The 130,213-nt window shown below is 36.8% G+C and overlaps 3 protein-coding genes and 1 pseudogene across 6 annotated transcripts; all 4 read left to right on the plus strand.

The window, feature by feature from the left end:
• The first annotated feature begins 394 nt into the window (after positions 1–394).
• LOC120419068 (uncharacterized) lies at positions 395–89,406 on the plus strand. Of its 4 annotated transcripts, XM_039581646.2 has the most exons (4): positions 395–1,179; positions 32,760–32,801; positions 49,294–49,322; positions 83,406–89,406. In XM_039581646.2, the coding sequence occupies exon 4, from the start codon at positions 83,436–83,438 to the stop codon at positions 88,404–88,406; it is 4,971 nt and encodes a 1,656-aa protein (XP_039437580.1). In that variant the 5' UTR covers positions 395–1,179; positions 32,760–32,801; positions 49,294–49,322; positions 83,406–83,435; the 3' UTR covers positions 88,407–89,406. The 4 variants fall into 4 exon arrangements, with proteins under 4 accessions (XP_039437580.1, XP_039437582.1, XP_039437585.1 ...); XM_039581648.2 differs by lacking the exon at positions 32,760–32,801; XM_039581651.2 differs by lacking the exons at positions 395–1,179; positions 32,760–32,801; positions 49,294–49,322 and adding an exon at positions 75,337–75,754.
• Positions 89,407–97,290: 7,884 nt separating this feature from the next.
• On the plus strand, positions 97,291–98,511 carry LOC120419029 (odorant receptor Or2-like; annotated as a pseudogene).
• Positions 98,512–99,000: 489 nt separating this feature from the next.
• On the plus strand, positions 99,001–100,522 carry LOC120419067 (odorant receptor Or2-like). The gene is made up of 4 exons (XM_039581645.2): positions 99,001–99,333; positions 99,389–99,970; positions 100,039–100,251; positions 100,326–100,522. The coding sequence occupies exons 1-4, from the start codon at positions 99,100–99,102 to the stop codon at positions 100,428–100,430; spliced, it is 1,134 nt and encodes a 377-aa protein (XP_039437579.1). The 5' UTR covers positions 99,001–99,099; the 3' UTR covers positions 100,431–100,522.
• Positions 100,523–103,378: 2,856 nt separating this feature from the next.
• LOC120419032 (odorant receptor Or2-like) lies at positions 103,379–105,224 on the plus strand. Its single transcript, XM_039581591.2, has 5 exons — positions 103,379–104,139; positions 104,194–104,293; positions 104,347–104,448; positions 104,505–104,615; positions 104,669–105,224. Exons 1-5 carry the CDS (start codon positions 103,427–103,429, stop codon positions 104,768–104,770), a joined length of 1,128 nt encoding a protein of 375 aa, XP_039437525.1. The 5' UTR covers positions 103,379–103,426; the 3' UTR covers positions 104,771–105,224.
• The last annotated feature ends 24,989 nt before the right edge of the window (positions 105,225–130,213 follow it).

Genomic DNA, 130,213 nt, shown 5'->3' on the forward strand with positions numbered 1-130,213 from the left:
CGAGGAGCTCCCCAAACAAGCTCCCCAGCCAGCGCACACATACGGTTGTCACGCTCGAACAAACAAATCCACGAGGCGCGCTCTCTCTCGCTCACACACTCTGTCTCCACCGTAGTAGGCGAGCATTGTTTGTGTGCGTGTGTGTGATTTTCGTGGGAAAATCGCGGCTGTTGCTGCGACGCGCTCTCTCTCTCTCACAAATTTATGAGAGAAAAGCGGCATGGCATGCTTCGCGGCGCGATTGTTTCCTGCTGTACTATCAATGAGGACCATTGTGACTGCTCTCTTTCGGGAGAGAATTGCGCGCTCTCTCGCGGCAGGTGAGATTTTCGCGACGGGTTTTCCATTCTTTCGTGGTCGTCGTTTTTGTGGATGCTGTTGCTGCTGCTTATATCGACGAGAGCGGTCGACCAGTGCGGACAGTGCGAGGAGTGGGACGACGACGACACACGTCGGAAACAGATAACCGGACAAACGATGCTGTGGGTGATGCTTCCAGCAAGACCGTGTTAGTTGCCGTTTTGGATTCGGCAGCGCAGCAGTGTGTGCAAAAGTGCAATAAATGTATATTGTGTTGTTTTTCCTCGCAGAAGAAAATTGATTTCTGAGTGTATTTGAGATCGAAAAGAAAAACTACAATACAACTAAAAATAAATAAAAAATATTAAAAGTGACCGATACATGTGTTTTTCATCGACTTGAGAGCGTGTACTCTTCCGAGTTGGAAAACAAAAGCCAGGTTCGGTGTATAAATAAATTTTCATCAAAGTGAAAAAAAGAAAAACCCGGGAGCATTTTCCGTGATTGAGGAAGACACAAACGAGCCGCCCCGAAGGCAGCGTTTTAGATTAAGAGATCAAAAGGTGTCTGGCTGCGGTTTTCCGCCTGCCTGTGTGGGAGTTTCTTTTTGTTGTTGCTTCTCGGTGTGGTTTGGCGGTGAGTTCGTTAAGGAAGAAGAAAATGAATTGTTATGATAATTGGTTCTGAAGCAGCTAGCAGCGTTAGTTCAGTGTTCAGAGAGGAAACAGAACCCCAGAAGCAGTAGGCGACGACGACGACGACGGAGGTCGGTTGCGGTGCGGTGAAGCACGTGAAAAACGACGAAAAACAGAGCTTGCTACCGGGAGCTGGATCGCGGTAGGCCGTGGAGTGCGGCTGACAACGCAACAACAACAAGTGGTGGGTGCGGCATTCTCTTTTTTATTTAGCATCATTTTTATTGTCTCTTCATCTCATCGCTAGGTTGATTTAAGTGGGATCTTGGCGCGGTTTGTTTGAGTGACATAAATCACTGGTTAACATGCCGAAACGAGGCGTAAAACATGCTTTAATGGCGCAATTCTAATGATGGATTAACTAAGCCAAACATTGATGAGATGTAGTCAAAACGAAATCAAGAAGCAACAATGTTTGACTGACCTTCGGTGAGGTTAGCCACTCTCACATGTACCTACCTTCGCCTAATCAGAGTAGAATAGAATGCAACAGTCTGGCTGGGCTGGGCTGTAATTATATTGTTTCAAACATTCTGAGCTGATAACGATTTGAATGGGATTTGAAGGTTGGGGCGGCGGCACCACCACCACTGGGTTTGCAGTTTGGCATTGTGTTTTTTCGAATGTTTGCTACTTTGTTTTGGATTTGAACAAGATTAATCTGACTGGGATGGATTGTGCAACTTGGCTGTAGGAACGTTCGAATGATGAAACGTTTGGAGCAATGATTAAAATGGTTGAAAAATGTATCATTCTTTTTGGCACTTATTTAAAATTCAGTAGAAACAGTTATTTTTTTTTCAAAAGCTCACTTAAAAAAATAACATCTAAATATTTTTTAAAACTTCCAAAATAAATTGCAGGAATATTAAAAAAATGCCAAGGAACTGATCCACTTTTCTATACATATCGACTCAGAATAAAATTCTGAACAAATGTCTATGCGTGTGTTTGAAGGGATGTAAATATTACGTAAATATACGTAGTCGATTACCTTGGCGCTCATTCGATCCGTCTTGGTCCCATTAGTCCCTATGTAAAACTTAAAAGCTTAGTCAAGTACTTCAAAAATTATGCTACAAGAAATGATTTCGGCTTTAGTCCGGAAGATTGTAAAAAGGTTGGTTTTTGTAAGAAAACCTGTCATGATAAATATTTTAAGCATTCTGGACTCGATGCTTGATTTTTCTGTTACAATCTTATTGGAATTGTCCAGACTGTTAAAAAGGTACTCGAAAAAGTGGATTTTGATTGTATTTTTTTTATTTAGTTAAAAAGCTAAAGCTTTATGAGGGCCTTCCCTAGGGTTTACCCATATAAGGCTCCATATAATTTTGGCAGCTGTCCATGAAAATTTCATGAAAATTCAAATTTGCAATCGAAAAGATCTTTACAGTATTCTTGATTAAGTGCGGCGTTTTCGAGATATAGCCACATATAGTTTGATTTGAACTTATAAAAATTCAATTTAAACAGTGCTCATGAGTACAAGTACCTTTACAAATTTTCAACGGCCTTACTGCCACAAATATCTGACATCATAAATCAATCGAAAGATTTTGCTGTTTTAGCGTAATTTTCTGTTGTTTTGGCAAAAATTCTACCGTAAGTGGTAGCTGCAGAAATTACTGTTGTCATAATCATTTCAGAGTTAATAAATTTACGGATTTCAACATGTTTTTGGAAATAATGATGATTTCTTTTGTGTTAGCTTTCAGCTCTGCTAATTTTTACGATCCTGCTTAAAACATTGGCTGAATCTAGCGAAACTGTCCACGTAAGCCAGGGGTGCCAGTTTTTGAATGGCGGGCCAAATAAGATCACATGAGCTTAATGTGTAAAATTGTTTATTTGAAAAAAATAAATGGGTAATTCTCTACCAACTCACACGAAATCGGAAAAAGTTGCCCCGACCCCTCTTCGATTTGCGTGAAACTTTGTCCTAAGGGGTATCTTTTGTCCCTGATCACGAATCCGAGGTCCGTTTTTTGATATCTCGTGACGGAGGGGCGGTACGACCCCTTCCATTTTTGAACATGCGAAAAAAGAGGTGTTTTTCAATAATTTGCAGCCTGAAACGGTGATGAGATAGAAATTTTTTAGTTTTTAGTGTTTTTTTCGATGAAAAATAGGTTTTTTCGGAATTCTGAGTACGCCATCAAATCGGGCGTCTAATTTTACATAAAAGTCCCTTTGACACCAAATTTCTATGTCATCACCGTTTCAGGCTGCAAATTATTGAAAAACACCTCTTTTTTCGCATGTTCAAAAATTGAAGGGGTCGTACCGCCCCTCCGTCACGAGATATCAAAAAACGGACCTCGGATTCGTGATCAGGGACAAAAGTTACCCCTTAGGACAAAGTTTCACGCAAATCGAAGAGGGGTCGGGGCAACTGCTGTGTGAGTTGGCGGAGAATTACCCAAATGATTTTTTTCAAATTGCAGATATAATTTTCGTCATTTAAATATTAGAAACCAAAAATTCTATTTTCCGCTGCTTTTGTTTCAAAAAGCTTCAAATTTATTAAAATCAACAAAATCTAAACATGTGCAAAACAATATTTTTTGTAAGCTATGTATAGCAATTTCATGCCTCAACAAATATTGAAAAGAGGTTATGCAATATATTTGTAAGAATTTAGCTACCATGGTCTGATCAAGGTCGAGAAGTGTTTTGGGCAATTTGTGGCTGAAGACAATCGTTATTTCACAAATATACTGAAAATGAAAAAGATTACTCGCAGTCGAATTTTTTTTATTTAAAAAAAGGTGACTAGGGCGTCCAATTTTCCCGGGTTTTGAATTTCCCGGGAAACGGGAAAAATATTTTTGAAATCCCGGGAATTCCCGGGATCCCGGGAAATTTTTGAAGCAGTCATAAAATCTATGTTTTCATAATATTTGATATGTTTTCAAGCTTGAAATCATAGAATTAGCTCAATAACAAAAATTGTTGACAATCTACACTTCAATCTAAACAAGGACGACAGTTTTTAAATAACTTAGGCCGATGCAAATATTTTTCAAAGTTTTTGTCCCTCGGCTCTGGCCAGGGTCGAGGAGTGCGCAAAAAAATAAAAAAAAAATAGAAAAATTTCAATAACAAGCCATTGTCCTAACATTTGAATGCAAACTGTGATTTAAAATGCATTTTATACTAGGTCACTTGTTTTGCAATCATTAGTTTTCAAAATATTAAGATTTGACGAAAACAAAAAAAAGCAAAAAAAAATCTTTGCTGTACTAATCATCAAAAATTCAAAAGATTTTAGAATCAATCCAAACATGCTAAAAACGATTTAAAACGCAGGGAAATGCTTTTTAAATCAAAATTAAATAAAATTCCATAGAAATTCTGAAATTTTTTGATAAATATTTTTTGCCCCCAGATTTTTCGGGTCAACTTTAAAAAAATTTTTACCGGTCTTAAGAGTAATTAAAAACGTTTTTTTTTTGTTGTGTTTTGGATTAAAAAAAAAACTACAAATATAAATTTCAATGTGATTCAAATTAAATAAGTGTTTCATAAATATATTTCTTTAATATCTTGACTTTTTTTTGATAAGGTCCTATAAACAAATGTAAACATTGAGTGTATCCCTTTCACACCTTATGTCAAAGTCGATCGGAGTAAGCGGGATACACTCAATGTTTACATTTGTTTATAGGACCTTATAAAAAAAAAGTCAAGATATATTTTTTATATGCCGTAACTATAAAAGCTGGAAAAAAATTTAAAAATCGAGAGGAGACAACAAAACCAGATTTTTTTTTTTGTAAAAAAAGGTCCTATTTGCTTTTGTATATCATATGTTTTATGTTTTTTTATGTGTTATTTTATATAAAACATATTTTACTAATTATTAGGGTGGGTACGGATTTTGAAAAGTTCTCAGATCAAGTTCTGGTGTGGTTCCCCATGTAGGACATACCCATAGGGACTCTCACGCCAAATTTCAGCTCATTTGGTTGAAAACTGGCTTGTCTCAAGCGGGTTCAAGTTTACATGGAAATTACTATGGGAAATTTTGAATTTTCGTACATTCGTTCATACAGGCCTGGGGAAACCAGGTAGAAACTTCTAGGATGGCCAGAAATGAGCGGAATCGTCTGGAGAACAACTTTCCCTGAGAGACCAGGTCGATTCGTTCAATCCCCATCGAGCTCAACGGCAATACATCCGGGGTTTTCGGAACCAACGGTTTTCCCCAGAAAAGCATCAAATTTTCCTTAGCATGCTATGAATGTTTGATGGACACCGCGACGCCACATGTCAAATAGCTACCACGTGATTGTAAAGTTTGCACCATAACAGTTTTTTTTTCTTATTTGGAGGTTTAGAATACAGCTAAATAGTATCAGGGTCACCATAAATGATAATTCTATAGTTCAAAAACTAATAAAATGTAATTTTTTATAGGCGATGCTAGTCCACGTGGTAGCTGTTTGACATATAGCGTCGCGGTGTTCATCAAGCATTCATAGCATGCTAAGGAAAATTTGATGCTTTTTTGGGGAAAACCGTTGGTTCCGAAAACCCCGGATGTATTGCCGTTGAGCTCGATGGGGATTGAACGAATCGACCTGGTCTCTCAGGGAAAGTTGTTCTCCAGACGATTCCGCTCATTTCTGGCCATCCTAGAAGTTTCTACCTGGTTTCCCCAAGCCTGTAGGAGCGAATGAACGAAAATTCAAAATTTCCCATAGTAATTTCCATGTAAACTTGAACCCGCTTGAGACAAGCCAGTTTTCAACCAAATGAGCTGAAATTTGGCGTGAGAGTCCCTATGGATATGCCCTACAAGGGGAACCACACCAGAACTTGATCTGAGAACTTTTCAAAATCCGTACCCACCCTACTAATTATCTTTAAGTTACTACCTCCAACTGGGGAAAATCAGGACTACAGGCTGAAAAGGTACAGGAGAATTCAAAGCAATAAGTTTGTAAATCCGTGTACTAATTGTTTTGTTCTGTTCCTGTTTTAACCGAAGTTCTTCAAAACACGATGCAAAAAATTGACATAAATAGCTGTCTTAATTCGTTATGTTTGTCGTAATTTGCCCCAGATTCCGGTGTTTGATGAGAAATAAATGAATATTATTTTTTTTTCATATTTCAAATCCTAAATAAAAAAACATTATACCCAGTCTATTAAAAAAAACATAAAATTTAATAGAAAATATTTGAAGCACCAGGCATTTTACGGCTCTGTGAACTAAAATTTAAACAATTTTCCCTAATAAGCCAAATTCAAGCTGATATATGCCGAATACAAATTTAAGTACTTTAAAATTCGTATCGATTCGTATCGATTCAACTGTTCATCAATTTCTGCAACCAAATCTGAATTTCCAGACCAAAATTGTTTTTTTTTTTTCAATTTCGGGAATTCGGGAATTCGGGAATTCCCGGTTTTGTAAAAATCCCGGGATTTTTGTCCCGGGATTTCCCGGGATGGACGCACTAAAGGTGACACTTACTTTTAAAAAAGCCTTCAATTATTTTTTAAAATTAAGTGCAACTATTTGATAAATCATTGCAAAAGGATTTTTGAACAATTATTCATCCAATCGAAAAAAATCTATAAATTTTGGTCCGCTTAAATAAATTTGTGCGCTATGACTTTTGAATCAATATGGAATACATATATTTTTGCAGTGCTTTACTTTAGTCTTATTTGGAAATTTTACAACCCATTTAAAAATGCTTTCACAAAATTTAATATTTCCAATCATTTTCAAGCTTGTGAAAATGATTCAATAAGATAGATTTTCAACAAATTATTTTCACTAAACTAAAAAACATAAACTTTACCTTAATTTTTAAGAATAACAAAATCACTTTACAGATGGATCAAAGGGTCATTTAACATGATCATTCAAAAAGAGTCCGCGGGCCACAAAAAAATTGCCCGCGGTCCATACTTTAGTCACCCCTGCTCTAAGCGATTCAAGACACTTTCCGTGAAATCATCTTTTTCATTGCACAAGAGATACACTCAATGAGTCTTCACGCCTGATGTGAGCCGATTGAACCAATTTAGTATTTAGATATCCTGGCATCTGGTTTTTGACCAAATTTAAATTTTGAGTGGTCGAAAATGTGTATGGTTATTAACAAAGCTTCTCTGATTTTTGATTGAACCAAACACATAAATTACTTTACACTTCCCTAATTGATTTGATTAAAAGCTAGAAAAAAATATGTTTTGAACAGCTAAAACTTCTTCTTATTTTAAATTACAAATATTTTTCGAATATTAATAATTATTATTACATTATTACAAAACGAATCCTTGAACCGAAATATTTCAATTTGTTGGAAATAAGAAGAAGCTCCGTTGCATACCAATATACTTTTCATGCCCTCTTGATGCAACCTGCACAATGATAATACAATTTTTATTCAACGCTTTTGAGCGCTAGAATTGCAATTTGGGACCATCCATAAACCACGTGGACACATTAGGGGGGGGGGGGGGGTATGGCGATTGTCCACGCTCCATACAAAAAAGTTATTTTTTGTATAGACAATTGTCCACGAGGGGGGGGGGGAGTTGAGAATTCCAAAAAAGTGTCCACGTGGTTTGTGAACGGTCCCTTTCCAGCATTGAAATTGTAGTATAAAATCAAAATTAAGAAAAAATATCATTCGTTAATTAAACGCTTCCACCGTCGAACAAATTTCATTTTCGCGTAGCTTCGTGACACAGATAAAACTATGCCTCAAATGACGTCAAAGCTAAGCTAAATAAACAACATGGAACCGTGTCCAATCGTGAGATAAATGAACCGAAGGGTCAACTGGTCGACAGGTGCCCATGCGTTTTTTATTTCATCCAAACTGATGTTGCCCAAATTTTGCTCCCACTCCCCACCCCATCCATCTACATCCGTCCTACAAAGTCGCTAAATGCCATTTAAATTGTTAATTAAGATCCTGTCCCGCTCATTTCCCATTCCGCTTTTCCCTCTCTTCCTCTCTTGGGTTGTTGGTCGATTCTTATCGTGTTGTGCGAGCTGGTTCGGCTCGCCAGTCAATCATTCATATTTCCATCTGCTCCCAATACATCATAAAAATGTTGTCCTCAGGAAATAAAAAAAAGTGTGCACACACGTACACCAATTCGAACAAACTCTGTTTCATTTTTCATGTGGGTGACGTTCGCATATGTGTTTGAAGGATTTTTTTTTCTGCTTCTGCTGTCAAAAGGCAATTATTTTCCAGTTGTGTTATTCTCCAGGAGAAGTTGACAAAAAATCTCCTTCAACTTTTTAATATAGCTCGAAAACTGTTTACATATGTAGCATTAATTAGCTATATAATAACATTTAATTTATTGGAAATTAAAAAAAAGCGTTTTCTAAGACACATTCAAATGTTTGTCAAGGGTTCTGATCAGGGGACAGTTTTTGTTACTGGCGCAGAAAGATGTTATTTTGTTGTTCTGACAGTCCTCTCATCTGTCTGCCGCCGCGAATTGCCGCACAAATACACGCACAAAACAACACTCACCCCACCCCTTTTTCACTCTTCAACATATTTCGTAATCCATTTCCATTTACCTTAATAATTTACGATTATCTCCTGGCTGCGGCACTCCACCGCGGCTCGGTGGCACTCTCCTTCATCCAATTTTCATTTTTTCCGAGAGGGGCCCTTTTTGCCCCACCCAGCCCCTAACGTCAAAACGTCGAGGATCGCAGTAAACTTTTTTTTCACTCACTTTGTTGTTTGGTTGTTTTGGCTTGCCTTGCGACGGGGGGTGGGCGGTTTTTCCACGGCCAACTTTATCGATTTTCATTATGTTGTGAGTATCCTTTTTTTGGCGTGTGCGGCCGGCGGCGCCCACTCTGCAGAGAAGGCACCATCAAAGGAGGCTGGGCTGGTGGCTGGACCATTTTGACGGTTGGGACCGGCAACCGGCCAACTTGGATGGCTATTATTTACCCTCATCAATTTTTAAAAGTGGTCGACTGGCTCAGCTGGGTGAAAAAATGGAAGGATCCACAGAATGGAAGTAATACGGATGAAAGGAGTTGAGGTGGGAGTTGTTTGTTGATTGAATTACTTTTTCCTCAGGTCATTGAGGTTCGAGTTGAAGATTTTTAGAATTTATGAATTAAAAAACACAAATTCCAAAATTACCCATTTTATTCTGGCATAATACAACAAAAATCTTAAGTTCCCCCCTCCCTTTCACCGCCGTCGAGCTCAAAGAAGAGGGAGGCGCAAAAATTCTTAATCGCAGCCCTTTAACCCTCATTAAAAAGCATTTAGGAGTGCAGCCGGGGCTTTTAGTGCGATGCGAGTTTAGCCGTTAACGTGGAGAGCGGGGTCGCGCACCGTTGTATGCAAATTTACATAAATTACCGAATCGTAAAATGTCACCATCTTCGGGCTGAAGGTGGCGGCGGCGCCTGAGTCTGCGAGCGCTGAATTTTTGGAGCGAATTTTTTCGCCGGGTCGGACTGTGCAGATTACCGTGGGGGAGCGAATGTGGGAATGTTAGTTAAATTAATGATGTTCAATCTATTTCGAAATTTGTACAATCTTTTGCAGTTAATTTGTCAGTTAGTTAAAGTTAACTCTTAAAAAATGAACGCTGTTAAAAAGTAAAAAAGAAATAATTTCAAACTTATTTGGGGATCTCGTAGAGATTTTCCCATATCCCTTAAAAAAAGTTGACATTTACATTTCCCATCCTCAAAATCCCTTTCTTTGTCCCTAGTGCGCGATGGAAATGAAAGCGGCTGGCAATGGATGGCTTTCATGATGGTGAGAATATGGTTCAAGTAGAATTATCAATTCAATCATCGTCTCCAAGTAAAGTGAAGCAAATTAAAAAAAATGTCTTCATTTTTTGTTTTTAATTACATTTGCTAGAATTTTAAATATTTTTCAATAAAATTCAATAGATTAAATAATCACAAAGATTTAAAAATGTTTTCATATTTCCTTTAAAATAATCATTTTGAAATAATAAAAAAATTAAAAAATATTAAAATACAATAATTTAAAAAATTAAATAATTTTTAGTTAGAATAATTTTCAATAATTTTCAATAATTTTCAATACTTTTCAATAATTTTGAATAATTTTCAATAATTTTCAATAATTTTCAATAATTTTTAATAATTTTCAATAATTTTTAATAATTCTCAATAATTTTCAATAATTTTCAATAATTTTCAATAATTTTCAATAATTTTCAATAATTTTCAATAATTTTCAATAATTTTCAATAATTTTCAATAATTTTCAATAATTTTCAATAATTTTCAATAATTTTCAATAATTTTCAATAATTTTCAATAATTTTCAATAATTTTCAATAATTTTCAATAATTTTCAATAATTTTCAATAATTTTCAATAATTTTCAATAATTTTCAATAATTTTCAATAATTTTCAATAATTTTCAATAATTTATAATAATTTTCAATAATTTTCAATAATTTTAAATAATTTTCAAAAATTTTCAATAATTTTCAATAATTTTAAATAATTTTCAATAATTTTCAATAATTGTCAATAATTTTCAATAATTTTCAATAATTGTCAACAATTTTCAATAATTTTCAATAATTTTCAATAATTTTCAATAATTTTCAATAATTTTCAATAATTTTCAATAATTTTCAAAAAATTTCAATAATTTTCAATAATTTTCAATAATTTTCAATAATTTTCAATAATTTTCAATAATTTTCAATAATTTTCAATAATTTTCAATAATTTTCAATAATTTTCAATAATTTTCAATAATTTTCAATAATTTTCAATAATTTTCAATAATTTTTAATAATTTTCAATAATTTTCAATAATTTTCAATAATTTTCAATAATTTTCAAAAATTTTCAATAATTTTCAATAATTTTCAATAATTTTCAATAATTTTCAATAATTTTCAATAATTTTCAATAATTTTCAATAATTTTCAATAATTTTCAATAATTTTCAATAATTTTCAATAATTTATAATAATTTTCAATAATTTTCAATAATTTTCAATAATTTTCAATAATTTTCAATAATTTTCAATAATTTTCAATAATTTTCAATAATATTCAATAATGTTCAATAATTTTCTACAATTTTCAATAATTTTCAATATTTTTAAATGTATACCAATAATTTTCAAAAAAAATAGATAATTTTCAATAATTTTCAATAATTTTAAATAATTTTCAATAATTTTCAATAATTTTCAATCATATAATTTTAAATTTCAGTATACGACCCCTCACGGTCACCACGGAGAGCAAGCGAAAAACGGTGTCTCCAGAAACACTTTGCATTCGATCTCATCACTGGTGGAACTAAAGCGGTATGGGGTTAAGGGGATGTTCGACCTATCTTCCCTTGCCGCATGATAATCGTAAAATGTTTTGTTGCGGGCCGTTTTCGGACTCCTCGTTGTCGTCGCAGGGCCCCGTTTTAATTATCGCTTCAATGCCGTACAAAGTTCGGTTTATTGTTGCGGGGAAAATGATACCGACTGTAAGTTTTTTTTTGTTTTTAATTCGTGGAGGTTATTAAAAGTTGACAGTGCTTTCGCCGGGACAATATTTGCAGCATAAAAAGGTGTCTTTAGCAGTTTTGTGGTCCGGAGAGCATAAACAGGGGTTTTAAAAAAAAGGGTTACTGCGATGACGACGACGTCAGCAAGGTAAATCCGTTTTATCACCGTCGCCGACGACTTCGTCGTCGCACACTTTGATTGAGTTTCGCGTTTCGCGCCAAATCCAGCCACTTGTAATATTTTGATGAATCGTAAACGTGACAAGATGCGATTAAATGCCGATCGTGGTGCGTGCGATAAAAGTCTTGGAACGGGCATATAAAAACAATTGATGAATCTGAAATTTGCCTTCCTTTCTGGAATTTTATTGCCGAGCGATGGCCCTTCACCCTTTCCCGAGAGGAGTGAGAGAGAGAGAGAGAGAGATACAGAGTTTAAAGACCATTGTCCGTTGATTTCTTATACTGACAGAAACACTCTGTTTTTTTTTTACATTTTTAATGTAGCTTCATTTTAGCCGAGCTTCGTTTTTGTTTCATTTGTTTTATTATCATAATACGTTTTAAAACCTCGGTCTTGATGGAGCTCTTCTTTTTTTCTCCTCTTCCCTCTCTGGTTGGTTTTGTTGTCTTTTGTATCCCCATCTTCATTGGAAAACAACTCCGAAACGATCGGAGTGGCCAACAAACGCCGGAGAGAGGCAAATCATTTGCTCATTTTTATGGTCCACCCGAGATGACGATGGTGGCCGGTGGAAGGGCACGTACGCAGATAAGACCGTTTGGACTTTGGAGGAGTCGTTCAGAGATGACTCAGATCTCTGCGAGAGCAATTATTCGCATTTTTGTTCGTTTGTCAACTGGTTCGCACGCCCCCTGGTCCCGGCGGAAAGGAGTCGTCAGGCAGGGGTATTTTAATGTACTCTGGAAGAGAAACAAATGAGCCAAGTGCCAAAGGAAGACGCGGTCGTTGGACACTTGTGTCTGGCTTTATAGGCAAATGAGCTTAGATTAATTTGCAACTTATCACGTTTAATGACTGGCGAGGCTCGATTCGCTGGAAGACCCTCGGGAGGTTGGTTTTCGAAGAAAAAGTATTGAAATTGGTGATGACACCAATTCAATTCAAATTATAAGCAGATTTATCAATTTATCAATTTATCAATTTATCAATTTATCAATTTATCAATTTATCAATTTATCAATTTATCAATTTATCAATTTATCAATTTATCAATTTATCAATTTATCAATTAATCAATTTATCAATTTATCAATTTATCATTTAGGGCGTCATCCATAAAGTATGTCACGCTCTAGGGGGGGAGGGCGTGTGTGCAAGTGTGACATTGCATGTTATAAGTATAGGAAAAGCTTGACAAAGGGGGGGAGGGGGGGTAAATTTTGGCTGATTTTAGCGTGACGTACTTTATGGATAAAGCCTAGTTCGACACGCTTTCGCGTTTTTTTTTTTCATTTTTTGATTCGGATGAAACTTTGTCCACGCATTTCCTATGGCAAAAGAAGAAATTCTGTATTTTGAGAAGAGATTGTCTGATCGATTTGGTGTCTCCGGCCAAAATGTAGGGTTATGATAAAGAGCAATTCCAGCCCAAAACTTAGAATTTTTTAGGTACTTTTTTCTCGACCCTTTCCCATTTCAATGAAACTTTGTAGACATGTTATCCTAGGCATATATAAGCCATTTTTGTGTATATATACACTCGATAATGACATTTGAGAAGGGCGTAAGTGTTTTAAATATTTTGGTATTTCCTAATTCAAAAATTGCTGTATCTCGAAGCCGTTGCATCGTATCAAAAAGTGGTCAAAGACAAACTTGTAGGAAATTTGACGGGCTTTCCGAAAAAAATACACTGAAAGAAAAAAACACTCCATTTTTATGCGATTTTTTGATTTTTAAGTATAAAAATCAAATTTGAAGGTGAGCCCACGATTTTTTTTCGTTCAAAATTTTTGTGAAAATAGCCTAAGATGATACAAAAAGATTCACGAAAAATGCAGGATGGAGCAACTCACTTAAAAAAATACAAAAATCATTTACTGAAACTGTTTTTTTGAAAAGTGCTCTAAACGTCAAATTTTTCAAAAACCGAATACGGGAATCGATTCTCCAGACAATTTTACATAAAAGTCTCCATATTGACCATTGTCCTTAGTCCATTCCTTGTGAAGTTACAGCGGTTTTAAAAATAAAAATGTTGAAAAAATAGGTTTTTTGATGGTTTTTGGCAATTTCTATATGACAGACTTGATTTTTCAGTCTCGAAAATATTGTTACCGGAAAGCTCGTCCAATTTCCCATAAGTTTGTCTTTGACCACATTTCAATTGGATGTATGGGCTTATAGATATAAGCTAATTACATTGCTCATAACTGAAAACATAATATTTTTTCAGTGTAGTATAGTAACCTGGATAGTAAATTAGCTTATATCTGTAAGCCCACACATCCAATTGAAATGTGGTCAGAGACAAACTTATGGGAAATTGGACGAGCTTTTCGGTAAAAATATTTTCGAGATTGAAAAATCAAGTCTGTCATATAGAAATTGCCAAAAACCATCAAAAAACCTATTTTTTCAACATTTTTATTTTTAAAACCGCTGTAACTTCACAAGGAATGGACTAAGGACAATGGTCAATATGGAGACTTTTATGTAAAATTGTCTGGAGAATCGATTCCCGTATTCGGTTTTTGAAAATTTTGACGTTTAGAGCACTTTTCAAAAAAACAGTTTCAGTAAATGATTTTTGTATTTTTTTAAGTGAGTTGCTCCATCCTGCATTTTTCGGGAATCTTTTTGTATCATCTTAGGCTATTTTCACAAAAATTTTGAACGAAAAAAAATCGTGGGCTCACCTTCAAATTTGATTTTTATACTTAAAAATCAAAAAAATCGCATAAAAATGGAGTGTTTTTTTCTTTCAGTGTATTTTTTTCGGAAAGCCCGTCAAATTTCCTACAAGTTTGTCTTTGACCACTTTTTGATACGATGCAACGGCTTGGAGATACAGCAATTTTTGAATTACAAAATACAAATATATTTAAAACACTTACGCCCTTCTCAAATGTCATTTTCGAGTACAATTGGCTCCATATACACAAAAATGGCTTATATATGCCTAGGATAACCTGTCTACAAAGTTTCATTGAAATCGGAGAGGGTCGGGTACAACCGATTCCCTATTTGACATGGAATTGCTCTAAAGACTTTTCGGAAAAAATGGTAGACTAGAAAAAATACGATTTTATTAAATTTAAATTTTTATCACTAAAAGTTAAATTCCCAAAATAAGCATTTAAAATTTTTCGATTTTTTTTATGTTTTAGGGGACAATCTTTGTCTTTTTCAAGTCATAGCTACTTTTAGGAATACATTTTCGATTTCTTTTCGTTTTTTTTTTGCATTTTAAAAATTACTTCTTGTATGAAAAACACCCCTACAAAGCTATGCAAATCTACTGCAGTTTTGTCTTTGGGTCTTTGACAATCGGGCAATCAGTTTTTAAGATACAGCATCACAATGTATTCAAAATGTATTTTTTTTTTAAATTATTTTCCGTATGATTTCAGGTAACAAAAACCCACAGCTTTTGAGACAGAAAAGTATGGAAAAAAAGATGCAGATCTATGATTTTCTGAGAAAAAAAAAACAAGAATAAATATAACTGTTTATTTTTACCTAATTATGGTTGAAAAAATCCTAATCAGACCATATACGCCCTATTTAATAAAAATGCAAAAAAAATGAAATAATATTCTAAACAGTTTATAATTGTTGAACATTTATCATTTTTGCCTTCCTCACCTTACTTTGGAAAGGATATAAAATCACTCGGAATGGTTTTAATCGATCCGTCTTAACGTCCCCAAAGTTGCTGTTTAAATTCATGCAGTTTTATCATGTATTTAAAAAGTTATGTTAAAAAAAAACTGTTTCATATCAAATTAAAATTATGGTAAAAAGGGTGGTTTTTTCATGAAACCCTCACATGTTATATATTTTTAGAAAGCATATGAGAAGACATTTTAGGTGGAGTAAGAATTTTCAAGATCTGACCTACCTATCTTAAATTACAAGCAGTTTAAAAAATGGTCTGAATTCACATAACCTCAACTGGTCGGGTCTGATCGCCACGAAAAAGCCGTGTAGAGGGATGCCATTTTTCTCAAAGGTTGTGTCTGTATAATCTTGACAAAAAGTCTGTAGGTAGTCTGTTTTTTTACTCATAACTTATTTTTATTAGGACCTCTTAGGTGCTGCGAACGTTAGGGGAGATCCATAAACATGTGGACACTTTAGGGGGGTTGGAATCACTATAAATGAGAGGAAGGCACCAACCACCTATAAAGGTGGATTAAGTAACGTTTTTATATATATAGTTCATATAAAAAATTTCGACGGTTTTGTTCGAACGCGAATCAATTCAACACGGAAGGTCAGATTGAGGTGCTCTTTGTTGCGTTGGGTTCGTTTAAGTCCAAGGAAGGTTCTTACGCTAACTAATTAACACTTTGGCCACTCTGGAACCGATTCCGGAGCAACGGCAAATTGTATGGAGAAAGTTACGTAACATCAAATTTTGATCACAGGAGGCTGAATAAGCAAAAAAGCAAAAAACGTCAACAATCGAAAAAAAAGGCAGAACGAAGTTTATCGGGTAAGGATTGTAGTTCATATTTTTTGTGAATTTAGAAAGGGGGAGGTAAAAAAAATAAACAAAATTTGCAATGTTCGTAGACTATTTAAAAAATAAATAAATAAAATAAGCTCGGTGACCTTTCGTCAAATTTTCAATGTAAAAAAACATGTGGAAAAAAATATTTTCAAAATTGTTAAATCCAATTTGAAAAGTCCCTAGATATGGATTTTTGGACCTTTTCAAATATGAAGCTAAATTTTAAAATATGGATATAGGAGTTCATGCAACAAGTTGGAAATAGAAGTTTTTCAACACGAGTCGTACATTGTTCCAAAAAGATTCTCCCAAGTTGGATAAATACGACAAGTGCAATGGACGATTTATTCAATGTTGTTGAATTCAAAAAGTTTTAATAAAATATTATAATTTTTGAAATTTATAAAATTTTGTATATAAAATTAGCTTAACATTTTTTATCATCTAATTCAACAATGTTCAAATTTCAAACCTTCTCGTCATAACACTTATTTTTGTGCTGCCGTTGTTTGCTCTCCGGTCAAGATTTCTCGTTTGAGTTTGTACGTACTCAAACTCATCGCCACTCGTATAAGAACGGGGTTTGAATGGCTGCGGCTTAAAACAAAGAATTTAATTATGTTGACATTCGGTCGGGGTTTCTTTTTTTTGTGTTCGCGCCTCCTCACAGCAAGAAATGATCTTCTTTTTTCCAGCATCGTCATCATCATAATCATCTCGAGAGTGAGCTCAGCACAGAATGTGGACTTCTGTGTGTATGCCTTTTGCTATACTCTGTTATCTTTCTTTTTTTTAATGTCGTCGTCATTTGGGATGCTTTTTGTTTCGACGTTTTTTGTATGTTTTGTTAGGGTGGTCTCATCCAAGTAGAGGATATTTGAAGTTGGTATGATGAAATATTACTCAAGACCAAAATACATGCCCCCACCTTAGTGTTATGCAAAGCGAGCTTTCGAGAGCAAATTGTGGGTGGTTCAGCAGAGCTGCTGGAAGGGGTTCGACGGGTGAGAACAAAAGATCCAGAACATAAAAAAATGCGAACAGATTAAAACAAGTTCATAATAAATTGCTGATGGCAAGCAAGAGTGAGGGGAGATCTGGAAAGTGCTATTAAATGTTTTATATTGTTTTCTGTCAGAGCAGCAGAGAGAGGATATCTCATTTGGAAGAGGGGGTAAGGTGCACGGCGCAGAGCAGGGCATGAGAATGAAATGAATCCGATTCGGATGGATCGTGCAAAGTGGATTTTGTGCCGGTCAAATGAAGAATAACGAATGCAAATTGTTGCGCGGAGAATCGTCATGCGATTTTAAACTGCTGATTGCGAACTTATTGGAGCTGAAGTACATTGTTGGTTTTAAATTTACATTGATTTATTTTTTTCAGTTTTTTTATAATATTTGATTCTTGTGTAATTTCTGAAAAATAAAAAGTTTAAAAGGATAATGTAAAAAACTTGAATTCGAATATTGACAACAAAAGTCTCTAACAAAGTAAGCATTGATCTCTTCAATCATCCGGCACCGGAAAACCAGCGCCAACTACGTGTCGATTTCACAAACACGCACTTTTCATGAAAAAACGCAACATTTCCCCCTTTCATCCCATCACCACCAATCCAGTGAAAACTAGATCATTTTCTCCCTGTTCTTGATGATTTGCTCTGCCACCAAACACACTTCTGAAAAAATAGAACCACTCAACTGATCGCTTCAAAACGCGATGAACCCAAACGAAAAAAAGAGTAGAGTGGTTCACATTTCCAAACAATCAATTTTCACTTGCCATAAAATGTTCTTGTCGATATTAGTAACAACAAAAACAACATCAACCATAACCGTTCGCTCAAAAAGTTTTATCGTCGGAAGATTTCTTTCTCGCGCTGGAAGACTTCCAATGTTTACGCAACGTCTCGAATCAAGAGTCAGGAAAATCGGAGAAAAACCGAGAAAAAAAAAAGAAATATCGTACCGTGTATAAAAATATGATGTAACAGGCAATTAAAAGTGGAAAATATTGTACTACCTTCCCGCGCGGTTTCCTCTCCCCGTCGCCTACTACGACGGTGTCCCACATTGAGAGAGAACAATCGCGCAGCAGGCTGGGCGGGGGGAAAACTCATAAATTAGAAATCTTCGAATCATATCGTTAGGAGGGGTCGGATTTCCCTTTGGGAACGTTCGCGCAGCGAAAAAAAACCTCCGGCAAAAGAACTTATTGAAAGAAGATGAGACGCGGGGAATTTTAAACAACATCACAACTGTGCGAGGAGTACGGAGTTTTGAGTGATGGACGGACTTTTGAGGTGAGGTTGAGGGGAGAGAAAGCATTAATAGCCTCTTCGAAAGAAACAAGCCGCAGTTTTCCGCTTTTCCGGCGAGCGTGCACGTGCCAAACTTCCTCTATTTGTCTTTTATTGATGTTGTTGTCGGAAATGTTTTTTGACTGCTTTTTTTGGGTTGAGGTTTTTAAAGCAAGTGCAACCCCTTTAGATTGGGGTCTTTTGTTAGGCCATTTTAGTTAGGGTGTTCCAACAGTACTGTTTGAAGAAAACAAGCAGGTCATCTACACCTGTTTTTCACCTGTTGGCAAACGACCCAAAGTTTATCTAGCAGAAAACGAGGGGCACTTATAAACACTTTTTACTGTCCATTTTTATGGGATTAGTCCGGCTAGGCCGCAGACAGTCTGAAGCTAAAACACAACACAAATGATAACCAAAGCAAATGCAGAGCAACTGGCCACAAACCAAATAGATTTGCTCCAACTGTGGATGTGGTTTTAGACATTGAGTAAAGAGACACAGACAGAGAAAAAAACGCATTAACCAGCCCCAAGTTAAGGGACCTGTTCTGAGGTAATGAGCTATCACATTAACTATGCGTTTAATATGAGCCAGGTAAATTGCGACATCCATCTCTTACTTACAGGGGTAGCTCGCGAGTCTGTCCTCTTCTCTGGCCGGCTGGTGAAGCAATAAAAACGAAGGTATTTTGCAACAAAACGACACAGAGCGAAGGATCTGGGACGCGCGAGGTGGTAACGTGATGTTGTAATAGAAGTGGAGCCACTTTTGAAGCTAAATTGTGGTCAGTTAGGAGATCTAATGGACGTCTTAGTAGGCGCTGGATCGAGAAATGTGGTATCATGCGGCTCCACCGTTACTTTGATACCTTAGGGTGACGTCCTTCATCATTAATGATCACTACCACGTCATTATGTACGTTTCTCAGAGTCATATTCGTGCTTAGCGACCCAAAATTAGTCAAAATTGAACGATCACAAGCTTGTAACAAGTTGTTTAAATCTAAGTAATATTCTACCAACGCCGTACTGAACGCCATCTTGAATTGCACTAGCCGGACCCTGATTAACATTCCACCGCCCAAGGCTCCAAAAAAGTTGGAACGGTAACTTCAACTCGCTGGTTCTCGGGCCTAACTCAACCAATCAAGATGATTCTTCTTTTCAGTGATTTGTTAGGATGTCTAGATGATTCTAGAGCTTTGCAGTTCTTAATTTGATCAAATCTGTAATTTTGCAATCAAAAACTTCGTTCCAACTTTTTTTTCGCGTGTAAAAAAAAATCGCCGAAAATTCCACGGAGGCAGTCTTTTCAAAAAAGGTGGAACGATGTTTTCAGTCGCAGAAATTACAGATTTGTTCAAATTAAGTTCTGCAAAGTTCTAGAATCATCTAGACATCCTAACAAATCACTGAAAAGAAGAATCATCTTGATTGGTTGAGTTAGGCCCGAGAACCAGCGAGTTGAAGTTACCGTTCCAACTTTTTTGGAGCCTTGGGCGTCCGTGTAAGTTGGACATGCGTTGGGCGTTCCAGTGTTAAAATATCAAGTAAATTTAGTTAAAACGAATGAAAATAAATTCTAATAAAAAATATTACGGAGGAAATCATATCTTAGGCTAGTACCCAACAAGTCAAGACTAACCGGACCCTGATTGAAATATTTCATTTAAGCAGCTTGTTACAACTATTGTCTCTTAGTTGTTGACGACCCAAAAATAGTTTAATACGACTGGAAGTTATCTCAATAATTTAAATATTGTAAATATTCCATACAGGCCGCAATCTTGAATATATTGCTTGCCTTAAAGGATTCCTTAAGGCAGTGGTCGTCAGTCCAGTAAATACCGCGGGCCCTTTCATCGATAATTCCCAGCATTGCGACTCAAACGAAAATGTCAACTTTGAAAAAGCCTTTTAAAAATCGATTTGAAAAATTATGTAAAAATTAATTAGAGCGATCTTAAAATTTGCCTGATTCATTGATAGGAAGTTACACACCATTTCATGGTGTTGATTTTTCAAAAAGTCAAGGAAAAACCTGGAATTGTCAGGGAATTTTATTTGACCTGGGAATGTTAGGGGGAGTCACGGAATTTTCTGATGGGTTAGGGAATTTTGATGGCCTTAAAATCAATCATTTACATATAAATTTCTAATTGTAAATTCGCTCTAAATGAAAATATAAATATCATCCCCGTTAATATTTCAAATTAAATGATCAATTTGTACTTAAAAATAATAATAATAACATTGCTTTCTTTTTGGATATGATATAATAAATTCGTAAATCTTCAAATAATTGAGAAATTTTAACTGTCACCATTTGTTTTGTATCATTGGTACTTTATGGCCATTTATATCTGGTCTTTAATCGTCTGGTTTTTAATCGTTGAATATTTTTTGTTGAGATAAAGACATTATAAAAGCAAAGGAACAACGAAATATAGATTTCCGGGGTGTCAAGCAAACTTATAGCCATCGGATTGCCGATCGAGGCAAAGACAAAAACAGCTCTTTTTTCGTTCAAAAGCTGTGTGCCTTCCGCATCTAACTTTGATTTTCAGCTTTATTTTTTCAATCATTTGGTTGGTTTATTTATCTCCGTTTTCTATGTTAAAGTTACCTCCTTAACCCGATAAAAAGTTGTAAACTAACAGGCTCTCAATTACAATTACAGTTACAATTGCAATAATTCTATTTTATTTCTATTTTTTTATTTCCTTAAAAAAGTGCCCTTTTGATAAACGTTTGAGACTTAGACTCCAAAACATTTCAAATTATTTAAAAATTTACTAATAAGGAATTTAGGAATTCTACCTTTAATGATAAAATGTTTTGTTTTAAGACTGCAACTATTTTTTCTACCCAGTAAAAAATTGTGTAAAAATGGGAGGGAGTAATTTTAGAAAGTAATATTCAACCTCTTTTATGATGTAAATTTGCCTCAATTTAGACTGAAAAAATGACATTAAATCAGAAAAGTGGCAAAATCACACATTTTTTCTGACATAAAAGATGTACTCATTTCCAGATCAAAAAATCAAACCATCCACATTAACGACCCTCGGGTCTTTTGTGGTCTCTATTGCAAGTTTCTGCTCAAACCTAGAAGTCCGAAGGCTTGAATGGGGAGAGCACCCAAACCTCTTTCTACTCCAAGGAACCTTCCACCCCAGTGTTTGAACTGACGACCTTTGGATTGCGAGTCCAATCACCGCCAGCGATTCCACCGGAGTAGGCTTGGTTTGGTGTGTTGTTTGTACTTATGGCATGGAGACAACTCCTACACCTGGAACGACTTAACGGCCTAACAACCAAGGCCGGGACCGACATTTTACTTCCTCATCCGATGGAAGGTTGCAGCAGATGGGAATCGAACCCAGAATCAGTGTCTTGCGAACCTTCGTGGTGAACGGACACTAGAGCTGCGGTATTTTTTACTACCTAAGCTCAGAGTTATTTCAAAACAAAATTCACAGTCTTTTCAAAGACTACCTGAGTTATTTTCCAAAATTCTAAACAGTCTTTTCAAGACTAACCCCACCTGAAATTTTGTTGTATTTTACAAACGAAGCCATCTTTTTAAGAGAACTTTGCTTGCAAAATGCGTCAAAACAAAGGTAAACGCAAATCTTCTGAAGATTTGGTCGTTACGTCGGTGAAGCGTTTGAACGCTAAACCGGCTAACGGAAACAGAAAAAGAAAACAGCCTCATCTGAGGTCTGATTCTGATTCTGAATGTGAGGTCAATCCTCCAATTCCATTGACAAACAGTTTCGGTGTTTTATCCGAAACTGATGACAAGGAACCTTCTCCTCGTACTGAGCCTTCTGCCGTCGAGAAACGAGTAAAGGCTCCGCCAATTGTAGTGACTTCCGTCTCCGATTTGGCCAGCTTTCGAACGCAACTGAAGAATTGCAAGGAAACTTGCAATTTGAAGGTTTCGTTCCAGATTGGTCGAAGAGGAGAATGTCGCTTGTTGACGGAATCTTTACAAGATCACCAAACTTTTGTTGGTTATTTGAAAAACCACAAACACAATTTCTACACGTATGAGACCAAGAATGCTCGGCCATTCAAGGCGGTCTTGAAAGGTCTCTCCAACGACTTGTCGGTGGATGAGATCAAAAACGAACTTAAGGTGTTGCTTGGCTTTGCCCCATCCCAAGTAATACCAATGAAGAAAAAATCAAACGGGAATATTTCTCGCTTTGGTTTGACTTCACAATTTTATCTGATTCATTTCAACAGAAATGAAATCAACAATTTGAAACTTTTGGACAAAGTTCAGTTTTTGTTCCATGTACGGGTAAAGTGGGAGCATTTTAAGAAACATGGCGGTAATGGCCAGAATCTAACCCAGTGCCGGCGTTGCCAGGCATTCGGTCACGGTACTGATCATTGCGCCATGGTTCCAAAATGCATGGTTTGCGGGGATTCTTCTCACGACAAGGACAATTGTCCCGTGAAAGAAGTCACCCAATTTAAATGTGCAAATTGTGGTGGAAATCACAAATCAAATTTCTGGGATTGCCCCATCAGAAAAAAGGTTTTGGATTCTCGCGCTAAGCATCAGCCGAAATCCAAACCGAAATTTTCTCAAAGTCAGGTTGTACCTGCATCTTTAAATCAAACGTTCGTGCTGTCTCACTCGAACAATTCTAGAAATACCCCTACCGTGGAAAAGTTAGGTAACAACAATGGCATTTCTTATGCTAACGTCGTTTCGGGTTCATCCACGAATTTTAAATCCTCTACCAATCTTTCTGAAATTGGGCAGGTACCAAATCTCATTTGAAAATTTTTCTGCTGGCAACGCTTTGGGATCTTCTGATCTCGGCGATGTTACGTTTGAAAAAATGACTTTTTTGCAAAACTCACTGTTTGGTTTGATTCAAACAATGAGTAATGCTACATCCATGATGGAAGCAATCCAGATTGGATTAAAATTTGCGAATGATGTTGTTCTTACCCTGAAGTTTAATCATGGATCTAAGTAATTCCATCAATATTATGAATTTTAATGCTCGCTCTTTAAAAGCGAAAGAAAATGAATTTTTCAACTTTTTACGAGTTCATAACGTGCATGTTGCTGTTATAACCGAAACATTTTTAAAAACTGGCACTTATTTAAAAAGTGATCCAGATTATAAAGTTATAACTAATAACCGAATGAATCGTAATGGCGGTGGAGTTGCAATAGTTATCCACCGTAGTATGACTTATAGCACGTTACGTGACTTTAAGTTAAAAGTTATTGAAAGTTTGGGCATTGAACTTGAAACTTCTTTTGGGAAAATTATGATTGCAGCTGCATATTTGCCATTCCAATGCACTGGGGAAAATAAAAATTATTTCAAAGGGGATTTGAATAAACTTACTCGGCATAGATCTCGATTTTTGATCATCGGTGATTTTAATGCCAAACACCAATCTTGGAATAATTCAAAAGTAAATTCCAATGGTAAAATTCTGTTCAGAGATTGCACTTCTGGTCTTTATTCGGTTTTATACCCGAATGGGCCAACTTGCTTTTCTTCTGTTCGAAATCCATCAACAATTGATTTGGTGTTGACAAATCAAAGTCAGTATTGTGGTCCTTTAGTGACTCATGCTGATTTTGATTCTGATCATCTTCCAGTAACTTTTTCACTTTCTCATGAAGCAGTTACCAGACCCAATAGTTCTGTGTTTAATTACCACAAAGCTAATTGGGACAGGTATCAGCATCATATTGAGAATAATTTAAATCATGATTTTGTTTTAGAAACCAAAGCTGATATTGATTCAGCCTTGGAATCTTTAACTAATGCAATTTTGGATGCTAGGAATATTGCTATTCCTAAAGTCCAAGTCAAATTTGATTCTCCCATTATTGATGACGATCTTCAGCTTCTGATTCGTCTGAAAAATGTTCGCCGAAGACAGTATCAACGTTCTCGTGATCCTGCACTGAAGCGAATTCAAAAAGATTTGCAAAAGGTTATTGACCACAGATTCACTCTCCTGCGAAATGAAAAGTTCGCAAGAGATGTCGAACAAATTAAACCTTATTCCAAACCTTTTTGGAAACTTTCAAAGGTTCTTAAGAAACCTCAAAAACCCATCCCTTCTTTAAAAGATGGTGATAATATTCTATTAACTAATGGGGAAAAAGCTCAAAAACTTGCTCAGCAGTTTGAGAGTGCTCATAATTTCAACTTAAATGTTCTGAGTCCTATTGAAAATCAAATTTCAATAGAATTTCAGAATATTGTTGAACAAGAATTTTCATCAGATGAAGTTTTTAATACGGATCTGAATGAAATAAAATCTATTATCAAAAAATTTAAAAATATGAAAGCCCCTGGTGAGGATGGCATTTTTTACATTTTAATTAAAAAATTACCAGAAGCAACTTTAAGTTGCTTTGTCAAAATTTTCAACAAATGTTTTGATTTGGCATATTTTCCCAGTAGTTGGAAAAATGCCAAAGTAATTCCGATTTTGAAACCGGATAAAAATCCTGCTGAAGCCTCAAGCTATCGGCCCATTAGTTTGCTTTCATCTATTAGTAAATTATTCGAAAGAATAATTCTTAATAGAATGATGACGCACATTAATGAAAATTCAATTTTCGCTGATGAGCAGTTTGGATTTCGCCTTGGGCATTCAACTACTCATCAGTTGTTGAGAGTTTCAAATTTAATTCGAAGCAACAAATCTGAGGGCTATTCTACTGGCGCTGCTCTTCTAGACATAGAAAAAGCATTTGACAGTGTTTGGCATAAAGGATTGATTGCGAAATTGAAAAGGTTTAATTTTCCGATTTATATCGTGAAAATTATTCAAAATTATTTGACGGATCGTACTCTGCAGGTATGTTATCAGAATAGCAAATCTGATCAACTACCTGTACGTGCTGGCGTCCCTCAAGGAAGCATTTTGGGTCCAATTTTATACAATATTTTTACTTCTGACTTGCCTGATTTGCCCCCAGGATGTCAGAAATCACTTTTTGCTGATGACACAAGCATCTCCGCCAAAGGCAGAAGCCTTCGTGTCATCACAAGAAGATTACAAAAAAGCTTGGATATTTTCAATTCTTATTTGAAAGAATGGAAAATTACTCCAAATGCTGCAAAAACTCAACTTATTATTTTCCCTCACAAACCAAGGGCTGATTTTCTTAAACCAAAAAGTCATCACATTATAAAGATGAATGAGGTAAATTTAAAGTGGGAGGATCAAGTGAAATATCTTGGACTTGGTTTTGACAAAAACCTTACTTACAAGGATCACATTGAAAGTATCCAGGTTAAATGTAACAAATATATTAAATGTTTGTATCCACTTATAAACAGGAATTCTAGACTTTGTCTCAAGAATAAACTGTTAATTTATAAACAAATTTTCAGACCTGCCATGCTTTATGCTGTGCCGATCTGGACAAGCTGTTGCTTAACCAGGAAGAAAAAACTTCAGAGGATTCAGAACAAAATTCTGAAAATGATTCTGAAACTTCCTCCCTGGTTCAGCACCAGTGAACTTCATCAATTAGCCGAAGTTGACACTTTGGATGTTATGTCCAATAAGATAATTGATGCATGTCGACAAAAATCATTGCAGTCTTCAGCTGCATTGATCCGCTCTTTATATAGTTTATAAGTTATTTTTAAGGTATCCCTTTTCCCTTTTGTACATGTAGGACCTCCTACATTTGAAATCACTGAATAGCGAAAGCTACAATATTTCATGAATAAATGAAAGTTGCTAGTATTTAAAATTGAGGTGAAAAGTCATCGTTTGTGATTGGACACTCAATAATATTTTAACTGAATGAATGTACATGGAAAAGAAATTTGAATAAATATTAATTTAAAAAAAAAAAAAATCGAACCCAGAATCATCCGCTTACAAAGCGGACAGCGTAACCATTCGGCCACGCACTGCCGAAGATTTCCAGATGTGTATTTTAAATAAATGTTAAATGTTTTGTAAATTACCACAGAAGTATTTTTTCCAAGCAATATTTCAAATTTTCTTGTCACAGCTCTCAAATATCTCGTTTTTTATTTCATTTAAGTTTTTTAATCTATCTATGTAGATAAAAAAGTTTCGACGGTTTTGTTCGAACGCGAATCAGTTGAACACGGAACGCTTTTTGTTGCGTTAGGTTCGTGTAAGCCCAAGGAAGGTTTATATGCTAAAAAAATGACACTTTGGCCACTCTGAAACCGATTCCGGAGCATCTGCAGATTGTTTGGGAAATTTACGTAAAGTCAAATTTTGATCAAAGGAGGCTGAATAAGCAAACAAGCTTTATACGACAAGAAACTAAAAAAGACAAGACGAAGTTTGTCGGGTTAGGCTTGTTTCATATATATTTTCAAAATCAAAAAAGGGAAATGCATGAAAGCATGCAAAACAATACCTAGTAAAATGTTTTCAATTACAAATTTTAAATTTCAATAATATTTTTGGTCGAGAGCTGGGAAGAGACAGGGATTTTTGTATTAATTGACACCATTGGTTTTTACCTTTTTCATTATTTCCATTTTCAAATAATTCAATTGCGCAGTTAAGGGCCCTGGACCGTATTGAATGAGACCGGTTTGGCTTAGAGAACTTGAGCCAGTGCTAATAAAATATCTAGCAGTTTTTTTAAAATATAATTTTGCTTTTTTTTGATCACAGATTTTCCTCAGTGAAGATGGATACTGCTGGAATTCATTTGGTTTTGTGAACATGTATGTAATTTTGATTATGAATTCTATTGGAGTGCCTTTCTATCAATAACTCACAAAAAAGATTCATTAAATGGAAAAGTCCAGAACAACATTATTTTCATTTTCTTTACCCATCCAAAACACACAATCCCATGAATGCAACAAATTCGTGTAACATCGAAAAAATCCTCTCACAAAACAAACAAACATCCTGAAAAGCATCGATTTTTCCTCACCATGCATTTCCACCCAAATACACGTTGAAAAATAAAACAGCATCCCACTCGCTATGTACAATCTGCGATGAAACAAACAAAAAAGAAAACACAAAAACACCCAGACAAAGCAGGAGTGAGTTCGTGTGCATCAAAGAATGGGGTTTGCCACCCCCTGGGTAGGGAGGAGATAGTCTCCCCCCAAATCCCCTTCTCCCAAACTCCCCATCAGCTACCATCACAATCACACAAAGCGCCTGCTGCGATTGTGTTTGTGCGAAAAATGGAAAATCTCGTTGTCATTTTCCGTCCCGTTTCCTCGTCGGCTGGTTGCCGTGAACAACCGCTTCCGCACACAATTGGCTATGTAAACAAAGCGAGCCGATTTCACGGGTTGCTGCGAGATTTTCCCCTCCAGCGAGCGAGCAAGCGAATTTTCCCCTGCGCGCTCGGAGAATGGAAAATATTGTTTGGCGAGCTCCTTCGGTTCCCCACCGGGGCGAGAATCGTGTCGTCTCGCTCGCACCCCCTTTTTTGTGTTGTTTACAATGGGAGCTATTATGGGCTCCCCTCCCCCCACCTCGCTCTCTTTCTTCGGCCAAAAGAAAAGTCGGTTGGGGAGTGCGAGAGTGTGTGATCGTGAGAGGTACAATTTTTCTCTCTGAGCATAAAACATAAACAGAGAGCGCGCGCGGGAGCGAAGGAAAATTGCACGGCTTGCTTCGTTTGCGCTCAGCTTCAAACAAGATTATTCACCTCATTGATGTGTGAGAGTGTGGGGGGAAGCAAAAAGAAAACAGGTGGACGACACTCTCGCCGAGAGAGGGAAAATCTAGTCGGCGGCGCACAGACAACAAGACTCTCACTCAAGTAACAGACACAACGGAAAAGGAGTATTACCATATAATGCACAATGCTGAGAATGTGTTGGTGCACGCGAGATGCATACCAAACACAAGAAGGAAAAGATGCTCTGCTCGGCAGGCCGCGGATGCTGAACTCTGGAACGAAGAGATCGTTAAGGGCGAAGGAATGGGAGCAGTGCAAAGGCACACACTTGTGGCATGGCACTTAAAATAAGGTGAGGAGGAAGGAAAGTTGAAGGGGGGAGGAAGCAGCTGAAAACAGGTGCACGTGCGAAGGGGAGACACAAAGAGAAAAATGAAACGAGAGGAGAGAGGGTGCGATGCATGCATTTTGGAGTCGTAGTTGGCGGGTGGATGCTGGAGCATGGCTTGCTGCGAGATCTCGCGGTGATTGCGATTTCTGGAGGCGAGGGCGCGAATGTTGGCTGGAATAATGTGGGCACATAACTGCGTTCTGCCTTGGCAAGGCCGTCTTAGATGGGAGGTCAAGGAATCGTGGGCACTGGGTGTAGTTAAATTGATTTATATTTCAATTTGATTTCCATTATTCTTTTAATTTTCAGTGTGAAAAATTCTTTTTTTTTCAATAATATAAAACACAACACAATAGCTTATAAGACCTATTCATTATTGTGTAAAGTTTTAGATTGGGTTTCGATCAACTATTTAGAAGAAAAATTAAGTAAGCCTCATTCATCTGACATTTCTGCCGAGAGGAAATGTGTCGCATAGTCGTGTTGCCAATAACGAGTTGGCTCTGTATATGCTTTTATATTCAAAACTTTGTAGCAGCAAATTTCAATGAATGCTTAATTCTAGTGCGTCCATCCCAGGAATTTTTCCAAAACCGGGATTTACCGAATCTCGGGATTTTTTATATTTTGTCTCTGGAATTCCCGAAATTGAATAAAAAACAAATTATGGTCTGGAAATTCAGATTTGATTGTGGAAATAGATGGACAATTGAATACTTAGGCCGTTGCAAAGTATATGTCACCCCCCCGCCCTCCCTTCAAAGTTGGCCTGAATAATAAAAAAAAACGAAGTTGACTTTATAGCTGTCGGCCACCATTGCTAGTACCAACCACTAGTGTCTTCCTTTTTATCTACAAGGACTTCGCCGCCCTGGGCTCCTAAGTGTATGAAAGTATGGCACGGAGCGACGGCGCCGAATACCCATATTTACACAAAGAATTTTAGAGCGCCCGCCGCGGGATTCGAACCTTCGAAATGAATAATAAGGGGGAAAATAATATTTTTTCGAAAAACTTCAAATTTTTTATGAAAATTAAAGTTTAATCAACTGAAAACCAGTCAAAATGCATTTTCCCGCGTTTATAATCATATTTAGCATGTTTGAACTCCTATGAAAACATTTTAAATTTTCATGAAATACCAATGTACAGTCCCACGAAGAGTTTTTTTTTGCGAAAAAAAATCCGTAAATACCTCGATATTTTCAAAACAAATGATTGGAAAGCAACTGTACGCCTGTAAAATGCATTTTAAAACATTTTTTTCATCCAAATGTTGAAACCTAGGCTTGAAAAAAAAATGTATAGTTTAAGCTTTTTTTAAAACCGCTGCCCTTTTGTAGATTGAAGTGTAGATTATCACCAGTTACAGTATTGCGCTAATTCTAGTCTTTTAAGCTTGAAACACATAACTTGGTTAGTGAAATTTCACGATTTCGCGGACAGCGTGAAATCCGCAAAATTCGTCTTTTTCCGCGAAATCTCGGGAAATTTTATGTTTATGTGAAACTGTAACGATTTTTTTAAAATATTTGATCAAACTCAAATAGGAATAAACAAAATTTAAAGAACTACTGTACTGTACTGTGTGTACTGTAGAATTAATCTTGTTCTATTACTAATATAGGGTTGGTGAATTTTGATGATTTCACGGACGGTGTGAAATTCTTGAAATTTATAAATTTTCATTTTTTTCTTCAAATAACATCAATATTTTAACCATAATGACTATTAAAGTAAATTTTATAAGTTTTCAATTGAAAAGCTTGATATGAACCATTTGAAGAATTGTTTAGATTTTTCAGTTTTTTTAGGAACTAACAAAATTTAGTTATATTTTTTTCGCTTTAATATAAATGTTACTACTATTTTATTTTTTAATGTGAAATTTCAAAAGAATAAAAAGAAAAGCTTTGCTTCATCCAAAATTCAATGCAGAGTATTTTTTATCTTTGAAATCACCTTTTAAAAACATTTCAGATTTTTTTATAAGTCCTGTTTTTTTACGAATTTTTGATTATTTGGGTGGATGATTCCCGTGAAACTTAAAAAAGCCATCTTTTTTTGATTTCTGTTCTCATTCTGAATAAAAATTTCGATTTCGTTTCAAATTAAATTATTTTGCCTATTGATTTTAAATTTAGTTTTTGAAAAGAGAGATGAAACCTTTATAAATTATTTTGAATGGGCTGGAGTCGCAGAAAATTCAAACTATTTTACTAATTTTGGCTGGACAAGATTGTTGAATCTTGCTTCGATATGAAATTTAATAAAATGTAAACTGATAAAACAGAAGCAAATCAGCGAAAACGTTTTTGTTTTATTAGTCGAATATTTGAAAAGTAGTTCAATAAATGATATGAAATACGCATGCCCTACATTTTAAAATATAAATAGAGCTCATCCATAAACCATGTGGAAACTTTTTTGAAAATTATGAGATTTTTTTATGTCACGTTCAAATTGAGTTATGATTTTTTTAATTTATTGAAGAATAATATATAATGAAGCATAAAAAGTAGTTTCTGTGATTTAAACAAAAGATTTTCAGAGTTATTTTAACATTTTTCACGTTCCGCAAAATTTGCGTGAAATTTTGTGTTTTGAAATTGAGGACCCCGTGAATTAGCTATTTTCGAGCGTGAAAAATCACTAAGCCTACACATAACTAATATATTAAAAACATAGATTTTACGACTGTTTAAATAATTTCCTGAGATTCGCGGGATTAAAAAAAATATTTTTTCCGTTTCCAGTGAAATTTAAAACCCGGGAAAATTGGACGCCCTTCTTAATTCATTAAACCAGTTACGTTACTGTCAAAGATTTGTAAAATATCAAAGGAATTCGTGCCAAAAATGCTTGGATTTGATATCTTTTTCCAATCTGTTGTCTTAAGTAGTTTGCAATCGAATGTTAAAAGACTACTTAATGATTTTTTTTGTTAAATAATAATTTTTTGTCTACTTTTTCACATTAAAAAAATATAGTAATTTCAAGGTAGCCACCTCGGTCAAAACCAAAAGAAAGTCGGGAAATTGATTTTAACGAGAAACACTGGGGAATTCGTCTGACAACACGGGAAAATATTATAAGTTTATTTAGAATTGAATAAACCATTTTAGCATTTCAAGAAATTTCGCTAACAGCAGATTATACTGAACAGAACCAGATTTTTTTTTATCAAAATTATAAACTGAAAATTTACTCAGAAAAAAAAACAGAAAATTCAATATGGTGAATAATAAATTCACAAGTTTATTTTATGTGCAAAACCTAGTACAGAACAGAGTATTGCAGTTACTTTCAGCAACACTTTTATTCAAATTCAAAGACGTCTACTTTGATCAAAATTGAAAAAAAAACAACAGAGATTCGAAACATTTCCTGGACACCCTAGTGACTACGCGTTGTTAATGGTAACAATGTGGGCTTTAATTATTATTATTAAAAACTTGGCAATTTCTTTTTGCGGATGTGGTGCTGCTGCTGCTACTGCACACTCTTTCCTATTTTCCAAACTGGTCATGTTTGTGGTCGTGGCGTGATTGTGCGTGAGCTAAGGGAAACGGCATTTCCTTTGGTGGGAAGAAGGTGGGGTAAAATGGGCCACTTCAAATGTTAATTCGGTAATTTATGTTAAAATGTTGAACACAATAGTACAAAATTAAACCCAGAGATTCCGTTTTGCCTCAAGTTGCCCCATCGAGTAACCGCTGGCAACCCGGCGTGAGACGATTATGGTGCCAACCGCATTTGAGAAATTGGAGACACGCATAGATAAAAGTAAAGTGGTGCCTGGGTACTGTTAGGGAAAGGTCCGGCCGTCCGTGTATTGTCGATTGCATGTAAAGTAAGCTGTTTTCTTTCCCCGCCTTGAAGTGGTTTATCTTTGTGCTGAGCAGCGGTCAATTGCATTGTAATTTTTGCGCGGTGCAGGTTTCCTTCCAGTTCCACACAACAGTTTTATCTTCTTTGCTGCGTACACTGGCACGTTTCTCTAAGCAGTGTTTTAAAGAACTGCGAAGAAGACTTTTGATTAATGGATGGGTTGCTTAATCCTACCGGCTTACGATCAGCGACTTTCTGGTTGGCGCGCTTAATGTGTTACTTTTTCACAATTGTTGCACTTACTTTGTTGCTAATGGTGATTAATTTCGTGTCTTTTTGTTTTGTTGCAGATTCCTTCGTGATTCAAGCTGACATGTGGTCATCAGTTTGAGGTGTTTATCTTGCATTTTTTTTCTATAGTATTAAGGCACACAAATCATAATTTTCAAAATGATCTAACGACAAATCATTAATGTCCTTTGTCCTTTGTTCGATACTTCAAACATTCACAGATTGAAACATTGATTTGTTTAATAACTTAAAGCTTAAAAATTGTTCACTTCAAAACGTCACTAGATTAATCTAGTAGTCCCGCATAGTCACAAAGGACCCATCGACCAGCGGTTTCCACGGCAACGCCATGATTTGCATCTCGCAGCAAACCAGAGACAAACGGACACAAGACAAAGTACTCGGCAACTTGGGATGAGCGTGTGCAAAAATAAATGCAGAAAATATCAACAACAAGAAGAATATCGCAAGTCGATATCATTTGCAAACCACCACGCGAACTCTTCACCTGGCCCTCACTCACTCACTCACTTTAAGCGGTGAGGGGTGGAGGGCTGCGCAGAGTGAGGAAAGCTCATTCCAACTCAGCGCTTTTAATTTTCGCCTGTTTTGAAAAGGAAATAATTTATTTCTCTCGCTCGAATGGCCTGCTTGGATGGCTGTCCTTGTGTGTTCAAAGCCTGCTCGTGGACTGGCACGATATTCCAGGCCGCATTTGCTTCGGTTTTTAATTGATTAATGTGTATGTTTACATTATTTATGTAATGCTCGATCTGTGGTGCTCTTCTTGCGCCTCGTGAGCAGCTCGCTTTATCTTTTCTCGTTCGAGGGGTTGCCAGTGGCGTGGAGGGGTCTAACATTCCACAGGTACACCTTCCTCCCTCGGAGTGTGCCCGATAAGAGTACGTTTCTGTTCTGTTGTTCTGCTGGGTTCTGTTTTGTTCGTCCGTCCGTCCGTTGTCCGTTTGCAGATGATAGTGGCGCTGTTTTGCCCCGTTTTTTCTTCTTCATGGCCTGCTTTTTTTGCAAGCAAAGTGCAACGCGATGGGTTCACTGTCGGAAAAAGAACCCTGAGGTATTTGTCTGGTTTGTGGCTGTTGTTGGTTCGCGAAACTACCGCAAACCTGGCGAGGAAATCGGTGGGGCTAGGTATTCCCTGAGATTTTAGGTGTTGAGCTGTGGGGTAAGAAAACAGGTTGTTTAGGTTCCGTTGGAACATGATACCGGCCAGGGCGGTGCGAGTACGACAAAACATAGTTTTTAGATTTGACAGTGAAATTCTAAGCCAAATTGAGACATAAGGTACTGATAAATGCACAGATCTTTGAGTTCTAAAATAAGCTTATGGTGAATTCGTCAATATGGCATTATTTTCAAGCAACTTATTAATTAATTAAGCAAACATCTGCACCAAAATTGATCAGCATGTGCCGGTTGGACCCTTCTTGAAGATTGACTATGAATTTGCTTCAAAAACATCACAGATTAGACCAACGGTTTCTGAGATACAGCCTCTGAAAGGAAAGAAAACAGGAAAAATTAGTTTTTCTCTACATCACCAAAATTGCAACAAATTGCTAAATTTTTCGATCTTTTTGATTAGTTGTTTTTCATTAAGAAAATAACTTAAGTGTTGGCATCAGCATTAATTTTTCGCTTGTTGCGCACAGGGTATTTTTTTTTCTGGATACACTAGTAGTAGGGCGCAGGGATGCCACTTGGTTTTTTTTAAATGTCTGTGAAAAAGTCTGAGTATGTCTGTGCATTTGTCTAAAATTCAAATATATCAATTCACAGTCATTGAGATCCATCAGAAATTGCCTTTTTAACCATTTGAAGACTAATGAAATAAGTTTCGACAAAAAAGATTACAAAATATTAATTTAATGAAGTTTTTTTAAAGTCTGTGCACCTCAAAAAATGTCTGATACAAGCTAAAAAGTCTGTGAAACACAGACAAATCTGTGTATCGGGCATCCCTGGTAGGTAGCGTGGCTCACGGATATATGAAAAAGACAAAAGTGTTCAATTCCAAACGCCTCGACCGGATTTTTGTAGCAATATGGCCCCAGAACATAGCCTGAAACTTTGAGCGCATTTGGTTAACGTTTAGTACTTCCACCATTGACCTGAAGTTAGTATGGAACTTTTAAAGATTTACTATGGGAAATTTTCACTTTTAACCTCTTCTTAGATAAAGTTTCCCAAAACCCAATCAAATTTTCTTATTCTCAAGTTTCTTATAGGTTTTGATCCGGGGAACAACTTTGTAGAACATCGCAAAGCGCTAGGAATTGATCCTGAAAAGATACAGGATATTTTTTGGAGCTAGGAATTTTTTTTTAACGTGCTCTAAAAATTTGCCTGTATCTTTCCGGGATTAATTCCTAGCGCTTTGTGATGTTCTACAAAGTTGTTCCCCGGATCGAAACCTATAAGAAACCACTACTTTGAGAAAAAATCATAGGGCATAGGAAAATATACTCGAAAAAAGTTAAAAAGTTGAAAATAAATAAATTAAATTTATTGAAATTTCTTTATAACTTCAGGTCAATGGTGGAAGTTCTAAACCTTAACCAAATGCGCTCAAAATTTCAGGCTATGTTTTGGGGCCATATTGCTACAAAATTCCGGTTGAGGCGTTCGAAATTAAACACTTTTGTCTTTTTCATATATCCGTGAGCCACGCTACTGGTAGGGCGTCCAATTTTCCCGGGTTTTGAATTTCCCGGGAAACGGAAAAAATATTTTTGGGGAATTCCCGGGATCCCGGGAAATTTTTGAAACAGTCATAAAATCGATGTTTTTATTATATTTGTTATGTTTTACAAGCTTTAAATCATAGAATTAGCTCAATAACATTAAAAAGTGATACTCTAAAATTAACAAGGACAACATTTATTTAATAGCTAAAAAGAAATTCAAATGCGATTTTTGTTACTCTTTGTTGTGCTTAGGATTTTAAATGAACTATTTTTTTTTATCCAATGTGATTCAAATTAAATACACAAGTCTTTTATAATTATATTTCTTTTATATATTTTTATATGACATGACTAGAAAAACTTAGAAAAATTCTTTGAAAATGACATAAAAACAAAAAGTGACAGCAAATAAAATGATACAAGTAGTGCGTCCATCCCGGGAATTCCCGGGACAAAAATCCCGGGATTTTTCGAAATCCGGGAATTCCCAAATCCCGGCATTTTTCATAATTTGTCCCGAGAATTCCCGAAAAAAAAAAAAAAAAAAGATAAACAGTTAAATACCTCTTAATCGGTAATAATTTTAAAGCATTTTAATTTGAATTCAGCATATATCAGCATTTATTTGGTGTATTCGGGAAAACAATTGAAATTTTAGTTTATCTATCTGCAAAATGCCTAGCGCTTTAAATATTTCCTATTTGATTTTGTATATTTTGAAAAGATTGAGATATCTACGTATATTTTTAATTTAAAATTTGGAAAAAATCAAATCAAATTATTTTTCATCAAACACTGGCATGTGGGGCAAATCAGGACAAATGAAACGAATTAAGACAGCTATTTAGCCATTTTTTTTGCATGATGACTTTGGTTAAAACTGGAATAGAACAAAACAATTTCACAGAACACCGATTTTTAAATTTATTGCTCTAAAATCTCCTTAGGGACCAGCCATAAACCATGTGGACACTTTTTTGAGAATCTGTTACTCCCCCCCCTTTTTGTATGAATCGTGGACAATCGCCATACCCCCCCTCCCGCCTCTTAAAGTATCCACGTGGTTTATGGATGGTCCCTTATCTATTCAGACTGTATTCCTGTTTTTTCCTAGTAACTTAAAGATAATTTTTAAAATATGTTTTATGCAAATTTTTTTTTGTGAAAGTGGAACTTTTCAACACTAGTATCAATAAGTATTTTTTAACGGTCAATTTATTTAACACATGGTATTTGCAAAAAATCCATTCAAAAGGCGTTTATTCGGGATTGCAAACAATGTTCTACAACTTTTTTCCAGCAATTGTCGTATTTCTAGATTACTTTTTTCAAAACAACCAATGTGCCAAGAGTTTCCTATCTACATAGAACATTTTGAAAAAGTAATCGAGATTTATTCGATAAATGAAAAAAAATCTTTTTGTCACTTGGTGCATACTTGTGTCATTTTATTTGTTGTCGTCTCTTTTTTTTTTTTAAAGATATTTTCAAAGAAATTTTTCAAGCTTTTCTGGTCATGTCATATAAAAAAGAAATAAATTTATAAAAGACTAATTTAATTTGAATAACATTGTAGTTCATTTAAAATCCGAAGCACAATAAAGAACAAAAAAAACTTATTTTAATTTCGTTTAAGCTATTTAAAAACTGTCATCCTTGTTAAGATTGAAGTATAGATTACCTCCATTTAACATGATTGAGCTAATTCTATGAATTTAAGCTTGAAAAACATATCAAATATAATGAAAATATAGATTTTATGACTGTTTCAAAAATTTCCCGGGATCCCGGGAATTCCAGGGATTCCAAAAATATTTTTCCCGTTTCCCGGGAAATTCAAAACCCGGGAAATTTGGACGCCCTAGATACAAGTCAATATAAAATTGTAGACACTTTTTGAATTTAATGTTTTATATAAAACATATTTTACAAATTATCTATAAGTTACTACCGCCAACCAGGAATAGGAATAAGAATATTTGGAAATCGGTGAACTAATTGGTTTGTTCTGTTCCTGTTTTGAGCGAAGTCATTCAAATCATTTTGCAAAAAAATGGCTTACATTTTCCTGATTTGGTCCAGATTCCGGAAAATTATGAAAAATTATTCTATATTATATTTGTTTCAAATTTTAAATCATTAATATTCATAAATATAATGTCCGGTCTTTTAAAACTATGTAACTAATTTAAAATATTTAAAGCGCTAGAAATTTTGCGGAACTCAAATTTTAACAATTTTACCTGAAAAGCCAATTTAATGCTGATATGTGACGAATACAAATTTTAATGCATTAAATTTCTTATCGATTACTATGCATTCAACTTGTCATCTACATCCTACAACAAAATCTGAATTTTCAGACCAAAATTTGTTTTTTTTTTTAATTTCGGGAATTCCCGGGACAAATTTAAAAAAAACCCGGGATTCGGGAATTCCCGGTTTTCGAAAAATCCCGGGATTTTTGTCCCAGGAATTCCCGGGATGGACGCACTACCTAGTAGTGACAGCCTTATATTGCCGGCCGCTCTCATCTCCACCGCGCACCAGGGCAAGGAAAAGGTTTTGAAAGACAGGAAGTGTTGATGCTACACTTTTTGAAGGGGATAAGGGAAAATCTCCACGGTATCCTTAAGTGAGTTTCACTTTGAGTTGGACAGTTTTTGAGAAGGTATGAGGTTTAGGTTAAGCTCTAAGCAAGCGTTGGGACCAATGGCATAATGTTTCTTGTTTTTTAAGGTGTTTCAAGTACTTTAAAAGTAACCAACTGGGTCTACCACGAACACAACCGCAAGCTCGCCCTCTATCCGCAACTGATAACACGCTAAATGAAAGGAGCTTCCACCAAGTGTCCTCCCCATGGCATTTTCCCACCTCACCGCCTACTGCGCGATGCGTCTTCATATCCTATTCATTATAACCGCTATTATTATTCCGCCTTGCGCATGAACTAGGCAAGCTAGAGAGAAAGAGCCGGCTTAGCCCGTAGCATGCAAACTTGTACAATAACCTGACAGCTTCGACGCGCGGCCGGCCTGCTAAGACCCAATATAAGGGTAACACTACACTTTGCCGAGTGGGGTGAGTTGCGAGGGTCGGCCGGGAAAGTTGTTTTTCCGCTCGCCCCAGCTCTTTCTATTGCTCGCTCTCCTTTGCTCGCTGTAGAGTTAAATTTATTGTTTCTTCATCATTTGTTATAACAATGTCCGACGAGCTGAACCCCGGGTTGCTTCTTCTTCTTCTTCCTCGTTGGAGTCTGGAAGGGAGCAGCACCACTTTTCCACACCAGCATCAATCTCTTCCTGATTTCTATTTTTCGCTTTACTTTTGCTCTGCTCGTTCCTTGGAAATTAGCCGGAGAGATGCGTCTTTGCCGGGGTTCACATACGTGTGAGAAGATGCCCTCTTCTTGGCAAGCTTTAAAAAGGGGGGAGAGGAGGGAAACGACATGTTTTAGTGCTGCGATCATTTATAATTGTAAAAGTACGTATGCAACAAGTTCGAAAGGAAGGTCCGGTTTTGTGGCCTCACCTTGCCCCCCCCCCCACAAACACCTCCGTTTGCGCCATCGCGTTTGCATTATCGACAGAAATGCTTAGAAAAATATTTTAATTATTTCAGTTTTCTTTATTCTGAGTCCGGAAAAACGGGTCCGCAGCGAAGAATGGGACGAAACGCAAATTGGTTTTATCTCGCGCTTCGATTTTTGCATACCTTTGTGTGTCGTTCAGAGGGCTTTGTAATCCGAGCAGGCCGTGCCAAAGTACAGCTAGTTAGAGTTGCCAATTCTACAAGATTTTGAAAAAAATGTCTTTAAAAATAAATTATTTCAAATATCAGGAAAAACTTTGAACACTTCAACGTTAGTTGAAAATAATGGCATACAGGAAAATTAATGCGAAGCATACTTTAAAAAATCTTAAAGATATGCTTCCAGTGAGCTCATTTTTTCTATTTTTATTTGCTTCTTGTTACGAAGCGTTGCACTCACTACAGGGAGAAAATAAAAGAGATATATAATGCGTATTTAAATGGCCTCGGTAATTTCCACCTTCATTGCAGAAAGAGCCCCACGATGGTTAATGAAAAACTAGTTTTCTTCTTTCGTGCCCCTCCACTCCTCCCTCTCTTTGTCACACTCCCCGCCCCTGGATTTTCCCAGCAGTCGCCGATGTCGTTAAAAAATATAAATTAAAACGAATGAAGCCTAACATTTTTCTTTTTCTCCGTACACACGCAAACACACACACACACACACACTCACAAATACAGTTGAAATTGTTATTGCTGCTAATTAATGCGAGGAGTTGAGTGGTTATTTCAAAATTATCAGTTTTGTCCTCTTGCGAGAGATGTCGACGACGACGACGACGGGACGGACTTTGAGACAAACAAGTCCCACCGGCAATCGCAGCAATCCGTCGGTTACTTTGCATGGCTTTGACCGGTCGTCGTCGTCGTCGATCGAGTACGGAGATCCCAGCAGGCCGAGGTTCGTGACATTATTTTTGTTCAAGACTTCTTTTGAGGGGGTGGATGCAGGGGGTCGGAGGGGGGAGATTGGGGTAAAGTTTTATTTTAATGCTTTCCGATTAGGTGAGTTTGTAATTCACCTGACCATTTTAATGACTATTCTGGTGGAGGCGAAACGGCGGCAATGTGGCGAAATTCGTTTCATGGGTGATCCGAAACTAGATACTGATTCTGGTTGGATGCGATTTGATCTGGTGGTTGGTTTGATATGAGAAAAGATAAAATCGACTCGTTATTACCGTTTATGTGGGGACTTGGACTCCGGTTGATTTAGAGCAACGAACCGGATTGTGCTGATCACTTATACTAGGCTCGGACAACATAGTTGTATATTAAATTAGAGTTATCATATTATTTTTCACAGAATATACATAAACTTAATTATGCAATTGATTGGAATAATAAAATACCAAATTTATATTACTTTATGTGTCATAGTCTGAGATCAAACAAAACAAATATCAATTAACCTCTATAAATCTCCATTTCAGCTAAATTTAATTTTTGATTGTACAAAAATATTGCCACCAAGCTACAGTTTTTGATTTTTAAAATTGTGTTGATGATTGCTGACAATATTTTTCCTTAAAACTTGAAACAATTTCCAATAAAATTGCCTTAGAGACATTGCAGATTGGCCTCTGGTTGCTTAAATGTATAGAATAAAAGAAACAGAAACAAAAAAAAAAATAAGTTTTCAAAGTTTCATCCAAACGGCTTTTTTCCCATTACCAAAATCTCGTAAACTAATGGTGTAAATGTAACAATAGATAAAAGAAACCATTGTGAAATTTGCTGATCTTGATTATTTTTTGAAATTTTTGAATCAATTCTAACATTTCAAAGGATACGCTCGAATATTTGATGTTTTGTCAATGTCAGTCTTGAATCCAAAATAAAAAAATAAAAGGTGGAATTTTTCAGTTAAAATTACATTTTGGAATTCTATTTTGATCTATTTTTGAAATTTTAGAACAAACTCTAACATTTCAAAAGTGCGTTATCGCGAATATTTGTTCTTTTATGAATGTCAGTTTTAAATCCAAAATAAAAAATGTCTACTATTTAAAAATCTTAAACTAGAATTTTTCAGTTATAATTAAATTATGAAATTTGCTGATCTTTAAAAAAATATTTTTGAAATTTTATAATCAACTGAAACATTTAAAAGGGACACAACTCTTTATATCGAATATTTGTTTTTCTTTTGTAAAGGTTAGTTTTGAGTCCTAAATAAAAAAAAATAGATAAAACTATTTTAAAAAAAGATAAAAACTGGATTTTTTTTAGTTAAAATTAACCTTCACGTGGCTTAATCTGAAAAACAGCGCACTTTTTCAAAGATCTTTAAAGTTCTTTTCCATTTGCAAATTTTAATTTACAGTGGACTCTCTGGCTGTCGATCTTCTCGATATCAATATTGCTCCAGCTGTCAATAAATTTGTCAGTCCCTTCAAATAGATTGCTTTGATTTTTCGTTCTATAATTTGATAACTCCCGCTCTCGACGATCCCTTCAATATCGACAACGAGAGAGTCCACTGTATATAAAAAAATCGAGTATTTTGTTTTTAATCATACGGCTGTTGCATATATTTTTAGTTCCCAAAAAAGTATAGGTTATCCCTAAAATTTTAAAGTTATCGCAGTTCTAGCGAAAAAAGTTGATTTTTCTCGTTTTCGTCATTTTTTCTTTTTTGCGCATGGCGCGTCGAAAAACATTGGAACCCTGTTGACGAAACTTCATCATTTTTATATATATTTAGTAACATTGTCCGATGAATCCATAAAAAATATTTTAATAAAGCTCTTTGGTCCCGAGGCCTGCAAAATCAGATTTTAAGTTTCCATATATCAGGGTTCATTTTTTTAACTCCAAACTATTTTTTTCTAAAAGTCCTATCAATTTCCTTTCATTTGCGTCCAAAAGAGTAAAAGAAAATTGTGTTTTTTTTGCGAAAAACGACAAGAATGACAATTTTTCGGAGCACTCTAACACGACGTAGGTCACCCTACTGGCCGAACATAAAAAAGGTGTAATTAATGTTTTGATATAGGCCTGTAGGTAATTACTTTAAGAAATGTAATCCCCCATACAAAGTTGCTTCTAAAATAACGCACAGCCTCCTTTGTGCATCACTCAAATCACCGTTCTGTCACATTCAAATGCTGCTACCGGCCCAGCCTATCCTAGCCCACGTTGCTGCTGATTGTTGTCCCTCCGATGTGCAATCAAAGGCCTCCGGACGAGAATCTGCCATCCCGGCCCAAAAGAACCATCCTTCACCCGGGGGCCCGCGGCAAACATAAAAAGGACCGCCCGCTCCCATAGGCAATTATAAGTGTTTAAAAATTAATCCTATCAATTCCATTCTTCTGCTCGACGACGACGATTTTTCCGATTCCCGATCCAAGTAGCCGAGTCCGCAGCACCACCGGTACTGCAATCAATTCGTTCCACCTTCGCTGGGGAGTCCCACGAGATCCAAGATGGCGGTGGTGGTGACGGCAGCACGCGGGGGGAATTTACAAAGGAAGCCGCCGACCATGTGACGTTTCCACCGAGAGAGGTGATTGTCAACTCGGATCGATTCTTGTGGCTTCAAGGAAAATCCTCATCGCCCATAGATGACCACGCGGAACCACGCGGACAATGGACAATGAGCGGCGGCCATCGCCGCAGTTGTCCCTTAAATCGCTCAAATCGCCGCGCGGCAACGTGTGACGTCACGTGGAAAACAAATGATAACAATAATTCAAGCCTTTGTCATGCAATTTCAGCAAAAAAAAAAAACATAAAAACAAAGTCACGCTCTTTTTACACAGGCGCAGATTTGCCGCCGCTGTCATGGCACCTTCCTTGGAGGGTGGCTTAAAACAAGTGCCGCCGACACGGCCTGCTTTGTGACTCGCAAACGCGCGGGAGTGGGAAAAACAACTCCCCAAACATGTGCTCACACAGACAAACGGACCCGTCCCGCGTGTAATAATAGCTGCAGCCGCCTAATGGACATGTGTATAGCCATAAAACATTGATACATCATGTTTCCAATTATACACAAAATGGTAAATTATAATAAAAACACACAATACAATGCATTCATCATTCAATAATTGAATTGAATTTAATTGAAGTAAATAAAAATCTGCGGCCACCCTCTCACCACCCCCGCATCCAAGAAGGCTGTGGCCAAACAAAAGATCTCCCGCGCGGAAAAGAGACGAAAAAAAAAACGAATCAAACGATTCTTCCAACCTCCACCGCCGGCCTACTAAGAGACTTCAACAGGAAGAAGACTTCAAAGGAATCTGCGCCCAGAAGCCGCCCAAATAAAGCCGCCGCCGCCGCGATTGTCCTCTCTCCAACTCTCTGGATTATGGATTCCGGTATGCAAAGCGCGTTTGACCCAAGTGTGAGAGTTGTGGAGAGGCTGCTGGCTGCTGGGTGATGGGTGAATTGATATCCTTACTTGATTCTTCTGCCACGTCGTCGTCGTCACCGGTTTTGGAAAATGGGAGGGAGCGGTCAGGAGCTACGTAGAGGAGTTGGAATAAACTTTGAATCTGGAGTGTTTTTTTAAACCAAGAAATTTCCTTTTTTTGTGTTATGTTTTTCAAACCGCTTTAAATTAGAAATATTAAAAACGCTCGGAAAGCAAAAAAAAAAAAAATGGTTTATTGGACCTTTATAACTCTCTACATCTCTTTTATTCTCTATAAAATGCGAATGAATGAATAAAATATTCTGTCAAAAGATGCTTTTTTATGCAAAAATATAGAAAATATGTTTGGAAAGTACTTTCCAATGTTTTGTTTAACCATTTATGGATGGTCCCTTAACCCTGGATGGTTTACTTTGTTTTTGGATGGTTATCACACAATAAATTTAAAATATTTTTTTCTTCTAAAGAACACTTTGCAACACTGCAACACTTATGTTAAAAAAATCGTAATGTATTGAAGTTTGCGAAAATTCCATACAAAATGTATTCATGCATTGATTAACAGCTTTAAAATTTTTTTATTTTCCCGTTTTCAGGAGGGCATTTGAGCAAGTTATGTCCACCATCTATAATTTACTTTAATAATTTTTCTTATTTTTATGTCTGATTGTTTTTCACGTTTTCTGCTGTGGAATGATTTCATAATAATTTAAGTAAATAAATGCGTAGAATTGCCAAAAATTTGTGCATACTTATTTTTACTTAAAAATTTGAAAATGTTAGTAAAATACTCTGCCAACCCCAAAAAACATTTTTTTTAAACTAGTCGCATAGTACAAGCCAAACTACCATCCCTATTTTTTAAATTTTAAGGGTTCTTCTTCCAATCTAAAGATCAAAAATAGTTTTTTGCAATTCCGTCCGGTAACTACTTACATTTCCTGTCATTCTATAGCGATGAAACAGCCTACATTTTTCTACCAAAACTAATAGATTGGAAAATTAATACCTTTCAATACCAGTGTTGAAAAGTTCAACTTTTCAGCACTGGTATCGAAAAGTAACATTTTCATTTTTTTGTTTTGAACAGTTAATTTACTCAACACATGTATGTTTGACATCAAATTCCATTCAAAAAGCGTTTTTCGGAATTAAAAAAAATGTTGTGAGCAAATCGTTTCAAAACTTGATTTTTACAGCACCCATCGTAATTATCCAACTCAGTAAACCTCGTTAGATAAATGTACGACTCAGTAAACCTCGTTGGATAAATGTATGACTCGTGCTGACAAGTTGCAAAAAGAAGATTTTTTCAGCACGTGTCGTACATTTATCCAACGAGGTTCACCGAGTTGGATAAATACGACAAGTGCTGAAAAAATCAAGGTTTGCAACGAGTTCCATACAAAATTTTTTGCATTTCTGAAAAACACCCATTGAGTGAAATTATAAGTCGAATGTTCATGTATTTTGTCAATAAATCATTTAAATCAAAAAAATGTTGAAAAGTATTACTTTTCAAAACAAGTGCTGAAAAGTTCAACTTTTCAGCATCCATTTCAGTGCTGAAAAGTAGAGCTTTTCAGCATTTGTTTTGAAATGTGTTTCTATTCAATTCTGTTAATTTTATTAGATAAAAGTAGGCTGTTTCGTCACGCGAGAATGACAGGAAAAGTAGGAAGTTTCAAGACGGAATTGCAAAAACTACTATTTAATAATAGATTTTTGTCAAATTTTTATTTGGATTATAAAGGGTTGAGGGTTTAATTTCTATGCTTTCTGACTTTTTAAAAATGTGAGAGCTGATTTGAAAATGTTAAAAAAATATTTGAATGCGAATATTCTGAAAATTACGCATAGGTATCCCTTTTTTATTTTTGTGAATTGCCAAGATTGTCTTCTGAATAAACTATGAAATAGTAGTTTATGCAACAAATTGCAAAAAGAAGATTTTTTCAGCACGTGTTGTACATTTTAAATAAATACGACAAGTGCTGAAAAAATCAAGGTTTGCAACGAGTTCCATACAACATTTTTTGCATTTCTGAAATACACCCATTGAGTGAAATTATAAGTCGAATGTTCATGTATTTTGTCAATAAATCGTTCAAATCAAAAAAATGTTGAAAAGTAGTTCTTTTCAAAACTAGTGCTGATGCCATTCGATTCTGTTATTTTTATTAGATAAAAGTAGGCTGTTTCGTCACGACGAAATAGCCTACTTTTCTGTACCAAAAATAACAGAATCGAATAGCAACACTTTTCAAAATAAATGCTGAAAAGTTCTACTTTTCAGCACTCAAATGGGTGCTGAAAAGTTGAACTTTTCAGCACTTGTTTTGAAAAGTAACTCTTTTCAACATTTTTTCGATTTATTGACAAAATACATGAAAATTTGACATGAAATTTCACTCAGTGTGTGTTTTTTGGAATTGTAAAAAATGTTGTATGGAACTCGTTGCAAAACTTGATTTTTTCAGCACTCTTTGTATTTATCCAACTCGGTGAACCTCGTTGGATAAATGTACGACTCGTGCTGAAAAAATCCTCTTTTTGCAACTTGTTGCATAAACTACTATTTCAGCTTTTCGAAAAATATTTTCAAAACCTGTCATACATCGATATTTTGGAATTTCAAAACAGTTTCTAACAATAAAATGGCGATTTAAAAATATTTTTTGAAAGATTTTTATTTTGTCAAAAAATACTCAACTGAACAAAATAATTATTTTCTGTATCATCCAAAAATCCAACAAAGATGTCATGATCTCAAAAATTGCCATCGTTGGTAAATATGAAAAAATATATTAAAATACATATAAATGTTTTTTTTTTTTCAATTTTACTGTTGAGCATGAGCATGAGAGACCACCCATGGTTGCCCCTCCGTTGCTGAACAGAACCGTAATATCCTTTCAGCACTACTGATTATATGCTTCGACGATCTAGTGGTGATTCCCTTATCAACAGCATGTATGAATGCGCTGAAAAGATAAAACACCATGATTGCTAAAACTAGATCAGTTGCGAATAGGTAACAGTCATTGGCCACCAACGGCGCCCGCCATGTCAGTTTGTAGATCTCGATTTTAAGGGACGGGAATGTTAGTTAGCGCAGGTTGCTACTAGGGCAGCTGATTTACTCTGTGCTTACACCCCACAAGCGCCAGGAACCTGAAAATTTGTTAGTAGGATAGGGTATTTGGTCAGGATTCATCATAGAAGATGATGATGCGACCCAAAATCATAGTGTTTGTTGAAAGGTATTATGTTTTAATCTCAAGGCAAGCAATCGGATGCTGCGGATGAGACATTTCCCGTTTATCGGCTGTTAACTTTTAATTGAAATGGTTTAATCTTAGACAGCCGGCTGTGGAAAGATAGAACCAAAATTATTTGTAATTAAATGATGAAGAATTTAACAGTCTGACTTTTTAATTGAGATGTTTTTAAGAGTTTTACATGATTCATGTTTAGTGGGGTACTGATTAACGAAGCGAACGACGAGTTAAGATGTTTATCGAGCTGAAATGGTATGATAAGGTTTTGTTGTTATTGCACACCGACGACGAATGCGAAAAAACCCTGCGACCCGACCGAAAGACATCGCAAATCAGACTGACTCAATTGTCATCGATGACAACCAGAGCCAGCCGCACCTTTACACACATACACGCACGCGAAAAAAAAACGAAAAACACACCGACGACGATCGCGAAAAAAAAAACACGACCCGACGGAAAGGAATCGCAAATCAAACTGAGGAAATGGAGAGAAAAAAATAAATAAAAATAACATGAAAAAACCTACTCACATAAAACAAATCACCCCATGCACACAAATAGCAACACAAAAGAGACGAAAATTATCACGAAAAAACAGGACTACGCGTCCACCGAAGCACCGCACTTTTGATGGCATTATTCAATTATTATGCCCAATCACCTCATGCACACAAAGAGCGACACAAAAGAGACAAAAAAACAGGACTGCGCGTCCCAAGAAGCACTGCACTTTTTTCGATACCTATCTAGGGATTTAAATATAGTTTTAATTCGACCGCGATTCTCCAGAAATTCTCCGTCGGCGTGCCTTCCGATCAACGGTGATGTAGGAAGGGCTTCATTCATTAAAATTATTTTATATCATAAGCCTTAAAACATATCCGTCGACGTGCCTTCCGATCCTCGATGAAATGGAAAGGACTTAATCCAGCAATACGACTTGCTTGTCTAAAAAAAAAAATCGGATCGTTTCTATCGAAAACTATATAAAGAGAACAAAAATAAAATTCATCGGCCAACGAACGCGCGAACAAAAAATAAATGAAAAAAGAAGAAGAAGAAATCCAATCACCCCATGAACACAAATAGCGACACAAAAGAGACGGAAAATAACACGAAAAAAAAAAACAGGACACCCCATGCACTCGAACAGCGACATAAAAGAGACGGAAAATAACACGAAAAAACAGGACTGCGCGTCCAAACAGGCACCGCACCACTGATTTTTTTCAATTTTACTGTTTGCGAAAAAGTGATGGGATGTGATTTAATGTTTAAAGGACCTTTTTCTGGTGGAATCTGGTTTTTTCGGGTTTATTGTCGTTAATAACAACAACTTACACAGCAAAAAATTATGTAAATTTGAAAGGTTTAATTTTGGATGGTTGAATTTTATCTTTTTTATGATGTAATTTTACCTCAATTTAGATTGAAAAAGTAACATTACACTAGAAAAGTTGTAAAATTACACATTTTCAGAGGTAAAATTACACATTTTTTCTGAGATAAATATGTACCCCTTCCCAGATGCAATATTACCATGATTTTTTTTACTGGGTAGCAGAAGATACCAAATCGAACAGAAATGTTTATTGCATGTTTTGTATCGACTAATAAATGATGCAAAATAAATAAGTTATTGGGGAGCCCACGACAAAGGTTAATGCAAATCAAAAAATGCATTTTTTGGACTTTTATAAAATTTATAAAACGTCAACTTTTCTAAAGCCTGAGAAAAAATCTGTAAATTCTGTAAACAAATTTTTTAGACATATTGAACTGTAACATATTTGACTATTGTTAAAAGTTTATTTTCAAATTTTTAAAATTTCGCGCTTCAGGAGCATCAGGGGACCTTGACCCTTATGCTTTCACATGACTCTTTCAATGTGAAAAAATATGTTGCACAGTGTTGTTATTGTAAGAAATAAAGTAAGTGTATGCTTTGCAATTTCGTTTTTCTAAAATAGTGGTATTATACACAGGATTATCGTTACATTCCAAATGATCACGAAACCACCCTCTCCTCTTAAGTAACGCCAACCCCATTGAAAATCACAGGATAAGCACCATTTAGCCGCAAGTGTATCCGTATAAAAGTACACCATTGCGCGCAAATGTGGATAATCGCTCAAAACGGTGCTTCTCCATCACTTTTCACTTGGGTCTTCAACTGTTACTCGTACTCCCACTTGAGAAAACAAAGTGTTTCCTTTCATCCCTCTTTTCGTTTTTTGAAGGAGGAAAGGGTAAATGAGGGGGGCTCAATTTTATTAACTCGATGAGTGAATTGCTCTTCGTCGCAGTTGGCCGTGGCGGCATTTGCCTTTACGCTTGCCTCTTTTGGGAGAAGGTATCACCGGCCTACTGTGTGTTATCTTTGGTAGGTAATATGGGAAGGAATCTGGACTGGACTGCCATTGTCAGTGCTATTTTCTAAAATAAATTAACTAAGCTCAATGTGACAGTGGCGTGACAGCTGAATGATGGTTTGATGGAAGGGACTTGAGAGAAACTAGATGATCACGGCGCTTTGGGATTTGATTGACTTAAGCAGTGGGAGTTGCAGGAAATAGTTGGCCTATTTAGTGAGATTTTTACTAAATAATGTTTCCTTCTCTGTTTTCAGATTTTCAACGGTTCTTCAATGTTTCACTGGTAAGTTTATTACGTTAAATAAGCCATTTCTATTGTGGAAAAAAAAACGAAGGTCTCCAACACAATCAACTTTGCATTCCAAGCCCATTATAACATTCAAATGATTCTTTCCTAAGCCCATTCTTCCCGACTTAACCACGTCCACAAGAGCCACAAGTGGCGCAAAGTGGCTCATCGCTTAACGAGCTCTGGAAAGGCTCTAGCAATAAACAAGTTCTCATTAGCCCTCTTCCGAGAGACTCATCTTCCTTGCTCGCCCTGACCACAACAGCACAACAAGTACTACAACAATTCCACCCTTTCCGTATACCCTTTGCATACTCACTCCCAGGCTCCGTTGAAATGAGTTCAACGAAATCTGCATGCGCTGGCCGGGGTTGGCCTGGCTGCGTTGCAGAACCTGCCCCAACAACAGGGCCCGTTTATCCGAGGCCAGGATCTAATCCATCGTCTTGTCATGAAGAAATAATCCCGTTCGCGAACAGAACAGAAATGATTATCTATTTATAAGACGACGACGACGACTGAACGGCTGGAACTCTGGAGAGAAAAATGCATTTTTCTGTTTTGTTGTCGTTTTTTTCTTCTGCTGCGTCCCTCGCGGACCATCTGCCCTCGGGGGGACCACTGGACACAGTGAGTCCGACCAAGATCAACCTGCTGAACAACAGCTACAGGAGGAAGTGGGCTCGCCGCAGTAGGCTTTGTGGAACATCTTTTATCGTTCGCACTTAATTTTGCAAACATGCACGAGGAAATCGGAGAAGTAGGCCTTGAATGCGGTTTGGATTGGGAGTGTCGTCGAAAAACAAGATGTTAGATTTGATAGTTTGAATTATTATATTCCATTACAGTTCAGAATAGATTTTGTAACTCCATGCGAAAATCTCACTTCGGATAATGGAATCCGTCAGGAAATGCTCCAAAGTGATCTGGGAAAATCTGCAGCGTCATAATTCAAAAACAGTTAAATAATTGATTCTTTGAAGACAATTAATAAGGCCGTTGCAATCTAAAACGCATTTTTCTGCATTTATAATCATATTTAGCATGTTTGGACTGGAATTTTCATGAAATTCAATCTACAGCACCGCAAAAACTTTTTTTTTGCAAAATCGTCAATACTTAGGTATTTTGGAAACTAATGACAACTGGCAGGCAGGTGTAAAATGCACTTTTAAACACTTTGTTCATTCAAATGTTGAATCCATGGATCGTAAATTCTATGTTTAAACTTTCTTATTTTTTGCATCGGCTTAAGCAAAAAAAAGACTTTCTATCGCTAAAAGTTGAATTTCCAAAATACGTATATTTAAAATTGTGAACATATATTTCGAAAATTATTTTTAGATTTTTTTACAATGTTGTTTGGATTGCTTTTTTAATTTTGTGTAAAAAGATTTTTCCTCAGTTTAACTTAAAAAGCCCTCATTTTTCAGTCGTGATATCGTAAGCCAAACTTATGAGAAATTTGACGAACTTTTCATTAATCATTTTTTCGATACTGAATATTCATGTCAGATACAGATCTGGACAAGTATAGAGCAAAGGATAAATGTCAATTTGTGTGTGTGTGTGGTCCAATCCAATACCCGCTAACAGGTAGCGATATTATGGGAAAGTATAGTTTGTATCAGGCTTTGTATATGCCGAATGCTGATACAACTTATCTCAGTTCCGGGTATTAGGTGGTGATAGCCCTCGCGCTGCTTCCAACGACCCGTTTCAGAATGACAGAGCTCCTTGCGGTCCAATTCCGAGGTCGCTGGGCATTGTTCGGCCCCGCCTAAACATAGAAGCAAGCATCTGAAGGAAACTCGATCTATATTTAGACTTCCAATCCCCTCAGGCAAATCAGGGATCAGCGCGTATTTAATATGAGAGGATAGAGATAACATGTTTCATCACTACGGATCAATTCAATGCTTGAGAGTAAACCTTCTGATGGCCGACTGCTTAGCGTCCCAGACCACCAATCCAAAGGTGTGAGTTCGAATCCCACCTGATTTATTTTCGTTTTTGTTCATATTCAAAGTTCAAATTCATGATTCCAAATTTCAAAGGTACCGACCGGGATTTGATCCCTGAACCTTCTGCTTGTGAGACAGAAGCCGTAACCATTAAGCCACGGAGCCGGTTAGGATAAATGTCAATTTGGAGATTTTTATATAAAATAGTCTGGAGCACCAATTTTTATATTTTGATTAGTTTTTGAAAATTCAGACTTTCAGTGAACTTAATAAAGCAGTTTTTTTTAAGGGGATTTACCCCATTCTTCATTTTTTCAGACTTTCAGTGAACTTAATAAAGCAGTTTTTTTTAAGGGGATTTACCCCATTCTTCATTTTTTTGTAAGACTTTCTGTTTAACCCAATCCTTTTTTCACAAAAAAAATATTGGACTCACATTTAAATTTGATTTTAAAATATAAAAATCTTAGAGTTTTATAAAGGTAGTGTTTTTTTTTCTTTCAGTGTATCAGAGAGCCTGTCAAATTTCCTACAAATTTGTCCGTGACCGTTTTTTGATTTGATTTGCTACAGCAGAAATTTTGAATGTAATTTTGTTTCGATTATGTGTTTTTAGCCCTTAAAAAAATTTCTGGAAATTTTTTATTATTGTTTTTAAAAAGGAGAACATTTCATAAAGGTTTCATTTTCTGAAGTTGAATATTTAAACCTATTGTTTCCGAGATATCGTGAAATTAGTGACTAACTAATGACGCAAAATTGCGAACAAAAACAACAACAAACAAACATTTTCATGAATTCTTACGTAATTACGTAATGATTCAATTGAATATTTCTAAAATTTAGATTTTCACGATAAAAAAAAACAAAATGCAAGACGTATTCTGGGCTGAATCAGAACGACAGTCTGAATAGGGACAGCAGTTTTTCCAGCACTTCATAGTTTTGAATTTGGAAATCGATACACTATTTTTGTTGATCTGTGTCTGTTATATCCGAAACCAACCAATTATATCCAAATATTGTACAGTAACAAGGCTAATACAACTGTCCCATTTCGCTTTAGTGGTTTAAGGATACAAATGAAGACTGTTTTTGACTTTTAAATAAAATGGATTTAGAAATGAAAACACTGTTTGACTTACAAGATTTTGGACAGAAGGCAATTTTGTTTGTTTGTTTGTTTTAACTTCCAAATCATTCATACCTTCATACCTTCCGCTAAAGGTGCTAACGCTAATTTGAACAACACAATTTTCGCTGAAAAGGCTCGTAAAATTACTCGTAGAGCTACCCTCTAAAAAAGTAAGGCGTTTTAAAACAATTTGCGTAAAAAAATCTCTCATTTTATGCTCAGGTTGCCTCAGATCGAGATCTTTTCAAGACAATCTCAACGCCTACTGTTTGCGCAAAGCTTCCCAAGTGTCTCCTTCTAATTAGGATTCCTTTTTTTTTTGCTTCATCCATCTCGCTCTCTGTCCCTCTCTCCCCCTCCACACTCATCAAACAGAATCAAACTGGTGCGCGTAAAAATAATAAAAACGCGAAGAGATTTGAACGCGCGCGCGCGCACTTGGCTCAAGGGCCGGACAAAACGCTCACCGCCGCCGCCGTGAAAGAAGAGATGGAGCCATAAAAAATAAAAACATAAAAATAAACAACAAAAGAGGAATGCGGAGACGACCGAGGACGGCGTTTGCAACACGATATGAGAGCTTAATTCCTGCTGGTTGTGGGCCACGAGAGTTGCTTAGGACGACATTAGCGGTAAAACGACGGCTCTCGCGAAGAAGACGGCACTCTCTCACTCTATGCAAAACGCACAACCGCGATCCTCGGCCGAGCAACAACCGTGGAAGATGTCCAGTGCATCAACAGCAGCAACAACAACAGCAAAAACTGGTCCAGCGAAGCAACTTGCTACATCAAAAACAACAAAAGAATTTTATACGTGTTTTTTCTTCATCCTGGAGATAAATTCTTCCATCACAGCAGTCCGAGCAGCCGAGCGAGCCTCACGAGAGTGCGTTAAAAAAGATAGCAGGCCATAAAACAAAAATAAATGATAGCAGGCTCTCCTCTTCGTGGTCACCGGCCGTAATCTAAGGAGGCCATGTGCCCGAGCAGGGGTAAATAACACGAGAATACCAAATTTTGGTATTACTTGGGCAAATAACAGCGACCAAAATGTGCCCTTGGTTGCCCAGTAATAGATGGTAAAATACCATGAAACCATACCAAAATCTTGTATGTGTAAGGGCACAACAATACCAAACCATGTTATTACAAGGGTAAAATAATATCTCAAAATAAAACCATTTCAATACCAAGTTGAGGTCTTCTGGATTTTTGAACATTGCTTGAATACCAAAACTTGGTATTGCCATGGATTTATTTTTAGGTATTCCCGCGCCCTTGGAAAATCATATTTTGGTATTTCTGTGGTCTTTCACATACATGATTTTGGTATGATTTCATGGTATTTTACCATCTATTACTGGACAACCAAGAGTACATTATGGTCGCTGGTATTTGAACAAGTAATACCAAAATTTGGTATATTCATACCATTTTTAATGCAGCAGTTGCAGTTAGTGAAAAAACGGACAGCCAAATCTACTCACCTGATGATTCCATGTTGTTATTAGTGATATTCTTCACCACACCGAATGCATTTGTCATTGATGAACGGCCTGTGCTTGAAGTTCTTGAAGCTTCTGAAAAATAACAAGATTGAAAAATAAGTATTATTAAAATGAAACTGAATTGAAATTCACCAAAATTCATTAATCTATCGATTGACTCGTTTTTCAAAGTATTTGGTTATCCCGACTTAGAGATATTTCAACGTTTTTGAAAAAAATATTAGTGGGTATATCACACTAATTTTTAAAATCATCTTTGACATTTTTGGGTTTCAAGTCATTTTAGAGCAAAATTAATTAACTCGTAAATTTTTTTTAACAAATTTCCTATAGTTTCAGAGAAAATTGATGAAACCTTTCAATATTCAAATAATACCAAAATGTGCCATCCTGACTTAGAAAATTTTCCTCAATTTCAAGTCATTTCTGTAGGGGGTATATCAAAAATGTTTAAAATCAAGTTTGAAATTTCCGGTTTTGAATGAAAGCATTCGCTTTGAGACATCATTTTAGCGCAAAATTAATTATTTTGTCAAAATTGGTCAAAATTTTCCCATAGTTGCAGAGGAATTTGATAAAATACTGTAATACCAAAATAATACCAAAATGTGCCATCCTGACTTAGAAAATTTTTCACAATTTCAAGTCATTTCTATAGGGGGTATATCAAAAATGTTTAAAATCAAGTTTGAAATTTCCGGTTTTGAATGAAAGCATTCGCTTTGAGACATGATTTTAGCGCAAAATTAATTATTTTGTCAAAATTGATCAAAATTTTCCCATAGTTTCAGAGGAATTTGATAAAACACTTTAATACCAAAATAATACCAAAATGTGCCATCCTGACTTAGAAAATTTTCCACAATTTCAAGTCATTTCTTTAGGGGGTATATCAAAAATGTTTAAAATCAAGTTTGAAATTTCCGGTTTTGAATGAAAGCATTCGCTTTGAGACATCATTTTAGCGCAAAATTAATTATTTTGTCAAAATTGGTCAAAATTTTCCCATAGTTGCAGAGGAATTTGATAAAATACTGTAATACCAAAATAATACCAAAATGTGGTATTCGATCATTGACAAATTCTGCAATTTTGCAATATCAAAACAATACCTTAAATTGGTATGATACCACATTTTGCTCTTGCATAATCCTTAAGACAAATTTTAAAGGGTCCAGGAATACCAAAATTTGGTATTGATACCAGAGAAAGGTATTATTACGCATTTCCCTTGTTATTTACCCATGCTCGGGTGGAATTAGTCTCTTTGTCTTTGCGAGGCGCGAGTGGCAGGGCTGAACTCGTTTGGGTGTAGGAAGCAGCTTCAACCCTGGCAAAGCTTCCCGCGGCCGGGAAGAATCCCCCAAAGGGTTATTATTTCTAGCCTAGAAGGGGCCATGTGAAAAAAAAGCCAGAAGAAGAAAGAAGTGCGCGCGCGCTCAATTCCGGTTCATTGCGTGCGTGGAGCAAGCTGCAGCATCCAAGGAGGCCTGGGGAAGGTCTGGGAGGAAGGGAGGCGTTTTGCAACGGTTTCTGGCAAGGTACCTTCTGCTAGGCTAGATTCGTTCATTGGCGATGCAACTGGAGTGAAATGGGAGAAGAATGTTGGACATCAGCACAATGGCATTTGCGAACCGGGGAATGTGGAGGCTTTGGCAGAACTAATCTGCACTTATTCAGATGTTGCTGGTTGCTCGTGGGATTGGAAGAGAGTTGAATTGAACAAAGTTTTAATTATTATTAAAGATGTTTTTTTTTATCAATAATTCATTTTTTTTATTAAGGTCGACGCAATATTTTTCTAAGGTTTATGTTCCTCGTCGACTCTCGAAAAAAAATTGTAATTAAAAGCCATGGTTAAAACATTTCAATGGAAAAAGTTTTCCATTAGTTTTCATTTGCTTAAAAAATAATATAACATAAAATAAAACTTTTTGAATAACTATACTGTCGCTCGACGCAAAAATTGTCCCATCCTTCTATATAAAAAAAAGTTGCCCCGAACCCTCTGAGATATCATGAATCTGAGGTCTATTTTTCGAAATCTCGTCACAACAATCGCCCAAAGGGCAAAATTTGCTGAACGTCCCGAAAAAACTTTCATGATTGAATTTAAGCGGTATAAACTTATGAAAAGTTTTCAAAAATGGTAACTTTTTCAAAAACAAACTTTTTCAAAAAATTCTAAAACCTCTTAAAAAATACATGTCGCAATTTTTTTATCATTTTTTTTTGGTTTTTGTCTGCTCTACAACTTTGTAGAGTATTGGCACACTTTTAAAAGTAATCCTGCAAAGTTTAAAAACGTTTCAAAAACAAATCTTAATCGTTATCTTGAAATGAAAAAAATGCTCTGATTGAAAAAAAAAAAACTTACTAAGCAATTGCAGATTCAAAAAGAACATACCATTTCCCATAAAATTACATGTCTCTTGATTTTTGGCAGTTGAGCAATTCTCCACCAAAACTGGAAATAGATTTATTTATTTTTATTTGACTCAAACATTTTGGGGGTTTATGATCAAAATGCTTTTTTGTGTCATTGGTTTACCCACATTAGGTTCCATACAATTTTGGCAGCTGTCATTAGGAAATCTCTAACTTTTGAACGAATTTTCTGATCGTTTTGGTGTCTTCGGTAGAGTTGTAGGTATTAATAAGGAATATTCAGGAGAAATTGATATGAAAAATTATTGCTATTCATTGGTAGTTATTTTTTGTATTATTTGAATTTATTTTATATGACAAAATACCGCAACTTTTGAGACAAAAATGTTGCCGCCAATTTATGATTTTTCGCAAAAAAAAAAAAATAAATAATCTCTATAAATTTTAATTGGATTTTTTTTTACTTCTGTTTTTAAGTTTTTTTTTAAATTTGCAATCGAAAATTACTCTACAGATTGTTTGATAAAGTGCCTCGTTTTCAAAATAAAGCGACTTAAAGGTTAATTTTAACTGAAGAATTCCCGTTTTCGATATTGTAAAATAGTCTTCATGACTGTCAACTCCAGAGATATTGAAGAATGGAACTCTTATTGCTGAAATACAGCGAATAAAAGAAAAAAAGAAATAGGAAAAATGAAGTTTCTTAAGTCTCATCAAATCAGCTTTTTATTTACTAGTACCAACATTTCCTATTTATAATGTTAAAAATAGTTCTTTTTGAAAATTTCTGATCCTTTCGAAAAAAATATTTTGAAATTTTTTGACTCAAGACTAACATTTTAAAAAGGCCAAATATATTTTTATGAGTTTAATTATTATCAGTTATCAGACCTATTGTTGCTGAAATGCAGCGAATAAAAGAAACAAGAAAAGTGAATTTTCATAAACAGCCTTTTAATTTCTAGTACCAACTTATCCTATTTTCAGTGTTAAAAAAGAATCATTTTTGAAAATTTCTGTTCCTTTTGTGAATTTTGGAATCAAGACTAACATTTTAAAAAGTTCCAGTATATTTTTATGATTTTTATTACTAAACATTTATCAGTCTGCAATTCTACTTACCATTAGTTATCAAAATAGATCATGCATATTTGGTAATATGCATATTGTATAAATCTGATTTTTTTTCCAGAAGGTCCAATGAACCACTTTTTAATGTTTTTCTTTTTTGGTTTATTTTAATACACCCTTAGAAAAGGGTATCCAAAAACACCTTTAAAAGCAATAAATAAAAAAAATGCTCTATTGGGCCATTAAAAAAACTCTAGAAATGTGCAGATTGTTTCAGAATCCTTAAGGCTATAAGTAGCTTAACAAGATTTATTATGTTAAAAAAAATCAAAAGTATACAGAATGAAAAAAGTGTAAATTTGAAAGATGCAAAATTGGAAGGTTTATTATTACCAAGTGGTAAATTTATACATTTTCAGATATAAAAATGTACTCATTCGTAGATATTTTACCATGATTTTTTTTACTGTGCATTGTGTAATTAAGTTTGGACTAAAATGCTAAATTTTTTTTGGCGGGCAAATTTTCAATCTAATTTTACTATGACCCCATGAGAAGCAAGGGAGTTTCTTTAAAACAAAAAAAAAATACTTGTTTTTTTTCTGCAACATTTTAGTAATGCTGCAAGAAATTAAGCAATTTTTTAAAACCAACCCCCCTCCCTATCAAATACCATTCACCAAACACGCACTGAATGAGGTGAAGATAAAGCTATTAAAATCTGCAATCATCGCACGGAGCCAACTACGACCATCATAAACCGGCCTGGGCCTACTGCGCAAATGAGCCTGCTGCGACCAAAAGACAAGAATCGAGCGGTTGGCTCAATCGAAACCAGCTCAGCTCTCGTACAAAAAGAAGGCAACTCTGCCTGCAAGCTGCGCAAAAGAAAGAATATTGTGTTTATATGGCTTAAACTAGCACTCCACTAGCCACTGCTTTGGAGACAATTGCATCATACACACCTGTGAGAGTACGATATTGTGTGTGGCGGTAGCAAGTTTTCAAATTTGCTAAACCGATCTTGCGACCGATGCGACGACGACGACGACGACGGCGGTGGCGCGGTTCAACACTTTGAGGTCCAAGCTCGGCAAATAATGGGCCTGCGGGACCAGGTGGAGAATGGCTTTTATGAATAGAATTGTGCAATTGTGGTGACGGTGTGTACAGAGAGGAGGCCAAAAGGAGGCCAACCAACTTTGTTCAAACTACTTATTTGCAGCCGACTTGGGCAGACGGGTCCACCAACTTGGGCAAGACTGCGTTGTTTTGGTCGATCGATGTAGTTGGAAGATATGAGAATTTGTTAGATTGGATGATTGTGTGAACTCCGGTAATTACAACATACCAAGCAAAACTTTCAAACAGAGGCATTTCCCAAAGCAATCCAATCTGGAGATATGCTCAAATTAAAACCGACCCAATCTCCCAAGAGGCTTAATTTCGCTGAAGCTTTCGCGAAAGCCGGAAATCTGTGCCCTCCTTTGCTGCTGCTGCAACGCATTGTCCAATCCAAGCAGGCCCTCTCTTGCAACGCTGCGGTACAAAACAAAAAAACAACACACGCACCTAACACAGAGCCTACTGCGACAAGTGTGTGTCCCCATCCGTCCTCCCCCGGAACAAACTCGAGAGCCTTATTTGAGCAAGGCTTTCTTCGATGATTGCCGCAGGGGCTCTACATAAAAATAATAGAAACATGGCCTGCTCAGCTTTGCCGAGGGGAGTGGGGCTAGGGGGGGAAAAATAGAAAACCTATTCATTTTGGTTCGGTGTGCAATTGCGCGTTTGGTTTGGCGAATGCAATTGTGTGTGACGTGACCACAACACGGGTCCGGCCAAGACGACGAAAGCACAGGGGCTTCCCTGAAGGTTGTTTTCCGCTGCTATTGAGATAATAGCGGTTGTCCACTGCTGTTTGTTTGCAAGTTGGTTGTTTTATAAGAGGGCCCTCTAGGGGAATGTGGACAATTGTGAGCCCAGGTTTTCATGAATTTAGTAAATTGAGAAAATCGATTGAAAATTTTATCAAAGATTAGTAAATCTACAGTTTTAAAACATAAACGAAAAAAATTATCTTTAATAAAGAAGGAGCGGCCGTGGCTGACTGGTTACGGTGTTCGCTTTGTAAGCGAATGGTTCTGGGTTATATTCCCATCTGCTCCCAACGAGAAAGTTAAGAACACATAAATTTGAAATGATGAATATAAACGAAAAATCAAAGTCGCTCGAGGCAGGGTTCGATCCTCCGTCCTTTGGATTGGTAAGCAAAAATGCTAACCACTAGGCCATGACGAACTTGGTGAGCGTGGACTGGAATTAGGAATACTGTTACAGAGAGCGAGTTGTGGCGCTATGACCACGGCAAATAGTGTCCAGGGCATTCGTGGAAACACAATGTCCCATCCCAGAGGGTCCCGGAGTACCAAACATTCTTAGCATGGTGCTCCCAACAAATACAACCAAAATCTCGGAGCGTATGGTGGTGTGTCCCCACGCTTCTTCCTCCCCTGTCGATTCAGAGTTGTGTTGTTGTTCGAACACTTAGTGCTCAAACTCAACCCAATTACGAGTCATCGCTGCGATACGGCTTTACGCAGTTTCAATGCATTCTAATGCAATGGCGCACTACAAATGTTAATAAATGACAAGAAGAGTGCTAGGCGTCATCTAACCTAAGGCACTCTCCAGGATCCCTTCGAAAGATTGGCTGCGCTAGGGTCTGATTAGATTAGATTAGATTCAGGTAAGACTTATATTTTTGAAGTTTTTTTCGAAAAATCCTTTTAATTTTTCCGACAAAGGAGTAAAGGGGGGCATAAACTTTGAAAAGTATTTGCCTTATGCTACAAATTATCAATGAACCTTTGAAAAAAAATGCATGTTAAACTTTTCCACTTAAAAAACAGATTTTGGAGTAAATCAAACAAATATAAATTAATTATATTAATCATTATGGATTGTCAAACCAAGATTAAATATTTTTCGCAGCATTATAATGTTTGATGTTGAATTCTCTTGAAATTAGCAAAAAGTTTTGAAATATACGGGATTGGTTTGTATTCTAACCTAATTTACCATTTTTTAAATCGTAATGGTTGCTGTTATATTTCAAATCCTTATTAAAAAACCAAACTAGTTCTTAAATAGTTTTTTTAAGCAGTGAAACTTTGAAGAATATCCATAAAATTTGAAATATTAATTGATTATAGGGTAACTATGCCCTTTCTCAGCCTATTTCTATTATCGGCCTATCAGCACTTTGATCATTAATTACAGCTTTTATAAAGTGTTTTTGACTGTTCCAAAGTAATAAATAGCTCAAATAAAAGTAAGCAAGCAACTCTTCATTGTTGATACATCTGAAAATGTTGATTTAATAGCGGAAAACGGCAAAAGTGATGAGAATTGGTCGAACGGCTTAGAGTGATTAAAATGGGTATATTTCCCCTAGTTTGGCTAATTTGCGTTTGAGCTCCAGCTACAAAATTTTAAAAAAAGAAAAAATGTTTTTCTAAATATCACATAATTTCAAGTTGAAAATTTCGGTTTTTCAATGTTGGAAATTTTCAATGTTTTGTGAAATTTCTTGATCTCTTCAATAAAAATAATTTTTTTTAAAAATTTAGTGTAGTGAGGAAAGTTATCTGTTTGCAAACCATTTCAAAAGTTATGCTTGATTGTTGAATGATTTTAATGAAAAGATCAGAATTTCGCAAAAAAAAAAAGAAAAAAAACGACATTGAAAATAAAACCAATAATTTCCAAGATATCGTCAGGCTGATCCGGTGACACTTAAAAAAACTCATTTTAATCGATTTGAATTCTTTGCGAGGCTGAATTACAAAAATTAACTGAAAAATTCCCAGCTTTTTGGAGAAAAAAACTTGTCGGTGTGGCTCTATTAAAAAACGACTTATGTTAAACTGTTCGGAAATTATTGCTTTTTTTCAAAAAATTATTGCTTAAAAGTAACAAACTCCAAAGTGGACCACTCAAGCAAACATTCGGTATTATTTTTTCAATTGCAAAATGATTTACCTACCTAATTTTTGAATAATTTTTTGGACACATTTTCGATATTTTTTCACAGATCACCTTTTTTCAAAAAAATCATATCTCTGGAACCAGATTTGGCACCACCATGCAAAAGAAGCAATATCCAATATGTTTAAATAAAAGGTTGGTGTGGGAGGTCTTTTAATAATTTTATTTTTCGAGTGCAGGCAAAAAGGTAAAAAATCAAGACCTTTAAACAATGCTTTTTTTTCATTTTGTGGTAAATATTGTAAAGATTCAAAAGTTTCACAAAATAACAAAAACTTACTGTCGTTTAAATTTTTTAAGACATCACAATTGATCAATCTCCCTATGTTGCAATTATATAAAAAAAAGCAAAATGAAGTCAACTTTCTCCTTCACGCAATAATTTTCGTTGTTTAGATCTTTGCTATTCATACGTAATTATAGGTTTAATTGAGCGCGTATCTTAAGGAGACTACCGATCGTCACCGCAACGCAACGCAATGCACAAACGCAAGGCCTGCTGCAACGATATTGCCGCAACAACAACTATCTATTTAGGCACGACCGCGTCGTCGTCGTCATCGTAACAAAATAAGAGAAAAGACTCCTCTGATTATGGTCTCTGTATCGGCGCGCGCAAAGCGACAAGCCTCGTCGAATAATGGTTCGGCTTCAGGACGAGGCTCGGCCAACACTCTCATGGAGCAAATTGCTGACAGCGGTAGAAAAGTTGTCCCTCATTACGGTGTTTTCCCCCTCACTTCGCGAAAGAGCCATTAGAAATGGCCATTTGTCTTGGCACGCAATTGCAAAACGCGACGAACGCAGTAGGCTTATCTTCCTAGGGTCCATACAAAGTAGCAACTCGAACTCGCGCCACCGGACGGTATAAATGATTTTTAATTAAAGCTTGCTTTGTTTCTCTCCTCCGCACACATCGTCGCAGTTTGCAGTTATTGTGGGAGCCTACTTGGATTGTGCTGACCATCGCTTGTGGTGTCGATTCCCATTCTTCGAGCTTCGTTTTGCTGATTTTTTATGGCATCGATTTATCGGGTTGCTGCGTTTATATTTTGTTGTCTCTCCCCCTCTGATATGTTGTATGTTTGTTACCTTTGGAGAGGATGAGAAAAGATATGCGGAAAGAAGCATCTCAGCACACAAACTCACACGTGAAGATTGTGTGTGCTCTTTTTTTATTGTTTTTTTTTCTGCTCCGCTCTCCAGATCCATCCGATTCGTCGCGAGGTCTTTTTTCATTAGCTGTCTTTATTTTTATTATTCGCCATTCTTTCTCTTTTATTATTATTATCATCATCTGCCCTCAACCGCTGGTGTAAGACAATATCTCGGGCGAAGGTCTCCGTGGCCGTCCGTAAGGGACCACTGGCTCCACTTTGACAACAACAAAGAAATAATCTGGTTTTGTTTTCCGTGTGAGTGGCAAAGAGTTTATATGCAAAAACCGAGAAGGATAGCCGAGGCGAGAGCTTAATCTCTGGATGCATTCGCTGGGACGTATTTCATGTGCAATTTTGAACCGATCTTTGCGCGTTCTCATGGCAAGCTGTGACCTGGAGGGAGGATGTTAATGAACGAGGCGATTTTCATCTGATGAATAATTTCGCTGATAACGAATCGTTATAATTTTTAAATGCATGGGTATTTGTTTTTGCTGGAGAAAATGAAATTCAGAATGTTTATGTTTCTTGAATATTTTTTTACATCTTGCATAAAAATGTATAGACATTATTTATGGCTATCATATTTTTAAAATAAATTTAGCAAAGTTGATTGTTTTGTTTTTGTCAAATTAACAATGCAACTTTGATGAGTTCATGTCCCTTTTCCGTGATGAAATTATCTTCAAAAGTGGCAATCCAATTGGCCTGTGCCAGATTCATCAACAATACTAAAAATCTACTTGCTTTGCTGATGAGCGCTCATTGAGCGCGAGCACCAGCTACCTGTTAAGTCCTCATGCTCATGAATGAGCGAGCACGGCTTCTGGCTCGCTCGCTCATTCGCAACCCTGTTTTTTACATACAATTATTCTCTTAAAGTTTGATTTAGTAAATAAAAAAAATGTTTTCTAGAGCGAAATCTTTAGAAAAAAATAGTGATCGTATTGATTTTTGTTTTGTTTTGAATTTCTTCATAATTGATTGAAAACATTTTAACAACTGTTTGGAAAAATGTGTTTTATGTCTCATTTCATTATCAATATACTTTGTAAATTTTATTTTATTTATCAAGAAACAATTGTTTCAATAATGACAATGTCATATTTAAAGCTCCATTGTGCAAGGTTTAAAAAGCATTCTCGGAAAAGCTAGCAATCCTTTATGAGTTTTCGTACACACTTAAAAATAATGGTAATGTTACATTAAGGAATGGTTACAGATTTCTGTCAATAAACGGATAATTTAACTTTAGGAAAAGGGTGATTTTGTCTTCAGTTTCTGTTGAATTTCTCATTTTTACACATTATTTTAGGTAAAATTACTCGAAAAAGTGGTAGTGGTATATTGCATGAAATTTTTATCATGGATGCACAGCGACGAACGACCCTATTTTTCCATACAATTTTTGGAGAAAAATCATTCGGAACTGTCTAAATATTTTTGAAAAATTTAAAATTGTGCGTGTTGTTGGAGACCCCAAACTTCATGCTTCCCCTCGAGTTAAGGCTGCGCTGAAATTATGTTGGTCGGTGTTACCAAGTTTTTGAGTATTTTTTTTGTACAATAAAGTGTAAAATGTTAAATTCAACAGAAACTGTTGAAAATTTAACCAGTTAAATTTAACCCTTTACAACCTTACTCCGCCTCTAGACGGATTTTTTTTCTTTTTTTTCCAATTACTTCCTTACATTGTTACAGTTAAGGCCGATGCAAATATTTAAAAAAGTTTTTGTCCCTAAAGGGGGGGGGGGGGGGGGGAAAAAAAAAAATATAAAAATTTAAATAGCAAGCCATAGTCTTCACATTTAAATGAAAAAAGTGTTTCAAAATGCATTTTACACTAGTTCAGTTGTTTTGCAATCATTAGTTTTCAAAAAATCTAAGATCTGACAAAAACAAAAATTGTATCGAAAAAAAAGATTTTGCATCGAAAATTTTCAAAAAATCTTAAGATTTTTAAATAAACCCAAACATGCTAAAAATGATTTTAAACGCAGGAGAATGTATTTTAATTTGATTTCAGCTGGTTGCACTTGAATTTTCATTGAAATTTTGAAGTTTATTGTAAAAATATTTTTTTTGCCCCTTGATTTTTCGGGCCAATTTAGAAGGGGAGGGGGGGGGGGGGGGTGACAAAAACTTAAAAAAAATATTTGTACCAGCCTAACTATAATCATAATATCACGGACAAGATATCTTTAATTCGTTTTAATTCCTCTGAACTTAATAGCTTCGACTTTTCGTCAGTCCTTCCCTTAATTTTTAACTGATTCTTTTGATTCTTTTGCTTGCTTTGATCTCCGTTGGTTTTGTTGATAACTTGGTCTGTTTTTCCATTTCTTCCTGTTACTGCACCATTTTCTTTTTCGATTCCGTTAAACATACTTTGTTGCACAATGTCCAAGCTTTCCAGATTCGTGTTGTGTTGCGCAACTAGATGGGAATCTGGTTGAACTACTGCTGAATCAAAAATACCATCGAAAGAGCAACCATTTTCGTTAACAGAAGATGGTTGTCTATTGTTCTTCGGTCGACGTTCCAAACAATCCCTTCTCTGATGGTCTTTTGAGCCGCACACATAGCATGACTTGCACTGTCCCTCGTAAAAAATCCGCGCACTCACACCATGAATTTCAACAATCCGTTGCATTTCCGAGGTCAACTCCATGTGAACTCCTCTGTTCCCATTCCAAATAGGATAACCTGTGTCGATCGAATACTTTTCCCGAACTACCTGTTGTACATTCCCGAACTTCGATAGCGCCAATTCAATGTCCACATTGCCTATTTCAGGTGGAAGTCCGAATAACCGTACATAAGTACTTTTCACGTTAGCATCATTAGCGTAAACCCGTTCCTTTTTACCATCAGCATAATCAAACATAAAAACACTTCCAATATCCTTCAAAGCCCTGTTCATAATTCCTTGATTTTTGAATCTAACAAATATAAAATGTTCTTCACGATAAAACGCACTTAATTCACAACATTTCCATTTCTGCTTCCGAAATAGGTCAAACATTTCTTTATCAGAAGGCTTTCTAGCACCAGCTCCGAAGTTGAGTCGCAAAGTAAATTCACGTGTCAACTCCATTTTTCAAAGATCCTTTTGTTCAAGTTCCAATTTATCCTTGATCCAAACAATGAGCTCAACGCTCTTCACTGCAGAAGCACGTCTGCTTTCCTTGAGTTTCAGATCCAAACTGACTTCGATCTAAAAAATCGCCAAAAATCAAATTTTCAACCAATTTTTGATCTTTAAAAAGCATTGGAAAGAAGAACTATTAAAATTTTAGAAAATTTAAGGGTTGGAATTTTAACTTGTTTTTGCCAATGTTTAAAAAATGTCATATTTTTAGGGGTCAACTTTGGCTGTGTTTTTTACTAACATTTCCTATATTTTCAGTAAAAAGAAGTATGCAGAATTTTTTGTAGTGTCCCACACTATGCCTCTACGTGTTTTTTACAATTTAAATGACGATGGTGCCATTTTATAGCAGAAAATATGAAAAAAAAACATGCAAAAAATTGAAAGAGTGACTGTAAAAAAGTAAAAAAAAAATAGATAGGCAAAATGTAAATATATTACGTGGTAGAATATGCCAAATACTTCCAAAAACAAACATAAACCAAACAAGATAAATGCAAATTAAAATACAAAAATAAAACAAGAAAATCATAAAACAAGAGAAGTAAAGTTTTTCGTAGAACAAAAGTAGCTCAACTTAAACACGGGAAAAATAGAAAAGTTTGAAAGCAAAATTTGGGCAGTAGAGGATTAAGATGTTAATTTCCACAATCTGTTACCATTTTCCGATGTATTGTTACCGTAACTTTTTTATACTCAGTTGTAACTGTAAAAAGAAATGTCTTTCTAAAAGCAATATTTTGAATAAATGATTGTAATAGGAGTAAAAAGATTAATTTAACATCAAGTGCGTAAGGGTTTTGAAGTGGATAAGTTTGTCAATGAACTCATGCACAACAAAAATATATTATGAATAAATTTTGATTATATTCTTAAGGCCGTTGCAATTTTGTTGAAGTTTTTGTTCCTCCTCTGGCCAAAGGGTTTTATCTCATTTCCCAAAATTCCATTCCCCAGAATTCCATTTCCCAGAAATTCATTCCCAGCAATTTTAAAGCATAATCAGAATTTAGGCTTGATAAATAAAATCAATTCGGCAAGCAATTAAAATTTGAACAGCCCATGCAAAAAAATATTTCAAGTCATCCAGTCATCAAACCTCTTGAAATGGGTACAAGTCTGGCGATCCAATGATATATTTTTTAATAATGACCTGCGATGAAATTAATAGCCACAGTTTTCTTCATATTTGGCTTTTCAGTCCGTCCGTCGGACTGAAAAGCCAAATATGAAGAAAACTGAAATTTGACAGTCGTTGCGAAAAAAGTTGAAAATTAATAGCCACATCTAATTTTACAATCCGTAACGTTGAGGTTAGGTATTCTGCTAAATATGTACAAAGAAACGGTGATAACATCCTTCCGCTAGTTGATTGCTTGTTAATTTTAATCTACATTTCTCTGCCCCGGTCCAGTCCCGGCCCTGCACTCTTACACCTTGCCATTCGGTTTGGTTAGTTGATAAAGTTACCATTATTACCAATGGTCCTCTCACTGTGTACAGCCAACATACGAACATAAAATGCACCCTTCTTTTTCGCGTGATTAGCTTCGCCACTGCACCCATTGCCTATAGTTGGTTGGTCGGGCTGGTTGAGGAAAAGCAGGAACTGAGTCCACTTTGCGCGCAAAACAAGCAGCCTTAGCTGAGGGTAATGATTTTTCCATAATTTTTCATATTATTATTACCATTCCACACACACACAGTTGCTGCTGATGCTGCTGCTGCATCTCGCGCATTGCAATCACTCTCCAACAAGACACACTCAGCGAGAGGGGGCCGAAATGGTTTGTCGTTATGATGATTGTTGCTGCTGTTGTTGTTGTTGATGTTGCTGATGTCGTTGTTGGCCATCAACATCTGAGCGCAGAAAACGACATCAACGCGGCTTATCTGGTCGTGGTCCAGCAGACGGACTGCCGTTACAGCATCCCACCATCACCATCGCGCTTCATCTGTGGTTGGCTCGCAATAACACGCATTTCAAACAACCTCAACTCCGGGGGAGGTGAAAAGGGACGCGGGCGAGGGAAAAATATTATTACAAACGCACATTTTCTTCGCGAGTGCTTCGAAACAGCGCGCATGGTGAACGGGAACATAATACAAATCTAGATCTTATCGCATGCTGGGAGCACAGGCCTGTCTCCTGCCTCTGCGACCCCTTCTGGTTTTTTGAGGGGAGCAGCAGTGACCACCGTGGACAAGTGCACGGAACGACACGGTGGGAAAGTGGCTTGCTCCAAAAGTTGAATGCGTAATTGAAATAATGCCCAGTGGTGGTGACTTTCCCCTACGATTTGTATTGTTTGAACAAATAGCTCGAAGAATCGATTTCATAAACAGGAAAGGTTGTCGTAAAAGGAAATAAACTTGTACATCTAGTAAAGGGAAAACATAACATTTTTGATTGTATTTTGTTTCATTGAAAAAAGAAGAACATGGTTTTTATACCCTTAGGGATACCTGATATTTCAAGGGAGTGGGAATACCAAAAATAAAACCACGGTTTTGGTATACTAGCAATGTTCCAAAATTCAGAATACCTCAACTTGGAACTATTGAAATGGTTTACAATCCTGTCAAATGAAGTAAGAAAATAAAAAAATCCGAAAAAAAATTCGATTGTCTGAAGTCCTATACAAACCTTCGGATAATTGAACTTAAGATAATCGAAACTTCGGATAATCGAGTCTGGACTGTATTTTTCATGAGTTCAACTTTGGCTGTGTTTTTTTTTACTATTTTTTCCTATATTTTATGTAAAAATAAGTATGCTATAATTTTTGTAATGTCCCAGATTATGACCGTGTACATGGTTTGCAATTTAAGGGGTTACATACATGTAGAAAACCACAAAATTTCATATTACAGAAAATTCATTAAATACACTTAAAAGATGATTTACAATCACTCCTGAAAGTTCCATGGAGATATTTCATGATTTAACTGAGTTAGAGACGATTTAGGCTCAGAACTTTGCCATGCGCAAAGCCAACTGTCTAGCTTTCTGAGCGTCTTTCTCTGAACATCAAGTTGATTTACGGGTGCCACGATATCTCGAGATGGGACGGACCAAAATGGCTGAAATTTTGGGTGAAGACTCCCAAGACATATCCCGTGACGAAGCCCGATTTTGAAATTTGGAATTTAAAAAAATACAAAAATCAAAAACTGGCGATTTGTTATACGAAAAACAGAAAAATATTTTTATATTTTTTTTTAATAAAGTTTTTGAAAATCGACCTTCGTCATGCACACGGGATCGGTTTAACGAGTCTTCACCAAAATTTTGAGCCGATTTGGTCGAAGCAATGTTGAGATATCGTGGCACCCGTTTTTTGAAACTGCTAACTTTAAATAGCTGTATCTCGGCAATGATACAACCAAATGTCTTCAAATTTGTTTTGTTAATAGATGAAAATGTATATTTTAATGACCTGAAAACAGATTTTGAAAAAAGTTTAATTGTGTGCTCAAACCAACCTCTGACATTTTAGCCGATTTACATGTATGTAACCCCTTGAATGATAACTAGGATTAGTGAATTTTCACGATTTCGCAGACAGCGTGAAATACCGTAAACTGGGGTGACTTTGATAGCCCGGGGTGACATTGATAGAAATTTGATTTGGCCACTAATTTTGATACATCCGTAACAGTCACATTTTTTCATATATGTTCGATAATAAGCTATTCCTTAATGCTTACACACTCAAAATTCTCAAAAATGTTTAGATATTAATTTGACGGACATTTGAAAAACCTATCAAAGTCACCCCGGGATATCAAAGTCACCCCAGTTTACGGTACGTGAAATTTAAAGATTTCAGTTGAAATTTCGTGAGATTTATCAATTTTCGTAAATCAATTCTTTGAAATGACAACATATTAAATATTTCATCTATGAAGACTTTTTAAGTTAATTTTATTAGTTTGAAAAATTGTTAGCAAACATACATCAGGCCTGCCCAACCTTTTTGGCCCAATTTTCACATTTTTCATCGTCAAAATTACAATTGTTAATGTTTTCATGTTCATTTGATTAATCATTTAGTTATTCTCATACCAACAAGTTTTAATTTTTAAGATATCTGATTCTTTGGTTGGATGGTCCACATGGAAGTTAAAAAATACCACCTTTTTTGTTTTATGTTCTGATTTTTTTAATAATAATTTTGAATAAAATTTCAAAAATTTCGTTACTGAATAAATTATTGTTGCCAATTTATTTTTGATTTAGTTTTTGAAAAGTGAGATAAAAAACTTGAAAAAAAAATAACTTGGCAATATGTCGCAGAAAATTCAAATTATCTCAATCATTTTGACATTATTGTTAAATTTTGCTTTGATATGAAATTCAATAAAATTTCAAAGATAAAATAAATGCTTTAAGCTTTATTCGTCAAATATTAGAAAAAATAGTTCAATAAATGAGAATATGCATGCCTTACATTTCGTTCCAAAATATAACTATTTTTGGAAATTAGGAAAAAAATGTTTCTGTCACGTTCAAATTAAGTGTTCATTTGTATAGTTTATTGAAGAATAATATACAATGAAGCATATAAAGTAGTTCCTGTGAGTTAAACATAAGTTTTTGAAGGTTATTTTAACATTTTTTACGCTCCGCGAAATTTCCGTGAAATTTGGTATTTAATAATAATAACCCCAGTATTTTCAATTTTTGAGCGTTTTTCCTATACAAATTTTAATTTTAGCCAATTATTTGTTTGCTCTTTGATTGTTTGAAAAAAAAATTCGACTTGAAATAAAATTTGCAATGAACTATACAGAAAAAATGCGCAAAACTGTCAAATATTAGTTCTGGAAATGTTTTAGATAGAGTTATGGTCCAAATTCTTTTGGCTTTGATGCCAATTTCATGATCTTTGAAAAGTAAAAATGGAAAATCGGGAACATTAGCTTGACCTAAATTATAAATGAAAAATACCTGTTCTTTACATAAGTTTCGATATCGTGCACTGTTTTCGAGTTATATCCAATGGTGCTGGTGCAACTTAAAATCTACCGAAATTTATGAAAAGTAATTTTTGACTGAAATTTGTAAGTCTTAGATGCCGTGGACTGTAAGATGGCAGCCACCTACAACACGCCAGGGTAGAGACCCGGATGGAAACTGCCTCAGGTCCAGATTACTCCATGCATCGCCCGACGGCCTACCCGGCCGGTATTGAATTCCGTAGAATGAAATTAGATCCAAATTGGTTGAGATTAACCCATTATACTCGAGCCTGAAGTTGGTGAAAAAATGTTTTTCATACAAAAATGACTTTTTTTAAATCGCTCATAACTTTTCAGGATCAAGTTTTACAGCTTTGGTGTGCTGTACAAAGTTGTAGAGCATTAATTTTTCAATGAGAATCTCACTTTTGGGAATATTTGGATGGAAGTAGCGCACCGTGCAGAACAAACCGTTAGCAAATTGGGGTTTCCATACATTTTTTTCGATTTTTCCCAAACAGATTTCACCTTCGAGTAGCAATTGGTAAATGTTGACCGATTTCGCTAATATTTGGCCCAGAGTCCTAAAATAGCTCAAGGAACCATATTCAGCTTGTAGAGCAAGGTTTTGAGAAAAAGTGCCATATTCTGGGCACCCTGATGGACAGCATATATTGTACTTTTTGGTCATAGAAAAAGTACAAATGAATCAAAAATAAAATTGTCAAAGGATAGCTCTGCTTAATTGTTATCATGAAACAAATAATGTTTGCCTTTAAAAATAATTCAAACTGTCGCAAAATACAAAATAAAAAAAACAATGCCTCTCAGTCTAAGAAACTAAGCTGGTGCCGTAATTTCAGCTCAAGCCAATCAAAATTGAATTAAAATTCAACCTGCAATTTAACCTCTCAGATCGGTAGCAGAAAGACTTTCATCAGTCACCTCGGGGTCCTTACCAGGTGAGTTCGCTTGCTACCAGGTAATTTTTCCATCTCCTTCCAATCACCGCACTACGATGGTGCCGCTACCTTAAGAGAAGCTTCTCCACCGTCCAAACTTTGCCCCGCGGGGGCATCTTCAGCCTCAGCACCGTACGGTAGTGCAAATAAAGTCTACAATAATACGCCTCATTTCACTCTGTTAAGTGCATTTCTGAAGCTTTTAATAATTTTTCTCTCCTTGCGAGCCACAACCTGCTCTTCGGTGGGCTTTCGAGGTCCAAGTTGGCCGCGCGCACTAGAGCCTTGTGGCCACTTTCCTTCCCCTTCCCCCTTCCTTATTGGCCTGTGATAGTGGTAATTTTTATTAGCGCGGGCACCAGAAAGCAACTGCATATTAAAATCAGCCCGCGTGAAGGCGAGGCGAGCTAACATTTGAAAAGGGATTAAAAGAGCCGTACCCGCAAGCAGATAACTGAAATTAGCTGGAAAGTCTCTTTCGAAAACATTCCACCTTCCTAGCAGATGAATAGCCCAAGTCAGTTGCGTTTGCTGTTCGCATCGCTTTTAATTTTTGCTTTATTTTATTTGTCGTGTAGAAGCGCGCCCGTTCAAGCCTCTTGTGAAACTGCTGCCAAGGCAACGAACCAGCCAGCCTCAGCCAGAGGATTGCGAGATGATGCTGATGATGATGATGGTCAGGTTTCTTGACCGCTCCACCGACCAGACCCCGAAGAGGGGGTGGCAAAGTGAGCCACATTACAAGTTGATTTTGAACTGCACGCACTTCTCTGCCTTTGCTGCTGCTGCTGCGATTGCATCGCCTCCTTGGATGGTGCGCGGTTGATATTCGACAAGTTGCTGCCCAGCACGACCAGCCAGCGGTCCGACGATCGAAGCATGCTGCCATGTCTCTTTCCTTTGGGGGGTTTGCGTTTGCGTTTATCCACTGACAGGGACTTAAATTTATGTAAGCAGAACTTGTTTCTATTCACCTAATTCATCTGTCCGAGAAGGGAGAAGATAGTTGCGAGTTGCATTTCTGCGTTATCATGCCACTGTGGCAGTTTAAGAGTTTAATAGAAATACAAACTATCAGTTTGTATCGAGCGGGAAGAGTTGATGAACTGAGTGAAATCCTTAACTTAATATTGATGAATTAATTATTCAAACACTTAAATAGTTACGATTTTATTTTTTAGACTGCAAAATTTACTACACTATTAATTTCGCACTGTTGCCCATTTTTCGATAAAATCATTGTTTTCTTTGATCATTCATCATTCAAATCATAAAGCTATTGTTAAATATTACTTTTTCTTTCACAATCGTTCCCAAAAATCAGGGAGCAATGTAGAGGTGGGCAAAATCGCTTTTTTCAAGAGCCGCACTTTTTCGCTCGCTCATTAAAATGAGTGGCTCTTTAAAACGGCCTTTTAGCACATTTTAAATTTTATGGAAATGCTATTTTAAAGCATTATATGTTTTTTATGCTTTTTTTTTATTGATTTTTATAAATTAAAAAAAAAACTATAAATGAGAACATTCGCATGCAAATCCGGAAAAAAGAAATTATTCTTGTAAGGCTGCTCAAATTTATACTCAAATTTGTACTTTTTTTGTTTAGAAAATCATTCAGCTTTACTTTTGGAGTAAGCAAACTTAAAAAACTGAAAGTTTGGATTAGAAAACTTATATGTGGTGTTCAAATATTGGCACCATTGCTATTAAGAGTCTTTTTATGTAAATTGATTAGGAAGTTGCAATCGACCACACCCTAACGAAATATGTCGATTCAGCTTGCAAAAGTCGAGAAATATCCCTTCTTGAACTTGCTCCGTAATTTTTGAAAAAGAACGCCGTTGTCTCTGCGAAATATGTTAGCTGTCATCGTGCGGTAGACCTTAAAACCAGCTAGGTATAAATCGCAAGACAAAATAATTTTGCTAGAAAGTGAAAGCTGAAAGTATGAATGTGTTAGTAAATTTTCGACTGAAAGCCTTATTTATAAGCATTGAAATATTTGAAATTACATTTTCGTATTCCTCAAAAACAAATTAATAACATTTTTTTTATTTAAAAAAGAAACAAGTATGAAAATATTTAAAAGCCCGGAGTTTCAAAAAGAACCACGGCTTTTTTTGTAAGCCATGATTTATTCGCTCTGTTAAGTGAATTGGCTCATTGAGCGGCTCGCTGTTTTTTGGTCACCTCTAGAGCAAAGATAGTTTTTTGATAAACCCCATAACTTTGACTTTATAAGAAGTTTAATCAACAAAAATCAATTTATAGTGAAATTTACTGCGTTGATAGATAATAATATTTAGCATGTTTTGGCTTGTTTTTTGTGAAATTTGGGGAAATTGTATTGTATACTTAGTACCGCAAAACGTTTTTCGCAACAAAAAAAAAAAAAACAAAAAAAATGTAGTGATATTTTGAAAACTAATGATTGCAAAACAACTTAAAAACGCATTTTAAAACACTTTTTATGTTAAAATGTTGAAACAAGGCTTATAGTTTCAGTTTTAAGACTTTTTAAATTGTTCATAAATTTTGATAAAAATCAATGTTTTTGTGGTAAACCTTGGGGTAAGACGGCCATGCTCTTGCTTTGCTACTAAACTTGTTAAAAGTAACCCAAAATCCTAATGATAATACATTTGATGCTATACAAGCCATTTGAGCAATCTTTTGCAAAAGGAAAAAAAATATTTGTTTACAAAATTTTGATAAGCAAGAAAAACTTGTCTCAATAATCAATGTGACGTAATATTTACCATTTGAAAAAGTGGTTTATTTATTAACTGCCACCATTTGGGATATTATTAAAAGTTTTTCAATTTGCAATCATGATGATAATGCCCTTAACAGTATTTGTTGTACAAATATCAGGTTTTAAGGAATGATTCATTATTTTTTTATATCTTAGTTTTTTTTAATCAAATAAGTAAAGAAAAGTTTATTTTAAAGAGTTCGCCCATTCCTATAAAGAAGAGATTTATTTGGATTTAAAATGAGTTTTACCTTAGGGTTACCGTTTTACCCCATCTCCCTTAACTAATAAAAAAGAAAAAGTTTCCTAATTTCTCAAATCGAAAAAAAAACTCAAACCACTCAACAAACCATGCGCAACGCACTCTGGGAGAACAAGGCGTCTCCATTTGTCTTCGCAAAGAAAAATCAGTCCCTCCCCGTTTCGGAAGCGACAACGACATCGTCATGGCCTACTACTACCATCACCACCACCACCACTAGTTACTAGAAGGAGCCGCTCATGCCATCTCGCTTTCCAACGCTCACGGCCTGCTTGGTGCCTAAGAATGTGTGATTTGATTATTCGCCTGTTTTTCTTCTTTGCTTTGATGCTTAGAAGAATATTCAAATGAGTGTGTGGTGCTCGCGATCGCGCGCTAGAGAGTGTTTCATCTCGCGGGATGGGAGAGGGAGAAAAATCGCGAATTGTCTCACGATGATGCGCGAGATGAAAATGGGAGAATCGGAGAGATGCACAATGCAAGACATTGTTTCGCCAAGATAGGTGCATTGGATCGCGTGTGTGCTCTCTCTCCTCTCCATCTCTCTGCGTCTTGAGCATCTCAGATGCTGGGAAGCTGTTTGGAGAAGGGGTTAAGAGAGATGCGACCGTTCGCGTTCGGTGGCGCTCGCATTGTGATGCTGCGTTCATTCGTCCCGTGGAAGCGTTCGCGAAAAGATAGACAATTCGTGTGTGCTCTCTGTCGAGAGCTTGAGTTCGGTTTCGCGATAATTTTCAAAGAGTGCAATTTGGAACGGAAATTACATCTTTCCCCAAAATCAAGTATCAAGAAATGATCAAATCAGTGTCCATTTCGCCTCGATGACAACTTGTGGACCACGTCGCTTCCGGGTGTGCTCTCAATTTTGGATTAATTCAAAAGTGCATCACCATCAATCATCGCTCGCCCAGGAGGGCAGACGAGTGGGTCGTGATTGAGTGATAATCCATCTCCGTGACCGGAGCGCACCTGACGACGTCGTCACCGTCAGGATGCTGCTGATTTATTCCAGCCGAGTGGTGCAAAGTGGTGTGGAAAAGTGATGCGATTAGAGTGAGTCAAAAAAGTTGGGGAAAAGTAAAAGTTTTTCGAGTTTTTGGTATTTTTTTTTTGTGGAGGGGGTCAGAACGAACGACGAAATGATGCTGTTTTTGGAGAAGCAAAACAAGTTGGAGAAGAACAAGAAGATAATCTTGGTGATATGGTGATGATGATGATGCTGAACTGGTTCGGTGCATCCGGAGAGGAAATTGATTTTTGCCGACGGTAATTTTGCGCCAATCTTGTTGGATTAAACGACGACGACGATGATGATGGTGCAGAAAGTTTTCTTGCGGGAGGAGGATCAGCGCGGGATGTTTGGCTAATTGAAGGGTTCGATTCGGGAGGTGATAATGGGTGCAATTTTGGACACGTTACGGTTGGGACTAATGACAGGTTAAAGTGGGGTGTTTGCGTTAAATGGTGTTATAAAACTTCAACTCCCATCAACTAAGAGCATAACTTGAATTTTGAAAATCTCTTATTTATATTTTTATGGTTTATACAGTATCTAGGAAAAATGATCACAATAAAATATAATTAAACAAAAACAAAAATGATTGATCATTTTCTATGATTTTAGGCAATAGCTTGTAAGGTTTCTATATCATTCAATCTTAAAAAATAGCTATAGAGTAACAACTGACTGCAAGAATATTTTTAATTTTTTTTTTGCTATCTCAAATATTGTCTTTGTGTAAATGATAACTCCAGAAACTTTTGTTGAATTTCTTTCAGGACGTAGCAACTATTTTTCAAAGTTTATGCCCAGGCCAGTTGTTTTACAATTATTTGTTTTATTTAAAAAGTAAGCTTTGACGGAAAAAAAATATTTTGCGAAAAAACTTGTTGCGGTACTATACATTGAAATTTCAATGAAAATTCTGAATATCTTTAACAATTTTAATAATGCTAAAAATGATAAGAGTTTTTAAGCATGAAATTCGGAAAACGCAATAGTGCATACTATTGAAGATGTTCTGTGTATGTTCTATCCGAAACTAATAAAAAATATTCAACTATTGTATAGTAACAAGGCAAAAACAGCTGTCCCAATTTGCCCAATGTGCATGGCAGTGCGTGGCCGAATGGTTACGCTGTCCGCTTTGTAAGCGGATGATTCTGGGTTCGATTCCCATCTGCTGCAACCTTCCATCGGATGAGGAAGTAAAATGTCGGTCCCGGCCTTGGTTGTTAGGCCGTTAAGTCATTCCAGGTGTAGGAGTCGTCTCCATGCCATAAGTACAAACAACACACCAAACCAAGCCTACTCCGGTGGAATTGCTGGCGGCGGTTGGACTCGCAATCCAAAGGTCGTCAGTTCAAACACTGGGGTGGAAGGTTTCTTGGAGTAAAAAGAGGTTTGCGTGCTCTCCCCATTCAAGCCTTCGGACTTCTAGGTTCGAGCAGAAACTTGCAATAGAGACCACAAAAGACCCGGGGGTCGTTAATGTGGATGGTTTGATTTTTTTTTGATTTTTTGCATTTTAAACTGTTTGCAGCTGATTGCACCTCTAATTTAACTGATATTAGATTTTTTCATTAAATATTGTTTTGCCCCTTGATTTTTCGACTCAGTATTAAAAATGAGGGTGACTTAAACTTTGAATAATACTTGCCATGGTTTCAATTCAAAAATAAATTTCCATCAGGATTAGTAAAAACTTATCTCACGCATTTGAAAAAACTTTTTATTTCAATCTATTGTACTTCCTCCATTTTACATTTCCCTGAAAAATAAGGGGCAAAAATATTTACTGACTTATATTAAAAATTACATTGAATAATCATTTTTTGAATCATGTAAATTATTCAGAATACAATGTTTAATGCTTATTTATGCATCAAAACAAATTAAGGCTTTTTTTTAACTATTTACAAATTTTAAATTTTGGAACCACAGATCGACACAAAACGTTAAAGTTTAGGAAAAAATATTTTCATAAATTCATTGATATTTGGAAAATTATTGATAGTACCATTTCTGTTATGATGTTAAAGGCATTTTTTTTAAACTTTTTTGTTTCTATTTTGCAAAAAAAAACAGGCTTAGGTTTGTAATGTATTTTTATTAATTTCATCATTGTTTTATTTTTAGTATGTTTTTTATGAATTCAAGGAAAAATATATTTTGTTGCTAAAACATCATTTTTATTCTAACGATATTTCAACATCTGTATTTAGGAAAGTTTTAATTTGAAAAACTGTAACTTTTGTGAAATATGTTATTTTTTCATTAGAAATAGTTGGGAAATTAAATTCAAGCGTTGTATTTTTTACACTTGACTAAGAATAATAATTCTAATTTATGACATAACCATACACATATTTTTGAAACTATTTCGAATTCAGACAGTTGCAAATATTTTTCAAAGTTTATGTCGGCCCAAAACATAAGGGCAAAAAAACTTTAAATTTAACGAAAAAAGTAGTTAAATCAATTTAAAAAAATTGAAATGCTATTGCCAGCATTATTATTAATATTTAGCGTGTTTCAGCTTGTTTTTTTTGTTGATTTGGTGAAATTTCGGACTCAGCTATAATAAAAACTAATGATTGCAATTCAACTGGTCTGATGTTAACGGCATTTTATTCCCCTTTTTCATTAAGTATTTTTTTTTTAAAAATTGAAAGAAGAAAAACAAGCACCCTAACTTTCATTTAACTAAAAATAACAACTTCTAACTGCTAGTTCTACCAGTTCATACATCACTGGCACCGGCTCTAATGAGATATATTGTTCACATTCCGGTCTTGACAGCAGCTACTTCTACTCTTTCCAGCTTAGCTTGGCACCAAATACAAAAAACGAGCAACAAAAAAAAAACAAAACATCTACAAAACAAGAGGGGCAACATCTCGCAAAACTGCAAAGATGCTAAACATCCACCCAAGTTTCAAATAACAAACATCTGTTTTATTTATATTTGGCGTCTTTTTGCCCCTCTTTTCCCAAAAAACCCCACTCTTTAACCCCCACTTTTGCTCCCCCTTTTCTCTTCTGCTTTCATCACACACAGCACCGACTTCTGCTGGCAGTCATTGCATTCTTTTGTCTTATTTTGTGTGCTGTCATCTCTCGGTGGATTCTCCCTTTCTTTCTCCGCTCCGCACGGCGGCAGCAGCATCCGGACCATCCGGATTATTAAGGGGATTCGCCGACGGCAGCGAATTCGCGAGTGCTCCCAACATTGTTGATGTTGTTGTTGTTGTTGGCTTGCTCGTTCAAAGTGTTTGTTTGACATTTAAAATATGTTTCTTTCGTCCCCCAGGTCTCCACCACACATTTTGGGTGTGGGGGAGCGGGAGTTTAAATAGTGCTAAGCCAAACAAGAAGAAACACAATGAGTAATATAACAAGCGTGAAAGAATGGACCTCTTTCTTGAGTAATGTAGTGGGATTTGGGGAGTACGGTGTGGGCAGCGATATTCGGCTTATTTGATGCTTTTTTTACAATAAAAATGCGATTGTTATTTTACCTAAGTGCAATTTGTATTTACATTCAAATTAATTTGTTTGTAGCAAATCAAATTCAATCACTCTTTTGAACCGGAAGTGACTTCAGAAAAGACCAACAAAGAAAACGCTGTCACTCCCCGTTCAACTGAATGGGAAACAAGTGTGGCGGCACAAAGACGAATCAAGAAATAAAACAATAATAATCGGTACATTGTTTGAGAGTAGCGCGCTTTTTAACTGAAATTCCGCGCCACGCAGAAGGAGTAGGCCATGAGCGCGGGTGGTGTAATATATGGCCGTTTGATGGGAAGCCGGTTGCTTGGATTTGCACTCTTGCTGTAACTGAACGCGCGTACTTTGATCTGGCGACCGACGACAAAACGCGTCATACCGGATGGAGACCGAACGGGAATAAAACCTGTCTGAATGAAGATGATTTATCTTTTGTTAAAAGGTGCATCTTTCATTTAAAATCACAAAAAAAAACTATGGGAACGAGGAATAGTGATGATTTTGAAGCGTGAAAAAAACAGTAAGATATCGTCATGCTTCAAATTCTCGGACGCTTCGAAACCCGGACACCTCATTTTGGTTTTCAATAATTTGGATATTATTTTGCATAATAACTGTCAAAGCTGTGTTATTTGATGAATTTTCACATCAACTTTTATTTCTAACAAGTTAAAGTCGACCCACTTGTCTTTTCTTTTTTCGTAACTTTTCTCATACAATCTGCAGATTTTCCGGAATCAGTTTTATAAATACAGCAATTCCCCACGAAAACAGCATGATTCGAAAAAAAAGTTCTCAGATCGGGCTCAACATTTTTCTGGACATTAGGGTGACCTACGCCGCGTTAGGGTCAAATTTTCGTCGATTTTCGCAAAAACCACCTTTTTCAAAAAAATCATATCTTCGCGCCATTTCATCCGATTTTAGATGTCTTAGGAGCAAAAGAAAGGTGATTAGTTTGGATATTTGGGAAAAAATAGTAAGAAGTTTCAAAAATCCAGCTTAACATCTGAAAAGGTCGTATGAAAACTTTAAATGCTGTTTTGAAGGACTCGGGACCAAAGAGCCTATGTCTGAAAATATGTTTACCTGATTGCTCGGATAATTTTACATAAGTACCCCTCCCCCCTTCCAAGATGGGCTAAAAAATCAAAGGGCAAAAAATATGCATAAAAAAAACTTCAATATTTCAATGCAAATTTAAGTACAATCAGTTGAAAACAATTTAAAATGCATTCCCTGCGTTTAGATTCATTTTTAGCATGTTTGGGTTGCTTTAAAAATCTTTAGATTTTTTTTTTAATTTTCGATGTTTATTATCGCAAAAAGTTTATTTTCGCTAAAATTTTTGTTTTTGTCAAATTTTAAATTTTTTGAAAACTTATTATTGCAAAACAACTGAACTAGTGTAAAATGCATTTTTAAACACTTTTTCCACGCAAATGTTGAAACTATGGCTTGTTATTTTAATATTTATATTTTTTTAATTTTGTTCGACAAAATTGAATTTTATTGATTTTTATTTGTGTGAAATGCTATGAAATCATCATAATAAACCAAGCGCCTCCATTACATTTAATTTTCTTAGAATGAAAGCATGGAGGCGCCTGGCTTCTGAGCATTTTCTAGTGATTAAAACTAAAATCAGTAAAAAAGCTATTTTGTTCAAAATTTTACAAGGGCTAAATTTAAACCTAAAAAGACTACTATGATTAAAGACTAGAAAAAAAATGTTGGTTTTCAAACAAGGCTTAAAAGTAAAAACCCCTAGGCTGCATGGATTTCGCTAAAATTTCGGCAATCGGCCTATTTTTGCATATAGTATCGACCACTGAATGTTCAGATCCAAACGACGAATTTTTACAAAACGGATTACGCTATCGACCAGGGTTTGGTTAATTTTTATGATTTCGCAGAAAGCGAGAATACCGTCAAATTTTTGTCTTGCCGTAAAATTCCGTGAAATTCAAAATTATCTATCCCATTCACTAAATTTGTCATGGCTTAATAGCTTATTGATTTTTCAACACTACAGTCCAGACTCGATTATCCGAAGGCCTTGGAAAAAAATCACTAGGGATAATCAAAACTTCGGATAATCGAATCACGATTTTTTTGTTTTCTCATTTTTGATTGTTGAGCTTTAGTATGGCCCATAAACTACTCTAAAGTAATTTAGAATTTTTAAATCCAAGATGGCGGCTTAAATGGTGGTAATGAAATATTTAAAAAATGTATTTTGTCATTTTATAGGCGATCAACTATTCAAATTTGACTAAAATGGGGTCAAAGAATCCAAATTTAATGTTAAAAGCAAGAAACCAAATTAATCGAACTTCGGATAATCGAGGCTCCGGATAATCGAGTCTGGACTGTACTATTTGCTCGATTTATGTCAGTTTTATTTTCCCACATGTTTTTCAGACCTGTGCTATAAATTTTCATGTTTTCAATATGTCAAAAACTGTTAAATTTTGACTGAAAATGGAAAAATTAATTTAGCAATATACTTACTTTAATAAGTTAACACACTTTTTTTTAAGTTTTGTCCATGATAATTTAAAGATGTTAATGAGATTTGGGGACAAATACTTTGTTAAGAATCTTAAGAATGTTGTTGAGTTGAAGAAAATTCAGGTAATGAAATGTAAAAACAAGGGCCCAATCATATTTCTCATGGTCAATCTTATTAAATTTTTTACATGGTTAAATCAGTTAAACAAATTTTAATTTAGTTTCCTGCTTTACTGTTCTTTTCGGTAAATAATTAATTTTTAATAAACCTATTATTGAAAATCTTAGATTAACAATTTTTCAATAATAAGTGGTTAAAATTAGCAGAGAAATTTTAAAAATATATATATTTTTTTATATTCTGAAACAAAATTGTTTTGGAACACAGATCTTGGAGTTGACTTTCGTAAAAATACCATTTTACCAATATTTCGATTATAGATCATAATTCAAAGTGGTTCTAAAGACGTGGCTCAGAGACTCTTTCGCATCACTATGAATTCGTTGAACCACTTTTGAGATATTCTGAGCATGAATGTGTCCTGTAAAATTTCCACTTGATTTTTTTTTATTGTTGAGCCGTGTTATAGATGAAATGCAATTTAATAATAATGTTTTTTGTTGTTTTGGAAAAATGGATGACTTCTGGAGTTTTTTTTTGAAAAGGACCAATAAACCAAATTTTCAGTTTTTGCTATTTGGGTGTTTTTTAATACCCCTGACTAAAGGCGGTTCTAAAAACACCCAAAAAGCAAAAACTGGAAATTTGGTTTATTGGTCCTTTTCAAAAAAAACTCCAGACTTGCACCATCAGAAGTTCGTTTAACCATTTTGAGATGCTACTATCCAACTTCTTTCCGCCCATCGTAGCGTGCCCCGCACAAATACTGACCATTCCCAACAACTTCGCGCCAACCTCGTGCGAGACAGCCTTGCGAATCAGATCTTGCGGCGAATGCCAATGCTCGACCAGCATAAAAAAACGGTTATTTGGTGGCTCCCCGCACACTTTATGAAAAACCAAAAGAAAAAAAAAACCATCCTTCCAAAGCCAGAACAGCATAAATTGAGAGAGAGAGAGCGCGCGCTCAAACCGAGAGAAGAGCGAGCGCTGTTCATTCAGTTTTCATTCATCGAAGAGTGCGACGGCCTGCTGCGCTGCAAGGCAAAGATGCAATTTCCAACCCGTCCCTTACAACCGGTACAGTTATCTCGGTTGAAGGTGAGAGGGAGGGGTGGGAGGAAAATCGCGGGTTGCTATGATGCGTACACAGGTGCAACGACACGCCGCTGCCGCGAGAAAGGCAGAATGAAAAGTCGTTGACTACACTGCGATGTGCGTCGTCGTCGTCGTAATGTTACGAAATATTTTTAATGCTTATTTTGGTGCAATTTCGCGCAAAATGTGTGTGCGCTGAGATATTTATGCGTTAATTTTAGACTGATGAAGGCGCGGGGTGAAGCGTGCTGTTGAATGAAATGCTCATGTTTTGCGCGAGCACCGGTGACTTATGAATGGAGCTAAGTGGCTTAGCTGGTACAACGACGGTCCCTTTTTTGCGATGGGATTAGGGTGGGGAAGATAAATGACGGGTTATTTTTGGGCTGGACGCACTGAATGTGGAGACGCAGAGTTTGCTCGATTCAACAAAATCTAACTAGTTTCCTTTGTTTTAGATCACACGTGATGGACTAAACGCCTAAAGGATGGACTTTTTAAAGGCGGTTCAGAATGGCCACTACGAGGCGGTGCGGTCGGCGCTGGCCCGGATCGACATCGATTACCAGGACGAGAAGGGTGCCAACAGTGCGCTGCACGTGGCCGTCGGTTCCAAGCGCAACAAGACCAAGCTGATCGAGCTGCTGATCGGCGCTGGAGCGGATTGCGATCTGAAGAACCGGGATGGGCTGACGGCGTCCGAGTTGGCGCTGGAAGCGGGATCACGCAGCGTGGCGGAATTTATGGTCCGGAAGGAGTTTGAAGGCGTTCCGGACGATCGAGCGGTGTATCGACTCGTGAGGAGAGGATGCGTGGAGCTGTTGAAGATCTACTTGGAGAAGAGGGCGTTCGACATTCACACCAAGATGAAACTGATCGGTAGGGTCGTGGATGAGCTGAGGGTGAAGGGAGTCGGGTTCGGCGAGCAGATGAAGGTGTTTCTGGAGTATCAGCTGGTGGAGTACAGCTACCGTTACGGAGCAAAGAGGAAAACTGTGGACAGTGCTGGCGCTGGTGGTGATCAAGAGGCTGAACGAAGAGTGGCGTTGATCGTGAGCTATACCAAATATTTGAAGGAGAACTACGACGAGGACGATTTGAACGATCTGGACGATCGGTTCGTACTGAGGCTGAGAATGATTTGCGAGTGTTGCTACTTCTTGGAGGACATTGAGCGAAGAAGGGAACGAAAGCTGTACGATCACATCCCACTCGCCGAGATAACTTACTTGATCGGAGTGTTTCTGGCGATCTTGGAGAAGCACGTCGGCTTTGAGATTTACAAGTTGGTTATTAATAAAAATATGATTATGTCATATTTGGGGGCGGTGAGCGAGGAGTTGCGAGTGGCAACGCACGGCAAAGACGATGATGGAAGGCGACACTTTCAATGGACGCTGCAGCTGTTTGTCGATCTCATCGGGTGCATTCGCGAGGAGCGTCTTTTGCGATATGTTGCACGGAGAAAGCGCTTCAACGGAAAACTACGGCGGATTGCGACGCTGGACGAGACGCAACTGACCGCGGCGGATCACGAGGCGTTGCAGGCGGAAATTCGACGCAAGGAATTCCAAGAGGGCGTTGTCACGCTGGACGAATTTGTGCAATGTCTAAAGAGTAGCGAACGGTGGACAATCGCGGCTCTTTGGCACCGGCAACATCCGAAGCTCCGCCTCCCGAAGCGACAGGTGCAGTTTGTGGCGGGACGGCACGAGCTCGCCAAAATCCGATCGCGCACCACCGAAGAGCTGAGTAAAAATAAAACCAAACTCTTGGAGCGGGAGATGAACTCGCGCGAATTTCAGTCTCTTGGCAGCACAGTAGGCCGGCGAAATCGCGCCATCTTCGGCCGGATACGGAAGAGCTTCGACGCGATCAAGCAAATGTACACCGTTAAAAAGATCGCCTACTACGTCGAGAATGCGATCGTCATCGATATGGACGACCTCGCAAATGAAACGCTGTGCGTGCTGTCAATCAAGCGAGTCCTTCACCTCATCGGCGAATCAATCAAAGCAAGCGAACAGCAACCGAAAGCTTTCGTCCGAATGTTGGAAAACGTGCTCGACCACGTGCTCTCGTCCGTTGAATCCACCCACAAGAACAAAGACGTTCGTGACTTTTTCTCTCAAAAATACTCCCTCGCGAAATATTTCATCAGCAAATCCCTCGACATGGTCCAGTACAAGCTGATGCAGGACAGTCTCCGCTCGGTGTACCGGTTCTTCCTGTACGTCATCAACATCCAGCTGATCGAGGCTTACAAAACGTTCCTCGGAACGGCCTACCGGTTACGCAACCTGTCCCAAATCAAGTCCTACGCCAAGTACATCGGCGATCACAACTTGCACACGCTCAGCCACATCAAGTTCGAGCACGTGTTCTACAACGAAGACGAAACGGCCGGTATCATCCACGAGCTGAAGAAGATGTACTCCGGAATGTCCAACGAGCTCAAGCTGCTTTCCTTCATCGAGAAAAATATCCACTTCCGCTTCTACCACATGCAGTACCACCAAACGAGACTCCGAGTCACGCTCAGTAACTTCTCCATCGTGTACCGCGCTCTCCGCTCCAATCCCTGCTTCACCAGCATCCGCAAGCTGCTGCACTCGTACCTCCACCAGAGTTACCAAAAGTACGACATCTCCAAGTCAATCTCCATCTCGGACTCCACCCTAGCCCTCAAGGAACTCCTCCGGCCGTACAGCAGCATCGGCGAGAGCGACGAAACCCTGATGGTGGTGAAGCACCTCGAGCAGCTCCAGGAGCTGATGGACCCGGATCGGCTGTTCGGCATCAACCCGGTACGCTGTCGAAGTCGACTGCCAGAAGCCGGCAAGTATCACCACTTTACGCGCAAGATCCTCAAAGAGATGGACCTGCAACTGGGCGAGGAGGACTTTGGTCAACTGCACGAGAAGCTACGACGGACGTACTACGAGAACATCTTCCTGCTGCAGAATCGCCACAAGGTGATGCAGGAGTTCTTCCGGCAGCGGGGTATTCCGGTGGATCCGAAGGTGCTGGCAAACTACCGGGAACGGGACGAGGAACTGCTGCAGGAGCTGTTCGACGCGAAGGTGAACGATGTGATTGGGATTCTGGAAAAGTTCGAGTGCTCTAGTGTCGACGGGCTGATGGAATCGCTGGGCGAGTTGCCGGCGTTTGTGCAGATCGCGCTGGAATTTGGCCTGCTGGAACTGCTGGAGATTCTGGTGTCGGTGAATGGCATTGGGAATAACTTTGGTGCACTGCGGGGGTGTGCTCCGGTGCTGAGTGGACGGAATCTTAGGGGTTATCTGACGGAAGATTCGCTGGTGTTGGATCTGTTGGTGTTTAACTCGAACGCCACGGTATTTCTGAACGCGCTGGTGTTTTCAAACGCTGGATTTAAGCTGTACGGAGGGGGTGGAGTTCACGTGCAGGACGCACCACTGGAGACGATCTGCTTCGAGGATCGGTTCAAGGAGCGCTGGAAGTGGTTCGAGATGCAAGAGATTCTGTACGAGTCCGTGCGGAAGGGTGATTTGGGGCTGCTGCGGGAGAACGTCGGCAACGGGTCGGATCTGCGCGGGAAGCGGTTCGGGCCGCTGGTGCTGAAGGAGCTGTGCCATTACAGTTTGATCGATTGTGCCATTGCGGGGAGGTTTCGCGACATGATTGCGATGCTGAACAGGGACTACGACGAGGTCGGTGAGGAGAGGAAGCGACTGCTGGAGTACTTGCTGAGGAGGACGGTCAAGTCGCACTTTTTGGTTGGGCAGTACTGCAAGTTGAGTTCGGAGGATCGTAAGATGTTGGTGCTGTACTTGTGTACGTTTCTCGGGGACGTGGACGTGTTTTTGGAGAATCTTAAGCGATACAACGCGTGGGACGATCTGCACCTGTTTGTCAACTCGGAGAATCATGGTTTTGTTACGACGGTCGTCGAGAGGCTGAACGGGTTTGACTTCAATCGCTGTGATTCCAGTGGACTGACAATTCTACACAAGGTGGTCAATTCTGGCAATCTGCAAGCCGTCAGTGCATTGTGTCAGATTAAGGGAGTTGATCTCAACGCTGCAAGTAGCTTGAAGTACTCGGCGTTGAACCTGGCCTGCAGACTGAACTTGGTAGATATCGCGAGGGTGCTCGTCAAAGCTGAAGCCGACATCAACGTGATGAGTGAGGACGAAAAGTTGCCAGTATTTTGGATGATCCAGTATCAGAACCCGAAGGAGATTGCAAGCTTAGCGATCGACTCAAGCACCGAGTTGACGGCGTTCTCCAGCGAACTGTGCTTGCTTCACAAAGCGATCGAGTTTGACAATCTGGACGTGGTGCGGTACCTGATCGAAGACCAGAAGGTTGACCCAACCCGAATCTATTCCAACTGTAACAATGTGATCCACGCGGCAGCGTGTTACAACCGAAGTCACATCTTGCGATATCTGCTGACGCTTCCAGGCGTTCGCAAGCTGGTCAACAACACGAATCTGGTGAAGAACACCCCGCTGAACATTGCCTGCAAGGAGGGCTTCCTCACGATCGCAAAAATGTTGCTGAAGCACGGAGTCTGCACGGACACCTGCGGAGAGTACGGACTGAACGCGTTGGCCTTTGCCATGTACACGAACAGCTTCAAGCTGATGAAGTTGCTGTTCAAGCACGATGCCAAGATCAGCCTGCCCCTGAGTTCGGACTTTCAACCGCTGAACATGGCCATCCTGAACCGAAACATCCCCATGCTAAAGTATCTACTCCGACGCAGTGAAGTGGACCCCAACTCGGCCCCGCTGTGCTTCATCAACGCAGTCTACTCGCGCTGTCGGGAGATTGTCCGGATTCTGGCGGCCGCCGGCGCACATCACGTCAACTACAAGGACGAGTTCTGCCAGACGGCGCTGCATCTTTGCGTCGAAAGGAACGAACTCGACATCGCCCGCGAGTTGATCCGCTGTGGCGCCGATGTCAACGCAAAGAACCGCTCCGGAACGACCCCACTTCATCTGGCCGTTACGCTTGGTAACATCCGGTTCGTGCAGCTCCTGCTGGACAGCAAATGTTCGGTAGATGAGCTGAACTACCACGGCGAGACGGCCCTCATCAAGTCGGTCGTGTGCAATAACTTAGATATAGTGAAAATGTTGCTCAACAACGGGGCCAGCGTGGAACGGCTCCGGAACAGCGAACCCCCGGTGCTGCTCTACCTGGTCCAGGAAAACTCGGAGGAAATCCTCGACTACCTGCTCCAGCACTACCGGTTCAACCCGAACGAGCAGGACGCGTACGGCAACTCGCTGCTGTACGTCGCCACCCAGCACAACCACATCAACATCGTGAAGCTGCTGGTGGAAAAGTACGGCGCCAAGACCAACCCGATCAACAACAAGAAGCTGACCCCGTTGATGATTGCCCGCGTGCGCGAGTACAAGGAGATCTTTAGCTTTCTGGAGGCACGCGTGGCGGAAGAGTAGGCGGTGCGTGTGTGTGTGTGGTTAGAAAATTGTTTTGCTCTCTATTGCTGTGTTCGTTTGGGCAACTTGAAATCATCCTCGATTGTCTAAACGAAGACAGCAAATGTTAATTAGCACTATTTATTAAAATGTTTTGTTCCCACCCCCGTCCCCAACCATATTACTATTTATTATTATTGATAAAAAGTACACACAATTTTTATGTGCCATATTTGTAAGAAAAAGATGTTTTAGCGCCACATTGTTTGTTTTTTTAACTTCTCTTTTTATTTTAAATTTATAAGAAAAACGACGTCATCATAGATGATACCATAAATAAAGCTAGTACTTAAGAAAGCCCCCCTCCCACTTAAGCCATAAGAGAATAGTTGTGATTTGGTGTAACTTTAAAAACAATCATCTTGTACAGATTCGTTCTAAGCACCCACTGTAAATAGTTACTTAAGCGTCTGAGCAGAAACGAATCGATTTGTCTTAGACATTCCAGCAAAAATCTACAGTGTCGTCTAACTAAGTTTAACCATTTTCACCACCAGCAAAAACAAAAATAAATATCTCAAAGCTCTCTAGACAAGGCAAATCGGTTCCGTTCCACACCCTAGCAAAAATCTATTCAAAAATACATGTAATAAAACAAAGAAAAGTGTACAAGTTTTGTCATTCGTCACCACTAAGCAAGTGATAAAGAGAGAGAGCCACACACTGCTGTAAAGCATAAATGCAATTTCACGTAGGTTTAAGGGGTTAGAAATATCTGTCTCACCGTGTTTAAGATTTCCCGATAGATGTTAGAACATCCACCCAACAAAAATACTCGACCGGTGGAGGAACGCGTGTGCCAATTGAAAAAGTTGAACTTTTAATCAGTCCCAGATTTCCATTGTGCCAAACTTTATTTTCACCTTTTTGTTTTGTTTTTGTTAAGTTCAGGTGCTGCAATAATCACTCGCGTCACGTGTGCTATAAAATATGGATTTCTTACGAAGAACTAATCAATAAATTACGTTCAAAACATGTGTACCTTTTCTAATTTTTAGTTGAGATATTTTTTGTGTAAAATAAACAAACAAATACAACCCATTAAAGTAAAGGTAGCAATTTTAATGAAAATATACTGAATAAAATAATCAAACAGTACCGTTACATCACAGCCCCCAATCAAAATCAATGAAAATTTTCTTTGTAGAAAATATGGAAATTTGGCATCCAATTCGAAATCTCCCCTGAACGTTTTTTTTTCCTGTACAAATGGTACAAATAAAGTGTAATTTTTGCGAAAAAAAAACATTGTGTGTTTAATCAGTAGAAAATTGAGAAATGATTGCAAATTGATTGAAAGAAATCATTCACACTGCTAACTACAGGACTTGGCAAGATTTTTACTAAAACCTAGGTGTCCGAAGGCTTGGATAAAGAAATCACCCTAACCTACTTTTAACATCTTGTGCTCTTCCATCCCGGAATTCGAACCGACGGCCTCTGGATTGCGAGACAAACTTTTTTTCAGAGAGACGGCACCAACTTGACACTCAGGCTGAGACACCCTCGTCTCAAAAAATGCTAACCGGGGTCGACTAGGACTGAACTCAGGCAAACTGGGGTTAGAGGCAACTACGATTATCACTAAACCACCGACCTCCTCTATCGTTGATCAAGTATTTCTTCATTATGAGAAAAAGCATTCACTGAAAACATTTCATGCTATTTTTTTAAGTGTTATCAAGAGATCTCTTTTTTGTGATATTTCTCGGGCAAATAAAAAATCATCAGGATTAGTAAAAATATCGGAATTTTCAAACATTTTTTGAGTTGAATGGAAACATTTCGTCAAAAGTCTGTGCATCCTTTTTTTATCTGATTTTTTATCATTTAATAATCAATTCATCAGAAATGTCACCTGAAGATTATGGAATAATATTCCATAATTCAAATAATTCATCGAGATGCTACCCTGATACTAATTTGAGCGCAAAATTATACTGTTTTGGGTTTTCCAGTAATACACCGTGTTTTAAACAATTTTATGGAGACGCATGGTGCTTGACGTAGGCTAGAATAAACAACTGCTGTGAAAAGTTTCCAGCATGAAATAATACAAAAGATTGTGTGCAAGTTTGTTTGCAAGTTGGCTAGCTTGAATGTATTCAAATGTAACGGGGTGGAGACGTGTGGTTGTTCAGGAAAATTTAAGTATTTTTATTTGAGATTTGAGTGCAGCATGTGAAATACTGCAGTTTTTAAAGATACTATGGAACTATGGATTTTTTTGTTCATAGGACCTTTTGAAAGAAAACATTCAAAACCCTTTGGAATAGTGATGTCTAACGAATCCATCCGTCCCTTTATACTTTTTATCAAACCTATTTTAGATAACCTGCAACACAACACACAAAACAAAAGCACAACTATCAACGTTTTGGGAGTTGTTTTGGTGGCCACAAAACGTGTCATAAATATTTGATAGTCGATAAACAAACTCGAGGTTAGTTATCCCTTTCCCATGTAACAATCCACCACATATTGCAACTCCGAAATTGAACCGAAGCTAACAAAAGCACACAAAAGGGATTGCTCTCGAATGGAGACAGCACAGCTTTAAATGTTAAACAGTGGCGTGGGAGGCAGCAGAGCAATAGGCTGGGTGGCGAGTGGCACCCACTGATAGAGATAGTGAATAATTGACTTGGCATGGTTGGATTTTCCGGGTTTAAAAAAAATGTTTTTTTTTTGTGATTAGTGCATTTAACAAAACCGTCAAAATGTTCATATTGTCCTTTTGGCACACGACCGAGTTAAAACCACAAAACCATAACACAAGGTTCTACACGCAAGTTTATCTGAAAACGGTAGAAGATCGTCAAGATTGATGCACCTTTTACAATGGAATTTTCATTAATTGAAATTTGTTTTTAATGCCTATAAAAGAAATTTGAGCTCTTTCTTCATAAATATTTCCATAAAATAAAAGACAAACATGTTTCAATCGATGGCAAAGCTAATCGAGCGTGTTTGCCACAAAAAACCAACCAAAATTGGTTGTTACAAAAAAACTGCCTAATTGAGCAGCGTGCCGCAAAAAAATGGAGTTTGAAAAATGAGAATGAACGCAATAAATGTCCCAACTGCCAAGGCTTCACTTGAAAGTCCGGAACGTGACTTGATTTTAAAGCGCACTCTCTGATCAACAAAAACACGAGTTCAAATTGCAGCAGTAAATCAACGTCGAGTAATAACTGTCCAACTTTGTTTGCCCAACTCACAAAATGATTTTCAGTCGCTGTGAGAAAATAGCTTGAAAAATCATTTTCTATGCTTAAGTTTCAGTGAGCCACTCATCATCAACCTGAAAAGGCTTGATGCAGTCATCACATGTCCGTCGGAAAAGCTGCTGTAAACAGTGCATTTCATGAGACTGATTGTAGTAGGCCATGTTTGCTTTACATTTCAGAAGTAGGTTAAGGTTGACAATCTGGTTTCTGCAATAATAATGATATTTACCATTAATTGACTTTAGAAATCCTTATTTCAATCATTCAAATGGTTTCTGAGTATCATTGACACCCCAACAATGTCCCATCTGCCTTTGCAGATACCGTTCCCTCATCCAAACACATAATTTGACATTATCGATGTCGGGGTAAATATACCTCAGTTTGACCCCGTTGGCGAATACCAGCAGTAGGCCAGGACCTATGAACCGAATCACCCGCAGTAGGCGTTGGCATCAAATTATTTAGAGTTTGGAATGTCATGGCCTGCTGGCCAGCGATAAATTGGGAAATTTCCGACCCGTTGGAGCATCCTTTGGCGGTTGATGGTGGATCCGAATTTCAAACGTTCGGAGCTAAAACAAAAACATCATCGATGCCAACATGAGCATAGCGTGGTGGTGGTAGTGAACGAGTAGTTTTTTGAGTGGTTTTGCAGAAAAATTACGATGATGACAGCTTACAAGAGTGGGGAAATTTAGTCTATTCTAACATGATTTTCGTCATCAAATTTAAGTGCGTGTGGTTGGTACATGAAACGCTACACAGAAAAAAAATGATGGTAATATTCATCAGGAAATGGTGACAGATTTTGTGGCAAAATAAATGATAAATTTTACCCCAGAAAATGATGAATATTCATCAGTTTTTGATGAATATTCATCAGGTTCACATTTTTACACATTTTCATGTAATATTACACAAATAAAGAGGTAATAATCAACCTACCAAATTTTCAACATTCCAAAATTCAACTTTTTTTTCTGTGTAAACCATAAAAATTTCAGTTTAATAAAATCTCAGGTTTATTCTAGCTGAAACATACCACAAGAATCCCTACGTGATTAATTAAATAAGCAATTCTCCGGAATTTCCACAACCCACAGCAAGCCATGAAAACCCTCTTCCCACTTATGGCCTATCTACAATCACTTAACTTAGAAAATTTCACTTAGCTTAGGAGTTTGAATCAATGGAAATGAATCTGATCTTCTACAATGAAAAGGAATAAAATTAGAAACTTGACGTATGGTTTGGAAAATTTCAAAATCTACGGTAAGTTGACGTTTCCATATCAAAGGTAAACAAACAACTGCATAGCAACGTATATCAGCCCAGCAAATTTTCTAAATTGATTGTGGATGATGGCCATAAGTTGTGTACATTTTCTAAGTTTTACTTTACTTAACTATTCTAAGCTAAGTGATTGTAGATAGGCCATTAAGTGCACTTCTTGTCTAGAGGAAGCAACCAACGCCAACTTGATTAAGTCGTAAATCGGTACGATTTACTGCTTTTCTAGTGCCATTGGACTTCGATAATCATCTCTGATGAACGGGTTGAGCTTCATGCATGGGATTCTGCTCAGAATCTGAACATACGTACACAGAAAAAAAAAATGATGGTAATATTCATCAGGAAATGGTGACAGATTTTGTGGCAAAAAAAATGATTAATTTTACCCCAGAAAATGATGAATTTTCATCAGTTTTTGATGAATATTCATCAGTTTTACATTTTTACACATTTTTTATGTAATATTACTAAAAAAAAAGAGGTAATATTCAACCTACCAAATTTTCAACATTCCAAAATTCAACTTTTTTTCTGTGTATAAAGTGGTAAGTGTGGCTACGTTTATGCGGCAGAATGGCAGTCAACTTGACTTTTACATTTTCTTTGTGAGGGAGCTTTTGATGCAAATATATTTAAATTTCACCAACCTAAACTGTTGAAGTTTGTTTCTACTTCCCAAAAAGAATAAATAAAAATTTACAGCACCTCTTTTCCAATGTAATCGCTCGAATTTGTATTTTCCAAAGTATGCAAATTATCAATAACATAAATTTCAATTTTAATTATTCCAAACCGATTACCAGACGACCTCGTGTGTGAAATTTGTTATTTATGGGTCCCAAACAGTGTTGAAAATCTGGCGACTATGATTAATTTTGCGATTAATCGCTGCCTGTTACACCCCACGAATAAGACTGCTGAGAATAGTCTTTATTCTCAAATTGCCACGACTAGCTGTCATTCGATGATTGTAACAACCCATGACTGCTGGCAGTAAAGGGGCAAGATTGGATCTTGATCGCAGCAAGTTGATGACCAAACCCAATCATTCAAATTTTTATTCGTCTCTGCCACACCCAGCGATCAAGTGGCAGTCAGGAAAAACGAGATCAAAGCATACTCAGAGGGCCTTTCTTCAGGCAATCATTATTCGCTCGAAGAGATTTTTTTTCAACCTTGGTCCCAAATGAATGCTAGAACACACTTTTCAGGTCAAAGCAAAGCAAAGCACATCCGGTGGGTTCAAACCAAAATTAAGCTCTATATGTTGTTGTATTAGTTGCTGTGAGCAGTGTTGGATTCCGAACCGAATCGAGCTTCAAATTCGAGCATCACCAATTTGATACGAACAGAGCGTACACTGATTTATCTGACATCAGTGAAATTTGTAGCTCACGTATCTTGGAGTTGGGTTTACCAATTTGAACCGAATCTAATAAGAACAGTTTCAGAAGTGTCATGTTTACAAACTGATATTTTAAAAGTTTTACGTATTGCAATTTAAAATTTTCAACATGCTGCTTTGAGCTAATTTATATTTGAAAACAAAAATAACCATTGAATTAATTGAACTCGAACTAACAATGAAGAATTTTCAACTATTGCAACGCCAACTTTCAAAAGAGGAACATTCTTCGAACGAGTCTTTTCATCCGGAAAATGAATAAAAGTTGTTTCTTATTTTTATCAGAATCCAACAGCTCGAAACATCTCTGTTCAAGGGAAAACTTTCGGATCAGATCATATATTTCAGAAAAGTTTTATTTCGTTTTCTCCGTCACCCATCAACACTCATCATGAGATTGTTTTTGGGGAAATGAGTCTATTGGATGATGAAAGTTGGATGGTTACATTGGCTGTATCAAATATTTTTTGTAAAACTAGTAAAACATTATTTCAACCTTGTAATCATAAAAGAACTTACTTTATTTAGTGTTTGAGATCATGCTCGCGCTGTAATTTTAGAACGTTTAGAATGACATTTTTTGTATATTTTCCTCTGCACAAAAGGAGAGCTTAGCCAAAAGTCAAAAGTTCAACTCACAACGGGGGTTCCACTGAACACGTTCCTTTGCTTTGTATGAAATTTGAATCTAGTATCCTATGGAACGCGTAAAGAACACTTCCGCCATCGAAGGCGGCGCAGCGTTGCTGATGTTTGCTGACCCAAAATTTACCCTCCGTTTTGTGGTGAAAACGTGAGGCTCGTATGTTGTTCCTAGGAAATTGAGCTCACAAATCATGCAACGGAAGTGAGGAAATGTTGAAATTTATGCCGCAAACAGTTCATGCACAAGCTTGTGCGCGTCAGTTGCAGTGGACTGCTTGGATGCCACCCCCGATGGAGATTTAAAGTTTTGAAGTCCTTCAGACACCGTTCGTCTCCACCAAAAGTATATAGTTTTGGTTTAAATTTAACGTCATGATTCGAAATCCGGACACTTAGTAGCATATCATTTTTGTTATAGCTGGCAAAAAAACATGTAACAAGTTAGAAATGTAGGAATATCATCAGGATGTAGTATTAACAGTCAATTGAAAGAGAATGCATGCAAAAGATGTCTTTTCTAACAATTTTTCCTCAAAATTCCAAGTTAAAATGATGTTGTGCTTCGAATCCCGGACACTGATAAAAGTTGATTCAAAATCCGGACACTTTTGATTCGAATTCCGGACACTCGATTTTATAGAGCGAGTTGTGGCGCTATAACCACGGAAAATAGTGTCCAGGGCATTCGTGGAAATACAATGTCCCATCCCAGAGGGTCCCGGAGTACCAAACCTTCTTAGCATGGTGCTCCCAACGAATACAACCAAATCTCGGAGCGTATGGTGGTGTGTCCCCACGCTTCTTCCTCCCCTGTCGATTCAGAATTGTGTTGTTGTTCGAACACTCAGTGCTCAAACTCAACCCAATTACGAGTCATCTCTGCGATACGGCTTTACGCAGTAGGCCTGGCCGCTTTAACGCTTGTGATGTTTCAATGCATTTCAATGCAATGGCGCACTACAAATGTTAATAAATGACAAGAAGAGTGCTAGGCGTCATCTAACCTAAGGCACTCTCCAGGATCCCTTCGAAAGATTGGCTGCGCTAGGGTCTGATTAGATTAGATTAGATTAGATTAGAATTCCGGACACTCGATTTTACTTATGAATCGCACAAATTTGGGCCGAAACTTTAGTGAATGGCATTGTTCAGGTCTCAAATAAGATGTTAACATCAAAACAATCGATATTTTGTATAAATAATTGCGAGATTTTAAGGAAATCAGAACCAAAAATTTCTGCTTTGCCTTCCCGGTGCTTTGGACGCCTATGAAATGTTTCAGCAGAAATGTTTCACAGTTTTGGTAATCACATGGTTTAATTTAATTGTTTTAGCATTGGCCACAGCGTCCAAACATATTTGAAATGAAAGTTGATGTTAAAATTCATCAAATAACACAGTTTAGACAGTAATTATGCGAAGTTACATTCACATAATTGATAAAACATTATCTTCAAAACTACGGGAACTATCTGTATGATTTTTTATTCATCCCCTGAAATACTGTCTACAAAGCGATTTAAAATAAAATTTGTATATTTTTACAATTAGATTGTTACAGGATTGGGTCCGTAAGCTTGTCAATTTTGGAATAAGAAGATATCAACATCCTTGGTTGCTGTGTACCCTTAAAGTTAATTGAATTGTTCACACAGGATCGAAAATTTATCCCCGTTGTTCATCCACGAACACACAGGTTAAACTGCACAGTTACCTCGAAACAGGTGCGGCGTAATTCCTCTAACCAACCACACGAGCAATTTGCCAATACATATTGAAGCAGCAGCAATGCAATGAAGTGTAATTAAATTGCCAAACAGCAGGTGCGCGCAATTTCATCCTTGCGAATCGTGTTTATTCTAATCGCGGAGTATGTTTTAATTAAATTTGATATTTGGACAGTTCTGCTGAAATTGGGAGGGTTTTGGAAGCTCTGAATTTTAAGTCATTTCGTTGTTTGAATTTTTATCTCACGAAAGACATGCAAAACCCAGATTATAAATGCTTTATGTTTAAGTTTCTTCAGAAATTTTAAGATATTTTTAAATTTCATACATAATGCAATCGTTTTGCACATAAATGTTGCAACAATGTCACCCATAATTGTTGACTTTAATTGCACAAAGGTGTCATCGCGCTGTTGGCATTTCTAATTACTAATTCACACCCAAAACGGATCCACACCAGCCACGCTCCATTATTCACCGCTGCTAATGGTGGATCCTCCTCTGGTGAAAATTAACAGTTCATGAGCAAACAACCCTCCGGGATGACCGCGGCACCCATTTTGGACTGTCCAATAATTTCGGTGAACGTGCGCGTGTGGCACTTTTGGTCGTTTGTCCTTAAGCACGACGCGATGCGTTACATCAGCATCATCCCAGTAGGCGTGATGAATGTGTTTATGTTTGCGGATTTATACCGGGCCTGGTGCAACATTGACGAGGTCATCATCAACGCCTACTTTGCGATGATTTTCTTCAACCATCTGAGATGATTTTAAAATGTTGGTTTGTTTAAACTTAGTACAATTGTCTTACTTTGCAACGTCAGAATTATGAGGAAATCACATCTATTGAAATTGTCATGGACTACAAACTACTTTACAGATGATTGACGACCACGTGGTGCAGAAGTTGGTGAGAAAATTCACCAAACGTGCCCGACTGCTCTCCAAGGCCAACCTGGTCCTCGGGCAGTCATCAGCACCTGTTACGTGGTCTACGCGCTGTTCACCGGCACACGTAGCCTCCCGTACGGAATGTTCATCCCCGGGGTAAACAACTTCAAGACGCCCCTGTACCAGATTTTCTTCATCGGCCAAGCGGTGCTCATTTTTTCCGGCTGTGCTGCATGTACATCCCTTTCACCAGCTTTTTCGCCACAACTACTTTGTTCGGACTGGTGCAAATTCAAACTTTGCAGCGCCAACTGCGAACTTTCAAGGATGAGGTCGTTAAGGAAAACCGGGCACTGGTCGAATCCAAATTGGAAAAATTCATCGAAGGCCACAAGAGAACAATACGCTACGTTTCTGACGTGAACTCGCTGGTGACCTACATCTGTCTGATTGAGTTTATGTCCTTTGGACTGATGCTGTGCGCGCTTCTCTTCCTGCTGAACACGGACGAAGGCGGTGTTCGAAATAATGGTCAAACTCATAATGCAATGCAAATTACAGATCGAAAATCCCGCGCAAATCATCATCGTTGTGGCGTACATATTTATGATAATTTCGCAGATTTTTGGGTCGAACTGGACGATTCCATTAAAAAGAAGCTCCTGCTGGTCATTGCTCGCGCCCAACAACCCCTTGAGGCAAGTTGGCAGCACTGCCAAAAATGCTTATAAAACCTTAACAGAAACTCACAACTCCGTTCATTTCCAGATCACAGTAGGCAACGTCTACGCGATGACTTTGGAGATGTTCCAATCGCTGCTGAATGCGTCCTACTCGTACTTTACCCTGCTAAGACGCGTTTTTATTTGAGAACAAAGGATGAAATCCAGAACATTTCGGCAAACCGGACCCAACTGCTCGCTACTCGCCCAATCGTACATGAGACATTTTGGCACAAACGTAGTCTTTGATTGCACGTTGTCAGCTGCATTGCACAAACATCATAGCATGCCGTGTCCAAGTCGTGATGTTGGAGCTCACAAAGGGGTATAAAATTTCTGACAATTATTACGGAAAAGGAGAAACTTAAACTTCACAATTCTGTGTAGAACAGTTTAAATTTTTTGCTCGATGGGGAGCTAAAGTTGGTTACAAGGTATTATGTTCCAAATTCTAGTAATCATTGAAATTACTCAACTGTTAGTCTGATCGGGATGTTTTCTTTAAAGCTCAAAGCCAATTTTGAGCCAGACAACGATGAAAAAATCTTTCAAACCATATCATTTGACACTCAATTTTCAATAAAACGATCTATGCATTATTCATGATAATGACATCTTCCAACCTACAATTTTCGCCTTTCCAAGCAGGTGACGAATTCAAAACGCATGTCACCCCCCGAAGTCCTTCAACACTCCTTAATAACTCAATTCAGTCCCTCGCAAGACTTGAAGCAAGATGCCTCAAACGGCGCTGGAGCAGCAACTGCTCAACTGTCCGATCATTTCGGTTAACGTCCGCGTGTGGCACTTTTGGTCATTTTTGGTCAAACATGACGCGATGCGCTACATCAGCATCATCCCAGTAGGCGCGATGACGCTGCTCATGTTTGCCGATTTGTACCGAGCGTGGGGAAATATCGAGGAAGTCATCATCAACGCCTACTTTGCCGTGCTGTACTTTAACGCTGTGGTGAGATGTTGTTGAATTGGGGTCATTGGCTACTTGATTGATTTGGCGTTTTCAGCTTCGATGCTCGATTTTGGTGGTGAATCATGACAAGTACGAAAAGTTTCTGATGAACATCGCACGGATTTACAAGGATCTTCAGCAAATTGAGGATCACGAGATCAAAAGCCTACTTCAACGGTACACCAAGCGAGCAAGGATGCTTTCAATCGCTAATCTTGGATTAGGAGCCTTCATCAGCACGTGTTTCGTAGTTTATCCTTTATTCGCTGGTGGTCGTGGACTGCCTTACGGAATGTACATTCCCGGAGTGAACCTATTTGGGACGCCTCAGTACGAGATCCTGTTCTTTCTGCAAGTTATTCTGACCTTTCCCGGATGTTGCATGTACATCCCGTTTACCAGTTTCTTCGCTTCGTGTACACTCTTTGGACTAGTTCAAGTCAAAAATATACAACATCAGTTGAGAAAATTGCGAATTGAAGGACTCAAACCTTCCAAACTGATTGAGATCATAAAAGATCATCAAAGAGTTATTGACTACGTACACGATTTGAACTCGCTGGTGACCTACATCTGTTTGGTGGAATTTCTGTCCTTCGGAATGATGCTTTGTGCGTTGCTATTTTTGCTGAACATTGTAAGAAAACGAACAAAAATCTTACTTTTTACAAATTAATACATTTTCCAATTCCCTCTTAACGCTAGATTGAACACCAGGCCCAGTTCGTGATTGTGGCGGCGTACATTTTCATGATAATCTCGCAGATTTACGCGTTCTACTGGCACGGCAACGAACTGCGCGAGCAGAGCATGGCCATCGCCAAAGTGGCGTACGGTGCTGCCCCCTGGCTGGAGATGAAACCGGCGCTCAAGAAAATGGTGCTGCTGATTATCCTGCGAGCCCAACGTCCGCTGGAGGTTTGCGAAAAGGAAAAAAGAATCGCTGAACCGTGTAAACAGATTTCCTTTTCTTTAATTTTCCTTTTTTTTAGGTCACCGTTGGGAACATTTATCCGATGACTTTGGAAGTGTTCACTTCGCTGCTTAATGCGTCCTACTCGTATTTTACGCTGCTGAGACGGGTTTATGTGAAATGAAAAGTGAAAATTTCACTTGAAAACTCATTTTAAATTTATCAAAATGAAATAAAAATACATGATTTGCAAACCATCAAAGGATGTCATTCGCTGTCAACTTACCAGTTGAGATATTGAAGCTTCTTAGATGGAATTCTTGCAATAACTAAATAATAAAAGTTTCACAATGTTTCTTTGAATTCCATAGCCAAGTAACATTCCTCAGAAGGTTCTCCCCCTTTCATTATTTTAATTTTCCACTGGAAATTCAACTTTCGAAATTGAATTTGTTCCAACTCACTGCACTATCCCTACCACTCCAAAGCCAGCTGCGATCCAAGTTTTTGTTAGAAATAGAAAAAAATCATGAACTGTGCCAAACAAGTTGTTTGTTTCTAATGGAAGAGTTCGGATGATTCTTCCAATGGCGTGATTCCATCCCACTGACAATGTTTCAATCAGTAAATTTCACTCTGTTTCTTGCTGGGAAACCTATGAAAAGTACTACCAGCGGAAATTCCTCTTTTTTGTAGTTCTTGTAACAGCAAAGCTATACAAATGTTATACACAGAAGAAAAAAATGATCGTAATATTAATCAGAGATTGGTGAAAGATTTTTTGTGAAAAAATGATAATATAACATCCAACCAAATTTTCAACATTCCAAAATTTAACTTTTTTTTGCTCAACGATTTTGATTTCCCACATTGTTTCGTGATTTTTATATTTTCAACTTTGTAAATGTCTTAAGTCAAAAGAGGTCATTTTGCATCATAAGTTTTTGACAATGAACTTTGTATTATAATACGAATTATAATATGATACTTCCTGCTTCTCTTTTCCGATGATCTCCTGAATGTTGACAGTCGGAGAGTCAACTGTATAACTTGAAAACAGTATATTTTATTAAAAACAAATTAGATTTTGCTTTTGAAAATAAATACCTCCTAATGATACGCACTTCTTCATACCCCTAAAAAATATTAAAAAAAAATTCGCAAATTTAAAAATATGTATTTTGCAAATTATGTGATAAAAAGTTATATAAGAAAATCTCATCAAATCGATCAGAAAATCCTTTTTTAAGATAAAGGATTTCAAAACTTTACATGTCCATTTTGTTTGGCTAGCGTCCAAAATTGTATGGAGACTTGTATGGAAAAACTAATGATGCAAGTTTTATTCTTTTGACATAGCGAATGCATAGACAAAATTTCATAAAAAAAAACAAAATACAATATCAACTGTGCTGGGAAATCGGTCATAAGCCCCACCAGAGGAAATATTTATGATTTTTATTATATTTTTAGGCCGTTGCAAATATTTTTTAAAGTTTATGTCCCCCCCCCCCCCCTTCAAAATTGGTCTGAAAAATCAGGGGGCAAAAAATTTTTTTTTTCAAAAAACTTCAAAATTTCCATGAAAATAGTAGTCTAATCAACTGAAAACAATCTAAAATGCATTTTTCTGCATTGATAATCATATTTAGCATGTTTGGACTTGTGTAAAAATGTTATGAATTTTTATGAAATCCCAATGTACAGCACCGCAAAAAAATCATTTTTCGAAAAAAATAAAATTTTCGACAATACTTAGATATTTAGGAAATTAATGATGGCAAAACGACTGGACAGGTGTTGAATGCATTTTACACCACTTTTTTCATTAATATGTTGAAACCATGGCTCGTAATTAAAATTTTTTATACTTGTTAATTTATTTGCCCCCCCCCCCCCCTACTTTGGTCAGAGTCGAGGGATATAAACTTCAAAAAATATTTGCAACGGCCTTAGTAATAGAAAAGTTACACAACTGCTTGAGCATGCTTCTCAAATGATAGATCTTCAAATGACTATTGGAAAGACTGTCCAATGCAGTTTAGTTAGTTTTTATTTTGCATCACCATGTCAACAAAGATTTTTGAATCACACGAATAGAAAATTTAAAAAATGTATTTCCATTTAAAAATTGTATTTCCATTAGTTTATTTTTATTTTCCAATTTAATATTACGAACATTTCAACAATGTTTTGAATGCTGACTCGAAATATTGTTTTTTTTTTTTTTTCAATGTAAACCCATTAACCCAGCTTTGTCTAGTCAATAATTCACCATCGCTATCAGTGGGTGCCACTCGCCACCCAGCCTACTGCTTTGCTGCCTCCCACGCCACAGTTCAACATGTAAAGCTCTGCCGTCCTTTTTTCTTCCTTTTGAAAGCCGTTCTTTTGTTTGCTTTTGCTCAATTTTTGAGCAGCGACATGTGGCGGATTGAAATATCGAAAAGAAGAAGCTATAACCAGGAGGAAGGTTGTGGACGATCCAACATTTATGACATGTTTTGTGGTCACAAAAACAACTACCAAACCGTTGATAGTTGGCCTTTTGTTTTGGGGAGTATGTGTGTGCGTTTTATCGCAACGTTCTCCAAAATCATCGATGACTCCGATGTTTTGAAACTCTAAACATTTGCTTTATCAAGCATGCATAACAAAAATATAACCCCCTCAAGCTATAGTCCCATTCAGAGGGAGCAGAAATTTCCATGTTTTGATGACGAACGGTGGAATAACTGGCCGACTGATTCAATATTTGTCCGGTTCACCCAGTGGGCTATCTTTTTGCTGGGCTTTACCCTATCCAAATTGAACTTCGTTCTCCCAGCCCTATCAAAATAAAATATATATATATATATCAACATGAAAATAAAATGTGGTTTTTACTAAAGAACGGTTTTTTCGGAAATAACGGAGCAAAGTTATTTTATTTTTAATTTAGGCTGATTGAAATCTTACTAAACAAGTTACAAGTTTATTAAGAATTTCTTCGGAATTGTCTGAGATTGATCACAGCTGCTTCTAAACCGCCCCGCATACCATCATCATAGTAGCCCGGAAAATTACAGGGTACCTCCCAATCAATTACCCTGATTATAATGCTCAGACTGCTTCGATTCGGGTTTCGGTGACTTTAAAACCCATGACCTGCTCAGTTCAAGAGAACAATCCGAGCTTACAATGCAGATCGAAGACTGCCCCATAATCGGCGTAAACGTCCGGGTGTGGCTGTTCTGGGCCTACCTCCGGGAGCGGAAGTGGCTCAGCTACCTCCTCGGCTGCATCCCGGTGACCGTGCTGAACGTGTTCCAGTTTATGAACCTGTTTCACATAATCCTTTCCGGTGGCACCATGAACAAAATCATCATCGACGGATATTTCACCGTGCTGTACTTCAACCTTGTGTTGAGAACCACGTTTTTGTTGACGAATCGGAGTAAGTTTGAACAATTCTTCGAGGAAATTGCCGCCGAGTATGCAAAGTTGGAAAAACGAAACGACATTCGTCTGTTGCTGGAGCAGCTGACCCGTCGAGCCCGGATTCTGTCCAAATCGAACCTCTGGCTGGGAGCGTTCATCAGTGCGTGCTTCGTGACGTATCCGCTTTTTTCACCGGACAGTGGTCTCCCGTACGGAGTGTACGTCCCCGGGGTCAACATGCAAAGCTCGCCCACGTACGAAATTGTGTTCGTTCTGCAAGTGTACCTCACGTTTCCGGCGTGCTGCATGTACATTCCGTTTACCAGTTTTTACTGCACCTGCACGCTCTTTGGACTGGTTCGGATTGCCGCCCTTAAGGAGTCCCTCGAGCGGCTTCACCAGTTTAGTTCCGAGCCCAAAACGCTGCTTGCCAAGGTGAAAGAGTGTCTGCAGTATCACAAGGAAATCATCAAGTAAGCCATGCGTTAAGTTTGGTCAGAGCACAATCACAGTAGGCCCCGTTCCAGGTACATCCGTGACCTCAACGAACTTGTGACCTTCATCTTTCTGCTGGAGTTGCTATCGTTTGGGATGATGCTATGCGCCTTACTGTTTCTACTTAGCACCGTAAGTACCTACAAAGTTGATTGGCCAATAATTTACACCTTTACCCCTTCTAGAGCAATCAACTAGCCCAGATGGTGATGATCGGTTCGTACATCTTTATGATTCTTTCCCAGATGTACGCCCTGTACTGGCACTCAAATGAGGTGCTCGAGCAGGTTAGTGTTGCCACCTGTTTATTTTACCTAAGCTAATATTTCTCCTTCGAAATTAGAGTCTTAAAATCGCCGACTCACTGTACTACAACGGCAACTGGTTGAAATTTTCTACACCAGTCAAAAAGTTGATGATTTTGATGATTGCTCGTGCTCAAAGACCTTTGGTGGTAAGTTAAACTAATTTAATGATTTCTTTGACTTTTATTTATCAATTTTACAGATAAAAGTTGGCAATGTGTACCCGATGACCTTGGAAATGTTTCAAAAGTTGATCAACGCCTCGTATTCGTACTTTACGTTGCTGCGTCGTGTTTACAACTAAATTTCAATTGTTGACTATTTTAAAAATGTATGACAAATTTCCACAATAAAAAATGAAGTGATTTCTTTTCTTTCTTGAAAAAAAAATGTTTTTCATTGATAACATTCTTTATTTGACCTAAACAAAATGAATAAAAATATGCTTAAAATCTGATGATATATTGTTTAACTATGATGAAGTAAACTTGGACCTTGTGTCTTGAAAAGAGAACGGCATTGTTGGATCGATCTAAAAGACAAATAAATCATTAAAATGAAACGAAATCGGCCAACTTCTGTCCGTATCCATAATCGTTATTATGGAATTTATCGAATTATTTTTCCGCATCCTATTGTGAACGTCCAATTTCTCTGTTCGGTTCGGATGACGACCTGATGAGTATCTGCCATTGGGTTATAAACCTTGGTCTCGATTACCCGTCATCCAGTGGGTGGTTTCCATACTTTAAGAACACTGCGAGGAAGGGTAGAGAGCAACAAAGGACATTTATCAACAATTGAAACTAAGAACGTCAGTTTGATGGTAGTTGTAATGAAAAGTGATATTTGTAAATAATTTACTATTTCAAAAAAAGAAGAAACAAACATTTTTATTATTATAGAATCCGAAATATTTAATTATGCAGGCCTTGAGGCTTTGTAACCAGTCACATTCTCTTAATTTTTCACAAATTCAGTGTATTCAATATAAAGTGTTTGAACTCTTAGTATTCGTTGATCAGGTTGACACCACTCAAAACCAATTTTCAAATTTCCGACATTTTCCCGATTTTTCCAGAAACTCAAATAATAGGCATTTCCTACCTAAGAAAATTTTGAACAAACAAATTAATTAAATTTTGGACCATTTTTGTTAAATTAGAAACTTAACTTCTAAATTTCTTAATTTGTAAAAAAACACTTTAAAAATTTAAGCACCCATAACATTGATTAAGAGTAGAAACATAAACATTAAGTCTTTGAAAAATAACCGAAAAATAAGATCCTCAAACGTATAATTTCTTATTCTTCGTTTCAACTGGAAATGGCAAAAAGCTTAAGATAACTGAATATAAACTATATTCTTTTTTTATTTTAAATCAAAGAACGCTTAAAGCATGATTACTGTTATTATTCTTTCAGAAAATTTAGTCAAATAATTATAAATTGTGTTTTTAATGTTTTGCAAAGTTGCTCTTTAATTTTGAAAAAAAAATATCTTGATTTTTTTAAATCAATGTTAGTTGTTAGTATTTAACTGTTGGGTAATTCTCTACCAACTCACACGAAATCGGGAAAAGTTGCCCCGACCCCTCTTCGATTTGCGTGAAACTTTGCCCTAAGGGGTAACTTTTGTCCCTGATCACGAATCCGAGGTCCGTTTTTTGATATCTCGTGACGGAGGGGCGGTACGACCCCTTCCATTTTTGAACATGCGAAAAAAGAGGTGTTTTTCAATAATTTGCAGCCTGAAACGGTGATGAGATAGAAATTTGGCATCAAAGGGACTTTTATGTAAAATTAGACGCCCGATTTGATGACGTACTCAGAATTCCGAAAAAACGTATTTTTCATCGAAAAAAACAATAAAAAAGTTTTAAAAATTCTCCCATTTTCCGTTACTCGACTGTAAAAAATTTTGGAACATGTCATTTTATGGGAAATTTAATGTACTTTTCGAATCTACATTGTCCCAGAAGGGTCATTTTTTCATTTAGAACAAAATTTTTCATTTTAAAATTTCGTGTTTTTTCTAACTTTGCAGGGTTATTTTTTAGAGTGTAACAATGTTCTGCAAAGTTGTAGAGCAGACAATTACAAAAATTTTGATATATAGACATAAGGGGTTTGCTTATAAACATCACAAGTTATCGCGATTTTACGAAAAAAAGTTTTGAAAAAGTTACTTTTTGCGTTTCTCTTTGTTTCGTCGTCCGTGTCTGTTGCGGGTGACCATGAACGGCCATGATCGATGACGACCAACTTTTTTAAAACTTTTTTTCGTAAAATCGTGATAACTTGTGATGTTTATAAGCAAACCCCTTATGTATATATATCAAAATTTTTGTAATTGTCTGCTCTACAACTTTGTAGAACATTGTTACACTCTAAAAAATAACCCTGCAAAGTTAGAAAAAACACGAAATTTTAAAATGAAAAATTTTGTTCTAAATGAAAAAATGACCCTTCTGGGACAATGTAGATTCGAAAAGTACATTAAATTTCCCATAAAATGACATGTTCCAAAACTTTTTACAGTCGAGTAACGGAAAATGGGAGAATTTTTAAAACTTTTTTAGTGTTTTTTTCGATGAAAAATACGTTTTTTCGGAATTCTGATTACGCCATCAAATCGGGCGTCTAATTTTACATAAAAGTCCCTTTGACACCAAATTTCTATCTCATCACCGTTTCAGGCTGCAAATTATTGAAAAACACCTCTTTTTTCGCATGTGCAAAAATGGAAGGGGTCGTACCGCCCCTCCGTCACGAGATATCAAAAAACGGACCTCGGATTCGTGATCAGGGACAAAAGTTACCCCTTAGGACAAAGTTTCACGCAAATCGAAGAGGGGTCGGGGCAACTGCTGTGTGAGTTGGCGGAGAATTACCCCTATAGCATTTTACCCAAACTCACATAAAAGTTCAAGGGAAACATTTTTAAAAATATTGAAATTGACTTGCTGAATTCAGTTAAACAATTAAAACTATTTGCAAAAAAAAAAAAAAAAAACAATGTACGCTGGCCATAATCTTTAAAATTAGGCATTTTTTTATGTTTGTTTTTCATTAATTTGGTAGTTGTTTTTAATTAGATTTTATCGCTTTTTTGATAAACAAAAATTAATAAAAATCTTTTGATTCATTCAAAAATATTATGAATACCTATGTAAAATGCATCCAATATTTATAAGGAATTTTGATGTCTAAAATAGCCGTTTCGTCTCAAATAGATTAAGATAGTGAAAGAAGCCTTTAATTTAAGGAAAATTGAAGAAAATTGTACAAATATTACATTACCGACTTTTTCCCGACTTTCCCGATTTCCCGGCTTGAGTGGCCACCCTAAGGTAATTATAAATTAAAAAATATTCAAAGATTGGGAAAAAATATGCAAGTCTGAAACGTTTTTTCAAAGCTATGAAATATAAATTTGTATTTTTATGTATTGAATTTCATGTTTTTTTACAGTATGTGTCAATGTCAAAAGTCTAAAATTAATTCAAGAAATGTTTACCCTAGCAAATAACAATGTTGCTATTAAAAGTTTAAATAGAGATTCATAGTTCATTTATATTGTTAATACTGAATTTCTTTTCTAGACTCATAATCAGGGTTAGTGAATTTTCACGATTTCGCGGAACGCATGAAATCCGTAAAATTAAGTACTTCTTGTGAAAACCCGAGCAATTTTTTTTGTATCCCATACACAAAATTTTTTGTCATCAATTATTTTTGTTTTTTTTTCCGTTTGTACAAAAAAAATCAATGAGTAAAAACTGTTGCAATTTTGTTGTAACAAAATTAAACATTGCAAAACACATTTAAATCACAATATAAGCGATGGTGATAGTTTTAAGATTTTGGTTTTGGTTTTTTAGCTATATGATCTTACATTGACGATTAAAACTTATCAAAGATGAAATGGTCTCAAGGACAAAAAAACCTTAAAATTGGCAATCAATCAAATTTAAGTTGCATTACGCATTTTGATTTGCATAGGGGTTAATTCTAGTTTTGATATTGATATCAACACATTTTAAAATGCAAAAAAGTTACGAATGGCTCATTTTTATGTAAAAATTTAGCTTAATAAAGGAAAAAATTAAAAACGTTAAATAAAAATGATCATATTCATGCCTATATACAGCAATTCCATTTGAAAAGAGCGGAAACCGAAAAAAAGTTATCTGATCAAGCTCAAAATTTTACTTGGGGGTTCCATGGCCAAAATAATCAGACCCGTATTTTTTTGTTCGGGGTTTTTATTTCATGAAAAATATGAGTTTATTTAACATTAGATCAAAGATAAGTATTGAATAAAGTAAAAAAAATACTGTTTGAAATTTTAACATAAGATTTTCTAGGTTATTGTAATATTTTTAATGTCCCGTGATATTTTTTTTTTTTTTTTAGAGTGAAAAATCACTGAGCCTATTCATAATCCAAAGAAGCTTTCAAGTTATTGGCATTTCCGTACCAAAATAAATCAACAACCACTCAATAATGACATGATCGATGGCAACCAAGCTTGCCATGATACTTAACCGATAGCTGCCAATACTTTTATCTCCATCATCAACGCTGCCATGTCAACAAAGTTGGCCCTGCTCTTTTACTGGGAAAACTTCCGGGTCCATTAGGGTAATTCGTCAGTTATGGATACTTTGCACTTTACCAAACCGCATCAGGAGACTGGATGGTTGGAAGCAATTTTACTAATTGGTCGACTAGTTGACTGCCAGCAGGGCAAGAACTGCATTAATTATCACGTGGAAACTCTCTCGCTGGGAACTGCCCCAGCAGCGTTGACATGGAAAAGCCGCAGGGATGGACTCTTTTCTTTATGCTACGAAAGCATCCTGTGCTAAAATGCCCTAACATGTGAGTTTGTGAGTTTGTGTGCCGCCCGGGTGAATGTTTGTGATAGTTGGCAAAAGTTCCATCGTTTGATGAATATCTCATGGCTCTTCTCCGAAGCACAGGGTTGAATAACGTTCGATGGGTGCTCGCCGTAGGAGAGGCAACAGAATCAACAAACAAGCAGGACAAAGTTTGAAAATCAATTCTGGCTTAGGTCGACGATGAATATTTCACAATTGGAAATGGATGTGTTTTGAACAAATTTCAATGAACTACTTCAAATTTAATCTTAACAAGTGAAAATTGCATTTTTTTTCCGGAAAGTATCAACAACACCTCACTCAACAACTGCACATCAAAGTAGGCTTCCGGTGTCACTTGCACCCTCCATATAATACACACAATATCTAAACAGGCGACGAAGCGTTTCGGCATTCCTGTGCATGACACACACGAATGTGACACGAAGAACGCAGCAGGCCATAAAACTGTCACTTTGCATTTTGGGTTTTCCCTCTTCCCACCATATTTTCACACGTTGCACGACCTTGAGACAATCCACCGAGCGAGTTTCCTGTTCGTTTTTTTCGGAGACTCGCATTTGTTGTCTGCAAACTGAAATCCAATTATGGTTGAAAAAACATGACGTCCAATACTAGTTGCATGGTTTTAGCCGTGTCAGGCCATTGTGGGTGGTTGGTGATTTGAACAACTCACCAATAAATAATAAGACGAAACGGAATTCAAAGTGAATCCGAGTGACGGTAATCCTCAAGTTTGCCATTCGTAATCCTTTTTCGAGAGTGTATCTTTTCTGTAACTTTTTTCAAAGGCTTAGCAGGCTGGCCAAAGCCAACAGGATGGCAAAGTACACACAGTGTGTACTTTTTGCTGTACTAATTTATTTAATTTCAGCACGACACAGCAAACTTTTGTGTGTTCTTCTCGTTACACTAGAAATTCTGCTTTGCCATAACTACGTTACATGGTTTCCGATGTAATTTTACTTCATAATTTGTGTCGCTGGTTGCCGTTGATAATCGGCACAAAATTCCGTCTAATTGTATTACAATTTTATTTCGCTACGAACGTGTCGTTTGAAACAACTAAAATTTTCACAATTTTCCAGCAAACGTTTGTGGAGACCTTACTGGTTGAATTTCCAACCAAGACTGAAGAAATCGCAGTTGACCACGTGAAACGAACGAGGGTTTCCCCCACGAGTGAAGTGGGAACTCAGTAGGCCACGATGATGATGATGACGGTACATCAGTGTTGGGGGAAAATGAACACAAACATTCCAGTGCGCATGGCAATTGGAGGGAATAGGGTGGGAAATGAGTGTCTTTCGGATTTCTGAATTTAGGGAAAACAGCTGATTTGATGATTCCTTGAATTTCGAATGCTAAATATTTATTTTACATATTTATCAATTGTTCAGCGATTTTTAAAAATAACTTTATGAATATTTAAATTTTGAAACATTCAAAATAATAAGTTTAAGTTAGTTAGCTGGCAAAATTCAGAAGGATGATTACATGGTTGGAACTAATCCGATTACGGTTCTATCTTCAGAAGTATGAAGCATACTTCTTTCCGATCGAACCCTTTGGGGAATGATGCTACTTCTCGAAACTGCAACTGGTCTTGTCAAATGTTGTTTTTGGCAATTGGTATTTTCATTTAACTAGGACATGTGAAAATGTGTAACGTAATCATCACGCATTTTTTTATTTCAAGAAAAAAATCAATTCTTCAATAAATCCAGAACTCAATTACAGCAAAAACAAACATTTCATCAATTTACAAGCCGCCCTTTGATTGAAAATCAACCACGCTTTCATCAGAATGCCGTCTTTCCACCGTGGAAACCCATCGAAGTAGGCTCTTGAAACGCGAGTGGACGCGGTCATCAATCATCTCGTCCACGGTGGCCTGCTACGATCCATCTGCTCCAGCGAGACCAGCATTCCCATGTTTGCTTAGTTTTCGAACGATGCCAGCGCAGCTTAGCTATTAGCGAAGCTCTTGTCATGGCTTGCTATAGTGATGGTCAGTTGAGGGCTTTCCACGGAACACTAGAATTTCTCAAGGTACAGTTTTGAAAATTACTGGTGGACCGATCAATTTTCTGGTTCAGAGGTCGCGTTTTCGGGAAGTGGGGTCAAATAGACCTGTGTTTTGCTATGTGTGAACCTTCTACAATCAAGGTTTTTTAACTTTTCATTTTGGGCTGAGCATGAAAAGTAAGCCTACTTTGCTCAAATAAGCTTGCACGTGCAGTACACCATCCTGAAAGCGCCAAACTCTATAAGCCCGTGTCCGAGCAGTCAGGGAAAATTCGTTCACTCGTGCCGTGCGTTTTCCATTTTCGGGACACACAACAAGCACAAAGCCCGCAAACAAGCTTGAGACCATGTAACGTCGAGAGAGAGACTGCAGTTTTTGGGCAGGAGTACGGAGCTGGAACAGTAGGCCATGATTGCTTTCGGCGAAAGCGTTAATTTAGTTGGTCATGTTGAAAAGTTTGCCTCTGTGATCTAGTTGGCCGTGTTGAGGGGTGGACTTGGAGATTTACGACTTTTTGTAGTTTCTGGAATTTGGGGATGGACCGGACAAGGGTTGCTTTGTTTTCGGTAGCTGGTTTACCGGTGTACAGATTTGTATATCGAGTATTTGTTTTACAACCCTAGCACAATCAAAGCTTATTTAAACCTTTAGATTTGGATGTGCATAATTTAACTCTATTGATCTACCACTCTTCTGACAAACTTGTTAGGAAAAGTTATTAGTTATTCATAACTCAATTTCGTTATCCCAGTATCACATCATTTAGACGTCCGGCAAGTCTCACACACCCTGATTCAATCCAGTTTCATAAATATTATTTCATGAATAGTATTTTTTTGCATAACATCATAAATATATCATTTAGAAGTTGTGAAGTTCGACCAAATGACATATCAAATCTATTTCAATATGATTGATAACGGGTCATAGTAGGCCATTCCTGATTTATCGGAGATACCAAATTTCGCCGACTACTACTGCGTACAACATTTTTTCACTGTTCCGACTTGCAATAGATCTCGTGCAAGTCACCCGTCCTCGTCAATGCCAACTACGATTTCGGTGTCTTTGCAGCAGGTGGAGTGTATGCCACCAAAAGTCACGTGAAATATCATCACGGATAAATAACCTACCCTACGAGTAGAGATTACCGACTTCCAAAGTTTTTCACTCGGTGAAATTGGAAAAGTTTGGCGCTTGTCCTTGTACGCTGATGTTTCTTGGCCAAATCAGAGCATCAGTTGGAATACTTTTCTAGATTTAGATAAATTATTTTTTTGTCTTTCTAGATTTAGCTACTCTCAAAATTTCTTTTTAAATTCACTTTACATCGCCAGGAAGACGGGGAATTTGCATACAACATGAAAGCATATCTACGCCACGTGACATCATAATTCTGTGTTATGTGGGACACATTTCCAATCCACTTTATCTATGTCGTGCAGTTTCCCGTCTTGGACTGGCAACCAACTACACAGTAAATGAAATGATGATTATATAACACCTGGGAATTATTATTAGATTTATTAAAGACGCTTTACCACTGTACATCTGGAAATGGTGACAGATTTTGTTTAAAAAAAAGTGTTTCTTTACATTAGGAATTTACAAAAAAGTACATTAGTTTCTTTTGGATTACACATTATTTCTATTAAAATTTCTCAAAAAGAGGTAATATTGAAACAACTAAATTTTCTACCTTACAATATTCAACTTTTTTTTTACAGTGTAACGATCCTTCCAATGGGATGAAATGGAATTTCTTTCAAGGGGGTAGGAATGATGTTCCGTCAATTATATAAGCATGCTGATGATGTAGTCGGACAGATGGGGGCACACTTTGCACAGTGTTGCTAGATGTTGCACCGTAGTGTTGTTGTGTGGAACATATAATTCACAAAAGTTTAGAATAAATGAACCCATTTTCGATTTAGATGAATTATTTCATCTTTTAGTCGTTTTCAAAAAAATGTAAAGTGATTTGTTCATGAAAAGTGCATTCATATTTTTGTAAATAAAACGAGAAAGTTCTAAAAATCACCCTAAATAGCAATAGTCATAGTAGGTAGAACCGTTCTAAGGCCTACTTTGATCATCTTAAATTTTTAATCCAAAACTACCAAAGTCACGATTTTAAAACCAAATTATATTTTAGTCATCCATTTTAATGTTACTTTTCCCCCCAACTTGGCAAACACTTCCGGGTTGAAAACTCTACACCACGAAACACACACTTTGCCTTCAACCACCGAACTTTCCGGAAGCAAATTACAAACTAACGAGTTGCCGCTTTCACTTGGATGAACTGGTGTTACCTGCTCACGAGCATGTGAAAATTGTTGCTCAAAACTTTGCCCGCATCAGTAAAACGGAATTTTGTTAACAGTTGCTTGTAGTTTTCCGTTAAAATTGTTCTAAAGGCGTCGCACAGTGGGCGAAATGGAACCCAAAATCGGACTTAATTGAACGCGGCTGGTTCCCTGGTATGAATAATAGTGTTTCTTTTGTAAAAAAAATACGGGGAATCGATTGGTGATGGTTTCATCCACCGCACGAAACGGCAAAGGGTCCATTTTGCCCCAATTCCCCATTTTTTCACATTTTTTCTTGTAAATCGGTCTGTATTTAGAGCGGAGGCTTTATGCGGCCTTCCAAAATGCACCTAACTTATGTGAAAATGTCCCAGGAATCCAGTAAAAATAACCACTTGCACCGCAAAAATCATCCAGGGGCCATTTAACCCCAATTCCGCTATAAAAGAATTTTTGGCCGTTTTCAAATGTTAGGTCAGATTTTAAAAATCTGAAAATATTTTTATCGTAAAGATCAGACAATTTTACATAAGAATGACGATTTGCACTTGATAGTTTGACACATTTATGTTGATAAAAATAAAATGTATGTTAAATGCAGTTTATTCTGCGTTTGGGAAAATTGGCCCAAAAGTGATTCTTCAATCTTTTTATTTAGTTTAATTTCTATATCAACATAAATGTGTCAAACTTTCAAGTGCAAATCGTCATTCTTATGTAAAATTGTCTGATCTTTACGATAAAAATATTTTCAGATTTTTAAAATCTGACCTAACATTTGAAAACGGCCAAAATGCTTTTATAGCGGAATTGGGGTTAAATGGACCCTAGATGATTTTTGCGGTGCAAGTGGTTATTTTTACTGGATTCCTGGGACATGTTCACATAAGTTAAGTGTATTTTGGAAGGCCGCATGAAGCCTCCGCTCTAAATACATACCGATTTTCAAGAAAAAATGTGAAAAAATGGGGAATTGGGGCAAAATGGACCCTTTGCCGTTTCGTGCGGTTGATGAAACCATCACCAATCGATTCCCCGGATTTTTTTACATTAAAAATACTATTATTCATACCAGGGAACCAGCCGCGTTCAATTAAGTCCGATTTTCGGTTCCATTTCACCCACTGTGCGTCGATTTTATTTAAAACATAGGGCTTTCAATTCAATTTCGTTATTTTTTCAGCATCAAAAATTTTACCACAGAGGCAAAACAAATGTACCATACATCTAAAAATGCATTCCTGCATGGTGGTTATGTTCCATCACTTTTAACATCCAAAAACGAAAAAAGAAATAGTACAGTCATCCCACACATTCGGAACACCCACAAATTTGGAATACTTTTGTGATATTTTTTCAACAGCATGCCAAATGCATCTTTCTTGGTTACCCTATTATTTTTAAGACCTTCATTTACACTTTGTCTTGCTATTTCACTAGTAAAAGTCGTACTTTTTGAACAAAAAATCTCATTTCTAGACTATTTTATCCAGAGCAGCAAAACACTGCCTGTTCCATAATTGTGGGATGTTATTATCAGACCATCACTAAGCTTGAGTTTTATTGGTTTCAGTGGGTTAAATGTTAAAACTAATTCTGGAGAGAACCAAAGTTTGATTACATCCGTAAGAAAAAAGTGTTCCGAATTTGTGGATTCCAAGGGTCAATGTTCTTCTTTGAAAAAGTGATATGAAACGTAAAAATTTACAATTTGTCGATATATCAATCGAAAGATCACAAGAAAGGCATGAAGGTAAATGCAAATTATTATGTCCAAATATCGGTTTTCTATGATTTTTTAAATATTGGCCGATCTGCCAACCGTTCCGAATATATGGGATGACTGTACTAGACAAACACGTGAAACGAGAACGATTTCCCACGCCAAAGGGTTCACACTCGCAACCCGCACAATAGACACTGTTGAGAGGAGCAGTTATAGCGAAATTTCGCTAAAAGCATCCTGTCGTTCTTGCTGCCTAATGGTGAAGTTTGTGGCGAAACTTTTGAAATGGGCGAAAGTGTCAGAAAAAAGATGACGTAAATTTATAGTAAAATATTCCAAATTTAGATGATTTTTTTCACTTAATCCGATTTCAAAACAAAAATTCAGCAAAAAGAGTATTTTTTTGTGCATTTTGAAACTTCTTTCGGCATGGTGTATTTGGACACTATGGCCGATGACAGCGATTCTGTGTTTGTATTGCCGCCAACAATAATTGACACAAGTGCAAATATGTTTCTGGTCTGGAATTGCAACGATTGCATTGGGCTAGTATAGAAAAGGGCAACTGTTGAAAGTTTTATTCATACCCGGGCAGAAAGTTTTGAAAGTTTTATTCATACCCGGTACTAACAAAATTCATGCCATTTCAGAAAATTTTCTGGATTTTTCATGAAAAATATTTTTTTGCTTAAGAGTGTAATAACAGTTTATGTTATCATAACAAAATTTGTTATTGGTCTGATATTGATTTAAAGCCAAAACAACTTTGGAATATTTTTTGTTGTTATGATAGGATACTTCTAACTGTAATTGCGATGATCAGATTAGTTGTTAAAAAAAAACAAAAAATAATAACAAAGATTTATTCGAAGAATAACTAAAACTGTTATTAGTTTGTAATTACAATAAAAATCCAATATAAAAAATACATAACGACGAATAACAAATCCTGTTATAAATTGCATAAAATGTTATAGGTTTAGTATTTTCAAATATCAAAAAATGTTATTTCCAACTTATCTCCCTCTGTTCGGGGAGTGCAAAAAAAAAAAATTCAAGGCCTACTAAATCGAAAAAGGTATAACGTGTTATGCTCAAACAACACACATTTTATAAAAATCTTGAATTTTGCATCATTCTGCAGAGTTGTTTATGGGACTTGTGAATAACAACCTCCAGTTACGAAACTTTCTGTAAATTTATAATTGGATTATGCAGCAGCTTTTGGCTTGAGGCATACCATATTGCAACATGGAGCATAAACTAGCTGAGTGAATGAATGCTACTGCCAGTCTGAATCGCATTCATTTGTGTTTTCATTCTATTCCGCAGCATGTGCTTTTACTTTCAAAAGATGTTTTTTCGTGGAATCTCGGTTAACATTTCGAAAGGGTCCAATTATTATTGAGTGCAACTTTGCTTTCGATTATCATGTTTGTAAAACCCTTAAAGAGACTAATTTGTCAAAAAAAAAACATCGAATAAGACATTTTTTAACAGTACAACTACAGTGCAAACATCCACTGGGGAACCACTTCCGGATTCACCACATCCGGCTCGACGACGGCAAAAGCCCACAGGAATTCCCGTGTGGGGCTTGCATAAATAGACAAGTGTATGAGTGAAGGTTGGAATTGTGCAATGTATGCAGCAACAACGTTGCAACCTACCAGAGCGCGCCCCCAGAGCCGGAAATAATTGAGGAAACATCATCCTTCACTCAGACTCGTCCGAACAGTGTTGCCAGTCGCTCATCCGCTGACGATATACTGGGTGGAGTGGAGTGTTTATTTGGCCTGGTTTCAACTGAGTTTCCGGGATGTTACCACGTGAGAAAAGGAAGTAGTTTCGCTGGTGGGGTAAGATTGTAGAGTTGGTTTTTATTCCCAGCTGTGAATAACTAACCCACAAGGCAATTTTGGAGAATGTGATGTAATTTTCACGTTCGTTATTTCGAACTGTTGAGCATACTTTGTTGCAAATTGTTAAAAGATCTTAAAAACAAGTGGCAATGGAAGATCAAAGCAAACCGTTGCTGTTCTTGGAAGAAAAATATTGTCTTACCTACTTGTTGCATTCAGCAAAGAAAAAAAATGCAAAGTGCACTTGGATGTTTCATTACATTCTTTGTTACCTACATTTAATATTACAAAGTAATTCAATTATGCTCTCCTCAGGATACACCAACTTGATTAAATTCCACCAAAGGAGACTTGTGTAACCCTTGTCACAACGTTATCAGAAACTTGGGCAACAAATTTTCCCTAATTAATATAACGCCTGGCAATGACAGGAACTCGAGGGTGGAAAGTTTTTGTCCTGAGAGTATTTTTTTTGCCTCCCAGATGGGAAGCATTTGGCTTTCCAAACTTTGTCTTTGCATTCATGAGTTCCCCGCAAGGGGATTAGCTTATGATAGAAGATAAGGGTTTCAATAAATTTGATGTTTTAGATCAAATTTTAATATCTAATTTTATTTGCGAATGTATTAAATTTGATTTTTATTTTTGAAACAAGCCAAAAATTATTCACATCAAATAAACTTCTTTTACTGTCATGGCATACTTTTTTCCCTAACGTCACATCAAGTTACATCCGAATGACTCCGGAAGGCCAGTTCTGCTAACACAACAACGTTTCCATTGGAAATAGAGAAATCAATATAAAGGAGGGAAATGCTGAATTAGGATGGCGACAGCAAATTGGTCCCAATAACATCCTTCTGGGGACTGCATTGATGGATGAAAACTGTTTATTTTGCAAACCAACGGTTCGCAGTTTGGTCCTTTGAACGAGTTTCAGTTTCGATATACAATAATTTTCAAAATTAATTGTTGTTATTATCTCTTTTTTTTCTAAAAAGTAGCTTTAACAGTCACCCCCCAAAAGATCATGAAACAAAGTAAACCACGATGTCCAGCCCTAGTCAACCCCAGAAAAATATGGCTAACTTCATCTTGTCCGAAAAGTAAAGCGAAACTTTCGCAAAAGGACCATTTTCTTAACAAGGACTACGTTGCCGCTAGCCATGAAAGGTCCCTTTCGGCCCAGGAAGTTCTTTTCGAAAACTATTTTCTCTTAGTGGTCTTGCTAAGAGCGAAATGAGAAACTTGTTCCATAAACAAGTTTTGTTTAGCCTGCGGCTGTTTCGGAAGGAAAAGGAAGGCGGAAAATATGAATATGACGCAAAAGTTTGGGCCAGCTCGTAAAACAATAGTGTGAATGAAAATTGTTTCGTGTCTTGTACCTACAATGAAAAAGGGTGGGATAAAATGTTTTCAATATTTATGAGTAGTTTTCTGTTTGGGTTGAGCATGAATATCAAAGGCGGGAGTTTGTTTAAAAAGTGATCAGAATTCCAATAAGATCTGGTTTGTTGAACTATTTTGAAGATGGTATTTGACTACTTCTTTTGAATTTCCAAGAGAAGACTATTCAACGAGTATTCCTTTTTGTTTATTCAAGTCTCGGTACTTACTTCATTTGGTCCCTGGAAAGCATTAACTAAGAAAACAACAACAAACAGAATAATTTGGTCGCAATTTGCTCTTGTACAGTCAAACATAATTCCTAGAGTCTCGCGAATTAAACAACATTATGCAAATAAGGCTGTGAAAGCACGTTTGCAGAAAATACTGAAACTTTCTCGTGTTGACTAGAAGAAGTCAAATAGCAACGTTTTGCACTTGAGAAGAATTTCGGAGATCTCTTTCCAACTTTCTAATGATTTCAATTGTTGCACACTCGACAACCAAACAAAACATCCTCATTAGTGCTGGTTTGCGATGCATGAAACGTGCACGGTGAGATAATACTGCTCAGTAACAAAGTAGACACGCTCATCACAGTAGGCACGTGACCGCGAACACCAACTTTTCATCATTAGAGTATGTGTCTGCTTGAGTGTGTTTTCCTCGCGAAAAAAAACCTCTGTTTTAAGGATTGCTACGATGTGTGGATGACAAACTAGTGAGGTTTTTCGCTCTCTTAAAATTTACTTCGGTATTCAAAAGGTGGCTTGTGAGGAGAGTTCTTGTTATGGAGAAATTTAAAATGCAAATGAATGAAATAAACAGAGCAATTCTCTACGAAATCGGTCTTTTTTCTTCAATTTTAATTTTTGTATTTTTTAATCCGACTGAAACTTTTTTGGTGCCTTCGGTATGCCCAAAGAAGCCATTTTGCATCATTAGTTTGTCCATATAATTTTCCATACAAATTTGGCAGCTGTCCATACAAAAATGATGTATGAAAATTCAAAAATCTGTATCTTTTGAAGGAATTTTTTGATCGATTTGGTGTCTTCGGCAAAGTTGTAGGTATGGATACGGACTACACTGGAAAAAAATAATACACGGTAAAAAAAATTGGTGATTTTTTTATTTAACTTTTTATCACTAAAACTTGATTTACAAAAAAACACTATTTTTAATTTTTTTTATTTTTTGATATGTTTTAGAGGACATAAAATGCCAACTTTTCAGAAATTTCCAGGTTGTGCAAAAAATCATTGACCGAGTTATGAATTTTTTAATCAATACTGATTTTTTCAAAAAATCGAAATTTTGGTCTTAAAATTTTTCAACTTCATTTTTCGATGTAAAATCAAATTTGCAATCAAAAAGTACTTTAGTGAAATTTTGATAAAGTGCACCGTTTTCAAGTTATAGCCATATTTAAGTGACTTTTTTGAAAATAGTCGCAGTTTTTTATTTTTTAAAATTAGTGCACATGTTTGCCCAGTTTTGAAAAAAATATTTTTGAAAAGCTGAGAAAATTCTCTATATTTTGCTTATTCGGACTTTGTTGATACGACCTTTAGTTGCTGAGATATTGCAATGCAAAGGTTTAAAAACAGGAAAATTGATGTTTTCTAAGTTTCACCCAAACAACCCACCATTTTCTATCGTCAATATCTCAGCAACTAATGGTCCGATTTTCAATGTTAATATATGAAACAATTGTGAAATTTTCCGATCTTTTCGAAAAAAATATTTTCAAAATTTTCAAATCAAGACTAACATTTTAAAAGGGCGTAATATTGAATGTTTGGCCTTTTTGAAATGTTAGTCTTGATTTGAAAATTTTGAAAATATTTTTTTCGAAAAGATCGAAAAATTTCACAAATGTTTCATATATTAACATTGAAAATCGGACCATTAGTTGCTAAGATATTGACGATAGAAAATGGTGGGTTGTTTGGGTGAGACTTAGAAATCATCAATTTTCCTGTTTTTAAACCTTTGCATTGCAATATCTCAGCAACTAAAGGTCGTATCAACAAAGTCCGAATAAGCAAAATATAGAAAATTTTCTCAGCTTTTCAAAAATATTTTTTTCAAAACTGGGCAAACATGTGCACTAATTTTAAAAAATGAAAAACTGCGACTATTTTCAAAAAAGTCACTTAAATATGGCTATAACTTGAAAACGGTGCACTTTATCAAAATTTCACTAAAGTACTTTTTGATTGCAAATTTAATTTTACATCGAAAAATGAAGTTGAAAAATTTTTACGACCAAAATTTCGATTTTTTGAAAAAATCAGTATTGATTAAAAAAATCATAACTCGGTCAATGATTTTTTGCACAACCTGGAAATTTCTGAAAAGTTGGCATTTTATGTCCTCTAAAACATATCAAAAAATAAAAAAAATTAAAAATAGTGTTTTTTTGTAAATCAAGTTTTAGTGACAAAAAGTTAAATAAAAAAATCACCAAATTTTTTTTACCGTGTATTATTTTTTTCTAGTGTAGTCCGTATCCATACCTACAACTTTGCCGAAGACACCAAATCGATCAAAAAATTCCTTCAAAAGATACAGATTTTTGAATTTTCATACATCATTTTTGTATGGACAGCTGCCAAATTTGTATGGAAAATTATATGGACAAACTAATGATGCAAAATGGCTTCTTTGGGCATACCGAAGGCACCAAAAAAGTTTCAGTCGGATTAAAAATTACAAAAAAAATCGAATGACCGAAATCCTAGAGAACTGCTCAACAGCAGCAGAGTGGATAATTTAGACCTAGCAGTTATTAATTAATCAGCATAACATACTTGGGCATTGAAATAAATTATTGAAATTTAAAAATATGTTTTCATTTCAAGAGCTTTTCACAATGCTCTTTATTATATTGGTCATGTGTAACATAACCACATGAATCTTTTTCTAAGTTTTCCGATTTTCTTTAATTCTTTTGCAACAATAAGGACATAAACGAACAAATATTTCCTAATGGTGCATGTCATATAAATTTAGTTTCCTTGCAAAATGAACTCGATTTGACACCGAGGAGATCATCTTGCACAAAACCCAGCATATTCTACTGATTAGAGATAATAAACCTTGGCACTCAACTGTGTTACGAGCGAATCAAAACCACAAAACCATCAAACGCATGCTCTTTGGGTCCTGTCAGTCGGTGTGTCTTTACGGCAAAGACGTAGTAGGCATTTTCCAACCACCCACCACCATCATCGAAGATCACACGACGGAAAGTAGGCCATGATTACTATTTTATCACACTCTGAGAGTGGTGCGTTGCAATTTCCATCACTGTTGTGTGGTTTGGTTGTCAATTGAAAGATGGGATCAAAGTAACTTGAGTGCTTTGTGACGTGGGACTACGTTATTGATTTTATTTTGATGTTTTTTTATAATGCAACGGACACACAATTTACTTAAACTACTCAACTAGCAGGTTATCATCAGTACAAATTTGCTCACACACCACATTCTAGGACATGTGTTCTAATTTCACGCTTCCATGCTTCCAGCAAACATACATTCCAGTGAATTGAGAACATGATTAAGTGTGTTCAATCCTGTTTGTGCGGAGGATTCCTTCCGCCCGCACACTCCCCGAGAAAATTAATAGAATTATGCATTAGAATATTGAGTGTAGACACACGGCTACACATCTTCGTCATGGCATGCTGCGGTGAAACTTCCAATACCGAAGGATATTGCTTGCAAATCTCTCGAGAAATCAAGTAGGCGTTCGGTAATCAAATTGACGACCGGCAGCCTGCTGTGCGGTGACGAGCACCGCATACTGTGACTTAACAGCTGTGGCTTGTTTCTCCACGCACGCGGGAATGTGTTGATTTTATGGACTAATTAAGTAGAACCGCGCGGTTGTTTGGCTCTCAGTGTGCTCTTAATTGGAAGATACGGTGAAATATAGGCGTTCAACTAAGAATTTAATTCAGGTGAATTTTAAATCAGAGGCTCGAGAGAGTGACGTGTGACAATGTTCGTATTTTTTTTTTTCATTATGTGTGTGTGGTGGAAAATTTCCCTAGACAGCTCACAGAGCATCGCAGATTGGGCGTATTACATGTATTGGAAATATTGAGATTATAAAAACTTTAAAATTTCACTGGTTTCAAACTGATAAACATAATACAGCAAAATATTGTACATTTAGACGTTTACAAGCTCCCTAAGCAAAGGCAGACCTTCTATTTAAAGAGATGAATACACAGATTTGGTTTACTCCTGTTGGCCAAAACTCGAATGATGCTGATGTTTTAAACCCGAAACCCGCGTGATCCGATTATGGTGTTCCGAGTGCACTCAAAAAGTCGTCTTTCAGCAGGTGAGCTCAGATTTTGCGAAGCCGCCTTTTCAAAAATTAATCTATTTGCAATGCTCTCAAAAAGTTGTCGTGATTTCATCCAACCTAAAAACAAATTGAGAGCACTCATCCACTCAACACTCAACGGTCAAATCCCAATCCAGGCTCATCATCGCAGATGCAATTTGTCACATCCCACTTTAATTCCTTCCAGCATCGTTTAGCTCCTAAACGCACCCATCAACCAACCAACGACCGTTCCTCAACTCGAGCAAACTTTGAAGCTCGCCATCGAACATCGAAAATTCTGCCAACGTTTCGACGGGATTGTCACTTCAGCTTCAACTCATCGATTCATCGAGCGGATCATCATCGCAGTAGGCTCTTGACAAAGTTTGCTGAAGCGCAGCCATCCATCAATCACTTCTGCGTTTATGCGTTCGTGTGGCCTACTGCGATGAAAGTTTATTCGGATCGGATTTGCACCGCGGACCACTCGTTCAACTTTTCATGGGTGGCTTTGATTGCGGACAGTTTTGATCTTTAGTTGAGGGCGGAAGTTTGTGGGTTAATTTGCTGAAAATAAATAAATAAACTGTGCCACAACAAATCAAAAGGAGTGCTTTGATATAATCAAGGAATTTCATATACTTTCCATAACATAAGGCAGAAATGTATATTAGTTTCATTTGAGAAATGGAATCAATTGGAAGCATTCTACCTGTTATTGCCTTAATATTTGGTTTTACAAAAACTGTCGTAGCATCCGATGACCTGGTCGCAAATTACATTATATCCGTGATCAACAACCTGTCGTTCAGAGAAAAAGGAGCTTCAAATTGCATCGTTTTTGGATTATCTTCAAATTATCCATTTGAAGGAACACTCGAAGATGTTGTGAACTCACCAGAATTGGATCATGTTACGAAATATGTCGTCACCAAGCAAATGTCAAAGAATGACGTGAAGCTGCTCCCTACAAAACCTTCTCTGCTGTTGATTCAAGGAAGGGAAATTTCACAGATATTCCATTCACTAGTTTATATACTGAACCCATACAAATCAAGTACGAAAGTTATAGTTTTAGTGTACACCCAAGAAGATTACGAGGTCAGCGAGGCAGTATTGGGTCACCTGAAGTACTACAAATTAGTATTCATTCTGGTTCAAAATCACCAGGCTATAATTGAAGATTCAATCAATGGAAGACGAATAGTAGATTTTCCCAATCCTGACGACTTATTCCGGGATAATTTTAAATCAAATCTCAAAGGAAGGTCAATCACTTACACAAGTTGGCACGTTTTGCAGGCGGAAGATTATTTGCGGAAATGGGTCAAAGAAGTTGCATTTTTTATGAACACAACGGCCCGTGAAGTTAAGCACGATTGTCCAGTTCAATTTAGAACAATTCATGATGACTGTTATGCTACTCATTTTCACCGCAGCAAAATAGATTTTGACTGTACCATCTACAACGTAAGGAACATTGATGCGACACTTTTCATGATGCTCACAACCAGTTTAAGTGAAACGCAAGTCATTCTGGTTCCAAGGACGCAACTCAACATTTTTCAGTTGTTTGTCATTCCATTTGATTGGCAAGTGTGGATCCTATTGATAATGATATTTATCATTTTAGAAGTTGTTCAGTTTAGATTTCCGTCACTTTTTAAGAATGATCCAATTTTACTGATCATTTTTGGATTTGAGCAGCGTGACCTTCACCAAACCAAATATTGGGAGCAAATTATTTTTCAACCCTTGGTAGTTTTAATGTTTTTCGTTAAATGTGCTTATGGGACTATTTTTCTGTCACTGCTGATTAGTAAACCTCCCTCTCGACTTATAAAAACCATTGATGAGCTGATAGAGTCCGGAATCAAGATCAAGACGAACTTTCTTCTAAGCTCTCAACCGATGAATAACACAGTTTTTGGTGAAATGCTGGTTAACAGCACTGATAGCATGTTTGAACTGGATATGGTTCATGCTTATATTGTTGAGAAAAGGATTGCCGATAGCATATTGCCACTGTATTATGATCCAGTCCAGAGATTGTACCGTTACAATATTATGGACCAAATGTATGGAATGTTTTTGAAAAGTTTTATGCTGGCTACAAGGAGCCCACTGATGGAAGTTTTCAACCATATTTTGAAGGCATTGATCGAAAGCGGAATCTTTTCCTATTGGAGAACGCTAAAACATCAGGAAGATTTTGAAATTATACACATTCACGAGAAGTCTTTGAGTTTTTCAGATATCGCTCCAACCTGGATAGTGATCTCCGTTGGACTTTTACTGAGTTTCAGTGTTTTCATGTGTGAAATTGTTTGGATTGGATTCAGTGTTGAAAATCTGACGACTCCGATTAAATTAGCGAAGAATCGCTGCTTGTTACACCTTAAGAAAAAGACTGTTGAGAATAGTTTTGAGTCTGAAATTAACGCGAATGGCTGTCATGGCCTATCTACAATCACTTAACTTAGAAAATTTCACTTAGCTTAGGAGTTTGAATCAATGGAAATGAATCTGATCTTCTACAATGAAAAGGAATAAAATTAGAAACTTGACGTATGGTTTGGAAAATTTCAAAATCTGCGGTAAGTTGACGTTTCCATATCAAAGGTAAACAAACAACTGCATAGCAACGTATATCAGCCCAGCAAATTTTCTAAGTTGATTGTGGATGACGGCCGTAAGTTGTGTACATTTTCTAAGTTTTACTTTACTTAACTATTCTAAGCTAAGTGATTGTAGATAGGCCATCATTCGCCTAGCGTAAAATCGCTGGTTGCAGCAACCCATGACTTCAATTAATGAGTTGACGATCAATTGACAGTCAGCAAGAATGACATCAAAGCATACTCAGGGGAGCTTGCTTCAGGCAATCGTGTTGCTCGCTAGAAAAGATTTTCTTTCAACCATGATGAGATTTGCACATTTTAAAAAATAATCATAAGAGAACAAATATTTTAATCAAATCAAAAATTAAAATCTCCCCCCCCCCTCCCCCCACCCCCAAGTTCAAATCATTCGTATTTTACGCATTACCAAAACCCGGTGCACACGAAACGATTCTCCTCGAAATTTAACGCAAATCACCACGTGGATGCGGTTAATAAATCATCCGAATCTTTTGGGGTTTACATCGTCATTAATTTTAATTGCGCATTTCGCGGGGGTGCCAACAACAAAAAAGATTATTTGTGTAGCATATTTTTCGTGCAACAGTGAGCATCAACTGGGAAATTCCATTCTGTCTGTACAAGCGATTGCCTTTGCTCCGACCGATAAAAATTGGAGTCATTCCAAAATCTTTGAATAAATTTCATCGAAAATTTCACAGGTTAATTCAAGCGAAAATGTATGCAAATTATTCCGTTCTAGGTTAATAAACGTAGATTCTCCCAGCAAGCCATGAAACACTTCCGAACAGTGGAACATTATTCAACCAACCAGGCAACGCCAACTTGATTAAGTCGTAAATTGGCACGGTGCGAACGCTGCTTGTGCTGGTCTAGTGCAAGAGTGGCAGCCCAGATAATAATCTGTTTCGCGACGAACAGTGAACGTTCAATCTGGCAAACCTTCACACTTGGTCGGTGCCACTATGCCGTAATGCATGAAAGTGTCTATGCTTGTATGAGGTTGTGGCACAATAGCTTCCGACAGGTAAGTAGTGTCTTGTGTTCAATGAGGGGAAACCTCTCCTATAGGGCAATTGGACAGTTTGTTGAAATTTTAAAATAGTTATCCCATCTAAAAAAAAAATAAAGCTGTAAACTAATTTCGAATATTCTTTTCAAAGGTCGTGACCAGCAGAATAATACAAATTCATCGTAAAATGTTAATGTTGCATACAAAGCTTTTTTCATTGAAAACCCATTAGCACGGTTCTCAAAAATGATGTATATCCTCCAAAGAGGTACAATTTTCTCAGAAGGCACAACAAAGCGAAAGGGAAAACGCTTGGAAATCCATTAGAAATGATGAACGGCGAAACACTTCCGAAAATATCCCTCCCACAAAAGACTACTAACAGATGGTGTGTGGAAAAGCAGGCCATGAAGTTGCACATTAGCACAAATGAATGCAAATTTACTTTCTCACAGTGTATGTGTGGTACACGGTGGGAAATGATTTAGTCTGAATTGGAATAATGAAATGTGCATAAAAAAATTAGCACAGCAGGAACTGACTTTGCAATCGGTCACAAAACCTACTTCGATCAAACGAAGACAAATAGAAAGGAAGGAAGCTTGCAAATTGTGAACAAGTGCAAAAAGTCCAAGCAGGCTGTGCTTTCGAGAAGCTTTCGTTCTGCGAACGAATCGACGCTGCATATTTAAATGTGCTTTGCGTGACTTTTTGGTGAAGCAATTTGGCACACCGAAACTTGCCTTCTGGTGGAGAGATTTTGTTTGCTTGGTGGCACGAACGGGTAATTTTGCTTTTGAAATATACGAGTGGAAAATGTTAAATTTATTGAACGCTCAATTTATGACTTTCGACACCGTTTTGTCATAAAAATTCCAACACCTGTTGATATTTTAGCAGTCAAGTTATTTAAGCCATAGTGAAAAGCTTTCACAAAACTGCCATTCATAATTTTCGTCTCGACTGCCACACAATTTTGCTGTTGACAATGTGGCGCCAGACATCTTCCTCCTCTTCTGCCATATTTTTCTATTTTCATGCAAAGGGTTGATAGCATCATCTGTTGATCGTAGCAGGCTCGGCTTTTCCCCCAACTTTCCCCCCCTTTTTTGTTAGCTAATGTCAACAGCACGGAAACCGCACAACAAAGGCTAGCTTTGATTGGTTTTTCTCTGCCTCGGCTAGCTAAACGAAGATGCGGTAGTAGTTTGGCTTCCACTAGACATAAAATGGCCTGCTGAGATGTCCTTTTGTAGTGGAGGATGGTATAATGAGGCGGATTAATTAAATCAATTAATCGGGGGAATGAAAGGGAGACTCTTGATTGAGATTATTTTCAGTGATAGAATTTGAGTTATTTTTTTTTATGCAATTATATAAACTTTAAGCAAAAAATTGATTTTTATAACTCAATGTTAGCAAATACAGAAAAAAACACTGATTTTTTTTGTCGTCAGTCTAATTCTCAATTTTGCCTATATCTTTTTCAACAGATTTCCCCACCCAAACTACTTTGACGCTATAAGCTTGAGCCAAATTGATACGCAAGCAAAACATCAAACGCAACCGGAGATTCTTGAGGGAAAACTGTGTTTCCACATGATCATCGCAGTAGGTCATGGATGGTGGTGGTGACACAAAAGGGAAGCTTTATAGTCATGGCATACTGCGTCGTTTAATTTTTGGAATGTGTCCTTATGAAATAAAGTTCCATTGATGTTCAAGATAAAATGCAGTTGTTGAGACTTCTTATTTTAAATTTTTAAGGCAGAGTCGGTTGTTTGAAATGTAAAATATGTTTCTCTTAAAAGCATAAGTTTAGATTTTCAAAGGAATTCTCAACATCGTACTCACCTGAATGCTAATCATGCTCAGGTCAACTTGGAAAAAAAAAATTTAAATCCAAGTTGAAGAAAAACAATATCAAAAGCTTTGATCGTGGTACCATCCGATAAAAAAATGGGTGAAATGTGGAAAATATTCAAGATTTTATTTAGGGTGATAAAAAAAAATTAAAATTTGAAAAATCTCAAGAGATACACTTCTACAGGCAAAAATGAATAACTGTGAAAATTTTGAGCCAAAATGTAATTGAAAAATTCTTTCAGGATTTTGACAGCAGATGGCGCAGTTCTCACCCAAAATTGTCCAAATATGAGATTCTTGTAGAAAATTCAATTCCCTACAACGACGGAAACGCTCCGAGTTATTAGCAATTGCAAAATTATTTTTAATTTAATGTTGGATTGCCACTCTACAGCACAAACAAACAAAGACCACACTGTAAACTTTCATCTCTTGAGCCAAGTGCTGCAAACAACATAATAAGGCATTTATCATCACTCATTTGGAGCGCACAGAAGAATGCATAAGTGGGACTAATGAGATAAGACGTCCCTCATCGTCGCTGTCGTCTTAGTAGGCTCTTATTTGTTGCTGCTGCTAGTGGCGTCGTGACTTCGGGATCTTTGCAAAGAAACATGGCCAACTTTGGGATTCTGATGTTTGTTGCTCAGCGATGGAAGAATCTTCATTATTTCATGGAGACGCATGGTGTTTGAATATTTTAAAGCTTTAGTTTTCAAAAACTTTAGCAATATGATAAAAATTCTGTTAATGTAATCCAAAAAGTCAGCGGAAAACTTAACCTTCCCAGACTGTGGAAACTCAAACAATAAATGGTTGTTGAGCAGTTCTCTAGGATTTCGGTCATTCGATTTTTTTTTGTAATTTTTAATCCGACTGAAACTTTTTTGGTGCCTTAGGTATGCCCAAAGAAGCCATTTTGCATCAATAGTTTGTCCATATCATTTTCCATACAAATTTGGCAGCTGTCCATACAAAAAAGATTTATGAAAATTCAAAAATCTGTATCTTTTGAAGGAATTTTTTGATCGATTTGGTGTCTTCGGCAAAGTTGTAGGACTAAACTTGAAAAAAATGTTACACGGTAAAAAAAATTGGTGATTTTTTTATTTAACTTTTTATCATAAAAACTTGATTTACAAAAAACACTATTTTTAAATATTTTTATTTTTTGATATGTTTTAGAGGACATAAAATGCCAACATTTCAGAAATTTCCAGGTTGTGCAAAAAATCATTGACCGTGTTATGAATTTTTTAATCAATACAGATTTTTTCAAAAAATCGAAATTTTGGTCGTTGAAATTTTTAACTTCATTTTTCGATGTAAAATTAAATTTGCAATCAAAAAGTACTTTACTGAAATTTTGATAAAGTGCACCGTTTTCAAGTTATAGCCATATTTAAGTGACTTTTTTGAAAATAGTCGCAGTTTTTCATTTTTTAAAATTAATTGTAAAATTTTCCGATCTTTTCGAAAAAAATGTTTTCAAAATTTTTAAATCAAGACTAACAAATTAAAAGGGCATAATATTGAATGTTTGGTCTTTTTGAAATGTTAGTCTTGATTTGAAAATTTTGAAAAAAAAATTTCGAAAAGATCGGAAAATTTCACAAATGTTTCATATATTAACATTGAAAATCAGACCATTAGTTGC

This window comes from Culex pipiens, chromosome 2 (assembly GCF_016801865.2).
Source record: "Culex pipiens pallens isolate TS chromosome 2, TS_CPP_V2, whole genome shotgun sequence".
Lineage (NCBI taxonomy): Eukaryota > Metazoa > Arthropoda > Insecta > Diptera > Culicidae > Culex > Culex pipiens.

Coding starts and splice junctions, on each gene's coding strand:
- LOC120419068 (XM_039581646.2), top strand. CDS start 83,436: ATGGACTTTTTAAAGGCGGTTCAGAATGGCCACTACGAGGCGGTGCGG.
- LOC120419067 (XM_039581645.2), top strand. CDS start 99,100: ATGCCTCAAACGGCGCTGGAGCAGCAACTGCTCAACTGTCCGATCATT. Junction 99,971..100,038: donor TGCTATTTTTGCTGAACATT/GTAAGAAAACGA, acceptor TCTTAACGCTAG/ATTGAACACCAGGCCCAGTT. Junction 100,252..100,325: donor GAGCCCAACGTCCGCTGGAG/GTTTGCGAAAAG, acceptor CCTTTTTTTTAG/GTCACCGTTGGGAACATTTA.
- LOC120419032 (XM_039581591.2), top strand. CDS start 103,427: ATGCAGATCGAAGACTGCCCCATAATCGGCGTAAACGTCCGGGTGTGG. Junction 104,140..104,193: donor TATCACAAGGAAATCATCAA/GTAAGCCATGCG, acceptor GCCCCGTTCCAG/GTACATCCGTGACCTCAACG. Junction 104,449..104,504: donor CAAATGAGGTGCTCGAGCAG/GTTAGTGTTGCC, acceptor CTTCGAAATTAG/AGTCTTAAAATCGCCGACTC.